At 42.3% G+C, this 143,420-nt stretch overlaps 7 protein-coding genes across 17 annotated transcripts in view; 4 read left to right on the forward strand and 3 right to left on the reverse strand.

Annotated features, from left to right (window-relative positions):
* The first annotated feature begins 766 nt into the window (after positions 1-766).
* Positions 767-12,701, forward strand: LOC139634431 (zinc finger protein 385D-like). The gene is made up of 8 exons (XM_071500879.1): positions 767-907; positions 3,213-3,328; positions 8,083-8,190; positions 8,785-8,953; positions 10,056-10,307; positions 10,397-10,578; positions 11,425-11,526; positions 11,918-12,701. The coding sequence occupies exons 1-8, from the start codon at positions 898-900 to the stop codon at positions 12,158-12,160; spliced, it is 1,182 nt and encodes a 393-aa protein (XP_071356980.1). The 5' UTR covers positions 767-897; the 3' UTR covers positions 12,161-12,701.
* A 6,449-nt stretch (positions 12,702-19,150) lies between these two features.
* On the forward strand, positions 19,151-24,427 carry sgo1 (shugoshin 1). Of its 3 annotated transcripts, none has more exons than XM_071499386.1 (10): positions 19,151-19,311; positions 19,467-19,656; positions 19,804-20,012; positions 20,171-20,223; positions 20,326-20,390; positions 20,911-21,780; positions 21,900-22,031; positions 23,178-23,348; positions 23,611-23,782; positions 23,869-24,427. In XM_071499386.1, exons 2-10 carry the CDS (start codon positions 19,512-19,514, stop codon positions 24,026-24,028), a joined length of 1,977 nt encoding a protein of 658 aa, XP_071355487.1. In that variant the 5' UTR covers positions 19,151-19,311; positions 19,467-19,511; the 3' UTR covers positions 24,029-24,427. The 3 variants fall into 3 exon arrangements, with proteins under 3 accessions (XP_071355487.1, XP_071355489.1, XP_071355488.1); XM_071499388.1 differs by having other exon boundaries at positions 23,680-23,782; XM_071499387.1 differs by having other exon boundaries at positions 19,502-19,656.
* A 441-nt stretch (positions 24,428-24,868) lies between these two features.
* On the reverse strand, positions 24,869-33,034 carry kat2b (K(lysine) acetyltransferase 2B). 2 transcript variants are annotated; one of them, XM_071499384.1, is made up of 18 exons: positions 32,709-33,034; positions 31,564-31,690; positions 31,298-31,443; positions 31,110-31,196; positions 30,832-31,013; positions 30,553-30,744; positions 30,239-30,342; positions 29,971-30,096; positions 29,400-29,533; positions 28,703-28,911; positions 28,493-28,619; positions 28,290-28,400; positions 27,740-27,883; positions 27,531-27,645; positions 27,378-27,408; positions 26,930-26,993; positions 26,753-26,837; positions 24,869-26,452 (listed from the first exon to the last, which is right to left on the reverse strand). In XM_071499384.1, exons 1-18 carry the CDS (start codon positions 32,907-32,909, stop codon positions 26,259-26,261), a joined length of 2,379 nt encoding a protein of 792 aa, XP_071355485.1. In that variant the 5' UTR covers positions 32,910-33,034; the 3' UTR covers positions 24,869-26,258. The 2 variants fall into 2 exon arrangements, with proteins under 2 accessions (XP_071355485.1, XP_071355486.1); XM_071499385.1 differs by lacking the exon at positions 32,709-33,034 and adding an exon at positions 31,782-32,650.
* Positions 33,035-33,508: 474 nt separating this feature from the next.
* Positions 33,509-40,930, reverse strand: rab5aa (RAB5A, member RAS oncogene family, a). 2 transcript variants are annotated; one of them, XM_071499390.1, is made up of 6 exons: positions 40,747-40,930; positions 37,534-37,752; positions 37,063-37,214; positions 36,740-36,862; positions 36,412-36,505; positions 33,509-36,169 (listed from the first exon to the last, which is right to left on the reverse strand). In XM_071499390.1, the coding sequence occupies exons 2-6, from the start codon at positions 37,697-37,699 to the stop codon at positions 36,054-36,056; spliced, it is 651 nt and encodes a 216-aa protein (XP_071355491.1). In that variant the 5' UTR covers positions 37,700-37,752; positions 40,747-40,930; the 3' UTR covers positions 33,509-36,053. The 2 variants fall into 2 exon arrangements, with proteins under 2 accessions (XP_071355491.1, XP_071355490.1); XM_071499389.1 differs by having other exon boundaries at positions 37,534-37,755; positions 40,747-40,929.
* A 1,788-nt stretch (positions 40,931-42,718) lies between these two features.
* On the forward strand, positions 42,719-48,443 carry otud6b (OTU deubiquitinase 6B). Its single transcript, XM_071500594.1, has 8 exons — positions 42,719-43,040; positions 45,064-45,212; positions 45,393-45,491; positions 46,580-46,780; positions 46,946-47,066; positions 47,195-47,256; positions 47,349-47,455; positions 47,935-48,443. Exons 1-8 carry the CDS (start codon positions 42,965-42,967, stop codon positions 48,017-48,019), a joined length of 900 nt encoding a protein of 299 aa, XP_071356695.1. The 5' UTR covers positions 42,719-42,964; the 3' UTR covers positions 48,020-48,443.
* Positions 48,444-48,663: 220 nt separating this feature from the next.
* lrrc69 (leucine rich repeat containing 69) lies at positions 48,664-50,878 on the forward strand. Of its 3 annotated transcripts, none has more exons than XM_071500593.1 (8): positions 48,664-49,129; positions 49,223-49,349; positions 49,434-49,506; positions 49,621-49,816; positions 49,961-50,032; positions 50,128-50,229; positions 50,340-50,524; positions 50,716-50,849. In XM_071500593.1, the coding sequence occupies exons 1-8, from the start codon at positions 48,956-48,958 to the stop codon at positions 50,720-50,722; spliced, it is 936 nt and encodes a 311-aa protein (XP_071356694.1). In that variant the 5' UTR covers positions 48,664-48,955; the 3' UTR covers positions 50,723-50,849. The 3 variants fall into 3 exon arrangements, with proteins under 3 accessions (XP_071356694.1, XP_071356692.1, XP_071356693.1); XM_071500591.1 differs by having other exon boundaries at positions 48,813-49,129; positions 50,340-50,519; positions 50,716-50,878; XM_071500592.1 differs by lacking the exon at positions 49,223-49,349 and having other exon boundaries at positions 48,821-49,181; positions 50,340-50,519; positions 50,716-50,878.
* Positions 50,879-72,885: 22,007 nt separating this feature from the next.
* Positions 72,886-143,420, reverse strand: part of runx1t1 (RUNX1 partner transcriptional co-repressor 1) — a 117,285-nt gene continuing 46,750 nt past the window's right edge. Inside the window, exons 1-11 of one of the 5 annotated variants that reach the window (XM_071499982.1) lie at positions 126,788-127,332; positions 92,625-92,762; positions 90,330-90,571; positions 87,581-87,670; positions 83,785-83,966; positions 80,093-80,355; positions 79,165-79,262; positions 78,156-78,351; positions 77,300-77,368; positions 74,605-74,837; positions 72,886-73,734 (exon numbers count right to left, since the gene is read on the reverse strand). In XM_071499982.1, coding sequence (XP_071356083.1) covers positions 73,414-73,734; positions 74,605-74,837; positions 77,300-77,368; positions 78,156-78,351; positions 79,165-79,262; positions 80,093-80,355; positions 83,785-83,966; positions 87,581-87,670; positions 90,330-90,571; positions 92,625-92,762; positions 126,788-126,815 — 1,860 coding nt within the window. In that variant the 5' untranslated portion in view covers positions 126,816-127,332 and the 3' untranslated portion in view covers positions 72,886-73,413. Of the gene's footprint in view, positions 73,735-74,604; positions 74,838-77,299; positions 77,369-78,155; positions 78,352-79,164; positions 79,263-80,092; positions 80,356-83,784; positions 83,967-87,580; positions 87,671-90,329; positions 90,572-92,624; positions 92,763-126,787; positions 127,333-143,420 lie in introns of those variants that run through there. The other 4 variants (XM_071499986.1, XM_071499983.1, XM_071499985.1 and 1 more) reach the window with 4 other exon arrangements.

The raw sequence follows: 143,420 nt of genomic DNA on the forward strand, positions 1-143,420 counted from the left end.
GTGTGTGCACCAGAATGCAAGACAGAGAGACATGTCTGAACCCACAAATCTCTTTAAGTGTGAGTGAGCGGCTGCATAAATGCATAAACCTGCATAAAAGCACGTGCAGCCGACGTGCACGCCTGATGTTTTTGGCTGTGTTGTGTTGTAGTTTCCTCTCCGCACAGTGTAAGCTCCGGGATGCGTCTAAAAATACCATGGGCCCGAGAGGAAAAGGAGTGAGGATGGAAACCAGTTACAGAAGCATACGAGGAACACAGGGCTCCTTCCAAAAGACAGCAGCCCAGGAGGGAAGCCTGCAAACGAGAAGTCACACCCTGACCTGGAGGGCAGGGATTTCCCCTCATTCTTTCACAGGTGCAGTTTTATTCTTGATACACTTAAAGCTGAATAAGTTAGTTTGACAAAGATGAGGCTCCCATGCCTCTTTTGTGGCATTATATCCAGTTACACTCTGCTGTCTCAAACCCCAGTGCACCTCTTGCTCTGTGTGTGTGTGTGTGTGTGTGTGTCTGTGTGTGTGTGTGTTGGCATTGAGGGCTGCACTAATCCAGGGTGGTTCTGTACATTGATCAAGGTAATTTCCTCCTGAATTAAAAACAGATTTCTGGAAGATGTAGATACAGTCAGGGGTTGACTTGTACACGAATCGTGAGGAGATGAGGAAGAAGAGCAGGAGGAGGAGGAGGAGGAGGGGGAGGAGGGGGCGGGGGCGGGGTGGTGAGGAGGAGGAGGAGGAGGAGGAGGAGGGAATCCAGATGGGAAGGAGCAGCGTCGGCGCCGCAGGAGAGAGATAGGCAAGAGAGCAGAGACAGGCTGTGGAGGAGAAGACGCGCAGTCTGGGATGAAAGATACTTTGATCAAACACTGAACAATCGGATTTCACTTGGTGCCGCCATGTATTTTGGTAAGTAAACGGCGTGCTTTGCTTCTAATCTCCCAAGAGTTCTTTTTTTTTTTTTTTTTTTTTATTTGTTGTGGATAACGCAGCGGAATCACTTGTTGCTATGTTGAAATGGATGAGAGCTGAGTGAAGTCGGTCACCTGCACAGTGGAGCAGATAGAGCCAGCAAGACAGCAGTTTATTCAGCGCATCTTTTAGAATATGAAGCCTGGGTCATATTTGTTTTAGTTTGATCATCGTGGGAAATAGCAGACGGGGGAATTATTATTCCGTATCAGGGAGAGGATATAGAAATGTAATATCAGAAAAGCTCACAAAGGCTAGAGAAAGAAAATATACTTTAGTGCGAATTGTTATGAATGCGTATACTGTTGGATAAAGGATCATAAACTGTGGGGAAACATAAGTCATATATATTTATATAGTTATGGAAATCACAATTCGTGTTTAATATTCTATTTAAAAAGACTGACCATCTAAGGTCGTGTGTGTGTGTGTGTGTGTGTGCGTGTGTGTGCTGTTGTGTTTGACCTGAGTATTTGCATTTGCAAGAATTTAGAGATACAAGAGACACGTGGACGAGATGAGAGACATAGATCACACACACACACACACACACACACACACACACACACACACACACACACACACGACTTTAGCTAGTTAAAGGCAATCAGACTAATGGCAGAGCGGATGGGTGTGTTGTGATTTTGATTATGATGATTACACTGGTTCTGAATCAAACTCTAATCAGGCTCAGAGAACATGGAGAACTATAGAAAACAAGACTCACAATCAGGACTCAGCAACACAAACAGGACGCTTATCACACAGCACTTTTACTAATGGTCACAGAACCGTGTGTGCTTGTTTGTAAGGATGTGTACTAACATGTTTTGCGTGTGAGTTTAATTTTGATATAATGGATTTTGTGAAGTGGGTGATTGTTTGCATGTGTGTGTGCGTGTGTGTGTGTGTGTGCATGTGTGATTGCATGCACTCATAGCTGTGGCTATAATTTGATTAACCTTCAGAATCCCCGTGTGTGTGTGTGTGTGTGTGTGTGTGTGTGTGTGTGTGTGTGTGTGTGTGTGTGTGTGTAAGAACACCCCTGAGTACTGAGACAGTCTGAAGGTCCTCACCAGGTCATTCTCACTCTGAGTTCTGGAGCTGACACGATTAGTCAGTGAATCAATGAGTCAGTACTTGATTAATACTTTGAGTTTGATGGTTCAAGTTTATCTCATGTGAATATTTCCTGGTTCTGACAGTAAACTGCATGTCTTTGGGTTTTGGGCCGTTAGTCAAACAAAATAAAACATTTTGTGACAATGTCTGGGAATTTATAATGCACCCTATTTTTTTCTTTTTTTACTATTTATGGAAACATGGTGGAACAATCAATACTTTCCTACCCAGCATAATCATACGCATGCTGTCGGTGCTGTTATCATCAGTGTTGGATACAGAAGTCTACAGTTTCTTTACTTGAGTAAATCTACATTAAGGTCCAAAAGTATGAAGTGAGACAATATTCAAGCAATATTTAAAAGTTATATGTATGCTATATTATAGGATTATTATTTCTGATGGATTTATGTGTAAATGTGAATTCATTGTTTAATCTGTAACAATGGATCATATTTTATTTACATAAAATCCGAATGTGTAAAGAATATTGTGCTCTCAAGTGCAGTGAACTAGAGATAGGACACAATAGAAACACTCAAGTACAAGTACCTTTGCACTGTACTTCAGCACAGTATGGAACTAAGTGTACATACTTACCTTCAGTCTCTGCTTGTCATACAAATTCCAAATTTCATGTGTTTGCTTATGTGGATGAGTGGGTGTTTCAAACTAACATTGGATGAAGTGACGTTTGATCTGAGTGAAGCTTTACCTTACTTCACTTACTGCCAGTGTGGACTAGTGAAATTCTTTGTATTTACATTTATTTTGTCAATGTAATCAGCAATTTTTTATTCACAACTAGCATTCAACAACATTAATGTAAACGTGCCTGTAAGCTCAACAGCCTAAAGGAACTGAAAGCTGACAGATAAATGAAGAACATCGTAAATACAGTAGTAAAGTTGCAAGTTGAAAATACGAGAGGACAGACTGAAGGAGCTCTTTGTTCTGACAGTTGTAAACAAACAATACAATCCATTTTTGAGCGCAAGAACTTTGAGCACGGCGTGTTTTCCTCCAGTTCGCCCTGAAAAGAAACACCTCATCTCTATTGAGTCATTGCACCGTATGTTTATCTGTCTACCTGTCTCCTCCCTGCCATGCTGTCTCCTAGGTAATGTGTGCCACAGCGTCATGCCACCACTGGCCCGCCCCACGCTGTGCAGGACCCAGCCCTCCCCCGACCCGAAGCCCATCCTCCCTTTCCACCTGCTACCTGGATATACTGATGTGAGTACTGTCAGTCATTGTAGTTGTCATGGCAACCACAATCTCACTCACTGCGCTCAGCTGCCTATAAAAAAAAAAAAGAAAATTAAAATCAAAACCCCAAACATTGACTTTATCGTGGCAATTGCTGCTGTGAGTGGAGGAGTTTATTTCATGGAGGACTCTGCCCGCGCGGAGTTGTTTTTCAATACACAGATGTATAAGTGCACTGCCTACATCTTTCCAAATATATCACCTCTGATGCAGAGAGCTGTGACATTTCCACACAACCTGGGGGGTGGAGCTGATTCTTTGGTATTCCTCATGCAGAGCTTTTCTCAGAGCTGTCTCTGCCCCGGCGCTTGTGAAGGGTAAAGGTGCAGAGAACCAAATCTGACCAAGTGCAAACCCTGAGGAGAGTTGATGTGTCTGAGCTGAGGGCTGACGTCTGGTTTACAAGGCGATTGTGCTGTAAGGAGTCTTCATATACTCCTGGCTGTATGATGTGTGAAATCATTTTTCCGGCCTGTGCTCACTGGCCTAACAAAACAGTCTCGTACACGTCTGTTTTGTGTGTGTATGTTTCTTTTGAGCACATAAAGCCAAGAAATTATGGTGTGTTTTTTTTTTTTTTTTTTTTTTTTTTGTCCTCACACTCACTCTAATACCAATATGAATTGAAGAGGCTGAAAACCACTAATAAGCCCATCACGGAGACTTGCCAAATAGCCACTCTGAAGAAAAATTGCCAATTTTCCTTTTGTTCCTCCCTTTTCTTTCCTTTGGTTTCATCTCTTATCTGTGATGTGCTCTTAGATGTTTAGAGGAGCTATACAGAGAGACAAACTGAAGGTTTAAAAGAAAGATGTGTATGTGTGTGTAATATCATTAAGGTGCAGTGTAGTAAATGTATGTGTGTGAGGGCTGTATGTGTGCGTAACCTCGTTGTCTTGGCCAAAAAAGGCCACCTGAGGAGAAGTCAGACACCGGCCTACATCTCAGCCCCGTTTCAGCCCGCTCTCCTCTTCTCTCCAGCCTTCTCATCCATCCCTTCCACTTTCCTGCGCTGCCCTTGCTCCGTCGCCCTCTTCACTTCAGCCCTATCTTTGTGTGTATTTTTCACTTTGTCTCCTGCTGTCAGCTTCCCCATCCCTCATCCTCGCTCACGCTTTTCTTGCTTTTGAGCTCCACATCTCTCCATCCCTCCCTCCACTGACCCTTCTCCTCCTGTAACATAAACATCTCTGGTAATCTCCCCTGGTGGACGACCTTCACTCTCAAGTCAGTTAGCTTGGTTTGTTGTTGTTCCATCACCTTGTCCCTGCCGAGTCACATCCCTTCGCCCCTGTTGAAAACTGCTGTCTCTCCCTTTTCTTTCATTCTATTTCATCTCACACACATATATAATTATATGATTATATATCATTTTATTATATATCATTTTGTTGAATTATAAATTTATACGCAAAATCACAAAACTATATATTATGGCTTTTAACTTGTTCTAAACAATCAATACAATCAAATTGGAAAAGGAGCAGAGGAGTGGCTAAATGTCTAAAATACAATTCCATGCACATTGAAAGTCCCTTCTGCCTTTAATTCTAATTTCCCAGAGCTGAACGTAACGTATTCAGATGTCTTGTTTTACCCTACAAACAGTCCCAACCCCCAATATACCCAGTTTACTATCATATATGACAAGGGAAGCAGTAGATCCCCACACTGGAGAAGCTGGAACCAATGAATTTTGGGAATGGTTGCTTAAAAAAAGGACAGGTATAAAAGGTTATCAAAATAGTTTATGTTTAATTTTCAACTAATCGATCAGTTGTTTGTTGTTTTTGTTCCATGAATGACACCTTTCAGGTCAGGACAGAAAACCTGTGAAAATACCGTTGAAAATACAAAAAATAATAATGATAATAACTGAAAGAAACTGAATGAACTTTGTCAGCAAACTGAACAGGACACCACAGTGTAAAGGGAATCGTCTCCCTCCTCTGACTTCTTCTCTGAACCTGTGGGTGTTAAGTTAGTGGCCACACAGCTGAGTTTTTTTCTGGTGTGTTTTTATGTGTGGGTTTACTGTGTGTGTGTGTGTGTGTGTGTGTGCATGTGTGTGTGTGTAACCCTGCATCCTCTTGTGAATGTAGATGCAATGTGTGTTGGCCTCTGTAAAGCACTGCGCTGGAGTTTGTTTGGTGCCCACATGTGGGTTGTCATGGTTACAGGGTTGCGCGCATGTGTGTGTGTGGATGTTTGTCGTGAGCCAGGGATCCAGTGCTGCAAACTGGGACTTCACTGGCTAGTTTCGTGGGTTTTTTTTTTTTTTCCTGAAAATGGAAACAAAAGTGTGTTTGTTTCCAGGCAAATAATAATTTACATAACAAAGAACCAAAAGCAGCAACTCATTCATCATAACCCTCCTGTTTTAGGTGCTTGACGTCATGCATTCACACATAGCTCTCACGCTGGTACATAATGTAAATACAGGAACATTCATCATTATAAATGTTGAGGCTCTTGACTGTGCTCCAGGTAAATGTCTGCTTTACTTCATTCGACCATATGTTTCAGCCATAACTCCCTCCATGGAGCTGAGTATGTCTGACACATCACCTCTGCTTTGTGTGAGGAGGGAATGTGCTGATTGTAAATGATGCTCTCTGGTGGATGTCGTGTCTTTATTTACTGTACCATCCACTAAATTGGCTTTTTTTTTTTACTTTTAATGCCCCAATAAGCAGGATTTTGTTTCAGCAGGTCATGTTGTGTGTGTGTGTACAGAGGAAAGAAGGAATGGCCAGTGAGTAAGAAGGGCAAAATGACTTTGCCACAGGTGCTAGTCCATCCCAGAGTGTGGAGTTGGAGAGGGTGGTAAGAGAGTGCGTCTACGGGGAGGCAGAGAGGTGACTTTGATCAGACGGAGGCGAAGGGAGAGGCAGAGGGTTCAGAGGGGAGCAGATGGAGGGGTGAAGTGAGGAATGTGTGATGGAAGGTCAGATGGTGATACAGGAGCCTTGGCGCTGAGGAGGGAGGAGGGAGGAGGGGATGGAGAGAAGCTTTTACTGATGTTAAACTGCTCAGGCTCATTCGGACAAACATAAAACTGTACTCACTTCATTATGAATGTTTTAACATTAATGTGGCCACGTTGTTATTCGTGTGTTAGATTACACACATAGTCTTTAACCGTGTATTAACACATCATGTTTATTACAAATATCTCATTAAAAGTTTGACAGTTTTCTTTGTAATTTCCTGTTTTGCATTTTACACATGTTACACAAAGGAGCTGCATTTGTTTTTATTTTTGTCTGTTTGAGTTTTATATGCACAAACAGCTGCAGGGAAACAGAGTGAGATCAGAGACCAATGAGTGAAGACATGCATTCCTGTGCAGCCGCCTGGAGTGATGATCAAAGAAAATGAGCACACGCACATACACACACGCACGCACATGCAGAGAGAGAGAGAGAGAGAGAGAGAGAGCAAGAGAGAGAGAGAGAGACAGAGAGACTCTGTTGCATTTTTTACTTTTGAAAGGCAAAGAATTCATCTTTGGCACTAAAGAAACAGACACTATCTCCAGTGCAGTGCTGCATCTTTCCCAGGGCTTACAGAACGAGCTGGCAGACCCATAACAACACATAAATTCCTTCGTCATCTTCAGCCACATTTCCATAAAGCCTCCCTGGTTGCGGCTGCTCGTACGACTCCCTACATTTCATCCCAGGTAATAGGTTTGCTTTGCTCCACACAGGCCAGTTGGTTTTTATTGTGCTGTGTATATGTGCTCGTTAAAACCTCCGGTAGGTAATGTCCAGAGGTGCACAGCGCTGTGTGGTCAGTATTATGTACACAGACACACACATACACATGCAAAGACGTGGGGAGGTTTACTGCCTTGTCTTACACTCATAAAAAAACTCCAGTCTGCAGGTGGAGAGGTAATTTTATAATTAGTGTGTTTTTTTTTTTTTTATTGCTGGCAGTACAGGGCAACTCAAACACCACAACACGACACACGATTTTAAAACTGTGTAACACTGTTTTTACTCTGCATGCTAATAGTAACTGATCACACCTTGCAGGGAGTGTTTCAAAGCCCCACCGTCATTTCAAACTGAGTGGAAAGAGCGTCTGCAGGGTCAGTGTCATGGAGACTTCTTGGAGCAGGGCTGGGCAAGGAAACTCTCACCCCCTGTAGGTTTTAAAGATGGCTGTAAAAAGTTTGTAGCTTATCCATTATGGAGAGCAGAGGATGTGGTCAAGTTGGCTTCATGGTGGTCCGAATGGATTCCAATAATGAAGTTTTCACTGCAGAAAAAATAGATCAGATAAACATTTTCAACCTACATCTGCTACATCATCTTCTTCCCTGCTGTCCGTCTGAACCTGTATTGTGCTAGTTAGATACGTTGCTTTTTGTTTAGGAAATGCAGCATCAGCCTAGCCAGTGATTGCGCAAGAAATGGAGTTCAAACTTGGTTCAGAGTTATGGTTTAGTCTGGGTCTGGTCTCTCTGGAGCACGGGGGAGGATGTTTTCACAATCTGAATATCTTCCTGCAATGTCGCCGTGTGTCTGTGCACATGTGTATGGCTAATATGTGTTGCACCAGCTGTGTGTCCCCCCCCCCCCGCCTCTAACAGACAGCATGTCATTTACAGCTTAGGTGACCGCTTTCACTGCCTACTCAGTCTTGTCTTCTTTTCTTTCACAATCTTAAACCAGTCATGACCTTTATGTCACGCTTCTGCTTTGTTGCAGATGGAGCATATCCATAAAGCTGTGATTTGCCCAGGCTTTGGGCTAACCTCACCGCTGAAGAGGAAGCCCAGTTCCTGCGGAGTCTGCCGACTGAGGTTCAACTCTGAAGTGGGTGGTGTCGTGTGGGAAACACACTTTAATTTGTTTTTCTTTGAGGGTGCTTTTTCTCATACACACCCTTGCATGACAGTTGAACGGCTGAGGAGACCTGCCCTTGTAATTGGCTGTTGTACTGGTTCTGAGGGGTTGAAGCTGTTTTCTTAAATCACTGGGTGAAATGTGCACACCTCTCATATTTAACTTGTGTAGAGCATAATTTTTTCTAGTTTGCTAATTACGGAATGATTCATCAATGATTCAGACTATCATGTGCTGTACTGCAATACAGTGTCACCATCCCTGTTTCAAACGATAAATGTCTGAGAAAGTTTAACATAGAAAAATTGCATTAAAAAGCCAAAGGCTGACTCCAATGGTCACAATTGCAACTGATGTAAGCAACCGCTTACATCAGGAACTTGTTGCCTGGTGTTTGTCTGTGTATTAATACATCTGTCAATCAATGTGACAGATGAGCAGCCTCTAAAACTCTTTGCTGGAGCTACATATTTATCAGGTTTTGTCGCTGAAAGTAAAAAAAACATTGTCACATAACTAGATAATTGTGTGCGGTCAGTTTATACCTTCTTGTTGTGCACACAGGTGCAGGCTTCTTCCCATTACAGTGGCACCAAACATGCAAAAAGACTGAAAGCTCTGGACGCCCCAGATTCAAAGATCAGGACCTCTGAACCTGTCGCCAAGGAAACCACATCGCAAATCCTCTCGTCACCCTGCTCACTGCCCTCCGGCTCTGAAACAACGTCAGGAGGTGTGTGTCTCTGCAGGCGCGCACACTTCCCCTGCGTGTATGTGTGTGTATGCAGACATCAAATGTACGACAGTGTTAGATATACGAATGCACGGCTTGAACCTGCTTTTTCCCAGTCATGACTTTAACTCTTTGATGTGATAAACCCCCTGCTGCTCTGGGTTTTACGGTGAAGAGATTAGAGGTTGAGCATTATCCTCTGCTCCCTCCTCATGTCTTCATTTACTGACCTCATTCATTGGCCTCCTGAGATCAAACACACACCGCAAATACTTTGCATATGATCTGTGGGAGGCTGTACAGTACCGATGCAGGCACCTACAGAACATGTGTGCCGTAAAATCTGTGTGTCAAAGCGTCGACTGCTTTCCAGTGTATATATATGTGCCGGTGATAATGTGCTACTTTTGCATGTGTGTGGGTGTTGAGGAATGAAAATAATACATTTTGCTGCAAGCTAAAGAGCGAAAAAGATTGAATAATTTTTCTTGACACTGCTGATATGAGAGTTTGTTTGTTTGAGAGAAAGAAGGAGTGATCACTTCCAGTTTGGAGCTAGTTTGAGGGAAGTGGATGAGACAGCGGGAGTGCTCTCTGAAGATTACTGCAGCAAACAGCCTCATTGGCCTCTCAGAGTGGGGGATCAATGGTAACAAACAGACACTTTCTCGGCAAGGCAGAGCTAATCATTGTTATTAGCAAAGAGTGAATCCTTAAATCAGCACACGCTCCTCCAGGGAACCTCCACAATTCAGTTTCACAAAAGATAATAGAGCCAAATCATCTCTATACAAAACTGTTCGTCTAAGTGCTGGGAGACAGATCCTAGGGGAAATCATTGATTATTAGTGCGATTAGAGAGGTTGATAGAGCTCATAATCACCTGTAGCCTGGTGAGTTTTTATCTCTCTCTTTGAGCAAGTCATGAAATTAGTATTTCTGTAAGCTGTAAGAGTTCAGGAATTTCATAGTAGTAAAAAAATGTTTGTCCCCCAACCAACCTTCTCAGTCTCAATCTCCTTTTCTCTCTGCTTTCTTGCTCTCACACTGCTTTCTGCACTATGTCTCATTATTGTTCTGTTTTATTCTGGGTTTATTTCAGAACCCTCAGCCCCAAACTCTACCTCTGAGGCGGCACCATCGAGCAGCGGCCCCGCTGAAACTGTGAAAGCGCCCTCTGAAACCTCCCTGTCACCCAGCCCGGGGACAACAGAGAAAGAGACACAAAGAGATGGAGACGTGGGGGTTGCTCCCGAGGAGGAGACGGAAGAAGAGAAAGCTATACGTCTTCTCTACTGCTCCCTCTGCAAGGTGGCTGTCAACTCTGCCTCGCAACTGCAGGCCCACAACAGTGGTGAGAAACCATGCTCATTGCGGCAGTCAAGCTTTGCCTTTTTGCACTGTTTTTATATACTCTGTTGATGTGACTGTATATCTGCACAGGCACTAAGCACAAGACAATGCTCGAGGCTAGAAGTGGCGATGGAGCCATCAAGTCTTTTCCGCGGACGGGGGTGAAGGCCAAGCTGGCTGCGCCATCTGAGTTGTCAACTGGACTCCAGAACAAAACTTTCCACTGTGAGATCTGCGATGTGCACGTCAACTCTGAGACTCAGCTCAAACAGGTGTGGTGTTAAGAATGAAAAAAAAAAAGGAAAACAAAGCTTTGGTAGGTTAGTTGTTATACTGATAAACTCAGAGACGAATTTCACTCACTCATTAGACAACTATTTGCAGCTATTTTAAGTCTGTGTGGTTGTGCTGTATGTGCATGACACAACAAAGAACATGACCAACTAACCATAGCTGCAACGTGGATCAAGCAGAGTGAACCCTCTGCGGTTGAGAGGAGAAACCTCTTACTGGTTAGGTCCTCTTGTGTAGGTAAAGCTATGAAAAGGTCAACTGTCACACAAATTTACCACTCATTCAGTCAACCAGGTCATAGGTGTGAACATGTCACGCCTGTCACTGCAAGTGAGTTAAAATCACAGTTCTCTCAATATAATGAGCACAAAGACACTAAGCTTTGTCTGTTTCACCCGAACATCTGAGTATGATGTTCGCATCTCTGCTCGTGATGTGACTGCATAGTGCTGGTCTTCATATCTGACTGTTTAAAAGTTAACTTTGGCCAGGTGCTCATGAATATTTAGCAGTTCACTGCTGATTGTGTGTCGCGCTGGCCGAAGCCATCTGTTTGTGCTTGTCAATCAAATCAAAAAGATTTCCAAACCCACTTCTCATGAATATTTTCAATCTCAAAGTCGGAGCCAACAAGATATCAACATTCTGCCGTAGGAACTTTGATTAGGCTTCCTTTAATTTCCTTTTCACCAATTATAAAAATCTCCAAGCAAATGCGACCGTCAGCTTCTTTCTTTGTCTGCTTTGTCTTTATGCTGATGTCTGCTTCTGTCAGGGTTTATTTATGTGAGTGTTTCTCTGTGTGTCCCTCTCCTCCCCTCCAGCACATCAGCAGCAGGAGACACAAGGATAGAGCAGCAGGTAAACCAGCCAAGCCTAAGTTCAGCCCCTACACTCCTACCCAGCGTCACCAGAGTTTCCAGGCAGTGAGTACTCTGCTGTTGCTTGATTTATTTTCACCCTCATCAGTGTGTTTGTGTACATGAGCTGATTCTCTAGAGCCTTTTCCAGGAAGCTCCACTCCCTACTGCCAATGAGACAAATCACCAGCGATAGGAGTTGAAGGATCTTATGCCTGACATATTTTACTCCCGCGATGTTGTGAGGAAAAAAAAGCAGATTACTTTGGAAAAAACAGCATACTCTTGATAAGATTGTTTGGTGATAACTGGGACAGCGTATACCTCTATTGGCCAAGTAGCTGCTAGGACTTTATCTCCTTGTCCTCCTCTGGTTTCCTACTTAAACTCACTTAAGATCTATTTCCTTTAAAAAATAATCTTGATTGCAGTTTGTTTGTCTGTGTTTCCTCCTCAGATTCGGCTAGCTCTACGGAAGAACCAAGACCTGACCAAACCTCTGGCCTCATGTCTCCTACAGCGTCAACTTTCCGTTGCTGCTGCTGCAGCCATGGCAACGCTGCCCCCCTTCCCTCTCCGGCCTGCCTCAAACTCAAGCCCTGCCCTGTTTCAGAGTCAGCCCCTCCCCCAGGCGCTGCTGCATCCAGCCCCTGGACCCATCTGTTCAACACACACACCGGTTCTGTTTTCTCCCTACTGACCCCGTCAAAGTCTCAATCAGCTCTGAACTACAGCTAAAAACAAACCTGAAACCCGAACAAGATGTGATGTAAGACAGGCTTGCTGTACTCCACATACCAACAGATACTGAGGGTGTCACGGACCAGGACTGAAGACTTTTGCTTGGGCCAGAACCATATGACAGGTTGGGATGGAGGAAATACAAAGCAGCGAATGATCTGTGATGTGAGCGTGTGAGTGAATGTGTGTGAGTGCATGCACAGATGTAGCCATCACAGAAGTACAACTTTTTACAGTGTTTTTGCTCCATACCATGAACTTTTATAGATTTATAGATAATCTGTGTAAAGTACAATAAAGTCCCTCTTAAAATGGACTTTGCAGTTTAATTCAGTATAGATTTAAGAAAGATGCAGAATGCTGAACTTCCATGATGACTACAACTCTGTGTGTTTGCGTGTACAGATATGCATATCTGAATGAATGTATGAATGCCAATCAGAGCATGCTTGACTCAAGATGTTTATTATTTTCCAATAAAAAATAGCTATGGATACTCATATTGGATTCCAGAAAATTATTTATTACCTTTTAGAGGTTGAAAGCAGCCTCATGAATCAAAGCAGGCATTTTATCAAACAAAGCAAAGCTGGAAATGGCTGAAAGACGTTGCCTGAAAACGTGAAAGGCTGAAAATACCTGAAAGCTGAGCATTAAATGGTGCCTGTAGCTGAATGTATGCAGAAGTAGTTCAACTTCAAAGAGGAGGTTGAAGAGTATTTGAAGATTTTTGACCTTTCACTTCAATTGTAAAAAAAAAAAAAAAAAAAAAAAAAAGCTGAATATTTAACGAGTAGAAAAAGTAGAACTAATGGTAACACAGAGAGAGCCCCACTAGAGCAAGACGCCTCAACTCCAAAACTATACTTTATACTGCTGACATTTTCTCAGAAATGACTGCAGTTAAAAAAGTACCTAGATTTGTGCTTTTGCTCAAGAGTGGAGATCATTTAACAATGAAGTCTATAGAGCAGTTGAAGGGGTCTCCTGGTGCTTAGAGGCAGAAAATTCTCCCATTGTCCTTTTGCTATTGCTATATAGTCCTTTTGCTTAAATACCTAAACTGTGTGAAAGAAGACAAATTTGCCCTCGTTCTGGGAGTAGGTTGAATGGATTTGAAGAGTCAGTCTGTTTACTTCAATTGTAAAAAAAAAACCCAAAAAGAATATTTATTAGTAGAAAAGATGGAAGCAAAATATCATTAAAGAGCAGAACAGAAGGAATAATAGAGTGAAGATAACAGTGCTGCGCAAATCAGCATTCACACTAAATAGTGCCATTGTTTTTCAGCATAAATTGTGGGATGGATCTTTGTTGCAACATATTTTTATTGAATAAGACACAATGTACGAACAAATGTCTAGGCCTTTCAGCTTCTTGTGTTTGGTTCTCCCAGACGCTGACAGAAATGTTGATGCGCCAAGATGCAGTCAGGCATCACCTCCTCCCAAACCCATAATTCTCTGTGTTCAGAGGCTGACCTAAACCCATTTCATCCTCTACTGCTACTTAGCAGCACGCAAAGACAGTCTTTCCTTGGTCTGTGTTCAGGTATTTGCCTAGAAACATAATGAAAAGGGCACATCCATAGACTTTATTTAGCTTCAGGAGACTTTGAAGGCTTCTTTCAGACTATTTATTACTTAGGAGTACAGATAAACCCCTGTACCCCCTGCATCCCCTCCAGCTTCATTCTCTGAGATAAATCAAACCAGGAATGTTCTGTCTGACTTTATTGTCTGTCTTTTTGATGAGGTTTACTACACTGCCGCCGCAAGCAATGTGTAGCTCATTTTGGTAAGCTCATGTTTTAGAGGAAGTTCATTTTAAAAGCCTAGAGGTATAGAGAGAGTGTGTGCTGCTGCTACAGTACAGCCACTGATCTGAGGAGCTGCAGTAGGTTTATGATTTGGACACACTTCAAGCAGGCTTTAAGATTCTGTCTCAGGGCTGTTTTTTCCTGCGTCGTCTCTGCATAAAGTTGACGTAAGTGGAAAAAGTCACAACGGTATTTTAATTGTGACTACATTTCTGTGATCGCTGATAAGATTCCATGCCGACGTTATCTGAATGATGGTCATTTTTAACCTTTCTCAGGGGCTGAACTCAGTTCATGAGATCAGAGGCTGAGAGACTGCTGCTTTTTTAACCTTCTATGACTTCTCTTGTTTTGGTCTTTCATCAGACAGCTGACACCAAACTGGATTAATTAGATAGATATTTTCTGCTTCTGTCTCCCACAGCCACTCCAAAGTAAATAATTCCACCAGCCAATTCAGAGAATTATCATCCAATCAATCACTGCCTCCCGAATCTTCCAGTTGTCACAGCGGTCATTATTATTATTATTAATTGTCTGGGGTACTGATTGTGAACATCTGTGTGTGGGATGCTCAATTCTCCACAGGCTGTCAGAATCCAGACCTCCTCTGGCTCCTAACTCCCTGGCTCACTCCCTTGCCAGCCTTCACTGCCTTTTCTCCTTCACCTTTTGTCTTTTTTTCTTTTGTTGTCTCACAATTACGTTCAGTCTCTGCACTGGCTTTCAGTCTCTCACTCCTCTATCAAATTTGTGGCATGCATTCGCACATGCACACATAAACATATGTCAGCAATACAAAACCCTGACTTGGCATCCAGGGAATTTTTTATTCTCTGCTACCTGGAGAGAGTACAAAGGTACAGAGTAGAGCTGTGCATGCCATGTGAGGGAAGTTTTGCTTGCTGTTCACATAGAAAAAAGACTATAATAAGCTTTTGGCATGAGGATGCAGCATTTGGACTTCTGCATATTGCACTTTAATTCAAACCATAAAACAAAGGTGGACATGGGTAATTGCGATGAGACTATGACCAACACATATGAGGGATGGAAAAAAAATTATTTTATGAAACTCAGCTGGAAAATAAAACACAAAATGCTACTGAAATCTGTATTCCCAATCCAAAACTTTCTTTACAAAGTACGTTTTAAAGGTCTGCAGGCAAATAAGTGCCATAGAAATAAAGTTTAAATTACCAAAATACCGCTCGTGCTTCTTAGACTGGAGAAAGAGTTTTGATTGAAAGAACAGGTCAACATTTTTAGAAAGTACAGTTTGCTTTCCTGATGAGTGTTAGATGAGAAGATTGATACTACTTTCCTGTCTGTACAGTAAAAATAAAGCTACATATTAGCTTAGCCAAAATACTGGAAGTATGGGGAAACAACTAGCCTGGGGGTGTAAAAGAAGGTAAAAAAAAAAGGGGGTAAAAAAAGGTTAAAAAAAAACAAACTCTGACAAAACACTGTTTTTTGGCAGGTTATCATAGAGGGTTGTGTAGTGGACCATTACTTGACCAGGGCCAGTAACTTCATGGGGATGCTCTGCTTCTGGCCAAGAAATAGTCTGGCATTTTAAATGGTGAGGTGCTTGTTGAAGTTGAATATAAATTTTTTTATTAAAAAAATATAAAAAGCAAAGTCAGAGATTTCATCAATATGGTATTTATTTAAAGGGATCTGATTGAAAAATAATCAAATAATTCAAAAATATATTAGGCTAGTATTGTCACTGTTATGACTGACTCATTCAGAGACCTCACTGTCTTTGACCAGCAATCCCTGCAACTTAAACTGTTCAGAGTATTATACATCTAAAGGCTGGCAGTCCTACACCACAATAGCTATACAAGCCTCCCTGTGAGAGCTGTGTATCTCCAGCTCTAGTGGGCAGACAAAAGGTGAGCGTGCAGTGGGGTGCTGTGGCACAAGCATCGTCTGTCTCATTCAGCGTTCCTCCACAGCAAAAGGGAGCTCCAGGGAGAAAAAATTGAGAGTTCAGACACAGCCATCGATTCAACCAACCAGTTCACTCCTAAGTGGCTATTGTTGCTCTTGGAGTACCAGACAGAATTTGTTTTGTCCCTTTGAGGCTGTCTGGTCCAGCGGAGGCAGTGCAGCAGTATGGCATGGAGCAACAGATCAGTAAACGGAGGGGATGTTGGCTGTGAAGTAAATGGCTCAGCAGGGTGTTGAAGAACAGGCTGTAAGGCATAATGACCAAGCTGCAACCCACAGTGAACCAATGTGTGTCTGTGCCTCGGTGCTGCTGTCATCTGGGTTCAAAGCAGGGATGTGCTGGTAAAGCAGTGCTCCCTCGGTCTAGTTTGTTAGCAACACTGTCAGACACTAGCCAACCTCACAACCACATAGCTGTCATGTTTGAATCATTTTGCAATATTAAATAAATACAGTCCAGTTATAGTAATCAATGCACCATTGGACCAGTTATTACCTCTAAATATGGTCAATTTGTTAATTAGATGATAAATTGTGTCCCAAAGTGGCTGTGAGGGGAGTATGTGAGGCATCTTTTTTGACAAGAGACTCTAAAATCTAACTCTGAATGTCAACCATACCCACCAGCAACTATTGCAAATTTAAAATGAAGTTTTGATTCAGGCTTTCATCTGTTAGAGGATTAAGATCACCACACACAAATAGGAGTGATTTTATCAATGACGATATAGGTTTTAATGATGTTGGTATGCTGTTAGTATAACATCACTTAGGCACCTGCACTCCTGTATCTTTGCCATCTTTACAACACTGTGCTGGGATGTTCATCGTCTTGTAATGTCAAATACACTAAAATAAAAAAAAAAAACACTGTAGAGATGTAGGTGGCAAAGCTGGTAATCTGTCTCACAGTTTTGCATCAATCTAAGATTCTTAAAACAAGCTATAACCTGATCTCCCGACTGCTTCTGTAGTAAAGTCCTGTCTTTGCTTTTTGGGTTGATTACACAACCTGTGTTATGATTTCATTACCATAAATTTTGAGTATGGCACCATACGCATATTTTCCATATTAAAAAGTAGGGCTGTGTATTTTGGCTGCAGCCGAGGTGAGTGCGCAGATTAGAGCTAATACTTCTCATCTGGCAGAAAAGCAGGTGATCGTTTCATTGGCCAGTCGAACTGTCTGGACAGGGATATAGGAGCTGGAGATCTGACTAGACAGAGATGAAGTTGTGATCTCCTGATAATGGTAGCAGAGCATCACAGATAAATACATTTGCACTTGCTACTGTTACACAAAAAAGGCAACGGCTTCATCAGTGCTGACATCCATAGTCATCTGTTCTTTGTATATTGTATTGTCTCCATTTCTCTGGTTGCCACAACACTCGCTCCATTTTTATGTTCAGTCCCTCCTATTCTGTCCTTTTCCTGTACCTGTGATAATAAGTTTCTCTGCAGGCATCTGACACGTGGATAGTCAGGGGTGGTATGAAATGACTGTGTGATGGATTTGTCCATTAAAGCAAGCTGAGCTAAAACCTGTGGAGTCCCTCTGGCTGTCTTTCTGTCTGACTTTCTGTGTTTCTCTCCCTCCCTCTCTGTCTATCTTTTTCTTTTTAGTACAGACAGACTCACAAAAAACTCTCTCACACAAAACACACCACTCACTATTTCCCTGCTGTGAAGCAACAGCTGTAACATTTACTTGCTTTTAGCAAGAATAATACACCTTTTATGTAAACAGAAGTGATCTTATTATTAAAACAGTGAGTCATTTCAGGTTTGTATGGCTCACTTAGTAACCGAGCACCCCTACCTACAACACTTACTCAAACCTCTAACCCTTACTTAAAAGCCGTGTCTATTACTAAAAAGAACTTATGATGTTAGCTGGAGTTTATGTGGGATTTTCAACTGTAATACATTTGTATTTATTTTGCTTGTAATAAAGCTTAACTGCTACATATCCTTACATATGCAATGTGGAAATAATCCCATTGAGAACATCTGTGAGAAAAGTATGCCACATGCTTTACTCAAGCGTCTCGCCTGAAAGTACAGGCCTGTATTACAGCTGAGGCACCCTGCTGAGGTCATCTGTTTTCAGAGAGAGACACTGACAACACCCAAACTTGGCCAAAGCCCTTTTTGCAGCCTCAAAATGCCATTCAGTTGGCTGTCGTGGACACTTTCTTGGATCCTCACTGACAAAAGGTCCAAATGGATGTTACATTAGCTGCAGTACCATGCAGGAAAGGTGCAAGTTTCTTCCCTGCACTCTGCCAAGTAAGACATGCCTGTTTGACTTTGACTTGGGAAAGTAAATGAGATCATGACTGGGTATTCACTGTAATTCAATATTTATGGAACACTTATTGAGCAAAACCTGAGAGGGGTAGGAATGGGCACTTATGGCATGGGAGCATGGTTTTAGGAAAGAAGGTTGTGTGTGTGCATGAAGGCATATGCATATGTGTTTTGGCCCTATGTTAAAAAAAAAAAACTGTGAAAGACAGGAGGCTGGACACTGGAGCATAACGTAAGACCTGCTAGTTCAAATTTAAAATTTTGTATTAATCTAATAATGACTTGCTTTCTAAGCTACTTTGTTATCTAAGTTTGAAAAGGCCACGGGAGCTTCAGAAAAACCTCAAGGAATATAACTCAAACTCTGCCTGTCTATGGGCTTTTAGATTAACACAATAATCAGCTCCATCCATGCAGCAAGGCACTTTATGGAGCACCGCTCAAACTCTTATCTCTAGCAGTCAATTATAAACACGCAATTAGTCATTTTGGAGGGGCTGAACGAGCCTGACCCTTGATGAGTATTAATCTAATTTCCATTTTTAAAGAAATGTTCTATACCTCCATTTCCCAGTGGCGCATATTCTCCACTTTGCTTTGTTTGTTACCTACAAACAAAGCGACTGTCAGGCAGAAAAAGTGAATAGAGTCTGACTGAAACACAGAGAATTATAATTAGATATTTGGTGTGCAGTGTGGTAGTCTACTGTTCAGTCTGTGAGGAACAGACGAATGACGAATACTAAATCAGGCACACCTCCTCTGGAAGGAGATGTTGTTTAGTCTCCTGCTGTACATTAGCGCCATCTAGCCAATGGGCCCTTCACTTGGAGGAAGTGACGTCGCCTCACATTCCTACCAATCAGCAGCCGCGGCTCAAAATTCGAACGTCAACTCGCTGAGTGAGTCGGATAAACTGAGATATAACAGATTATTTTGCAGTTTATTTAGATAAATAATGGACTTTTTGATGCAATAATTTACATATGAACCAGTTTGGTGATATACACATGCCGGTAAGTTGCTTTTAAATATAACATACTACAGCAGCTACTGGAGCCTGTCGGACTAACTAACGTTCACGTCAACAAGCGTGCTAACTTAGCTAGCATGTTAGCTTAGGCATTTGTTTTGCTAAGGCTTATTATCATCATGCTGCGCTTTTGATCAGCTGGACAACGTAAAAACACTTTGAACTGATCAAAGATCCTGAGCCATGGTGAAAGAACGGGCCCAGAAGAAGTCCTTCCAGGAGAGTCTGGAGGACATCAAGGAGAAGATGAAGGAAAAGAGGAACAAACGGTTGGCCAGTGCCTCAGCTCCCAACAGAGGACGGTCGAGAATGATAAACAAAAGCAGTGGTGAGGAAATTAAAGTATAACTTACACGCCAACAGTTTTATTTATTCTCAGTAGTTCAGCATCAAAATATATTCATTGATTGATGATGATGATATACTTGCAAGATGCAAGAGGTGTTCACACGAAAAAACGCATGTTTTCTCCCAGGGACTAACTCCACACACACCATCCTGAAGGGTGTCCAGCTGAACAACAAGTCGCTGGCCGTAGCCCTGCAATCTGAGAAGGAAAAAGTGAGGCAAGCCAATGCAGTAATCCTGCAGCTGAAAAGAGAGCAACAGGCTCTGTTCCTTCACCTGCTTCTGCTCAAGAGGAAGCTCAAGGAGCAGGAAGCTCTGGCAGCAAGTGTTTCAGAGGTACAGACCTGTCGCCTGTTTTAGTTCTTATCCAGTCCATGTTTAACATTTGAGAGGGCACTGGGTTTTACTCAGAGTTACCTGAATTTGTAAATGATTTTAAAGTAATGTAGGTCGTCATAAAAAGGAAAACATTTTATTTCTGTGTGTTGGTTTAGATTAAACCTACAAACATCCCTGTTGAACCTCAGCACCATATGAATTTGGCAAGGTAACTTTTTTTTTCAAATCAAAAATTTATCACAGAAAATTTGATCACATCCTTTATCTTGAGTTTTACATCTTTGAGTATCTGTTTCCTTTCGATTTCCAGGAGAAAGCAAATCAGCCAGAACCTTGATGAGTCTATTGTGTGCAAAGCCTCACCAATTTCTGCAGGTATACACACACACACAAACACACACATACATATCATAGTATACGGTAATAATTCTGGTCAATATTAAGGATTTGTCATAACTGTTAGCTCACAGCCGTTATTTTTATATCACTGACCTGAAGCTATGAATACAACAGTGAGGCAAAGTTGGTAGATTTCAGGTCAGAATGCGAATATAATCTGTTCACACTTCATAATCAGCTAGAAATAAAAACAAATAAAAGTAAACAAACAAAAAAAAAGTAGAAACAGTAGAAATACACATTGTTTGTTAATTTCAGAAGAAATTGATTTACATTCTTTCCAGGCTATGACTTATTATTACATAGATAGCCATTAAATTATTTTCAGACTCATCCACAACTGAATTTAAATATAGCCTGATCTTCAGATCGTCAGGTTATTACATGACAGTTGTTGTGTACAGTTTATAGTATTTTAATGAACGATTGCATTTATTGTAATTCTAAAATTGAGTTTTTGTAATTTATAATGTTGATTTTGTCTTTTTATTCACAGAGCCTGAGCCATCTGAAAAGAATGGACAACATGAATGTGACAAGCATGTTACCTTGCCATCTACAGTGGGTGTACGGCGTCGGAACGCAGATAGAAGAAGCAGGAGGAGATCTGAGCGTGTGTGCGAACAGAGGTCATTGAGTGAGGGGGACCCCATCGCAAGCTTGGGGACTTTAATAGCAAGTCCTATTGGCAGTGACAATAGAAATTCAAATCAGCCACAGCAAGGAAAAGAACCAGAAATGGCAGACCCCACTGAACCTGAGGAGTTTCAGCACTCTACTCCTGAACCTGTCCCACCTAAAAAGAACAACCATCAGCAGCCCAATAGGAAACAAGCCCAGCAGCAGTCCCGCAACAAACCAGAACAGGCTGCACGGAAACCTGAGAGGGGCCGCAGACCAGAGCGTGCCCAATTAAAGAAACCATGGGAGAATCCCAAACCCAGAACCCGCTCCAAGAGTCGGGACCGTTCAGCCACACGTTCCAAAACAGCACCTCCACCACAGGGCAATAAGCTCAACACCTCACTGGGATTTAATGACACATTTGACTTTGACTGTGAAGAGAAGGTTCACATCACACCCTTCAAGGCAAAGGCAGAGGATAATCAGCCGGCCGCACCCACCGGTGAAGAGGCTCCAGAAAAAGGACAGACTCAAGCTGACGTGTCACCAGTCGCTTCCAAACAGGATGAGTCCAGTTCATCATCACCATCTTCTGAATCTGAGGACAGCCTGTATGTCCCACGTAAAACCAGGAGGAGACAGACTTTGCCGGACAAGACCAAGGTGATAACCACTCGTAGAGGCCGACCCTCTGAAGTCATCAGACAGAAAGAAAACATCCCTCCAAAACAGGAGATCTCAGGTGAGACTTTAGGCTTGTTATTTAAACTCTTCCAACTTCATATTTCATTTTATAGCTTAATAAGAGAAGTTTAAATGGTTATGATTAAACAATTTCTTTCATTGTTTTGTGTTTTATAGTCTTCAGAGATGAGGAGTCAAGTCCTAAGGCTGCAGAGCCTGAAAAGGGAGAAGCTCATCACCATCACTCCCCTGACTCTAGCTTCTCTAACAGCCCTAACCCTGCAGGAATGGGGCAGGAAAATCACCAAGGTGAGGAAATGTTCTGAAACGCGTTGACTTTATGTCTGTCATAATGGTTTAACTGTGGGCAGGTTCTTATGCCACAGGGAGACTGAAAAAAACATGGTGCTGATATGTATTCATTCATGACACACAGGGATTGGAATTTCAGATTTTATTGATACCAATGACATTATTGATTTTGCTTATCAGTCTGATCCTTAATCAATTCTCTGGATGATTCCTGATCAGTTTTTTGTGTAGGGAAAAAAAACTGGCTTACACAGGTTTTCAGCATCATCAACTGTTTTATTATCTCTGAGTTTTAACACAGTGTAGAAACAGAGTAGGAAAAAGGCAAATGCTCCAATGTTTAGCTGCTTTTTTCAATTAGGTTTTCTTTGTCAAAGAAAATTCTGCTAAGCTTGTCTGCTTGAAGCTAATGTTACAATATAGGATATTTACCCTCAGCATTGTATGCTGCTCGGTTGGAAAGCAGCGACACTTTCACATCAAGTGTCAAATACATGGAATTCCAGGAATTTAAGCCAATGTTGTGTAGAAAGATTTTTTAGCATGTTGCTGGTGTTTCCACCTTTATTTGACTTGACCATTTTACAGATGTTACAACTAGCACTGTCTTTGGACCCTTTCGTCCTCTCCTTGTTGCAAGTTTCCAACAGTATAGATGTTTGATGTCATTGTTTTGCAACATGCAGCTGTCAAGAAAACATCGGCATCCATGAAAGTCAATGATAAGCTCAGAGGCGTACTATTCTGATGGTTCGGACAATTTGGTATCAGTTCTCAATTGGAACCAGTTCTGGATTCCCGACCCTAAACAGGCAACACACAGTCTGATTGAATGCACTTGTTTTGAAAGGATGTTAATTTTAAGCAAATTGGACATTTTCTGGATTGGTCAAAGCTATATCATGGAAATATGAATTATTAACCACTGTTTTAAAAATGATATGACATAGAAGAAGTGATAAAATGACGTGCTTGCTGTCAGGCCTTTACCGTGGGGCAACTCCTCACCCAGCTCATCTTTAGTGTAACCCAAAAAGGTGGCAGGGTTAAGAAAATTGTTGAATGGCTGCTTTTGGGGCTTGAGTGTCTGGTAAATTTTGGATGAAGGATGGTTTATGTGATTTGTTTGACCTGGTTTATCAGAGCCTCACAGGGAGGTTATGGAGGAGAACTGTTTGCTCCCTGTCAGCCCACTGGTTGAAGCTGAAATGATGAGAATAGACAACGTCCTATCCAATTTTGGAGATTCCTCCTCCGACGCTCCACCTCTTCTACCCCACCAAACGCCTAAGAGGATCAAGACATGCAAAAAACGTAAGTTCATTTGTCACTTTCCAAACCTGCCTGTCTAAATGAAATCTCACTGTATGACTGCTAAGAGACAAAAGCTTTGTCACAACGTAGGGAAGCACAAGGGAGGCTTGGCCAGATGACATTTTCATTGTATTATCACTTCTCCATGCACTCACTGCACTCTGTGTTTTTAGCTGTTCACTGGTGTATGCACATGAATACAGACAACTCCTGTTTCTTTCTCTCTTTCTTGTGGATCACATCCTCCGTCACATTTCTACAGGTGGGCTTGGTGTAAGGACAGCAGGGCGGGGCTTGAGTCTGTGTGATGTGACCAATCTGTCCCCCGCAGCCTATCGCAACTTCTCGTCTGATGCCCGATGCTCCACTCCTGTTCCCGCTCGCAAGCGGCGCTGCACCATGGTGGTGGACTACAAGGAGCCCTCTCTAAGCGCGTACGTTCACATGTTAATGCTGTTCTTACTGTTCACTGTTTTTTTTACACTGTGAATGCTCAACATTCCTTTTCTCATCTTGACAGGAAACTTCGACGTGGAGATAAGTTCACAGACTTGCAGTTCCTCCGTTCCCCCGTTTTCAAGCAGAAGTCTGACAGGAGGTCTGTGCAGAAATCAAAGAAATCAGTGAGCAGCCAGCAGCCATTTGAGAAATACAATGAGTCATTTGTGGGGTGTCGTTGAAAGCCGCTACCTTGTTTTGAGTGTTGGTTGTGCTTTTTATACAGTTTTGAGAAGTGTTTATTCTGTTTTTTTTTCCTCTCAAGGTCGTGTTTCTTAATGTGATGTGTAAGATGTAATGACACTGATTAGTTTTAGAATTTTTTTTTGTGACTGTTTCTTGCTTTTTTTCGTATGTCCACAGTCTGTCTTCTCTCATCCATTTCTCCTCTTTATCTCTAAGTAAATGTAGATCAGATTTTACAATTTTATGTCATCATTTTACTTTTGCTTGTTTGTTTTTATTATGAGATCCTGAATACGAGAACAAATTATTGTCATCTAATAAATTCCAATTTATATCTTTCTTTAATTGTATCTTCTGCTGTATAATGTGACAATAAACTTTATTTCTTTACTTGCTCCATTGCATCGTGCAAGTTTAAAGTAATGCCTTTAATTGGAAGGTCAGTGGTTCAAACCCCAGCTCCTCTAGTCCGATTGTGAAAGTGTCCCTGGACAAGACACTGAACCCCAAATTACCCCAATTGCTGTTCCATCAGTGTGTACAGTAGGTGTGAAGTGTGAGTTTGTGTGAATCGCTGAATGTCTCTAAGACTAGAAGAGTGCTATATAAGTGCAGTACATTTGCCATGTCATTCTTGAAATGTTAATTAAAAATCTTTTTTCCAATATGAAAAAGAAATTGCAATAATTTACCTTGATTATAATTCTTGGACCTGAGTAGCTCCTAAAAAAAAAGGCACAGAGAGGTGTCTCTTGTCCTCTTTGCAAATTGAAATCGGAGTCGGGTGAAGGCTGGGAAAATTGATGTCCTTGAGTTGAAAAACTACAGACACTACGTTAGCCTCACTTTTGTTTTATTCAGTCTATAAAATAGGCTAATACTATGTCATTAAAACCAGTTGTACAAAGAGCATGAAATAATTTTTCCAGACATATTACAAAATGTATTTTTTCCTAAAGTTTGAAAAGTACAAACACCTTTTTACAAAACAGCAAAACTACATAGTATTGCACAATCTTCATTTATCTCCAAAGTATAAAGTTATCAATCTCCATCTGCAGGACAAAAATAATAAAGAATAAATTAACCTTGTCTTAAGCATAATTCTTTTAAATTACAGCACATAAATAAGAATAAACTCTAGATAATTAAATTAGTCCTTAGTCAACAGCGGTAATTTATATGTCAAACAAATTCTGAAGAAAAGAAGATGCTCTTATTTATGTTTACTAATACTTGGAAAAATAAAAGTGCATTTTGATAGTCAAACAGCCCTAGGTGGCTTATACAAAAAAAAAAAAAAAAGATTTTCTTTTAGTTCTGAAACAGAAAATATATGTTATATACACATTTAAAATATACAGTGGGTATAAGTGCTTTAAAATAATGCAAATCTGTACAAATTTAAAGTATGTATTCCTCTTTTGGCAGGATGAACTCATCACAGACAAACTTTGACCTCATCAATGGTGCGCACGCTCACAGGAACAAGATTATACTAGACGGGAAAATCTGATCTCTCAGTCACGGTCCTCAAAGGTAACACTTGTGTAATGACTTCACACACAGTTTATGTCACTGCTGCTCACGACATCTCTACCTGAGTCAACTGAGAGGAGGAGGAAGGGGAGGAGGAGGAGGAGGCAGGCATTCGACAAGGCAGGGGATGAAAGTATGAAAGGAAAGGAGAGAGGAGATGGAGAGAGACAAAGTAAGGTGTGTGGTGAATCTCCGATCAGCTGTCATTCCGTGTTTCCCTTCAGCGTGTGGCACAAACAAGAACAGAAGCTTTCTGCTCTGTTTTAATATGTATTACTTTTACACCTTCCACTGTCCTTTCTTTCCATGGGACCCTGGGATATGTGATGAAATATGAAGACGCAATGCTTCTTTTGTTTCACATCAGCAACAGTCTCACAGGTTGTCAATGAGGCCTTCCCTTGTGGCCTATCTTTCAGTGTAAATATCAGTCTTAAGCTACTGATTCAGGACCTGCGCCTGCATACATCAAACTTTAAAAGAGTGCTGATCTGAGACCCGTGTGCACCTTTTACATTAAGATATGTTTCTGAAACCTAAGCGCTCCAGAATCAGTAGTCCTACTCTTGGCCTGTCCACACACATAGCTGTCACTTGCATTACTTACAACCCAGCCTTAACCACTTTATAGTCCAAGGGCTGTTTCATCCTTTGTTACGGTAAGGAGAAAGTTCTTCTTCCTCTCCTCTACTTCTCGATGAGGCCTGCTTCTTTGATCTTGGTGTAGAAGAATTTCTCCAGTAAGTTGGCACACTTGTAGTACTCACTCTCTGGAGGGTTGTATTCGCGACAGTTGGTGAAGATGCGCTGCATGTCGGCCATGAACAGCTTGCGCGTCGTGTAGTACCTGCTCTTCAGACGTTCACTCATTGTCTTGAGGTCTGTTTGGAGAAAAACAGTGAAATTGTGATTCCTGTAACTCAATTTTTTTTTAAATTATGATACACTCTCACTGGTTCAGTAAGTTCCTCTTTTCTTTATCCACAAAAGACACGTCAGTCTTGTTTTGATACCACTTGAACAGTTTTTAACAGTGAAAGCCGCCAATACAGGTAGAAGTATCTTTTGACTGGATTGGGCTAAATACAGAGCATGGATCACATGGACTGCAGCAATTTCATCTGTCATCTGTTACTTCCCTTCTTCCCATTGTCAGTCTCTCTTTCATCATGAATACATACCCATTGGGAAGCGAATCACTTGGTAGTACCCAGGTGCCTCTGTTTTCTTCACAGGCTCCATGAAAGGCCAGGCGTTCTGGTGACTCTATGACATGAAGACCAGTCTTGTTAGAAAAAGGTGTGTATGTGTGTTAAAGGCACTCTGTGTGTGTGTGTGTGTGTCTGTCTGTCCCTCACCTTCACATGTTGGAGGATGGTCTTCAGAGTGCCGTATAGTTGATCAGGGTCCTTCAGTTCTTTCCTGGAGTAGAATAAATACAGAATACAAAAACACATTAAACATATCTTCACAATCGTAAAGATAACAGGACTGATATTTGTTGACTTGATGTGTCATATTTGGGACATTAATATGAGCTGTTTTCCCATCCTTTTGATGCAAATTGTTGTGTCTTAACTCCATGAAAAAAATGCAGACTGTGTAGGAGTCTGCTCCTCTATCATTGCTGCTTGTATCATTGCTGACCTAAGAGATCTAATTATGTTTCTGCCAACTGGTCTTCAGGCCTCAATTTAGAAATCCTGCTTCTTGCCAACACAGAGAAAACATTAGCCAAGTCATTTGGCGCAGCAACGCAAAGGCACTCTGCTACGTTCAGATCTTTTACAGTAGGGTCGCACTTACCCTTTGCCTACAGGTTTCCAGCCGGTTTCACCTGTTAACAGAACAAAACCAAGATTAGTCTCATATCTAATCCTAAAACTGTGGAAAAATGCTAAATATATAGATGTGAGATACTATAGGATAGAGACATGCTGTTTAGTATAAGTAACGTACGTATGCCAGGAATGCTTTCTATGGGAATCTGCCGAACTCCTTCCTTAAAACAGGAAAGTCCTGGATAGACTTTTCTGATCTGAGCCTGCTTCCTCTCTATCAGCTTCTTAATGATCTGACAGAGACAGATGAGATTGGATTAAGAAAATAGTGAGTGCAGGGACAGAGACAGAGGGAAGTTTTAATTTAAAATTCAAACACCCACACACCTCCTTCTGCTTCTTGATGATAACAGAGAACTCTGTGTAGGGGATGCTGGGGTTGAGTTCACAGCCCATGAGTGTGGCTCCCTCGTAGTCCTTGATGTAGCCGACATACTTGGCCTTGGGAACTTTAATGTCCTTTGAGAAACCCTAGGAGGAAGGAGGAGATATCCGTTTACCGGCAGCAGTATATACACGGCCGTGAAACCACTCTTAAAATTTGCTCACTTAAAAAACACACTCATCTTGTTTTTTTTTTAATCTGTTTTAATTGTGAGATTTTCAAAACTGTGTTGAAAATGAAAAGTAAAAGACAAAAGACCAGTGCAAATGCTGCCAAGCATCAAAGAAAGGTCAATCTCATTATTCAAACAAGCTGATTTACATTGGAAGCAAGTGAAATCATCATTATGTAAATGGTAGGCTTTTTCCACTTGTCTGCCGTGTAAAGGAAGCTCTGGAGAGACGGGGGAGGAAGAGTATTTGCATCTTGTGACCAAAGCAGCTATAATGTAACAAGCATGAACCATTCACATTAATGGGCATAACATGTTACCTGTTTCTTGAAGTAGCCGATGGCGTACTCATCAGCATATGTGAGGAAGTTGAGGATTTCATGCTTAATGTGATATTCCTTCAGGTGGTTCATCAAATGGGTCCCATAACCCTGCAGCCACACAGCCAAACAAGTCAAAGGTCAAAACTGATCAAATCAACAGAAAGAACTGCACCGAGCTGAGAAGCAGGGGGCGCTCTCACCTTGACCTGTTCGTTGGAGGTGACAGCGCAGAAGACGATTTCTGTGAAGCCCTGCGAGGGAAACATCCGGAAGCAGATCCCTCCGATCACACGGCCGTCCTTGATCAGTGACAGCGTCTTGTGCTTCCTGTCAGTGAAAAAGATGAACTTTAGTCGCCTCCACTACATCGCTGAATGTGATAAGTGATGATAAAGTATGGTCACACCCACGGGTCAAAGACCAGCCGTGTGATGTACTCCTTGGGCATACGGGGCAGCTGGTGGGAGAACACATTCTGGAGGCCGACGAGCCACATCAAGATCCTCTTATTGGGCTTCTGGTTTAAGGAGTTGCCAATGACGTGGAATTCAATCACCCCCCTGCGCTCCTCTAGTCGGGCAGCTTCGTCACGGGCAGAGTGGGCTGACAGCAGACTGGTCTGCACAGGACGGAGGATATGAAATGATCATTATCACCTTTACTCCTATCATCAGCGTCCTTATTAAAAAACGCTTTATAGCGTTGATCTCCATTATTTTCACTGTCTGTGTGAACAGATTATTCATTTTAATATAGTCATATATCAACAGATCAGATTGTCAAATTTAGTGTTCTGGTTAGCTAGCAGACAGCCTGAGAGTAGATTTCAACTATTGTTATTCAAAAATGACTCTTTCTTTATTCCATCATTTAATAAATTGTATTTTTTTTTTTTTGCCAGATGAAGAACAATGTTTCCTCTGTATGCTAAAAATGTGGGAGAAAGAACATCACAAATAAAATACAGGCATGCTAATTCAATTTTTAAAAGAAGCATAAGGTCAGCAAATTTTGAAACTAAATATAATGTGATATTTATCAGAAAACCCCACCTGTAAGTCGGAGGGACACAGTTTATATTGTTTCTTTGATGTTTTCTGCCTTTACCTCAGGAATGGCAGCAGGGTCAGTGATGGTTGCCATGACTTCATTGATGAGATCCATGGGGATGTCACCCACCACCCTGGGTCTCTTGTTCTCCTCATGGGGAAGGGGCTCGGAGGGTTTACGCTTCTCTCCAACTACGACAATGCATGGACAGAGAGGAAGCTACTCATCATCATCATCTCACGTCTTCTTACCAGTGGAGTAGCGTAGCGTAACAAAATCCAAACAAGAAGTTTACATTTAAGAGCGCCTCAATATTGATGCATGATGGCAATGATGCATGATGACTTGCTTTCAGTATGTTAGGAGCGGCTCTGGGCTGTATTTCACTTGTGTTACATGCTACAGCTTTAAGGCCAACAGAAGTCAGGTGGAAACGATGAATATTTGTTAGCTACTGAGCTTGCGTGCCAGTGCCACGAAAACACATAAATGTGGTTTGAATGTGCGTGTAACACGAGGCTAACTTCACCCTGGTGCCCACTGTTTCCATTCAGATGTGAGTCAGATGTTACGTAATAGTGTGGCTTCATTATAACCTCAGGAGTAATTGCAGGATTGACTGTAGCACCTGGGTTTGGCTCCAACACAGACGACGTTTTCCTGGCTGGACTGACACTGCCACAGGTGGATGGATCCACTGACACGGGACTGGTGCTGTAGTACAACGGCCTGGCCACAGGGGGCGCACTGATAACTGTGGGGCGACAGGGAGGACAAGCATAGTATGAGAACATGTTATTCCATTGTCTAAAAAGGGTTGAAACATCAGGAGTCAGCTTGAATGGTGCGTCTGTATGGGTGTGTGTTTCTGCTAAGCCTGTGAGGGTGTGTGTTACCTGTGTGAATGGGAATCTGCCCTCCTGACGCTCCTGCCAAGAAGTCTTGGCTCCAGATCGGAGAGCTGTGGCTGTACACCTCCTCCTCCAGCATAGACAAGAACCTGAGCCAAAGAAAACACAACAGCCACAACTCTACTATGTTAAAAAAAAGGTTGTCAAGTACGGGTATGTGATTACTGTGTGGTTTGATATTGAGAATGTGCGTGCACGTTCAGTGCATGAGCGAGTGACTGTGGTTAATTATGTGTTAGTCTGCGGTATATATTCCTCTGTGCACAAACTCAGAGTTTCTGTATGTTTGTTTTTCTTACTTGGGAAAGTGTGTGAGAATGAGTGTGCGTTTCTCAGGTGGCAGCTTGTCCTTTTCCTGTCTGGCCTGCTCCAGCAGTTGTTTCCTCATCACAGTGAACACCGAACGCAACAGCGTCCGGCCAAAGATCTGCGTGGTCTCGTACCGGGGTAGACTGTCACAGAACTGGGGCACATTGCAGTAGCACAGCCATCTGTAGTGAGAACACGACAACATGACAATGACTGTGAATGGAAACAGCTGTAATGCATGTTGACAGGATATGTGCCCGCGCTGCTACCTGGTGTAGTTGGCTTTGTATCCAGCGGCGTCGTCATTGGGCACCCTCTGGCGCCTCTGGGAGGGCGTCTCCAGCTGCCAGTAGTTGATCTGGTTGAGAAACATCTTAGCGAGCTCCATGATTGTTTGACGTTCTTTAGATGGAAGGTGGCTGAATTTGTACTGGACAAAATTGTTCACCCCCTTTTTGGGAAACACAGAGGAAGACGGAATAGACAAACAAAAGCAAGGACACACTAAAACAATGTTTGTGTTGAAGACATGTAGACATGTAATCACCTGCTCAATGCTGGGTTTTTCAAACGGAGGACTCTCCTGTGCTTCTAACATCGGCTTACCCATCTGTAGAATTGATTTCCTCAGCAGCTGAAAGAGAAACAGAATGAAGTTTGTATGTTTACTTGTACACAATGCAGGTTGGAAAATCGTGTGTCTGTATGTTTTGATTTTAAAAGGAAGAGGCTTACTTTGAAGAGGGAAAAGTAGACCTGCTTAGTGTCAGCATCCTCCTCTTTGTGAACACAAGTGTAGAGATACTCCACATCCAGGACAATACCTAGAAGTCTGTTCATTTCCTCTTCCGAAACATTTTCTAGATGGGTCACATGATCACCTGGGAGATACAGTATGTAACACAAGACTTTATTTATCCATCAGCAGCACTTCAAATACCTTTAACCCTAAACATGTTTCTATTATTTCTTTTTCCTCTTTCCAAGACATGCAGACATACCTAAAGTGTGGGAGCAGCTCCGACAGGGCTCCTGCAGGTTGACTGTGTTGGGCTGCTGGTCAGTACGTGGGGGTGTGGGAGGGGGGTTCTGGCTTTTCCAGCCATTACACTTACAGGCTCCCTCAGCCTAGGAAAAACACAGATTAAATGAGTACAAGCAAGACCAAACACAAGCACAAATCCACCTTATGTTAAATCAACATAGATTCATACTTAACTGTCATAGTGAGCAGCCCTAAACTGATACAGGTTACACTGACCCTTAAGGTAAGACAATGTTTTCTGAAAGTGCAAATACTTGCTGTTTGTAAAGTTGGTCGTGATGCTTTGTTCTTTCTAATTGATCACATCAGTGCCTAAAAAGTAAACAGTGCAGCGCTGGCACTAAACGCTCCAGTAGTGTTTTATTATAAGTGAGCCACGGCACCATACAAACACTTCAAAAACTGGCCTCGCCGCTCAGGTTATCAGGAGATCTGTTATGACTGACTTCGTTCAGAATCAGGAGGCGGGGTGAGGACGCCTGTCACCATCAGCTGGAGGTGCTGCACTGAGCATGCGCTCTGAAACAACAACAAACTCCGCCCCCCCTCCCAGCAGCTGTCACCCTGTCAAAACAAAGACCCTGTCTCTCTCTGCGGATCGTGCACCGCAAAAACCCAACAAAATGTTTCCCACCGTGCGCTGACAGACAGCGCGGGAACGCTGTGCGGTGTCCTGCGGAGGGCATCGGACCGCGCCGAGGCGCTCACTCTGGGGGATGCAGCCCCTGTGCTCACAACACAGCTACTCCCAAGCTCCAGCGCCAAGCCAATGTTTACGTTCACCAACCCCCCACCTTGACAGAAACATAGTAACATTGCAAAAACCGCGGACGGCTTGCGACTGGAAGCCCCCTGCGCAAAAGTCCCATTGTAAAGAAAATAACGCTTTAACCGAGCACATTTTAATATCGCTTTTTCAAGAACTGGTTCGTGCATGCAAACTGAAAAAAAAAAAAAAAAAAAAAAAAAACGAAGTGCGGCAATGGCTTCCTTTGCTGCGCTTGCATTTTGTAAACTATTGCAACCACGCACAGGCTTTATTAAAAATGAGCCCTCCAACCGCGGTACTTAAAAAGTGGTCTATCTGCAAACGTAGCATACTTTGCAGGATGAATACACTCCGAGTTTTTCCAGTTTCTTCGGCCGAGGTGAGGAGCGGAGTTGCGCCTTCTTCACGGCGATACGTGCGGATCCTCCAGCGGCGCCAGAGCCCTCCGTCCCCCCGGCTCCAGGAGCGGCCGGAACCAAGCCCGCAGCTCCAATGGCCGGCGAACCTTGCTGAATCCCAGCGCTGTCGGCCATAATTCGCACCGAACCCCGACGGGACCCCCGGCCCGGGAAATATTCGCTCTGCCGTCCGCTCTATTCCACAAGCGGAGGATCAGACATGGCGCTCATCCTTATTTTCAATTTCTTACTGTAGGCCCATTTTCCTCCGCTAGGGGACTCAGATGGGATAGGCCAATTCCACTACAATTCAGAGAGGAGAGGTCACAAAATGCAACCATTTATAGCAAAATTTCAAGGTCAAATGTAATGGAAAATGTGGTTTGCGGAGCCGTATCTGAGCACACAGTGACCGGTGGTTCATGTTCATTTCATGCGACACAGAGGGATTACTGGGATTAATAACTATAACTACATACATTAACAATATTTTATATTAGTATAGTAATGTTGAAGAAAAGCACACAAGGCATCTCATCAAATGTAGACAAATATTACTATCAGGTTTTTTGACTAATACAGATAATTAGTCAGAAATAACCCAAGACGTGACACAATAACAGTAAAAAATGTTTTGTTTTTTTTTTTTTAAATTACTGTCCGTGGAAAGTCCTTCAGAAGATGTCTCCATGCGCACACACATACACACAGCCTGAGTACAATAATAAATGATCAATTTATTTCAGTATTTATTTGGTCATTACATAACAGTACTGTAAAATGCTTGCATTTTTTAAATGTTTTCGGCTGCAATTAAGTGTTCATGGCAAAAAACATACAATTTACATCCCTATTATGTGTTAATTCATTTATTCATGAATCACCATCGTGCCAGCTGATAGTTGTTACACTGTTGCTACAATATTGTCACAATGTTACTGAGATGTTATGGAGGGGCAGACAGTTGGTTAATCAGACTATTCTGTATTGTGTCTGACTCCTCTGGAACTTTTACAACCAGTGTCTCTGGAGGTTCAGGTCTACTTACAGGGAGGAGAACTGGAAAATGCATCGTAGTCTGATACCACTACAAAAAAAGAATTAGTGAATTCCAATAAAGAGATAATGTTAAAAAATAGAAACCAAAATATTTGGATATTATTTTTTTTTTCTTTTGAGAAAAAGGTACAAGACAGACGACTAAATAAATGCAATTTCTTCTTTTTGTTAATAACACTACATACATTTATAAAGACCACCACTGATTATAATTTAACCATTTGTGTGAAAAAAGGAACAGCAACAAAACTCCAGACCCAGATTGTAGCTGTTTTTTTCTGCTAACTGTACAGTTTTTTTTTATGATTATCTAGACAGCTCCCTAGCAAGCATTAGTCCTGTCACTGGTAAATCGAAAAAAGTAGACTACACTGCAACACCCTATTTACAGTATATTATTTATATATTTATATTTTTATATATATATTTATATATATTTATATCACACTGGCTGTAATTATGACAAGATATATTCATGAGCATCATTAGTGCAAGGCATGAGTAAGACAGACCTGTAAAAAAAAGTTATTAACCACATGTAGCTACTGTATGAATGTGTGTGAGTGCGTGCATGCCTTTGCATGTGTCTGTATATAACAATGTATTGTGTGTGTGTGTGTGTGTGTGTGTGTGTGTGTGTGCGTGCGTGGGGCGGGGGGATGGGGGGGGGGGGGGCTGGGATTGGACAAAAAACACAAATATGTGGTCAACATAGGTGACGGAGTGGTGTAACAGACTATGTGTGTGTGCTTATGTACAATGCTGTTTAGGTCTGACAGGGTTCAGAGGAAAGAAGTCAATGTCATGTGTGTGTTTATGTGCAAATGTGTGTTCAAACATACACACATTAACGGGCACATGTGAGTGAGTCTATGGATGAAATCTGTCACCAGCCATAACAGCCCAGGCCCAGTTTGTACACACTGACACGTGACTGTGTCTAAAGCACTTCCTAATCAAGAGAAGACGGCAAATAATTATGATTCGAAGGTGATTATGAAGCAACCTTACATATTGCAACTCCCCACTCACTACCATCACCTTCACTTTTTACCATGTGCAAACCCAGCAGCGGTCCAGCGACATTAACACAATGGAAAATCTGCATCAACTAAATCATCCAAAGGCAGAAACCCAATAGACCCCAATAAAACCACAAAATGGTGGTCTACACAAAACTTATGAAAGGACACTGCATCACAAGGTGGGGACACTGATGTGTCCCTCAGAGACCCCTGCACCTTGTTGTGGAGAATGCTGGGTGTAACAGGGGGGTATCAATGTGCTGCAATGGTCCTTGCAGATGCTCAAAATCACAGAGTAAATACTGTGAAACATTGCACAATGCCACTAGGGACAGCTAGAAGCAGGCATAGCTCCAGAATGGAGCCTTAGGGTGTTATAGGGGAATGTACACTAGTGCTACTTTGGGTTTTGAGGGGAAAGGACACAGATAGCAGTGGACAGACAGAGGGAATCAGACAAAAAAAAGGGTCCCAGGTACATAAGAGAAGCATGAAGTTTTGGGTTCCTCTCTGTCTGTCTTCACCCTCTGCCTTTCCTTTTTCTCAGACTCATAACAATACACTCCACTCTTTCTAACAGACTTTTTCTGTGCTACTGCAGAAAAAAGGTAAAACACAGTTTTTTGTTTTTCTATTTTAGGCCATATCAGTATACAGGTATGTGCATTCATAATTTTTTGACAAAACTATAGAAAAAATTATTAACAGAATTATCAAAAAATGAACAAAAACAGAAGACTGGTTTTAGAATTGCTGTAGTTAAGTCTTAAGCTATCCCAGAAAAGGGAAGTTATCACTTCCTGTAAATGAAACTCATATCTACACATTAGAAGGAAGATGATGGAAGGCAGGGTGCACTAATATTCTCTAATATCTGCTGTCATTAATCTTTCAGTGATAACTGATAGATGTTGATGGCAGAGCGTAAGAGAGAATGGTTAGGAGGCTTCACCAGGCAGCAGCAGAACCACGATGTAGGAAAAGAAGCAGAGCCACGATGAGAGATCAGTGTAATGGCATTGACTTCGCTACTGCAAAATAAAAGGTGGGCACAGGGCATCGTTTCTTGTTTTGCCGATCAGAGAATTGGAGACAAGAGTACAACACATTGCATTAGTAACTGCAGTGGCATTCAGGGCATCAACCGCATTAGTTACTGCTATACAGGTTGGTTGGAGGGGGAGCGTTCTTCACTTTAGTTACTGCAGCATGGAGCCTTGGCTGGCTGGGCAGCTTCTGTCAGGTCCACACCCCGGTTCCGGCCACTGTTGGCTCCTGCAGCCTGAGGCTCACTTTTCGGCAATCTCTTTGCTGAAACACAAAAACACACCAAAAACTAAACAACAATAAAAGAAACTGCAACTTTTCATTTGTATGGAGCAGAAGCAACAAATTAAAAAAAACTTTCATTATATATGCCAGATACTCAACCATCTTTTTAATCAGAATAAATACTTTATAGGAACACCACTAGGTCAAATCAATTTGGTTCCAATTACCACTCTACAAATGCACTGGCAAAACCTATTAATAAAGTATCAAGAGTTACCCACCAATAGCCATAAATATCTCATTCACATTCATAGATGTCTTAGCTGACGTCTCCATGAAAAGTAAGCTGTTGTCATCTGCATAGGACTGGGCATCCTGTTAACATAACATAAACATCATGATTTTCAATATGATCTCACACATGCATGCATTCAGGCACAGGAAAGAGACAACTAGAGCTGATATTAAGAATAAAAGTCTTGGCTGTAGATACTAATGGATCTAATTACTTGTATATTCAGTATGTATTCACATTAAACAAAACCAAAATGTTCCCAGGAAATGCACAAAATAAGACTGATTGTCAAGGCACAGTTTGTTTGGTCTGACCTGGAAGTCGACGGCTCTCTTGTTGGCTAGGTCAGCTTTGTTGCCTGACAGAGCGATGACTATATTAGGGCTAGCTTGTCTCTGCAGCTCCTTCACCCAGTTCTTTGCCCGTGCAAAGGACTCCTGCAAATGGAAGAAATTCTGCCATTTGTCAATACCTCCATGCTATTAGTAACTGTACCAATAGTAGTACTTTAACCTGTTGTTCAAGTGCTGTGGCTGCATCGTGCAGGCTGAATACAAGGCAAGTATCATCAATACAACTTCAAGTGAAAACAATGTTGAGAAAATTGCGGAAAGAACTGAGAGGTGGATGAACGTGCCTCGTTTGTGATGTCGTAGACCACAATAGCAGCCTGTGCTCCTCTGTAATACATAGGTGCCAAACTGTGATAACGCTCCTGACCTGCAGTGTCCCAGATTTCAAACTTCACTGTTGTGTCATCTAGACACACTGTCTGGGTGAGAAAGGCCGCTGAAAGTATAGGATAAGGTGAGAGGTGAGTCAGCATTACATAATCAATATCTACACCAAAACAATACTCTTTACAACGCCATGTAAATAAAAATGGTCATAAATATATCAAAACAAAGCATTATCAATTCCCATTAAGTGAGACAAACTGTGGCTCACATTGTATAATTAAATATGTAAAACTGAGTTACAGTCCATGACTGTGGTAATGCTCCTGACAACAAAAATACAAATGGTTAATTTCTTTCTGTATTTTAAATTTCATTTTATCTGTTTGATAACAAACTGAAACAGCCTGACCTTTTGATATGAAACTCACCTCCAATTGTGCTCTCCTGAAATTCGTGGAACTGGCCCTTGACGAACCGAAGCACTAAGCTGGACTTTCCAACAGCCGACTCCCCCAACAGCACCAGCTTAAATTGACAGATCTTGTTCCCTGCATTGGGTCCATTGGGTCTCGTAGCTCCTCCCCGATTGGCCATGACCTAGTCAGATCCCCCGGTGTCCTGTGTGCCAAACCTCACTATCAGGACTTCTGCTGCAAGAACCAAAAGAAGAAATAGGTTTAGTGACACTCACAAAGTAATAAGAATATATTAAACATCAAAGAGCATCACAGCACATAATGAATATAATAAAACATATCTGGTTAAGGTGGGTTAAATATGCCCCAGAATTTTATGTTACACTAAAATTTCACCAAACACTGACAAAATTTAAGTGTGATACCAAAAATACTAAGGGCAAGTGTCTATACTTTGTTTTAGAGCTATCAACAGTTACTGACATAAACTGTTTGTTTTTTCTTTTTTTGATATGATGAGGGACTCTACAGGGCTCAAAATAGAACAAAATATTTGGTTTCCAATGACACACTTGTGTGACACAACTTAGTGCAAAAAGTGGAAAAATTAAACTGACTGACAGTAATAATTTTGGTAGTTTTAAGTAATAGATAATAATTAAAGGGAATTAGAGATAAAGCACATGATTGTCCTAAAGGCCATGTAAATAAAATCATAAAAAGCAACCTTTCACACTGGGGAAAAAAGTAACAAGACTAGTCTAATTTGGTGAAAACAAACACACTACATTACCCTTATAGTGCAAAGAACAGACCTAGACCGCGACCTTTTTAACAGTCTGATCTTAAACAATTAATATAGGTGCATTCCTAGAATTCTGAAGAATATTGGGAGGCCAGCGGGCAAACATTAGCCCTTCTGACTCAGATTAAACAAGACTAAACAATAGAATAGTTAAATTGTGTACACATGTAATTTGACATGTATGGAGAGCAAGTATTAATCACCTACTTAGAATGAAATCATGCAACAAAATAAGAAGATAATAAACATTAGCCAGCACCTTTGCTATAGTTAGATGTGCTTCCCATTCTCTGTTACAAAATTTTAATAGTCTTGTCAGGCTGACAGTGACAGACAGGGTCAATGACGTACTTTCAAAACAGAGCAAGCACATTTAAAGTAATGCATGTCACATCCACACCTGTTTAGCATTCTTTTTAAGTTTTGCAGAGCCCACACTTCCATATTCACACAAGGAGGCATGTCTTGCCAGCAATGCCTTTATTAATGACATTATCAAAGAGGCAAATAAAGCCCACCACAACCACATACAATAACAGCAAGCAAAGGAAGCCTTGTCAAGAACCACAAACGTTTCAGGAGTTTTCACAAGCGTTTCACCCACCCACATCACTCGAGCCTCTTACAGCTGGAAGAACGTCCGCATGGATACATACCACGCATTGCTTGCTAACTTATTTAGGAATGAACTGCTGACTAATTTGTATACAACAAATGGTTGTTGTCAGGAGATAATCACAGTCTGTGTCTGATTTTGCAGGATGCTTTGTCCCGACTATGCATGTTTTTGTGGAATCTTATTCCGGACCACTAACATGACAATGACTTTCAATGTGCAACCCACATTCTCTTATCCAGGGAACAGATATATAATGTCTACTGACAAAAATACAGATAACTTGTCATGCTCATATATGCTCTCCAATGCAATTACGTATAATGGCTCTGCAAAAAAAAAAAAAGAAAAAAAAAAGCTACCATCATAAGGCATGTTAGTCACATTCTTCTGACATTGTTATCTGAGTGGTGCTCATGATGAACTTTGAGGCCACAGTTCATGATTATGTTGTAATGCATTATATTATATTGTGAGGTTCACATAAGGCCATCAGCTACTGGCACATTTTTAAGGCTTTTTCATGAAAATGTTTTACAGTGTTCAGGTACCTATTTCATTATGTTAAACTGTTATAATATTGAGTGTACAAAGCTACATGTTCAAAATAAGACTACAAAGACAAGTCTAAGTCTGTCAAATGTTGGCTTTAGTCATCAACACATCACAGCATCATATCATAAATAATAATAAGTGCAGGATTAGTTGAACAAGTCTAGAAATTGGACAACTAAAGCAAATTTCGTTAATATACCAACAACCTCTCTTTCTAATTCACATCTGTGTAAACTTTTTACTTATGTCGCAATGTCAAAGGATCTGCTGAATTAATAATAAAATAAGGAGGGATTAATCTCAAAAAGTACCCATACACTATCCGCCTCTGTAACGATGAGGTCGTTACAGAGGTGGTTAGGACAGGTAGTTATGCTGTATATTAACAGAGAAGTTTTAGCAAGAAATCTTTCAAACGTAAGCGACCAAGAAGAAAACAAATACACATAAGAAACTGCGGCGACGAAACAGTAACTGCGCTGAAGACTCATGACAGGGACTGTCAACAAACATTAAGCACCGCCTGGCCGCAATGCTCACACAATGTTTGGGATTATCTGTCGTCAGTTGACTGTAAACACACTTGTTCATGTTAGCTGCAGCCTTGTATCTCTTTTCATTTTTAGAAGGGGACGCCATTTTCCAAACTGTTTTTGTTGTTTAGCTTGTTAGCTATCATGCAGTTAGCCAACCTTGGCTTTCCAAGCAGCCTCCTGACCACTTCATGAACAGCAAATAAAACGACAGGCTCATCCAAATGAAATTACAGGGAATGTGATGGGCCAACAAGCTAGTCGATGAACTGCTACACAGCGTTATCAAACTGAAATGTTGTGCTCGCTGGTTAACGTTATTTAATGGGGAGTAGCCATCCCTCAATTAACAAACACTAACGTTAGCTTGATAGCCCTGTTAGCATTCCACCCACTGACCCGAGTCCACCCATCTAGCTGTTAGCTATCACAAAGTCAACTGTGAGCCAGGCATACTGTTTGCTTTGCCGGACATTACTCGCCACTTGTCATTGGCAACACATCGACACAGAAGAGGAAGAGTAGTATTCGCTAAGACGTAACAAAGGCCCGTATTTCTGCATTCTCTTGGCTATCAAACATCACCGACATTAGCTGGAGTCCGCTAGCGACAGCGCTAGCTAACGTTAGCCTCCGATGACAACTGAGCAAACGTTAGCGTTAGCAAGTCCGCCAGCTGGAAACCACAACTTGTCGATTCATGTCAAGTACGCTACCTGAGAGCCAGACGATGTTTTGAACTTTAAATGCCGCCGCTGTAGTATTTAAACAAGGAACCAGGGACACTGTGTTGGAGTGGTGCTGGGGAAACCAAGAAAATTTCAACAATCCCGTCACGTCTCCTCCTTTCTTTCTTCTCGCAACTTCCCCTTAGAACCAAAACACAAACAAGCTCTTCCGCCTCCCGTGCCACGTCACACAGCACGTCTGCTGTCCAGAAACAGGTTTCTCAGCCGCAGCACCTCCAACACCTGTATTTAATCAGCTACCAACACAACCAGAGATGTATTAATGGTAGTAGTTTATGTAATAATGCCATTACTCATTTTTAACAGATTACGGGCCTGCTTTTGGCTTTTGGACATTACCACTGGACTAATATTTGCATTTATGTTTTGCAAATACTACACAGTTTGTATTTTCATCATATTGCATTGTTTAGATGAACAAATACAATAAATAAAAATATCTCAGCCACATTTAATATTTATAAGAATATCATAGGAACAATATAAGCTACATGCCTTATGCTGTGTCTATGGAGAGGAACCAAGGAGATGTCTATATGCAGATCAATATTAATTTCTAAATATAGCACATTTTGCTCCTGTTTAAAGCAGTGGTTCTCAAATATCCATTAAAATGAAGTCTTTGATGCCCTTCACACTTCTACAGTAAGGCTATAGCTTTACTGTGGACATGGTTTGTAGTTGTTTGTAATTTGTGAGCACTGAAATCAAAGCTTGATCTGACTTTTCAGATTTTATTTGATCAATCTTTAGAGATTTGAAGCGGTCAAGGCATCTGGTATTTCACGTCAAAAAAGCAACAACTATTCAGAAAATAAACACAAATTCATCTAACAAAAAAATATATGTTTTTGTCTTTCATACCTTTTATCATCGATTTATCTTGGGTCACCTTGACGTGTTCATAACCCAGGTTGGGAAGGGAAGGGAAGGGAAGGGTGATGTGATGTTTATGTTAATGAAAGAGAAACAAGAATTTTGCTGTTCATATCATCTTAGATATGATCAAATTAGATGCTTGATCAAATTCAGTCTACTGTATCTGGAGCCACTGGGGTTCCCTCAACAGCTTAAGATAAGATCCTATTTCAAATTTATCTAATTTGATTACCATCTGGGCAAAGGAGGCAAAGAGGCCCCAAGGAGGACTAAAAGTCCCATATTTAATCCATATTATTTGGGTGCATAAAATTTGATTAAATACAACTCTGTTTGCACCACTGATGTAGAACATCAGCTATATATAGATATAGGTAGGCCTACAGTATATATAGATATAATCCTATATCCCCCATCTTGTAGCCTCTGTTTTGTCATAATAGTCACATCTGGAAGAAGTGCATTTTGGCTAAAAATTCTTTAAACATTAACAATATCAGAATTGTTGCCAGTTAATTTTCCGTCAGCTCACTAACAATTTATTTAATTTTAGTTCAAGGGCACTGGTTGATTTTTGGATGCTTGGGAAAATAGTGAAACTAGCACGCAGGGTGATGGGGGTAATAGGCCATCAACATATTTTTTGCCCTGAGGCTGAGGTTAATCCAGCCATGAGTGAATAAATAACTAGTCTAGAGGTAGAATGGCACTCAGAGAGCACAGACCTCCACCAAGACTAATGCACATCATACACCACACTTCAGAGGAAAAAAAATTAAATTAATTCTAAATGATCTGGATCTGCCCCAGCATTTAATGGGTTCTTCACTGGCCCATGTCCCATCCCTCCACCAAGTTCGGTGCAAATCGGTTCAGTACTTTTTGCGTAATCCTGCAAACAAATAAAAAAACACAACCCCCTTGGTGAAGGTAATCATGCAAATGCTAATGCTGGCTGGATTGTGTGTTCACAGTAGCCTTTATCACAGCCGGCTACCTTGAAAGGATATGACTGCATCAAGCAACAAGCCAAGAGGTGGCGGTAGTGCAACGTTAGAATCGGAGGGTAAGACGAAGAAGAAGAAGAAGAAGAAGAAGAAAGCCCCGCCCTGTCCTCCTCGTCTCTTCCGGATAAGGCCATAACAGCACGTTTTATTTATTGCGGAGTATATATTTTTTATCTCTTGTCAATGATGAGCCATATTTTATAACCGGGACATTCTAACGTTTTGTTTATCTCACGGTCGTCGGTTTCATGTAGCTCGCAAAGACTCTTATTGAGCAAAGTGAGCAGCATCATCCAGTCATGGAGGAGGGGTTAGTGGAGACAGCGGAGGAGCTGCTGGCAAAGCAGCAGCGCAAGGAAAAGAAAGACCTGCAAGGTAGCTCAGCTCAGCTCTTGTCAGTCGTTCTAACTCTGTAATTAAAATGTAACCTTTGCTGTTAGTTCTTTATTTTTATTTTATTTTTTACATCTAATGTGTTGTTTTATACCTCGGTATTCAGCCCATGTTTGCCACTAGCTGCAGTGGTGGAACCTGTAATGTTACAGGAGACAGTAAAAGGCAAAATGTAGGATCCAAGACCAGAATATTAGTCTATAGTATTTAGTGCTGGTGTACAGCACAGGTCTCTATGGGTTATACCTTTCACTGTAGCCATACCTCGATAAGTGATGGCAAAATATGTTTCCCATCAGCTGTTAAAGGCAAAAAAACAAAACAAACCAAACACTTATGACATCACAGATAGTGGTGTGTCTACAGGAGAAATAGTTAGTTCAATAGTATTGCAACTCTTACACCCTTGCACTATTGTGTTCTTGTTTGCAATTTACAAGGTCTGACTTGTCTGTAGACATTGTTTACTGTTTTTCATTGTTGCTTTTTATATATAATACATGCATCTGGTCTTTGATCTACTGGTATGTGATGAGCTTTGTAATATTTCTAGCTGCCTGTTGTCTTTTTCTCTATTTTTTCTTTTTAAAAATTGTTCTTGGAACAGTGTGTAAGTACTTTGAGAGCAAAAAAAAAACCAGTGAAGCTGATGTAATGTAAAAAAAAAAAAAAAAAATCAGACCCAATCTTTGTCTAAAGGATGCTTAAAAGCTAGTTCATGCATTTGTTGCCTCAAGACTGGACTACTGTAATTCTTTACTGTCAGGATGTCCCAAAAATGCAGTAAAAAGCCTCCAATTGATCCAAAATGCGGCAGCACGAGTACTGACAGGAACTAGGAAACGAGATCACATCTCTCCTGTGTTAGCTTCTCTGCATTGGCTCCCTGTAAACTCCAGGATAGAATTTAAAATCCTCCTCCTTACCTACAAAGCCATTGATGGTCAGGCACCATCGTACCTTGGAGAGCTTATACTTCCCTATTTTCCCAATAGGACACTTCGCTCTCTAAATGCAGGTCAACTTGTGGTTCCCAGACTTTGTAAGAGCAGAATGGGGGCCAGAGCCTTCAGCTATCAGGCTCCTCTCCTGTGGAACCAGCTCCCAGTGTGGGTTCGGGAGGCAGACACCCTCTCTACCTTTAAGATCAGGCTTAAAACTGTCCTGTTTGGTAAAGCTTATAGTTATGCTGCTATAGAGCTAGACTGCTGGGGGATTCCCGTGATTCACTGGGCTCTCTCTCTCTCTCTCTCTCTCTCTCTCGACTACTTTATGCCATTAACTTTGTATTTTTTTTCTCTCCTGTAGTTTGTGCTTCTCCTCTCTCTCCCTCTCTCTGTCCTCATTCTGCAGGTCTCTCTGCCTCTGGCAGGATCCAGATCCACCGCTACTCATCTTTACTATTAACCACTGTTATCTGTCATTATTATTGATAACACCATTACCTACACAGCTGTTCCTGGTCTCTCTCTCTCTCTTTTCTCCTCTCTCCTCCCCCCACCCCCCCTTTTTTATCTCCTCCTAAACCCAACTGGTCGAGGCAGACGGCCGCCCACCCTGAGCCCGGTTCTGTTGGAGGTTTCTTCCTGTTAAAAGGGAGTTTTTCCTCCCCCCTGTCGCCAAGCGCTTGCTCTTTGTGGGAACTGTTGGGTTTTTCTCTGTAACAAAGTAAGGTCTTGACCTTGCCCTGTAAAGTGCCTTGAGATAATGTATATTATGATTTGGCGCTATACAAATAAAATTGAACTGAAATTGAATTGAATGTAATTCTGCTGTGTTACATAGCCCATATTGCTTTAATTCATGGAGAGAGGTTACCGATAAACTGACATTAAGGTGTGTCAGTATCACCTGTGAGTGTATCCCTCTTCATTTAGCTCATCTTGCCCATCTAATTTTGAAGCACATGCCAGCATCATCTGAGAGCTGTAATCTGTGTTGAGCATGTGTGTTAGCTTTATTGAATTGTTTTATCAGAGAGTCTGTGTTTGTGCTTCATTTTTAGCTAAAATCCAGAGCATGAAAAATGCCGTTCCCAAAAATGACAAGAAAAGGAGGAAACAGTTGACAGAGGAAATTGCCAAACTGGAAGCTGACCTGAGTCAAAAACACGAGGAGGAATTCAGGCAACTCAAATCTACGAATGACACAAAGGTAAAAGCCTGCATTCAGATGACTGACAAATATCATGGCTATGTATTGGTTACACTGTAAATGCATTTAGGTCCCGAGCAAAGTATTTGTATCTCATTACTCATGCTTACATGAAGTCTGTTTATTATTCCAACATCAATTTGCAACATAACTGAAGCCCTACTCATTCATTGTTTAAAGGTGGAACAGGTGATAAATGGAGTTGAGACCATGAAGATGGAGGGCGGAGAACAAGAGGAGGTCAAACAGCCACGAGTAACCAAGGCCCAGAAGAGAAGGGTGAGTCACAGATTCCCTCTCAAATAGGACAGTTTTTAACAGCTGTCTGTTTTTACCCACATCATTTGACACAGCCAGTGTACAAAAGAAGAAATACACTTCCCAGAATTCCCATGCCCTAAAAATGGGATTCTTATTAATATCATGTCAGTACCTCAGACAACAATATGGTTTTTGCCTTAATATTTTATCCATGATTATCTATTTAAACACCACTCTGACTATACTTTCATTTTAAATTTCTTTAGTTCCAAGTACTAATGAAATACACTGAAAAATAGGGGAAACTGGTTGAGAAATATTTAAGATAGCAATCGCCCTGCGGTGTCGGGCACAACACATGAGACAGGATGGAGCTGTAAGGGTTTAGTGAATGTTTCTTCCTCAACAGCACAGCAGTATAGTAGACCCAATAATGGCATGTATCAAAGGTGTGCGGTCTGACACAGATGGGCAAATGAAAAAAATACATACATCAGGTTAGTAATAACTACCAGCAATTTAATCAGGCTTTGCTGATAATGTGTAGAGCTTTACGGTGCTGGTGATCTCAGTTCTGACACTGATAAAGTTACTACAATGTGAACACGGATAGCAATAATAATCAAACTACATGCTAACATTCATATTAATACCAATATTATCAACATCAAGGACCCACTGACCATGTGGCTGGGTCATGTTTAAACAGGGCAGAGAGTTTCTTAGGACTGACTGCATTTAACAGCTACACCATATAATGTCCACAAGCAGGAACAGAATAACAATAATATATACATGTAATTGAGTATCTTTAACGCAGAGAAATGTTCATAGTGAGAAACAAGTCCGCTCCCTGTCTGACTTTTAAGATGAGAACATATGACTCACTGTTTGGATATTCAAGGACACTGAAAAGAAGCAAAGAAGAATCCCAGTTCACCAAAAGGAAGTCTGCTCTGAATTGCAGGATCTTTTAACGGTGACTCATGGCGAGCGCTCGCTCCCGTCAGATGCTTGCTCGAGTGGGCGCACACCACCACTGAAGAAGTCAGCCTGACCAATCTTCAACCTTATTACATAAATTTTATTTAAATGATCCTCCCCAGGACAAGAAGGCTGCCCAGGAGAAGGAGAGGGAGAGCAGGATAGCAGAGGCCGAGGTGCAGAACCTGCAGGGTGTGAGGCACCAGGAGGGTTTGAAGCTGGCCCAGAAACTCGCCCAGCAACAGCTTCAGATCAAGGAGATCTCCTCTGACGGCCACTGCATGTACCGTGCCATTGAAGACCAGCTGGCACAGCGATCAAAGGTAGACGTTGTTACAGGAGCCTTATAGCTGTAGCTGTAGTTTGAATACCTAATCAGAAATGTGATAAGGAATAAGTGTGCAATCTAGAGTTGTTACAGTTGACAATGGCAACTTTCACCAAGGTGTATACACAAAGAGTACATATTGTGTTGTGTTTTATTCTAGCCTGGGTCAACCATGAGTGTGAAAGAACTGCGGTCCCGTACTGCTGATCACATGAGAAGCCATGCTGATGACTTCCTGCCTTTCCTCACCAACCCCAACACTGGTGACATGTACTCAACAGGTAACACTGTTAACTTTGCTTTGGTGAAACAACCAAAAACAGTAGAAATATCTAGATATTCCATTTAGAAAGTAATTATGTGCATGCACAGTATTCATGCAAGTGTTTGTGGGTGTATTGGTTTCCAGATGAGTTTGAGAAATACTGCAGTGAAGTGGAGCACACAGCAGCCTGGGGTGGACAGCTGGAGGTCAGATGTTTATTGTGTGTCACAGATTCACTGTGCTGTTGCTCTTTACAATACTTATACAATTCCTTTTTCTTTTTTCTTTTACCCAACAGCTGCGAGCTTTGACCCAAGTTCTCCACTTGCCAATAGAAGTGATACAGGCTGACTCCCCAGCTATAAAAATTGGGGAGGAATATGACGGTGACCCTATCACCCTTGTGTATGTTATTAATAGGTTTTCATTTGTTTGGGGTTCAAGCTGTAGTCGCTAAGTTTTAAAAAATATAAACAGCAAGTGAGTATAGACATATATGTATGTAAAGCTGAAAACATTACATTTAAATCAGACAAGGCATTTATTGCAATTTTTGCCTACTGCAAGTTTAATCTGTAATTATGTAAAATAAGTTTTATGAAAGGCTCAACAAAAGACTTCTCTCATGTAGCATCCTGCTGCTCTGACCAGTTAAGATCAGAGATGGCTTGAGTTATTGATATCCCAAACATGAACCGTACTTGTTCATGAGGTGACATGATGTGACTGTTTAAGGTAACTGCATTTAAATGTATCACATCATGTCCCCCGCACAGTGCGCTAAAGCAGCCGTAGACGGACAAACTTGTATAATAAGCTTTAGCTTTATGAAATGCTCCGATGTAGAGATTTTGACTCAGATTTGATTTTCTTATTGTTTGCAGGTACATGAGACATGCCTATGGGCTGGGAGAGCACTACAATTCTGTGGAGCGGCTAAAGGATCAAGCCAATGCAGAGGACAGCTGAGAGACAGCTTAGACTTGGTGTGGCATAAACCAGTTTGTGTAATGCAGAGAGTGTTAAAACCACTCACACCAAGGGCCCCTAAATACAAATGTATTTGAAAGGGTGGATTGTGCTAATGAAAAATAACATAGAAGGAGGAAATTAACGTGTTAATGATTTCACATTGGACACCCTTGGTCTATCCTAATGACCCCCAGGGGGCCCCTGCGACTCATTTTGGAACGAAGTGGTGTAACACGTACTTTTTAGGCAAATCCACTTGGGCAGGAAGCATGGAAGAGCTGCTGATCATGTATGTCACTCAACCAAATGTCAACAGGGTCCTTAGAGGTTATTGACCTTTTACAGCGTTCCTGGGAAGAACTGAGTTGTTGAACCTGTAAATCATATCGATGTTACATAAACACATACCATACTAACGAGACTGAGTTGTTACTTGATTGACCTGTGGCATTCGTGATTAGAAAATATTGATTTTATTTGATTTTTTTTGTTCTATATGAGTGAGAAGGCGCGCACACACACACACACACACACACGCACGCAAGCTCTTGAATAATAAATACTGGGTATCCATTATCTGTACAAAAATACCTTTGCTCTGCTGTCTTGTTTCAGTTTTTCATTTATTCTACAAAGACGTGACAAGACATCAACTGCAAATGCTCTTCCTCAGGTCTACTTTAAGACTACCGTGCCACGTCACCATACAGCAAAATCCTTTAAAATCTGTCATGTCTACCTTTAGTGTCTGTCTTGCCAATATCTAAAATCAATTTCATCATTTCCCAAGATGCTGGAAAATACTGGGTAAAACGTTTGCTATACCCCGCTGCCACCACTGGAGGTCGCCATTGCCCAACCGGAAATCTTCATGGACTTTGTCAGCGTCTTGTCTCCATGGAAACTTGAAAGCGACTTAGTTCGGTTAAGCAAATGGCTGAGTCAGTGGTTAGAGCCTTGTATGCTAAAGCAACCTCTTTAAATTTGAGTTCAAAGAAAATAAAAGACGTCCCTACGAGTGTTTCCGCAATAAGAAACCTGTCGGTCCTCCTGCTGAACAACAACGCCATCACCGCCCTGCCCGCCGAGCTCCTCTGCCTCCGACAAGTGAGTCTCCGCTTTCCTGGAAAACACTGGAAATGTCTCACACGCCACGCAGGTTTGTGATGAAATTACTTCCCCCTTTACATTGTCTGCAAGCTGGCGGAGCTGAATTTAGGGAATAATGCCTTGAAGGAGGTTCCCGCTGTTTTGGGCCGCCTGGAGTCCTTGAAGAAACTTTATCTGTTCAGAAACCAAATCACAGAGGTGCCACCTGAGGTGATGGGTAGGTTCTCGCCGTCGGGCATCAGTGAACACCTCGGAAGATTTGCCCAGAAAGATAAAACTCAAATTGTCATATGTTTTACAGGTGGCCTACGAAACCTTGTTGTGCTCAATCTGAACCACAACCTGATTCAAAGACTTCCACCAGAGATTAAAAGGTACATTTATGGCATCGTTGATGTTTTCACCTCTATCTCTGAAGAAATGGTCGATTAAAAGACACAAAGGGGTTAAGATTAAGAATAATGGTTTTCTGTGTTGAAACCCTTCAGTCTGCGTAATCTTCAACATCTCAGTGTACTGGACAATAAGCTGGAGGAGGTCCCTGCAGAGCTTGGTCATCTCACTAAGTTGTCCGAGATAAACCTGACTTCCAACAAACTGTCTTGGCTTCCTCAGCAGCTGTACCAGTGTAAAGATTTAACCAAGCTCCATGTAGCCAGAAACAATCTGACCAGCCTACCAGAGGTAGGTAACTTCTCAGGAAATACTTTTGGCCTCAGCTCACACCTAAACACAGCAAACTGTTTTCTAAGTCCTTGGTGTTTCTGTGGTTTTTTTCTTTCTTTGTACTCGGCAATGAAGAATTTGAATACTTTTCATGTCATCCAGGGAATTAGGGCACTGGCAAAACTCCAGGTGGTGGATGTGGCTGGGAATAAGTTGACCATGTTCCCTGTTGAGGTACAATACATAGCATTGTCTGTTTTATCGCCACCAGAAAAATCAAACAAATCTGGAAATAAACCTCACTGTCTGCCTTTGGTAACCTTGTCTAGTTTCACCTGTTGCCCTTGAAGGAGCTCTACTGTGAAGGCAACAGGTTTGTGCAATGTGAGCCACTGCCATCAGTACAGGATTTGGAGGTGCTTCCATTGAAGGTAACTATCATGGAAGTACAGCAGACACAACAAAACTATTTATTATCCACTAGCTCACTGTATGTCTTCAGTAAATATCTCATTATTCTTGTTTAATCTCTGTTTCCCAGGAACTGGCTGCAAGATTCGTCTTGTTGGAGGACCGGAACAGGTCCTCTCTGGTCCACAGGATGCTTCCCCACTACCCATGCTTGACTGCCTTGTTGGCCAGTGGCAGCAGTTGTGTGCTCTGCTTGGGCCCTTTCCTCATCACCTGGCTGGAGTGTGTGCATTTTATCAGTCTGAGGAAGGTTAGGTGAATGTTGTGTGTTTACTATCATTAAATTATGATAGTGAGGGAAAAGATTTTCGCAAAGATTGTGATCAAAATGACGTTTCTGTGACACCTAGTAAAGTATATATGACAGCTATACGGTGCTAAAATAGGATAAATATGTCATGGCTCATGTAATTAAATGTGCTTTGTTATGCTTATGTGTGTTACAGGACATGAAAATGAGGAGTTCACTGACTATCCCAGTGCGTGCCCTTCTTTGTTCATACAAGTGCTTTAATACGGATGGACACTCCTTCTATGGTGTTGCTACAAGATAAATACATGTTCATTAAAAAAGGTACTATCTATAATCACAAGCTCATCTAAATTATTTAAAAATTAAAATCACAGATCTTTAACATTCATATCTTAGACCTCACCAAGACAATGGCTTTATGGCAGTAGTTAGATGTGTTGATTTTCCAGCAGCCCTTTAGGTTTTTGACCTTCATAGATGATATTTTACTCTGTTGTCATTAGGTGGCAGCAAATGAACATTGTTATTTACACATTTGGTTAGACCCTGTTTCAGTGCTTAACACAGTCCTCCACTAAATCTAGAGTACATTTATGATGTATGTTAATTTCAGCTTTCATACACTTTATGATAATAGATAAAACATGGAAACATACCATGACTACCAAAAATACAGTTTACCCACACATGATTTACATAAAATGTACTACACCTGTTCTCCACAGTGGTTGGTCAGTGCAGGTATGTTATACATGTATTTAATACATACAACTGTCAACCCTGTAGAGGCTTTGTATAACACAAATGTCATATGAAGATTCAACCATTCCATTTAATGGTAATGCTAGTAATATGTGAACAAACAATACTAAAGTGTATCTCCTACACATATTTTTACTATTTAAATTCAGTAGGGTCCTTTTCCCATGTCAGTGCTGATCAGTCTGCACAAAGACTCCATAGCTGCCCCATCTCTATCTCCATCTCCAGCCAGTGGCATCTGTTCCAACCTGCCAGAGAAGAGGAAAGATAGATAGATAGAGAGAGAGAGAGAGAGAGAGAGAGAAGGAGAGGCAGAGAGAACTTCATTTCTAGCAAATTAATTTCCCATCCACGCCTCCAGAGCTTGCTAGCTCGTTCGCTAGCTGCTGCGGCCGCTGCTGCGTGTGTCTACTGAGTCGGAGCCTCATGCATAATGCATCAGGTTTAATTGCAAACCCAGAAACTAATGACTTTGGACTGGTTAACAGCAGGGGAGCCATACATCTCGAGCAAACTGAATGAAAAATCAGCTCAGAGGAGAGAAAAAAAGGAGCCTAGCCCCTAATTGATGAATAATTGAAGCGGCGAGCTACAGGGCATAATTGTGACATTTTGTTTCAATCAATTTCCAAGTGGTGTGGGCGAAAGTGCACTTAAAGGGAAAAGGCAATGACAATGAATGAGAAAGAAAGAGAGAGATAGAGAGAGCGGTCGGTGATGGAAATGGACATTGGGTCTTCAGTCATTGCACTGACATTTGCTGGGGCAAAAGACCGCACTCATTCAAACGCAAAATGACTTTTCTTTCTATCTCCATCTCACTTTGTAGGTTTTCTGTCAAACTCCTGTGATGCCACTGTTAGGTCACTTTTTCATTCCCAGCGAATGGATCCATAACGTTTTTAAATTATTTCTTTTGTTCATTTTCACTTACCCTATTCATTCTAAAAAAAAAAAGTCATTTTCAAAGCTACTCTTCATTTACAGCACAGAAAAGTGAGGCTGCCCTCTCCTTCTGTGCATGTGCAGTGTTTGTGTTTTCAGCAAAGCCTAAATTCCTTTTGCTGTCAGCTTAGGTAGTTTACTCTCAGTTAGAGTATGAGGGCAGTGGCCCAGTCAGCCAGTGTGGCAGAACTAAGCAGCACACCAGTCTGCCTTGGCCTCACTAGTGTTGACTGGATGAGGCGTTGGGGGTCAGGCAAACAAAGAGAAGCAGGCAGGGCCACTGGGGCACATTGCCATCTGAGCTTATGCATTTGCACCACATCAAAACTCCAACCCAAAAACAGAAATCATGTAATGCCTTGAACATTTTAACATTTAGTATTCGTCAGCAGGACCAGGCCTCAATTTAATATATAGACGGGTAATGCATTCAACAGTGTTTTTTACACCTATAATCTTAAGTTGTGCAACACTCACAATCACACTAGTTACCGTCATATTACCCATTGAGTGCAGCTCTGGTGTACACAGCGCTTCAGAAGAAAATTTTGCGTGGTTACATCACTGCAGATTTTGCTCTCCTGCCTCCAGCACTGGAATAGTGCTGTGTGTTCACAAATCTATATTCAAACTTTTTAAAGACTTAATTACCATTACTAAGATTACACAGACACTATTTTGTTCTGGGGGAAATTTTAACATAAATGATACATAACTTCACTAAATATTCACAAGATTTACATAATGACCTCACAATGGAAATTCAAAAATCGTTTTAAGGGGTGTGCATGAACATGGCTGATAAATAGGTCATTGTAATCTGCTGGCACCATATTAATGGGTGAAAGGCCAACAGTACGTGCCTTCTTGCAGGCAGCAGATGTTGGGTCCTGAAGCAGTGGAGCAGCAGCAGCGGCAGCAGCGCTACTAGCTCAGTGGCCTCAGGACCTGTCTGTTAGTCGGTCTGGTGTCTGGTGTCTGGTGTCAGGCTTTCTGCATGTATTCACACATACACACATGCCTCTTTAACACACAGCAGAAAAGCAAACACAATCACTCCACCCACTCTGCACTGATGGCACATCATCAAGATAATCTTGCCCCCATCGCTTTGTTTTCATCATGTCGTTTCACAGAACACATAGTCACACCCCCACATGTGTGCAGACACACTCTTTCCATATCACTGAGCTGTCCCTTATGATTGCCATATTCAGAGAGCCCAGTGTTTTGGTACAGACTGTTTCTAAAAACCACGCACAGCTTGATTGACATCTATGGAAATGAGGAGGTTGCATCCTCAAAGGAGACACCATACGGATGGGAGCAGCGCACTGACGAGAGGCATCTACAAAAGGCGCTTGTAAATTCCTGACATGCCTAGCATATGTTAATGAGCCATTCTCTTGCTCTGATATAATTACTGTGAGGGGATATTGCCTTTGGTGGAAATATCTGTTTCGCATGGCATGGCTACCTCATGGGGGTGAAAAAAGTAAAGAATGATAAAGTAGCGGGTGCATAAATTCTCATTTACCATGCTTGGAGGTAAAGAGAGTGATGTTGGCAAATTTGCTCAGGATGATATATTGGGTGGAAGGCACCTTGGGTTCATTACACACCTCCTTTGTTAAAGTGCTTTCTGCAGTCTTGTATCGTTTGTTAGGGGGTATTTAGTCTGTCTCGTCATTTGGAGCACTTACTTAGGATGTCTTTAGAAGAGCCTATAGCTGCTTGAGCTCACATTGCATCTTGGGGCTAGAAAAGCTAAGTGATATGTTGACTAAAAACAGAATATAGGATGCTGGTTGCAAGCTTTTAATGTCATGGATATGATGAAGGTTGCTGCTGAAGGTCATATGCAGTTCTGTCTCAATACTTTTGACTGTGGTTTCTTTGATTTTACATACTACTCTCTGTATTATCACGAGCGTGTGTTCTCTGTTGAAGCTTGATACATTATTTACATTTTCTGTGCTTGCATAAGAACCCACACCTTTAAGCTTTCTAGTACTATGCCCAAACAAGTATTTGCAGCTGGTTTTTAGTAACAAACACTGTCCAGCATGATATCTCTACTGCAGCACTGTATATTTAATCATTTTCAGGGATCTATCAAAGCCATGATTAACGGCCTTCACCTCAGATGAATGATTTGACACTGGCTCACCCTGATTTCTCCTCTTCTTTCCTCGGGGCAACAGCAGAACTGCTATTAAAATGAGTGGCATTGATTGCTGAATTAGAGGCCTTGTAACAGGAGAGAGAGAAAAACAGCCATTCAGAAGCGAATGGTAGCCCAGTGTCATAGCCAGGAGTGTGCACCACTCCAATCAGTAGAATCTATTGTCGTGCATCGCTGCCCATGACAGAACTTGGTATCGAGCCACTGGCAGAGTACCAGGGTGTTGTCTGGTTGATGGCTGCACGATCAATTCTGTTGTGATACTAATGACTGTGGGCACTAGGGGGCAGTATGATTCTCTGCTGGCCCTGGAGCAGATGGGGAGAGAGATGCACTGATGCACAGCACAGTGAGATATGCCTGATGAATCTAAGAGATAGGGCAGCTAATAAAAGCAAGAACAATGAGCTGTTATTGGAATTCAAAGCTTAATTGAAATCTCAGCATCAGATCAGAGTGTTGTAACACACGTGTGACTGAATATGAGAAACCAAACATAAGAAAAGGTGAACGTTTTCTTGCATTCAGTGATGCATATCAATAGAAAAAGAGATGGCAAAGACACTAGATGTACAAGACAATAACTGTACCATCTCTTCATCAACAAAAGAGCTTCCTTGATATAGATTAGAAGGTGAAATAAGAAACAATCCAAAGGTGTAGTCCACTAGAATAAAAAAAGATACCACAAAACAAAGCCACCCAGATGTACCGATCTAATAACCCAGCTTCCTCCTAATCTTTTATATTTTTTTTTACATCACATCATATCACAATATAAATGTATAAATAACAGCCTGAATGCAAGCAAGTAAACTGTCTGTCCTTTGAGGCTACAAGGAAGCAATGCCATTACTGAGCCATTCCTCATTAGGGGAGCTGAGACGAGAGCGCGGCCATCAGGCCAGCAACCTCTCTCTGGCAGTTCTGGGTCAGCACCAACCACACTGCGAAAACACCATTACCACGCTACATTTGTTGAAGAAATAAGACAAAAACACTTCTGGAACTTCAAAGAACAAATAAATCTTTAATCTTGAGTGTCTTTGAATCTCTTCGAAAGTTTCCGCGGGTTTGGTAATAACAGGGACTGTGGAGAGGGACGAAGAATCTGTGTTTCTGTTTGTTCGGAAGACAGTGACTGTTTATTTATATGGGGAACAAAACTGGAGGGAAAAGGAGGCTGAAAGAGATGGAGATGCTGCATTACATCTTTTGATGTTACTTCACTCAGTAGAACGCCATGTGGTATTTTACTTGTGTTTTGATGCTGGCATTTTCCAAAAGTAATTCTTTATTGTGTGATATTCATTTCTATTTTGCTACGGTTTTGATATTACTCCTTACACTGTAGTTGAACTTAATTAAAAAACGCACATCCTCTGAGTCACATGAACGTGAGTATTCTCTTCTTATAGATACCATACTTGATTCATTATTCAAAACAATCTGGCATATGAATTCAGCCTGTCAGATACACAGTGGCAAACCTGCTGAGTCGACTGTGCGAAGTCTTTCAGTTCCAGATCCGCTCTACTCTATCATCAAATGTGATTGACGGCACATTATCTCAAAATCTAATCTGAGGTCATGTGATGGCCACTGGAGCATGCCCAGTATAGCAGGGCGGCAGGCGGGTGGAACACCAGGTAGCAGCATCTGGTCTCCGGGTTTTTCTAGAACACACAGTGCCTGTGGCGTTGCAGGCTTGGCTGGCCGAACATCTGTCTGCGATGTGCAGGCCGGCTGGATGAGCAGACCCACAACCCGACCAACCAGCCAAATGAACGTCCTACACACATGAATGTCCTTCAGGAATATGTGGGTTAATGTCTCTGTTATCTCAATCTGACTCCACTCATTCCTGTCTGTAATTTTTCCAAGGCTGCTGTTGTTATTTGCTCTTTGTTCTCTCTAAATAAAGACCACATTTCTCTTCATGCTCCATGTTTATTAATGCTTAATTTCTTGTGGAGCAAACATTTTCTTTCAGCATCACACAATTCGCAAAGTAGCTGTTGCCTGCAGTGACAAAACTGAAACAAGAAGCTATTTCTTTGCAATTTCAATTACAAATTTGCCTTTGTTGTTACAGTAAGACTCCATGTACATTCTATTAATTTATGCTGAAACTAGAGAAGGTACTTTTGTTGCTCAGCTTTATTTTTTAATCCTCTAGACAATATATTTCAAGCATACTTGGTTTTGTAAACACATAACAAGACTGACATCCTTTTCTTCCTTTATGACAAGTGAACATTCTGACCTGATGATGGCGCAAGATGAAGAGTTGAGCAACAACTATGGTCTGTAGGATTCATACTCTGGGGACCATGTATGTCAGAACAAAATTTCATGGCAATCCATGTTGAAATATTTTGGTTTGGACCATAGTGGCTGAGCAACTGACCGACAAAATAAGCACACACCGTGTTTTAAGTACCACAATAATTTTTAATGGCTCTAACTCATCTTTTATATATACAGCAGATTTAAAATTCATAGGTTACAGCTGCATAGCTACAGAAAAGAGTTTAGTGTTCCTGTGTTCAGAATGACAAGGACCTGCTGTGAATCAAGAGACAGGAATCGTAACCTTGCCAGGATAATTGAAGAAACTTTGCAGCCACTGTCACGTCAATCAAGCATTCATGTGCTGTCTCCCTGTGAAGAGGGGTAAACATTTCCAAGATAATTAGGAAAGAGTTCACTTTGAGAAATGGCAACCATTTGCACGAGGTTTTAATGACTCCAAAACATTCTGTATGGGACACTGCTTTTGTGTAATTAGCATATGTTGAATTTCCTGAAAAAAGGTGTTAATGCTCTCTGGAGAAGCTGCAATTACTTTTAACATTGTGACAATCATACAGTTGCATTTGTGACTTATTTAATGCAAATGTAGTTTACCTTTTTACTGTTGCTATATTATTGTCGCTAAGTAACAGCAGTAGGAGTGAAAACAACACGAACACGAGAACGACTCAACACTTCACACAGCTCAGACCAACAGAAAAGAGCAGCATGATGCATCGTGCCCGCTTGCCCCCTTCCAAAACAGCCTTGCCGACAGCAGATGGCCATCTCTCCCACAATGCCGAGCGGTCACAGATGCCAACAGAAGAGGTGACAAACACTCTGCAGGTGTCTGTCCCTCTGCGTCTGTGGCATGTGCACACATTTGTGTGTGTGTGTGTGCGCGTGTGTGCGACAGGGGACAAAGAGCATCTTTCTTGCAGGGAGAGGAGAGTGTAATTGATAGCAGAGGACAACCTGCAGGAAGGAAGTGCCATCATATGCTAAATGGATGGGTTAGCACAGACTGGCACAAACTGTTGGCACAGATGCAGTAGAACTCAACATTACTCATTATGGAAACTTATATGATTATGTTGATTATCTCTTTTCCTAACAAATAGTTTGTGAAGTATTGATTTTCCAGAAGCACTAAAATCTGCATGGTGACGAATATTTGAATATTACTACTCGCACACAACGCACACATATCCTGTAACACTGCTTCATTTCATGCTGAAATGTCAGACTGCTTTTCACTGCGTTGTGCAATCTGTTCCCTTTCCCTGTGCACTGGCCAGGCCAGGTGTGGTGGTTGGCAGGGGCTAGCAGAGCCAGGTGAGCAAGCTGCTGGCCAGGTGCCCTCCAGAGGCTCGCTAGACTGACCAGATACCAGATGGCTGTGGAGCACCAGCAGGCAGGCTAACACACACACACACACACACACACACACACACACACACACACACATACATGAGAACACACACTTACATGCATAGTTATATACACATGCACGAACACAGAGACACTCTTGTGTGCAGTAAAAAGGAGAGCATTAGGAAGCATTGCAGCCCTCCAGTGAGTTTCAAAGTGAAATGCTTAATGTGTTTTTACTGTATTTCTCTCCCAGCAGCTGAGGCAGAACTCATGCACAACACAGCCAGTACAACTCACTGCACCTCAGAGCTCACATAAATGTCACTCATAAAGTCTAAAGCTGGACTACATCAGGATGCAGTTTTGAGAGTTTTGGGGATGCCTTGGATGCTTAAATATTTTCTTTGCCATGTGAGTTAAGCTACTAATTGGAATGTTTGCCTATGGTTTTAAGAGATACGACAAAGAAATTATGCATGTCTTAAAATATGGATATTAAGAGTTGAGCTGTTAGTGTATAGCCGTGCTTTGCTGTGTTAAACAAGATCTATTATGGATTCAGGTTTCCTTCAGGTTTGATTTCCTGTCCCTAATAATTTCTATGCAGACTGAGTCTCTCCTAGTTGCGAGACCATTATTTTTTTTACAGTGTACACTCACTTATCTGCTTCTAAAAAGAGTTAAAGTGGCTTAAGAAAAACCATGGGTTTACCCACCCACTGGCCACAAGTCATGTTACATATCATATGAAACTTCTTTAAGCATATTGCATGTAAAGGCACAGTATTTGTGTGCCAGTTGTTCATCATAACTAGCCTTGCAGCTCCTCTGTTTCCACACAGCCGCCCACACTGCTTTGGATCCAGGGGTTGCTAATCTAGCGCTTTGAATCTCAGCCCAAACCCGATTAGCCTGACTCCTTGGGTTTGGCTTGATTCAGGATCTAATTCCCTCTGGCTCGAATTAGGTCAGGTTTAATTTTATTCATCGTTTCCCCCTCTAAATTGGAGCACTATTTATTTGTTTGTGTGAATTTTGAATTCATTGAAGTATATTTTGAGTGTAATATCTGATGTTGTAATGTTCGATGTTAAAGTTTGTTGTAAATGCCCTGCTCTTGCCTGTAATCAGCTTATTGGGAGCCAGCCTAGAAATCTACAAATGGCTCTTACTTCACTAATAAGTCATTTTATAATAACAGGTTAAATGACTCGTTGGATATTATGGTTGTAGAGATCAGTTCAGGTAAAAAAAAAAGAGTCCACACCAGCTCTAGCAAAGTTATTTCAGGGCAGAGTTTTAAAATGTTAATATATTCCATTCACTCTTCCACCATTGCTGGAATCCACCATATCTGACAAGACCTGACGACTATTGAAGAATACCTTTACAGGTTAATACAGTCTCAAGAACCTGTTTAAACTCTGAACAAGTTCCATACAGACTTGTAGTAGCAGCTACATATGTATTAACACGGCAGTGTCTGAGACATGAAATACCATATAGCTGGTTTTAATACATGTAGTGCGTAATATCCAGCCTACATACAGAAACAATGACAGTTGTTTTTTTCTGCATTAACTGACGGTTCATAAATCACACTCGTGGGCCTGGTCGGGAGAAGACAGATCGGCCATCTGTAAATATTTATTCAGCATCTCTATAATTAAACAGAGCCAATGCATCATTTCAGGCATACATGTCTGATGACGCCGGCTCACACACAGCGCTGAATAATACAGTGTGGAACAACTCGGTCAAACATTTGTTGTAGATCTGAGAGAGAGGGAGACAGCGAGACAGAGCAATGATGGAGGATAGATGAGTCAAACGTGTTAGAAGAGTTAAGTAATGGATTGATAAATGCAAGATGCCATTGGACAAAGAGAAATTATAAATACAAGATGTTGCAGGAGAGAGAGAACGGCTGAGAAATATGAGCAGCAGGGAAAGATGAATCCAAGATGTCAGTGGAAAGAAAGAGAGAGGGGGAAGGTCTGATGATGGTCTGTCAGCCGCAGTTTGACCTAAAGCAGCCCACCACTGATGGAGTCCCACCTCTCCATGAAGGAGATGAGTTGGGATCATGATTCACTGGGCTCTAATCCACCTAATTCTCTGGATATTACCATTTGGAAGAAAGTTATCCTGTGTGTGTGTGTGGGAAACAGAAGAGGAAAAGTTCTTTGAATTGGCAGGGGTATTTTGTAAGTCTCATTAGAAGGAACTTGAAGCACAGGCTAACAAAGTTTAGTAATTTATAGCTGGACGAGTGGTGCAGACAGTAACTGAGCGGCTGGAGTAGCCCTGGAGCTCTGAGTAGCATTAGAAAGACAAATTAGGCTCATATTAACCTCTTTTTTCAGAATATTAGATATCACATGTCTGTGCCTTTGGTTGCTAATAAGAGATACGCTCTGTAGCTCCTTTGCAAAAGGAAAACTGTAACTCTAATTTGGACCATTGGCCCCTTTTGTTACTCAGAAAAACTAGCTAAACAGCCCCTGTCAGCTTTAGCTGTTTTGTCATGACAAGCTACACAACAAATGTTAATTATGTCCTTATTGCATGTACAAATTCATATTGTGACCATATGAACAAGCTTTAAATACAATTCAGATTTATCTCTAAGATTTTCTCACCAAACTGTACAATTTATTATGGTCTGCAAATACTATCGGCATTGTTGACTGTCTGGGCTACAAGCACAGTAGCCACATAATGGTTGCATTAAAGGTTTTGTGAACAAGATTTTACATAATAATATCACAGAAAAAACTATTCCCTCTGTATTTTGTCTAAAAAAAAAAAACCCTCTGACAAAGAAAAAGATAAGACCAGAGCACAGGCATCATGGCGACTACCTGTTCAAATCCTGATCAGCTGGTGGCCCATAAAAACATCCATGAAGTTTTTAAGTTTTTACCTGCTCCGTCAGTGTCATTTGTGCAGCAAGTTCAAGTGGATATGTACAAGGCTGAATTTCTTTCCCAGTCATACGATGGAGCTAACACTGGTCCGGCTTTACCGAGACGGAGGACCCTACAAGCTGCTACAGGCCTCCAGCTTCCAGCAGCGGAACTGGCTTTAATTCTGCATGTATAAGTAATGTTACATGTATGTTTTATTGGTTATAAAGGGCTTGCTAGTGTTAGCTAACTTGCTGTTATCAATATTATGAATTGCTAGCTAACTGGCAGCTTTGCTGTGGAGCTGCCATTCTATTGCATAAACAAAAAAAACAGCACATAACCCATACAGATCACATGCAACCCACATAAAGTAACAGTTACTCTCTTTGACTTTGATTTCCCGCTGAGCCACGCTGTATAAAAACACTTGAGCTCTTTCTACATGGCCCTATTAAGTTGCAAACAGGTAACACTGCTTACCGATTCAGTCACAGGAGTCCTTTTTCTTGCTTTCCTCTATCAAATGCAGGTCCAACATTCACTTATCCCTGGTTTGGTTTTACATCTCTGGAGAAAAATATCCAAGTCTCTTTGGCCCGCTGACTTTCTTCCCCACAGCGGATGTTTTTTAAATCAGCAACTCAACCGTTCAGACCAGCAAATCAAAACAACGTGGAAAATTTCTTGCTGACTCTCAATGGAATTGACAGTCATTTGACTCAATGCGTATATCTGAAATATTGCTTCATATTGCTTAAACATTAGTCATAGGAAGTAGTAGGATTGATTTATAATTTAATATTTTCACTCATTTTGTTTATTCAAACGGTATTTGATTGAAATTTATATAGTTACTGCATGGTAATTATGGTCTGTTTTTGTGCATGCCTTCTATGTGTGTGTGTCTCTGTTTGTGTGCGGTTTGTCTATTAGAAGAGGATTGTGTCTGGATTTGAATCCATATGGGAGCTGCCATTTATGATCTGAGACATTTCACGCAGATATAGGACAATGTTGCAACCTCCCTCGGTACCCGGACAAGCGACCCTGGATAATCTTCATCAATCTTCCCTCCCTCTCATACCAATCAAATTTGTGTGCCATGGGAGAGCAAAGACGTCCCATGTATATTTCAACAAAATATCTCAGGCCAAATTTGCATTGCAAAACTCAGAGAAATGTGACATTTAGAATGAAAAATTGATTTCACAAACAAACGATTCACCAATAAATAGCTTTTAATCACGATGATGGTTTGACGTGCCTGTGGTGTTTCTATCATATTTTAACATTTTTATTAATACATAGCATTGGAATAAATTTATTTCATGTCGTCCACAGGGACAAGCTCATGAAGTGCTCCACTATAAATATTCCATTGGGCCTGTCGTGCTTTCCTCAACTTTTGTCAACTCATTAATATGCAAACTTTTTCTTCTGACAAACAGGACAAACATAGCAAGTAAAACAGCACTCTGGAGAAACATTTAGAAACCGTCATGTAGGTATCATTAATATATTTCTCATCAGGACAGCAGGAAACTAATAATTATTTAAATTTAATTACAGGTACTGTAATTGGACAGGTACTGTTTAGTGAGTTTGCTTTAATTTGACTACGATGTACTTTTGTGTGGAATACAGCCATAGTATCATCTGATACTACATAAACACTACTTGTCACCAGTGTAAACAAATCTATCATTGAAAGGTGAAAACATGTCCCCCCCATTTACAAACTACATAGGCTCACATTATGTATTGAAATGAGTCTTTCCTATTCACTAAGTGTTGGAAGTGTGTTGGTCAAGCCATTCAGATGATCTAAAATACTAAACCACACCTCACTCAACCATCTCATGGATTATGGTTCAGACTGAACGCTAACTTCTTTGCACACATAAGCATATTCTGTCTTACCTTACCCTTGAGGATCATGACGTACCCAAGTCACGACATATATTTAGGACTAAAGTCCACCATTTAATGCATTTCCAATGTAGCAGCACCAATCCAAAGCAATGTCATTTAGTTTTATCAACAATGCACCCCCCCCCCCCCCCCAGCAACCCCCAACTGCACACACAAAGACATACACATACCTCACATGCCCCCTCAGAGAGATGGATGGCGTCCGTTCCCATCCCTCTCCCAGGCCAGCGTCCAGGTGCACAACAGCTGGGGAAGCCGGGGGTGGGGGGCTGGGGGTTGGGGGGTTGCTGGATAGGGATGGGGGAGACAGAGGACCAGGGATGGGTGGATGGAAGTGGGGCCAGGGGGTGTAAAGGATGCTCAGGAATAAGCTATAAATTTCTTCAGTAGTGCTCCGGATGCTTATGGTGTCTCCTTGTCGGTATGGACAGCAGCACTAATGTATAGTGCTGCTGTGGTGGTGAGCCCAGGCTGCTCTTTATTGTCCCTCTTGATAGACAGGAAAAGACCAGTGTAGGTATGAAAGAAGAAAGCATACCAGCGGTTGTAAGCAGGAGACAAAAAATAAATAAAAAAAGAGGAGGTAGAGTTTGAGAGAAGAGCGTTGTGTGCAGAAAAAAGTTCCTGCTGATTTACGACCCTCCACTGGTGCTTCATTTAATACTGGAAAGGATACATCACAAGCACTCACTAGTCACATACTCTAAATTTTCAACGTGGCAATCAGGGAGTAACTTTCACATTTTGATATATGGTTCAAGTGTGTGATTTAGCCCAAAGTATTCATCTAATGTTTAATAACAGTGAATTCCACATGCCTCCAGTGCCGGGCAGAAAGAGTTATAGGCTCAATTCACCCATTTGTAGCAGCAGGTACTCTTCAGGGAAACACACTGCCATTCTTTGTATATCACCCTAATGACCAGGTTTATTTATTACTGTTCAGAACGCAGAGAGAAAGATTAAATATGCTGACTCATTTCAGGAGTTAAAGAAAATATCGCTAGAGGTCGCAGACAGAGAAAACAACCCCATGACGAAACTTTCTTAAGGGTATCACTGAAACAATGAGTCAAATAACTGAAAATGAACCAGCAACGATTTAAAAAACTCATTGCTTTGTCACTAAAGCCTGATATTTCATATTATTGTAAACTGAGTGTCTTTGGGTTTTAGACTGTTGCTTGCACAAAAAGACATTAGAAAACATCACCTTAAACTTTGGGAGTAATTAAGAGCACAATGCAAACAATTGTGCTAATAATCATTAGTTGCCTTAATCACTTTTATGTTTTCTTACGCGCACAAACATCTCAGTCAAGGTCACGCTCCATCTACAGACCGATTCATCACTGATCAACACAAACCTGGATGATGAAAAAGGATTTCCCAACTATCCATATGTTGCAGGGTTTATACGAGGCTTCATGCGGTGTCTATAGGAGAAGTCTGCGTGGTATTAGAATGGTATGGGATGGGATCCACTGAGCGGGAAACAGTGGGGTTCAAGATGACGGATGGAGTGCGATGTCCCACTGTGTGTCATGGTAAACTGTTTTTGGATGTGATTTGGCTCAGTGGGTTTAGAGTGGAACAGAAAGGGCTGAGAGAGAAAATAAAAGACAAGACAGAAGTGCTCTAAAGTTACCATACGGATTGTAAAGATAAATGGGGAATCAACTGATGACAGTGTTTTTTATAGTATTCCCTGGTAAATGAAGGGTGAACACCGATGCATATTTAAAACACCGAAACTGCAAATACGCCTTTCCACGTCAACATGCACGTCTTTCATCAACACTTTCATGGAGACCACACATAGAAGCACCTCTGCACAAACTTGAAACAGTATCAAGTGTATGGTATGTGTGGGTACTGTAACTCAGCGTGTCATCCATCATTTGGTAAAGCCACAGTAGGTAGTATACAGTGTGTTTGGCCTCAGCTCCTCATTCAGCTCTCATTAGCCATCAATCACCTCCTCTCTACTGGCTGCCTGCATGGGAGACCTCCTGACTTCACGTCCTAGCAAGATGTTCACTTTGGCACTTAAACCCCCCTCCACACACACACACGCACAAACATGCACAGGAGCGAAAACATATACCTGCTCACCCTGTGAAGTCAATGTCAAATACGGATGTTGAAGAAATGTTTACTTAGTGAGAGGTTAGTCACTGTGAGAAGTTATTTGTGCGCTAGTTTTTTGCGATTTGATGGTCTGCCAATTATTGAAGTTAAATAGCTTGTTTATCCTGTAGCCTACAATTTGATGAGAATTTGAAAATGTCAAGGGGAGTCCTTAATCGTCTCAATAAGCACTGTAAAAGGGCAGCAGTTTCCATGACTTTTGAGCTATTTTTTAATAATGAAGAGTATGGATTGTCATCTGATTTTGTGCAAGAATGCAACTGCAAGATTTATTGTTTGCAGTGTTTGGGAGATTCTCTATTATATTGCTGTTATACTGGGTCACAGAGGAAATTTTCCGTTAACAGCATGTTAGGTATACGGTTTTGTGAGAAGAGGAAAGAAGCAGTTACACGTAACAGTATTTTTAACAGCAGAATGTGTGATCTGACTTCACCACCCTTTTCAAGCCACAGTGCACAAGCATGTGTGTCCATGTGTGTGTGTGTGTGCTTTAGTGTGCATTTCCATTTGTGTGAAACAACTGTGGTTGAACAAATGCATGGTGGATTACAGGATGCTGTCATGGCTAAGGATGAGACAGGAGGAGGTGGTAGGGAAGGGGGGAGGGAGTGGAGAGTAAAGAAAAGGAGAAAGATTACTTTTTTTTATTTTTTATTTTTTTTATTGAATCTTCCCGGTGAGTTTTCACTTTTCCCCAGAGACATAAGGAAGCCTTGGGTATTTTTCTCTCCACTCACCTGCTGGGCAGTGTATAGAGGCCATTACTTGACATTGATAGCTGCATGGGCTTTTGTCCTTGGCCTGTATATGCCACAGCTGAATACACTCTACTGCACTGCTGAGGAGACATAAGGTTAGGGCGTTCCCTCACTCAGCAAGCTGCAGTGCTTGTGGTGTAACTGCAAGCTTGTGTGTGATGCATGGTATCCCTCCGTCCCATTGTGTTGGACTAACACAGATCAGGGCGGAATCAAAGTGGTTTAGTGGGTCACAATTCCCTATATACAAGTGTTTTGTCATTTGCTTTCACCGAGTCATAAATCATTAGGAACTTTGATATTTGCAGGCCAATTTTAACTTCATATCCTTCACCCCTGACTTCTTTACTCTTCCTCTCTTTCTCTCTGCCCCCACCCCCCCAGACTGGTCCCTAGATTTCCTCTATCTATTCCCCCAGCTCTCCTCATCCAACTCTGCCCCCCCCTTCATCTCTTTTACTATTTTTCTTTTCCTCACCACTGTTCCCTGTGTGTGTCTGCTTGTGTGAGAGAGTGAGAGACGGATAGAGAGAGAGGCAGAGAGAGATCTGATGGGCCCAGTTCCTTAATAATGTCATTCAGTGTGAACGCTATTAGCAGATTACCCTTGGCCCAGGGCAGCCTAGCCATGTGCAGGAACTAGATAACCTTGTGTTCGGTAATTTAATATCAACACTTCCCCTCTTTTCTTACCACGCTTTACAACACACAAATACCCTGCTTGTCCCCTCCGGTCCTATTTCTTGAAGAGAGAGAGAGAGAGAGAGAGAGAGAGAGAGAGAGAGAGAGGATTACAAGATTGTGACTTCTTGAAGATTTCTTTCCTCTGCTGAGAAGTGTGGCAAATTGTCCCTTGTCCATGGATGTGAGAAAATACATAAACAGGCTTAGAGTGAAAATTCCATCAGATTTGATGCAGTGAATTTAACTCAGCGCAACATCAAAGGAGCCGCCCATCTTTTAAAAAGCCCTGGATGGGTTAATGTCATTTTCCCCCTCCTTCTAGTTTTTCTCCTGGCGGGCTATCATAGGCCCAACATTTACCACATATCAGGCCAATATGAAAAGCGCAGAGGAAATTTCCTGTCACACAGTTTGATACTGTAAGAGTGGGTGAGGGAGGCAGACTGGAAGGGAGAGAGAGAGAGAGAAAGAGAGGGAGGGAGAGATCTACCTCTTAGAGGAGCAGGCCGTTATGGAATCAAATCCCACGCTCTATCCCCCACAAGCCGAATCACAATCCCGCATTAGCTGCGATATCACACCTCGTCCTGCTGCTGCTCTTTTTCCCACCACCCCTGAGCCAAGCGGGAGCGAGAGGCCAGGCGGCCCGGCCCTATCACTCACCGGCACTCTCTCACCCCGGCATTACCACGCCTTTATCTCATCTCCTGCAGCCCGGCACGGCCGGCCGCCTCTCGGTCCTCCAGGCTACTTTACTAATAACCTATTCCTTATCAGCCACTGTGCACCTCTGCCTGTGATCAAAGAGCCAATTAATGGAGCGGGGAAAGGTGAAGCATTCAAATAATGGAGACAGCTGTTTTTCTCTGTTTGAGAAAATCCATTTTGTATTGTTATCGGCTCCAAGCTGCCCCCCCCCCCCCCCCCCCCCCCCCACCACCGCTTAATTCAAGGCACTGTCTGTTTCTGCCTGGCTTGATAAGAGAGAGTGAGAAAAGACAAGGGAAGAGAGAGAGAGAGAGAGAGAGAGTGAAGGGGATGAGATGAGGGGGAGAAGAAAAGAGCCCTGGTCACAATGAACTTTATGTAGAAGAATGTGGCAGGAATATCACAGCAGTCCAACTCATCCCTGAGCTTTATCAACTCCAAAGTGGTTCAACACAGAGATAAAGATGGGGAGCGCTGGGTCAGAAAAAGGCAGAGCTTCTAGAGCTGACAAGCTGCTTTATGGCTTCACTGTCGCTCACTTTGAAAGGGAGCAGCTGATCCCAGCTCTTTCAGGTCCAACACAATCTTGTCAGGCAGAAACCTGAGGTTGGTTAAGAGGTTAATTGTACTGGTGTCAGAGCAGCGTATAAATAGCTCCATCAAAGACTCATATCTTAACAGCTTCCTTGTAATGTGTATCACTGCTTTATTTTAACAGTTCATTTAGCTTTGTCAACTATGCGTGGACACATTTTAAGGCGTAGGGTAAGGTTGTTGCACTGGATGTCTAATCAGTCTTTCGGGCTAAGATGCTACTTGATATAGTCTATCTCACATCCTACAATCAGCAATGATTAGGCTGGCCTGGTTCTCCATAGGCAAATAGTGATACACACCCAGGAAACATATATTCATGGAATAGTAATCACTATTTACTAGGTCACAAATTAGCTCGAGCTGGTTCTGATTACTGTTTGTCTTCTTTCCAACATCACTGTGAGCCCCCAACACTTGGCCACCTGAGGCTGCCATGCACCCTTAAAATCAGCCATTCAGTTTTCCAAGGTACCTGCACTCATTTATTGAATAATGCGTCTGCTCTTGGTTCTCTCAAGAGCCCACTTGCAGATGGAAATTATATTTTGAAACTAACACACGACTTAAAATGGCCAATAAAATAGTTTACAGCCAGTCAGACAGGGTCATGAATATGAATATATTATTTTTAAAGGATATATTGTTACAGTGTATTGTATCCCTCACTCAACTGGCTCTGCAGAAAGTTGACTGATGATGTGATGTCCATCTCCAAACAAGGCTTTATCTTTTAGATATTGTCGAGTCTGTATAACGTTTTCTCTGTGGGTTTTGGTTCAGACTGTATCTGTTGCAATACACACACCATGTCAACAGCCATTACGCTGGAAAAATTAAGAAGCTGTTTATGTACTTTGCTGTCATAGTTTGGGTTTTTAACTGCACAGCCTTCATCAGCATAAACAGCTTCTCCACTTCTTACTGTCTGGATGTCACTAACTGCTGAATAAATACAAACTGATAACTTATTCTCATGAAACTGACTTGCTTTAAGAAGACATGACTGATACAGGACTGCACTGTAATGTCAGACTTCTGGATTCATATGCCATCCTGTCTGAAATTTAAACCCATAAAATAAACTACTACTTGAGTGATTTAGTATGAGAGACAGATTAAAAGAAGGTGGTCCAAAACAAAGCAGCAGATATCCTGAATTTATGCTAGTATATGGGATCCTACATTTCCCTTAATGCAACTCATCAGCATCGCCCTGCCCACCTGCACCTCCAGTTTGTAATGCAAGGCTTCTGTAAAAAAATGTAAGATAACCCGCATGACATCATCAGGGTGAGGAGTACACCTTGTGACATGTAAACTGAATAGTGCCGTAAAATGAGTGGAGTGCCCCCTCAATTTTGGATATCCCTTTGTTTATCTGGATCGTCTTGCTAATCTTGGACACTGCTGCTGTAATGAAAGAACACCAGTCTTAAGTCTCTGAGGCAGGTATTAACATATTTATTACACCGTAAAGAGAACAACAATACCAGAATTATACTGCAAAGTTTCACAGACTGACAGACCATAGTTTACAGCCCAAAAAAGAATAAAAAAAGAAACTAAAAGAAATAAAATCAACAAGAAACCACAGTTCTGACATAGTAGACTGGAAAGCTCTCTAGAGGACACTGACCCTAAGCGATGGAGAGACCGCTCAGTGTCAGCCTACCACTAACCTGTGGTTTTCATGTCTCAATTAAGTATTGCACAACAACTTCAAATCATTTGAGCTCTTTTTTTTCCACAATAAATTTTCTCAAGAGAACGCAAAATAAACACCCTCCCACCCCTGAAGTTCAACTCACTCCCCCAGATTAATGCTACGGCCTTTGCTGTTCACTGTTGGCCCCACACATTTTCCCCATGTTTTTTGTTAAGTAAGAAATTTAAATATTTCCCCCTATTGTGAAAAACAGGCATGCCTAAATTCATAGCCTTAGTCTTTTTATTTATGTATTTATTTTTTTTACAAGCTTTTTCTTTTGTATATCCCCCCCTTTTGAATTTACCCCAGCTGAACAAGTCGACAAGCACTTTAGCATGTCTTCACAACGGAGAAGAGAAAAGGAGAAAAAGGTGGAGGGGAAACGGGGGAGAAAAAAGAGCAAGAGAGAAACAACATTTCTTATCTGTGACCTTCGCTTGTGCCATCGAAATAGGAATCGACAACACTTTTCTTTAAAATTAGCACAATTTTTTTAAAATCTGTTCAAACAATTCAAACTCTTGATGTACTCTAGAAACGCCACAGGCATAAAGAAACATAACAAAAGTTTTTTTTTCACTTTTTTTTTTCTCATTTCTATTCATTTATGTTTCATTTATTTATGAGGTCTGCATTGTTACCAAGTAGTGATATGGTTTTGCAGCTGTATGAGCTTCGACTTTGGGTTTTTTATTTTCCTGTTCTCTTGTGCCCATTTGGTTTCGACTAGACCAGTATCAGCGCCGCGACTGATGCTCTTATCGTGCTGTAAGAGGTAGAGTGAGACTCGTTTGCCACCGAGGAATTTGTAGCAAAACACACATAGAGGAGGGAAGAAAGAAAAAAATAGAGCTTCTTAAAGAATCATTGAGCGATAATGTTTTGTCTTCCTTTTTTTTTCTTTTTTTTTTTAAACCCAGGTTTTGCCCTGATAATGATGAACACACACATTGTTTGTTGTATACTTTCAAATACACTAGTGTTAAAACAGCTTGGCTGTTTCTTCACAGCTTCTGAGGAGTCGCGAGTAGGGTGTCAGACACCTTTTTGGATTGTTTAACCCTTTAGAGTCAAGAATGCAGGTGTGTATTTTATTTAGACAAGAAGGGAGAGATGAGGAAGTACAGAGGGAGAAAACTGCCCAGAACCTTTGAGGGCCTCCACTTGTTCCTTGAGGTCAGAATTTGTAACGCGCTTCTGTGTAGCACCAAGGTGTTTGGGGTGAGGAGCCTTTGTGTGCGTCAGGGTAAGTGCTCTCTTACTGCGAATGAGAGGTTTGTTTGATTTACATTGAAGGTTTACAACAAAGCTGTGACTGATTACTGTATCTATCCCCAAAATGGTATACTCTGTTATAAATAAATATAAAACCACTGTAAATGGCGTGGGTGTGAAAGCCCAGTCTCACATTCACCTCTTTAAGAATAAAGAACTTAACTGCTTAAAGCTGAAATGGGCACTTAATCTGACATTTGTGTAATGAGAAAATGCACAAACAAGATCAAAAAATATCCCAAGAATTTCTTCAAAAATGGTCACAGAAGTTATTAGTGTTCATGTCACATTAGTTATTATTGCTCCAGTTAAAATGTAACACTGCCGTGAAATGCTCATTATGTTTAATTCACACCTTCTCATTTCACAATGCAAGACGAGTGCTACCAGTTTCCAGAGGAGATTCAAATAAATGGTTTTATGACAGTGAAGTTGGTTTTGTTACGTGAGTATGTGAACAAAACCAGCAGAAATAAATAACCAAACGTTTGTATGAACAAACCTCTTTTGAAAAGTTGTTTAAATCAGGATTTTGGTCCTTGGTGTCAGTCTTTGGCTGCTTTTGGTGTTTTTTTTTTTTTTTTTGTTTATCTCTTGTGTTAATACTGTGTGTTACCTGGCGCTTTGCAGTGTTAAAGCTGTCAATCGGACTCTACACCTCTGCATTTGGAAAGTTAGTTTGTTAGAATATTTTTTGTATTTTTTTAAACTTTTTTTGGTTGTTTTTCAGTTTTTCTAAAAAATAACAAATATTTAACAAACGTTCAGTAATGTGCATGCACTGTCTGTAACTATTCAAAGAAAGAAAACATTATGGCTGCTTTTGATAGCATGTTAAGAAGAACGAAAAAGTGGGTTTGTTGATTTTACATTTTTCCACCCCCCCCCATCCCCCCCACACCCCCAAAAATGTAAAAACAGATTATGCTATCACTACATACAAAATGGTTGATGAATTATGGCTCTATACCGACAACACAAGTATGCTGAAAAGAAGCATGCCGAAATAACCTCTGTGACAGTGCAAATACATGTATGTATGTATGTCCCTTGTACAAAACATTTAGGTTAGCATTCCACGCAACATGCTAGTTCTCAGAAAAGATCTGGGTCGGACTCAAGTAGCAGCTCTGAGATATAGCTTGTGTCTTTTCTTGAGGACAAAGGGAAGTAAAACTTAGAGTAACTACAACGGATCTACCACTGACACAGAATAGAAAAGCAGCTCGGAAAAAAAAGATAACACTTCTTTTTTTTTTTTTATCTCTTTTTGCACCAGCTGGAGAGAGAGCGAGAGAGAGAGAGAGAGAGAGAGAGAGAGAGAGAGAGAGAGAGAGAGAGAAAGAGAGAGAGAGGGAGAGAGATATGAAGGACTTAGAGTTGTGACTGGTTAAAGTACTATGCATTGTCACAATTGTCCAACACATATACAATAAATAACCATTGATGACACCACAGGACAGAAGTCTTAAACACCATGACATCTATAGAAAAAGAACATGAAGAAAGATGAAAATGTTTTTTCAGAGTTGAGACAGGAGGGGAGCATCTGGGGTGAGTCTCCACACCGCAGGCTTTCAGCTCTGTGTGGCCCAGCGGCTGCTGTCCAGTTGAATTGACATTCTCACCAACGGGATGATGACTTCACTTCCTGTTTGAGAGCTTCTGTAACCCCCCCCCCCACCAAGTATGCACATGTGAATTGTAGTCAGTACATCCTCCACATGTGCACTGGGCAAAGTTTTGTATCTTGTCCAAGAATTCTTCCTTTTACATCCTTCAGGGAGACGGATTTGTATTTCCCAGCCCACTGACCTGGATATTATTACAAGTGAGAGGGAAATAACATTGGTTGAACAGCTGGCTCTGCTTGCAATCTGCTGCACATCTGCCCATTTCATGGCAGTCTGTGGACCAGAGATTCAGTCCATCCCTCTCCCCTCTCCAGGCAGCAAATTTGTTTATGTATCCATTCATGGGTGTGTCTTTCAGAGTATTTAAATCTAATTTCTTTCCTTACAAAGAATGCTTCTCACATTCTGCTAGATACTTATGTTCCCTTGGTATGCTGTTTGGTAAAATGTCTTCTTGAGGTTGACTAGTCTCGTGTCCCAGGTACAGGAAGGAAATAAGCGTTAATTCAAGGATGGAAAATAAAAACATAAAAGAAACGGGGAGGTCAGATATACTTGTTTTGAGTTCACGGCAATCTCTGCTCAGTCTCAGTCTCGTATTTACAGGAGAAAATAAGATAAGCTACAATGACAGCAACATTAACAACAACAGGCACAACGACAAACAGACAACAAGAATAGCAAGTGTAACGATAAAAGGATGTCAATATTTAAATTCATTCATTCAAAACAAAGAATATCTTTGTGTTTCTTTAAAGTCATGGCAAGTCAATATGACCTGATTATGGACCACCTCCTCCTTCTATGACTACGCTGCAAGATAGACAGAAGCATTGCCATCTCTTTCTGTTAGCCACGTTAGCTTAGCATCTTCGCAAGGCAATGTAGACAGTCATGCTGTTTGTGGGGTTGAGGGCTGGCTGTTAGGCCCTGGAGGCCTTTTGCCTCTATCCTCTGTGAGTCTCTTAGCGTGGTGTGCCATCTAGGGCAGAGGAGGATGGGGTGCTGGGGGTGGATGAGCGAGGGGTAGCAGCAGGCGGGGTAGCAGCCGGACTCCCAGTCCCGCTGCTCGGGGTACAGGCTGAAGAGCTGATGGGAGCAGGGGTCTCTGACCCGGGGACTCCTCCCTGCTGCTGGCTGGCCTGCTGCTGCTGGGCCTGGAGGGTCTGACCGCAGACGTGGTGGTGCTTCTCCCAGTCTTTATGCTGGCAGAAGGAGCCGCAGTAGCGTGCCGTGTTGCAGCCGCTGCATGTCTCACTGGCCTTGCGGCCACAGTTCCAGCAGCTCTGACAGACAGATAGAGACAAAGTTAACTAACACAAAAAATTATTCAGCAGCAGGATTCACAATCACACAGACAGTTGACCAGTTCAGCTGATGACCTTCTGATAACTGATAAAACTGTAATTAGGAACCCTTGTTTGTGTTATTTTGTGCCTCTATTCATGTTCGATGAATCACAGCAGACAGCCACATCAAAGTAGTGAACACGACACCGAGAGTAGCAACAGATATCAATGCAGCAGTCTGCACATTAACAGAACAAACCTCTGCTTTTACAACACTTCATCTTAAAACAAACCACAGACAGATCAAAAACCCATCTCTTATTGCACTTAGGGCCTCTTCTGTGTCTTAGAAGCCACAGAGAGAGCATGCTGGGGCGGATGCATATACACAGGAAACAGGAGAACAAGGTTACAAACAGCCTCTGAAAGTTCTCCTCTGGGGCACCTCTCTCATAAACATCACTCCTGCAATTAACGTCAGATGTGAGTCATATGTCCCTCTCACTTAACTGATTAAACGTCAAGGTCTCCAGTGGTGGTTAGAAAATGAAAGCTCCTTCCCCCCTTTCCTCTCAGATGAATTGGTAACACCTTTCTAAACATGCTAGCTACTCTTTAGAAAAAAAATAAAGAGGAAGCAGGAAAACGAGGGTAATAAATGCTTGATTAACCTTGTTTTGAATTATTTTGCTTTATCTCCTGAACCTTTTTTTTCAGGTACACTTTTAAAACTACCAATACTCAGAAGTGTCTTTAATATTTAAAAGATATCGTAGGATGATTTGGCAGGAGCTGGCATCAAAAGTGTCAAAGACAAAGTGACACCTTTTGAGCTTTAAAAGTGTGTGTGCATGTGTATGTTCCTACCTCGCTCGAGTCCTCCTGCTGGTTGATTATTGAGAGCGCGTCCTCGGCCGCCTGCCGCTTGGCCTCGGCTACCGTGCGCTCCATCTTGGCCCGCTCACTGCTGATCATCTCGTGAGCCTTGCGCTCAGCCTCTGACACGGCCTTCTGCAGCTCTGACATAGCCTGTCGCTTTACCTCATTCACCGCCTCTTCTGGAAAGAGTGTGGAGACAGAGGAAGTCAAGCCTCCCGTACCTGCAATGTAGTTCGCATTATATCACCCTGTCGTTGGGACAGACTACAAAATGTAAAAAGGACACCACAGTTACACTTTACATGGGAATAAGCATGCTAGAGAAAGTTGGATCTTTTCGAAAAGCATTCAAAACTAACGTGTCTCTTTAAAAATGTGTGTCCACCATTGTAACACTTTTCTGAAAGTTGAATTCGACAGCAGTGATATCTAAGATTGTGCATTCCCAAAGATTCATGGTAAAAGCTGTTTCATCTGCTAAAAGTGTAATACATCTGGATGGCAGAAACTGTCACCGTGAAACTGATAATTTCACTCATTTTTATGTGAGGACAAAATCTGCAAGAGGACATACTTTGTAGTACTGGAAATGATGAGAAAGAAAACTACTGCAGCTATTGTAGTTTGTAGCTGTCAGCTTTCTCCACAGACTGAACATCAAATTTGAATGATGTGCATGTAGAATACAGGGCACATTTACACAAGATTCATGAGTTGCTTTTATTACATTACTTCAGGAAATCATATTTGTCAACCACCATCTAATTAGTACATTCTTCTGACAGAGACTGTGGCATGTTTAATCAGTTACCTCCTCTAATGGGTCAATGTGTGATTTCATTGAAAATAAGCTGAAATGATCTAATTTGAAGAAAAGCAAACTAAATATATACATCTTTTCTTTTAATTAGAAAAATATCCTCGGGATAGCGCAAGCCAATTAATCCCAGGTAATCACTCAGAAAATGTGCGTATGAGCTGGAGCAATGTGTTATTTTATACTTGTTTTGTGGAATGAATAACCTTGCCGCACGGGTGTTAAGCGGTGGAATTCCAACCGAACGTCAAAGCAAAAGGAGGGGTTTTTTTGTTTGCTCCCATCAAGCCTGTAACTTGACTAATTGTGTATGCAAATCAGGCAATTTATATTTAAATTATGCATTTCCATTGTGATCCCAGAGGCCCATGCAGTGAGGGGAAGTGGGAAACCGGTAGGACACCGCGCAAGGTGCTTGAATATTTATCACCAACTGTAAACATTTTGCCCATTTCAAACAGATGTATTCACCGCCACACTCCATTGTGTTAAAAATCCTATTTTGCAATCCTCCCTGGGTCACATTTAAATCAGTCTCTCCTCAGCCAGAATATGTGTGACTGAAGTGGAAAAGATAGCAGAAATACTAAGAAGAATGAAAAATAGCAGTCACCATTTATGTTACAGACAAAAGATAAATACAGCTTTATGTCTGACAAATATGCTTCACTTTACTTCATTTCCTTTGTACAAATTACACGTGAATTACAAATGTAAAAGCTGTTTCAATACCAGACAGAATGTGTGCTTTTCTAAAGACAGAGACATTTTCTCTTCATCGTGACTGAGCTAAATTTTTAAACCAGTGTGGTTTTGTCTTTAACCTACTGTGCTGCCTGAAGTCATGGAAATTGCCCTGGTGCCGTGTGATATATGCCTTGTGCATGGAATTGTGATTACACACCAAATGCCTTAGATGGAAGATCGATCAAAGCTGGTGAGGGGAGGTGAGTGCTGGGGAGCAGGCAGAGTCCCGACGGTGATACTCAATTCAATTTAAATGCATATTACTTGTTCTGAGTATCTCACACATCATGCTTGGTCAAGCAAGGGGACAATTTCTTTTCTCCGAGGGGTTTAAAAAGCAGATATACTGTATCACTGATGGTGAAAACAAAGTGGATTCCTCAAGCATTGAACCCTCAGTGGAAAATTCTTTCAGTTTTTCAGGACAGCAATAATGGTGATTGCAGCTGCGCTCATGAGTTTAAAGAATGCTGTTTGTGTACACTACAAATTTAATAGCAGGTAATGAAAGCTGTTAAAGCGACAAATTAGTTTCGATACTTGATCTTAACTGGCTCAACAAATTTGCCTCCACAATTTTACATCACTTTCTTAAATAGAATAGCTGCAATGCCTATCGCTCAGGGGATTATAAAATGCTAAAAGCAAAAGGATACCTAATCTTGCTACTGTACTTTTAACAGCAGAACCACTGGACCAGCTGTAATAGCTACTTATGTCCCTGATTTGACTGGTGCAATAAAAACATTTTATGACCTGACATCATATTTGGAGTGTGCCGAGTGTGGTGGTGAAACTCTTATTTTTTTACTTCCTACTGTATCAAATATAAATGATTTTCTAAGAGCAGCCTGACACTTAAATTCAGCTCTACGAGGAGAGGAGGCTGCAGACAGCAGACTATACTGGGATGAGACGGGAGAGAGAGGTTTAAAGGAGCGGCTCTCAACCACTTCCAGCCCTCAGTCATCTGGGTGAAAAAGATGGTCTTGGTTTCAACAAAGCAAAATGTCTTAAAACTGCAGAGATGATGGGAAACAGACAGAAAAGTTTCTGTGTGTGTGTGTGTGTGTGTCTGTGTGTGTGTGTGATGACGGCTGGCATAAAAGTTCAGCTCACCAGCTTTCTTCCAGATCTCTTCAGGGACGTAACCAGACACAGGCCGATGCAGCAGCTCCCTGTGAATTTCTGGGAAGACACAAAAACATGCAAAGACTGTAAAACAAATCATTGTGTGTTATAGAACCTCTTGGTTACTCTGATATTTCCGCCAAAGGATTTAAGGAATAAAGCTAAACATCCAGTTTTTTGTGACTGGTGCAATAAACTAGTGAGCTGTAAAATGGCTCAGCACACGAACATGTAAAGCTATATGTAATATGTGAAACTGGCTGCCATTGGGATAATCAGACTGAACAGTAGAGGACCTAGAATTGAACCCTGGGGGACAGCATCAGCTTCTCTAGACGTAAAACTGCTGGAGAAAAATTTCATGTAAAATAAAAGCCAAGCTAAAGCTAAATGAGAATGGAAGATTTTAGATCAGCTTTTAATAAATAATTATGGGGCTGTCAAGTATGTGGTTTCGACAACTGCAAATTTAAGAAACTTGGAAAAATGACACATTTCGAGGAAGTGTTTCTCTCGTACATTCAAAAGTGTAGAGGGAAGTGGAGCAGGCAGAATGAATATTTCAAACAACTAAATGGCACTGATGGTTTATTTAAAATATAAATCCACAGAAAAAAAGTTAATGGAGATACCAGAGAAGAACATGAGTTGGCTTAAAATGAAAACAGTCCTTCAAATGGAAAAATTAAATAACTTTGGCAAATTAGTTGTTTGGCATTTGTTGGAATCACCATAAGTCTGCGAATGAAAATTAATGGATCAGTCTTGTAAACGCACAAATACTATTTTTTTTTTTTATCACCATGTTCTTAAACAACTAACACATGTATGTGTGATCCCCTACCTGATGTTGGATTCTCCTGTGCTGTGGGGCTCTGCTGCCTTGACTGCCCACTAGTGGTGCCCTTCTTCAGCTCTTCAGCATCGCTGTATCGTCGGATCCAGTAGTTGAGCTCCTCGCGGTCGGCCTCCTGGCACCGCCGCAGTACTGTTAGCGAGCGCCTTGTTTTCTCCACCATGTCCATGATACAGTTGAGCAGCTGGGGGGTGACAGGGAGCAGACGAGGCGCTGAGTTCACTCATGCACATGGATGGATTCATTGAAATTTGGTAAGGATGTGGTGGGTTCCTGAATCAGTCAGTGTCAGTGTATTTTAGTCGGCGTATCATTTATCTTTTCATCTGTATGGTGAAGAGCAGTTCTGTAATAATAAGTGTATGTTCTGAATACACTCGTTATTGAAATATTGATCAGGTTACTTCAACACGTCAGTCATTGATATATTTATGTTCGTATTATGTGATTGGTTGATTCATTTTTCACTGCAAACCAACCACAGTGAGGTGAAACAGCATCACAATCGTGACGCTAGATGTTCTGTTATGTTTCATGTAGTTTGCACACGCAGAAAGTTACAGGTCGCATCTTTAAAGGGACTAAAACGAAGATGATTTATCAGTATTTTCACTGCAGGCAAACATATTTACATACAGGCATGCACACACATTTTTACTCTATATAAAAATCTGTGACTATTCTTGAGATGCATATAATGTCAAACCTTTCTTTTGGCTGATTGAGTTGAACAGTTTTTTTAAAATAGTCCACGAAACATGTAAAGGTCTTTTTATTTTGTATATAGCAGTTAATGCACATCTTCACACCAAACAAACTTTCACAAAGTGTAACGGAGATTTATAGTAAACTGTCATACAGTGTGTTACAATTTTAATATTTTAAAATATTAATATTACAAATTATTAATTTTAAAATAACAGAAATGAGGGCTTAGATAATCTCTATTACTTACAGGGACAGAACTGTAGGGGATAGTAATAAAAAATGTTATTACTTTTCTTACATGGTCAAGGTGCTTCCACTCCTCAGCCCACTCTCTGTCTGTCAGCCTGTGGTCAATCACTTCCTCCTGCCTGGTCCCTGCATGCATTCCTGTAAGAAAGAAGATAGACAGACAGACAGACAGACAGACAAGGATAAACAAAGGGCAAGTCAGCATGACACAGAGGATCAATTCAACATTACTCTACCACTTGCTTGCACTCCCTTTCAGCCATCCTTCATTTGCTCCCTGGTTGGCACATTCTCTCCATCCATTTCTTTCTCTTCCTCCCTACCTCCCCCTTTTCTTTGCTGCCTCTCTATAGCTCTCGCCCACCCCGAGGGCAGGACTCAAATAACGGAGCTTCTAGTCCAATAAACATTCATCACAAGTCGAGACATGGTAAATGTCCCCTATTTTTGGAACAGAGCCAAAATCGTCATTATAGCTTCATTAAGGCTTGGTCTACTCTACACAGAAAAATGTCTCTGACACAACGACACTGTGCCTAAACGTGCCTCTGTTGGGCGATCTTACATGTTGCAGTGCATCACTTCAGTCTGCCATCTGGTTTCAGTGAACTAAGTTTGAGTGTGTTTTCATGGAGGCTTCAGAGGAGACTGTCTGTCCACACGCTACACCAACAAGCATCCACCAGGCTGAAGTGGACACTGACTGATTATCATTACTTTTTAAAATTACTGATCTTGGTATATAAAGAAGTGAGAAGCCTGAGAAATGATGTAAAAATGATGTAACTGTTGTAACTACTCACTTTTGTATATGAAATCCTCTTTATGTTTCTCTTTGACACTATTCCATGTAGTGGGATTAGTTTTTGTCCAACAATCCAAATGTACTTACACACAAACACACACACACACACACACACACACACACACACACACACACGCTCATATACCCTGCCACATGTTCTCACCAATGGACCTGGCTCTCTCCCGGATCTCCCGATGATTGGACGCAGGGTGTCTGTAGGTGTCTCTGTAGTGATGGGCGATGGCCATGTCGTCCAGCCTGTAGTGCTGTGGAGGGAGTGGGCCAGGGTGGGGCAGGCCATTTGGTTGGTAGGAGAGTCCATTGGATGGGCTGAAGCGCTGGGCGGGGCTTATGGTGCACGGCCGTTTGCTGGGGTGAACATCTGGGTGAAGGGCACCATCTCGCTCAAAGCCATTCTCTTTGGTTCTGGGTGGAGACAGAGAAAGATGAGTTTTGAGTTGCATCTAACACTGGATGTTGATAGACTTCTTCTCCCAGTGTGGTGCAATAATTTAATTTGTTTTTTAAGACAGAGGAATCCTGAAACCACTGACAATGTATTAAAAACATACAATTATTTTACCCTACTGGCAAAATGTTTCACTTGTTGCAAGTAAAATAAGATTAAGATAAGAGGACTATGAGACCAAATATGACTGGACTGTTTGCTGTTGTTACTAGATCTGAACACATAGTTGTTACAGTGACAACTGGCAAATAACAAAAGACCTCTTGTGGCGCAATGGATCAGGAGAAAAGAAGAAGGAAATAAAAGGAGGGGAGTGGAGAGGACACAGGCACAGTGTGATTTTTATATCACACCTATTTTGTAAAAATGACTGATTCAAAATTAGTTTGTTAGTTATTATATACAAGAACCCAACTTGAAACATATCATCACAACAACTCTTTCTGCTGCAGTAAGGCTTTGAATTCACCCTCTTACCAGACAAAGGGACTTCCATAAAAACAAACAAAAAAAAAACAAAAAACAGTTCTCCCTGGAATCATCCTGGAATTCTTTCATTGAAAACATGTCCATTCATACACACACACACACACACACACACACACACACACACAGACAACATGTGTGCTCACACAAATTACAGGCACACACACATACTCACACAAGTAGCTTCCAGGGGATCAGGTGGATTTTTGTCAGCCTGCTTCTGAAGATTAATGTGGCCAGGTGTGTTTGTGTGTGTGTGTATGTGTGTGTGTGTGTGTGCGCGTGTGCATGCTTGCACATGTGTGTCTAGATGTCTGTGTGTGTGTGTGTTCTTAGCTTTGTCAGTTCACAGTTAAATCTTGCCAACCTACCCCCAACTCTCTCCCTCTCTCTCTCTCCCCCTCTTCTCTCCCTTCCCATCTCTCTCTCTCTCCGATGAACAGATTGAACTTCTTAATGAGCTGTTTTTATGGGCTCCTAATGCTCATCCACAGCTCTCCATATGCTCTTTCCCTCCATCCGTCCGTCTCTCCCTGCCTCCCTTGACTCATCCATCCATTCTTCTACCCCCACCAACCGCACTCTTATCTCCCCAGCCTTCCTGCTGCAACAATGTTTATATCTACAGGCACTGGAGTACACACATGCACACACGTTCACAGTCACCTATACAGTGCAGTCATGTGTGCAAATATAATTCAGCTACTGTAGATAAATACATGCCCAATTTACATGCACATGCCAATGAACCTGATGTTTTAATACTGTTATTTATTTATGAAAGACACAAACTTCTGTTTAAATTCCCTTGTTTAATATGTAGATTTTTATCATATTTTAGTAAAATCTTTTTTGATCTGCTCCCCTTTTAGTCATTGTACAAATTACCATTTCCCCCATTTCACATTACAAACCTTTCAGTTTTTCAGGGGGCATGATTCCTTCGCTTGCCTGGAAGACTTTTATTGTGAAACATCTGCAATACATGTTGGCTTACATTAACGGAACCAAGTGAAACGGATCAGTTAGTGAGTGAGAAGAGTATTTCTGCTAAAAAGAGACACTTAGAGCAGTGGAGTGTTGAGTATTGGGTAATTTTATTGTATGCCATTGATGAAATTAATGCTGTGAAAATATGCTGAATTACACTGAATTTACCATGCGAGCCATTACAGTCCACGAACCAGTAATTTTGCACTCCCAGCTATTTAAATATCTGCTTCTGTTCAAGGATTTACAGACCACACTATATGTATCTTATATTTTTTTATCATGTGCATATCATATTCCTGGTCGGGTTTTCTGCAAACAACAGTATAAATCAGGATGCAGTGATAGTGCATTGTTGTGTGTAATTAAGGATTCCCATTCAAATTCCAATATTCCAACACAGAGCTCCAATAAGCAGAAATGCAGAGCAGAGGTAAGCAGAAAGCAGAGGTGCTTAGCCAGCCATATTGGTGCTGGAGCCTCATCTGTATGTGTTATCAGCCCATCTCCCTAGGTACACACACACACACACACACACACACACACACACAGAGGTGCACATAGACGAGCCATCCTTATACTTTCACACTGCAAAGATAATCTTGCACACACACATTCACACAAACAGACCACACTTTCTCACTGAATACAGATGCTTGCTTACTTTCTCTCTCTCCCTCTCTCCATATATCCTGTCTCACATTTCCACGCACTTCTTTCCCCTTAAGCTCGCTCCCCTATGCACCAGACGGCCCGCGAATATGCAGGTATTACAGAAAAAGTCTGCCTTTCTGACTGTTGGGGGAAAAGAGAGGTGAGAATTATTAATATCGCGTTTGGCATTTTTGTCCCTCAGCAGATATAAAAAGTACATTTTCCTCTCCCCCTGCCTGTATTAAAAATTTGAGACCCCCGGGAATTACTCTTTATTTCAAAAGACCGTGCACACATTGTACTGGCAGCACAGGCACAAAGTCACAACAAAGCACAAACACAAAAATGCTCACAAACCTCTTTCCAAGAAGTTAAAAATGCTTAATAATGTTTCAAGAAAGAGTGTTTGTGCTTATCTAGTAGCATTTATTAAAGGTTTGTTGGTCTCACTTATTATTCTCTGTTTATCTGTCCCCTGTAGAGCCATTTTCTGAGAAAATTCATTCAATAAGGATATAGATTCTACAGTTATATTTTAGTCGCACTGCACATTTCTGCCACATAATCATTGACTTTATTGGGCTGCGAATGACCCACAGTCTTAAACATGTGTTCAAACACTGGCAGTCTGTGTGTCCCTGGACTGCACGTCTCACTGCTCGTCCATTAGAGCAGGGAACATTGAGTCATCGCCGAAGTCCATGACAACAAATGATTGTAATGATGTGGCTGGGAGAGACACACGGGCACACATGCTGTACTTACACAACCAACCAATCAAGCATGGAAGTAAATGATATTCATACACTTCCACGCTGTCTTCCTTCGTTGTTCTGTCTTCAGGATGTGTGTGTGTGTGTGTATATCCAAGTCTACACTTCCTATCTCTTCCTCTCCTCAGTTCTGGCCCATTAAGAGCCGGAGCTGGGAGCAGAGATGTCCAGCGGAGCACGTCACTGACAGACACTTCCCATACATACATTAACACATCACTCTATTGCCTTGCATTGGCTCAGCTTCTGTCTGTGGATTAATGTATGGGCTCATGGGGATGAAGGCAGACTCAAAGGGATTTATGCATGAGATCAAATAATAGAAGAGTTAGAAGCCTCAGCTGCTTTTATGTTCAGAGCTGGTAAATTTCTAAACTCTACACTTGGATCCCTGTCATTGTGTAACCACTCTAACCCAAATTAGGATACACTCAGTACTACAATCCTATTTCCAAAGTGGTTCTGACTGGAGGATTCACCCACCTGTCTGGCGTCCTCCTCTTGCCGTTCTCGTTGACGTCCAGCAGGAGTTCAGAGGAGTCCACCGGGGAGGTGGTGCTGGTGTCCAGGAGCAGCTGCTCGTGCTGGGCCAGGTACTGAGCCGGGTTCTGCTTGGCCAGCCTGGCACAGTGCAGCAGCTCCCTCTGAAGAAGCGGCAGGTTGGCCTACAGAGACAAACGGCACTGAATTATAAAAGGAAACTGCTTGTTGTATACTGAGAAGAAGAAGCAAAAATGTAATCATCACATCAGCCCCTTTGCCCTTCAACAAGTGTAAAAAAAAAAAAAGTACACTCTTTCTAAGAGGTTCTCTGTTTCCTTTTCGGCAAACAATTGTCATTGTTTCCTTTTTGGAAACAATGGCAATAATTAGTCATTCTGGGCTGAGCATCTTGCAGTTAAAACATAATAATCAAAGTTTGGAACTGCAAAAAATAACAAAATGAAAATGTATCGTGTCTATGTTGCTGCAGAGATAATTAAAGTCAACTTAGGCTCTTAAAAGAGGAAATATACACTTGAAATCTACGAGTTATACTCATGGTGTAGGGCAAAATACGACAGTTTGATGTTTTCTCTCATAAGAAAATAAACAGAACAGAAAACAGAAAACTCACATAAAAATATGCTGTTCTAATAATATGAAAATAACAAGTTTTTTCTTGTCTTTTCATTCCAAAAACACCAATTTGTGGTCACAAGAGCTCCATTTCTTCCATGTCATCTAACCCCTGTTTGCTCATTACCACTGAACCAAGACCACTTCCTGTGATCCAGAGTGCATTAACACTCTCTCTATGGTGCACACACTTCTTTCTTTTTAAAGAAACAGCAGCTATTTTCAATCTCTTTGACATAACAAGGAGGTCTGCTTTCTTGTGCGGAGTTACAGGGTCACACAGGTATGTGAGCATCGACTTCAAAGACATCTGATGGGGTGCATTTTGAAGCAAGAAGATGAAAGTGTTGCATCAGGCAGGTTCAGAATGAGAGTGGGGGCTATTTTGGCGAGGTACATCACAAGAGCCTTTGGAGGGGCCATCTTTGTAAGTTTTAGGTCTGTTAATCTTTGTTTTGTCCTCAATAACATAATCTCTCTCTAAAGCTCTTGTTTGGTTTTTTCCTTTCCTTATTTTTTTTTTCCAGTTTTATAATCTTCTCCATGCTTCAGTCTTTTATTCACTCCATCCTTTGTTTCCTTTTGTCCTACATTAGCTGATGAATTAGCTTCAATGTCTTTGACCCATTCGATCTTTGTGTTTGCCAACTGCATACAGAAATAATACCCTCAAAACACAACCGTGATTTCTTTACTGGTATTTATGTTTCATAATCATACAAAAATCCCTCTCCAGTAATTGGCTGTAAAAGAAATGCCAAGCACTGGCCTTCACTTTACCTGCCTGAGTTAATGGTCCGTTAATAGTTTATGATCATAATTACCCTCTGAAAAAAAGAGCATAAAATAGATTGCTTTGACCCTGGCGAACTCATCTCTCATTAATTAGAGGTCATCCTAATTGCCAGAGATGTGGGATGCATTAACAAAAAAGTCTGAGTCAAGAAAAGCAGACCAATGAGGAGACTGGATCATTTTTCATATGATAAAGTATGGAGATCTGCTTCTGTGTAGCTACGGCAACCAACATCTGTACTTGCGTAAAGGGAAAATTTCAAGTAGTGTTCGCTCAGCGGCTGCAGCTAAAACCTGCTCAGGATGATTTATTGTGAAAATGTTGGATCTGTCACTTTTGTCAAATGGTGCCAAAAAACAATTCAGAGTATGCCACGTTCAGGATATGCTGCACTTCATCAGCTTTCTGCTTCTGTGTAATTTGCTGCTGGAGGAGAAGCGAGGTGACTTTGTTTTTGTCCTGTTTCAATTATTTCCTATCACCACTCTCTTTCTCCTTAGGTAAATGTGTTTATTCCTCTGTGTCGCGGCACTCCTCTCACTTCTGCATGACACAAGAAAAACAAAACACTTGACAGCTGGGATGAAGGCAAACTTAAAATAAGCACAACTTTAACTTGAAGACAGAGAAACACTGTCGGTTTGTGAGCCTGTTGTCTCGTCCTGCCAACACATCACGTCACTGGAGCTGTGTGGTTTCTGATTGCCTCCTTCCAGTAAGGAGTCCCAAACAATTTGTGGTTTAGTATTAAGAGAAGGGGAAAGGAGTTGAGTGGGTTTGGGTGGGAGGGGGTGGGGGGACCGGAGGGGTCGGCTCGGTCTAACATTAGCGTAATGAAAAACTCTGAGCCCTGATGCGCATTGTTGCAGCTGTGCTCCAACGCACCTATAAAAGCTCCCCCACACCTCCAGCCGCTCTCTGCTACCATATGGTAGCTGGCATTAAAGGCCCCGCAGTGGGAAGACACTAAAATTAGACTGGGGAGAGAGAGAGGCAGAGAGGGAGTGAAGGAGGGGGAAAAAACGAGTTGCATCTTTGATTCTGCAGCCATCCCAGTGATACACTAACCATCTGGCGAGGAGAAGGCGAGGGAAGGAGGGACCGGAGGATGGTTAGAAAACAGTAGATAAACAGAGACAGGGAAGGGATAAAGATATGGAGAAAGAACAACTGAGAAGGTGAATGAAAAGAGAAAGAGATGAAGAAAACTTAAGGATGAGGGAAGGATGTAAGGAAGGACACACGGTCCCTGTTTGTGTTGTTAACAGCCAGTCACGGCGGCTCTAGTGAGACCAGTTTCTGCTGCCCACATCCACGCAGGACCTCAGTGGATAATATAAGCTTGTGAATGTCAGGTCACACGTGCACACATCTGCAAATTCACTCACGCACGCAGGCAGCCGAACATGAGACGATATTGTTGTACTCATTTCATAAATAACATTTACCTCATGCCTGTCACTCAGACACAAACAGATAGAGCAGGGTAGAGAATAGATGAAGAGGAAGAGGAATCAAGAGGACGGTTAAAGGGAAACCTGCTTGGCACAATATGCACATAAATGGTGACTATTTCACCTGTAGATACAAACAGAAAAAACAGCGTCCCTCTCCATTTTTATCTCACAAGGTGGCCAGTGACTAATGGGCTGAAGCAAGGACATGACTGGTTGCTTGAGAGAGTGCTGCATCCGCTGGTAATACACCATGCTAATGACTGAAAATGGGAAATACTTGCTGAAAATGTGGCTTTAGTGGGATGAAGAATCGATGACAAAACAAGCCTGAGAGAAAGAGGAGAAGGAGGCCGGAGAGGAGCGCATGAACCGGGATGACGTCCTTGTGCCAAAACCACATTCATTGTGCTCTGTTCCAGCACAAGTTTCTTAAAAATATATAAAAAAAAAACCAACAACTTCTTTCCAGTTCAAATAGTGTGCAGAAAATTATAGCCTGAACAAAGCTGCTAACTCTAGGTTAAAAAAGAGTGAACCAAAAAGAGGCAGCGCTGAAACGACTTATGCACTGTTCAGTTTGGAGGAGAGAGAAACAGACAGACTGAGCAAGAGAGAGAAAAAAGCAGATGACATGACAGACAAAAAGAGAGCAACAGCAGCTTGTAAAACTGCAGAGAAACTGAGTGACAAGCAAGGAAAAACCAGGCTAGATATAAGAGAGAGATAGAGATTCAAAGAGAAGAGAGACTCCAAAAATAGGGAGAAAACAGGGATAAATATTATGAACATAAGTATGCATCTGGATCTGGGCTGGCTAAATGTTTTCCAGATTTGCTCGATCAGGCGGGCGGGCAGGGAGGGAGGCAGGCAAACCCTTGGTGTAGTAATTGTATATTCGAATATCTACCTTCAGAAAGGGTATGACAAAAGGTCGCAGAGGGAAGTTGGTGGCTTCTTGGAGTTTGGAGTGAAATTCTTCTATGGTTAGCGTGGAATTCTGGAGGGGAGAGAGAGAGAGAGAGACAGAGAGAAAACACATGAATCCATGTGGAAGGCATTAAGTGATAATATTACTTATTGGAAGCTAAGCTATATCCTGGCCTGGAGTGAATGTTTCAGGTTTTTGTAATAGGAAGCATATGGGCAGGCCACAGTGAAAAGAGGCACAGAAAAACAAAGACACACATCTCCTTCGATTAATAAAACAAATACACATGCAGGAGTCACATGAGAAACAGAAATGTGCCTAATGTTTTTTTTTTTGTTGTTGTTGTTTTTTTTTTTGTATGTATCATTTGTTTACATACTAAAATCTCATTACATTCTGTGTCCTGCTCGATTTTCACATTAGCACATGTCTGCTTATTTGTGACCTGAATGAAGATGGGCTAATTTTTGCTGTGCATTTCTGTCCAATAAGATAGCTTGTATCGCGCTGCTCACACACAAGCTTTCTGTTGCCTGTGTTGTTGTGTGTGCATGCACGGCATCCTTGTCCTTATCAACACAGCATATGAGCCTTCATGCTCCACGCCTGTGTCACCTCTCTCCATCAGTGCCAACCGAATAACTGTCTGCCTCTTTTCACAGACCAGATAAGACCAAGGTGACCAAAATACATTCCAGTTGCATGGGGTGGACCAGGCAAATGTGCAGCAGACAGAGGGGGGGGGTATATTTAGTGGGTATTTTAGCATTTTCAGTATGGTTACAAACAGGAGGCCTGTATGTGTTTTTCAAAAGTGGGTTATGCATTTCAGTTTCTCACCCAAACAAAGTGTAGTCTCTATTTTTTCTTCTTCGGTTGCCTGTATCTCACATTATTGGCTGACAAGACAGCAGTGACACTATTTTTAATTTTCAACATGAGATATTCCCAAGATGCAGGGAAAGAGTGAGAGAGAGGGAGAGAGAGGTGAACATCCACATGGGAGAAGAATCTGCTATATAACAAGCAAAAACACAAACAAAGACAAAAAAAAAAAAAAAAAATCAAGCGAGTCAGGAACATAAAAAAAAGCTGCAGATATTATTTTTCCTCCCCACACTCTCAGCCTTATTTCCCAGACCTGAATTTTGTTACATTCAGCCTTACATCTGTTCGCCCAGATTGCGTAGGGGCTGTTCTTGACAGCTAGTGAAACCTCCCGAGTCTCCCTCTCTCCCTGTCTCCAGCACACAACTAGCTAATTAACAGTGTCACTCTTTTCAATAAGGCAGGGGGAGGGACACACAGAGGGAGAGAGAGAGAGAGGAAGAGTTAGAGAGAGAGAGATATTGTGTTGGGGCGGGGGTTTGGGAGGAGGGGGGGGTTGCACAAGCCAAAAGGACACAGGAGAGGCATGCGCATATGCAGACGGTGAGAAAAATAAACATAGTGGAGCCAAAAGGAGGCTATGCTCTGTGTGGCTAATTAAAAAATTCCTCCCTCCATCTCCTGCGCCTCCTCCTCTCCTTTCTGCACAACATTCAATCAGTATTTCTGTATTCCCTTGTTTGTTATGCTCAAATTTTCTCAGATCACACAGGCATGCGGTAAATCTTAAGATTTGTATTTTATACCAAATGATCTTGGTGATATGGCCTATATTTAACCACATTGGCTAAGCTGCAGAAACCCATCTTATCTGCAGTTCGATTCATGTATTTTGAGAATTGTATTTTGCAGAAATCTCTGCACATGCTGTAACTGAACATTTTTCATAGGCCCAGGTGTTATTGTTGTTTATATATATTGTATCAAACTAATTTTAATTGCAATTTTTGAATATCTCACTCTGACTTTATTTACTTTATTCACTGGATCTTAATTTGGATTAGAAGTGATTATCAGCGCTGCTTTAATTTGTGCATCCTTTTAATGATACAATCATCATTTTAGTACAATACTAACTATTTATGAGATAAATAAATAAACAAGGTCTTATTATTGCAACTGGCTGAGTCACGTCAGGTTATCAGGCACCGGCACAACCTCAGTGATACCATTAGTTTGATGTTAAAATAAGAAGGCTAATCCTCATTGCTCTGTGCCTCTGGTTTTCCAAGCTGTTGCGTGTTGTATTTCAATTTAAATGAATGTAATGCATTTAAATCCTGAGGTGAATAAATCCTGAGGTGAATAAAAATGGCAGTTTGATGGTTTGATGTCATTCTTTGTTCTAGTCCCTGCAGTGTTTTGCCAGGCATTGTGTTACACTGAAGAAAACACTGATAGATGTCAATTCAGAGGGCAAAGATTTACAAAACTCTCCAAGTGTTTATTTTACACTTATGCCTGAAGCACCAGATGGTGAGGTTTCTGACATAAGAAAATAAAAAAAAAAAGCCTTTCAAAAATACCCCTGGCGGTTTTCCTAATCAGCGATAAGTATTTCAAAGTTATTTCAGTCTTCATCTCTTTGACTGACAACTAACCTGCCACTATTCAAACTCTTATGGTTCAGTAAACTCCTTCCATCTGGTACTTCAGGCACATTGAACAAAACCAGAGATTTATTCTCAACTAGCTACTAATTGATTTGCTTAATCCTGCTAATGTAAGACCTGGTGTCAGCTTTCACTCTAAAAGCCCTTTGAACTTCAGCTCACACACACACACACACACACACACACACACACACACACACACACACACACACACAGTAGCTACTCACCACTAGTCCTAGCACTAATGTGCGGACCCGCTCGCCGATCTCAGGTGAGATATCGTTGCCGAACTGCTGTAGAGTCGTGAGGAAGCGCTTGAGCTTGCTGAGCTGCCGGGCACCACACGCCGGTGGCAGCTGCTGGTTGGCCAGTGATGAAGAGGAGGAGGAGCTAGGACCATTGCTGTAGCCGTTTGGAGGAGATGGAGCGCCGTTGAGCGCCGTAGGTGAGTGGCTACTGCCATTGGTTACTGCATGAAACAAGGACATATATAATAGTATAAGAAGAAAGACAGGTAAAATAAGAACATTACATTTTTGGTGAATAGAATTTCCATGGAAACACACGGTTGTACAAAAGTAACAATGCGTTCTCTTTTGCTGAACACAAATCATTAAAAATAACCTGAATCCCTGTCTGTGCTGACTCTTTAACCAACACCAACAGAGGGAACAACATAGGTCAGCTTCACAGCGACCTAACCACTGATTTGAAATGATTTACATTCCCCTGAAAACATTCACAATCCTCAACATTTGTTTCCAATCAGCGCGGCTCGTTTGATCCTTTGCGGCATCCTCTCATAAAAAACATATTTCTGCATTTGGAGACATGTTGCCTCTCTCCACCTCCTTCTCCATTTCTCTCCTTCCCTGCAGTCTAAACAAGCAGGGACAGTTTGACCCCCCGTCTTGCAAGAGCGCTGTATGTATATGTGTGTGTGTGTGTGTGTGTGTGTGCGTGCGCCTATTGGGGAGTTGGTGTACAAAGAGATACAAGGCGGCATAAAGCTTTCTCTCTAATGAGATTAGGTTTTGACTAGTGATCCACTCACTCCCCCTCTGGCCGCCGTCCAAAGCCGCCACTGTAAAGAGAGGAGAGAGACGAGATACTCAAACTGCATCTGGTAACAATTACGTCGGGTGGAAATCAAAGCACACTGCTTTGTTAAAACCTTCGGCATGCGTAATGAGAGAGCTGGGCCTTTCCTCCCTCATCGCACGGAAGCCCCGACGTTAATTGTGGAGTGTGAGCGTTTGCAAGAGAGAGAGAGAAAGACAGACAGATACAAAGAGAGAGAGAGAGAGAGAGAGAGGGAGAAAGTAGGTACAAGAAAGGGTGATTGAAACAGAACAAAATAATGCCTCTGTTGCAGAAAGGCAGCACTGCTAATGCAGGCTTGAGTGCTCTGAGCATTTTGAACCACAGGGCCTTTGATTCTAGTGCTCTAAATGCAAGTGGTTAAGTATGTACTTCTAAGTGAATACTAGGGTGTAATTTGCTCGTCACAGGCTGTGTGCACGTCGTGGCAAAGCTCCAACAGTTAGTAAGCGTGGGCGTTAATGAACTTGTTGGGGGAGTTGTTGGGAATGACTTCAAATTCAATGCAACTGGTGATGTTGATGTTATTCTTTAACATGGCGTGTCACCACTATCTGACCACACAACCCTGTCTTCTACAATTTACGTTTCTGTACATCGTGACTGAAACAGCGAAAACGTTCTGTGTGAAGTGTAATCGCCGGCTGGACCCCATTCAGAGACTAACATATTTTTCAAAATGAGGCCGGGGTTCACATCCAAAGTGTTCTCTGTGGTTTGGTTTATCCAACAAAAGCACATCGGTGCTTAAATCCAAATATGTTGTGTCTGAAGTCACTTAACTTTACCAAGTGCTGTGAGTGTCTAAACGTAACCATTAAAAACTTTTCTAATACTGTAATCACAAGTGGGAATTAAACTGCAAGATGGCACATTTTGGCAGAAAACCAATGTTTTGTCTGAGAACATTTCACTGATACATTCAGGATCAATGTATTTATGACTTGCCAAATATGTAAATTAACAACATATCAACGTTACATTAATGGAAAACATATTCGGTTGCAGTTCTGTTTTTATTTGCTGTTGCAGTTTAAACGTAATTTCTATGAGACAGGATCGGAGCACACGTGTGTCTGCTCTGATTCAGCCTGCGTTGCTGTGATTCTTTCCTCGTGTGCGTTAAAATGGAATTAAACCTCTGTGGACCAACGTACAGTGGTCCCTCCGTCACCTTAGAACTGATTTAGACCTGAACGTCACATTTGTATTGTATGCAGGGATGCAGTGATCCAACTTTTTCTGAAAAGGGCTTTGCTCTATGTGTGTTACAGACAAAGAGACTTGTCTGTGGAAACTTGTAGACTGACATGGTTGTTAACATGTAAGTGTAATAACATAACCGAGGATCCAAGGTGATGTACACTGCTGTTGTTACACCGTAAACCCTTTATGCATTACCATAAATCTGGCTTACTCACAGGTTGTGGGGGTGTAGGAGCTGTTGCGTGGTGCTCCCTGTGTGCTGGGTGGGGGCGGCATGGTAGGGGGGGTCAACCTGGACTGTGTCTTGACGTCCGCAGGTGAGTCGGGCATGGTGGAGCGCTTCCCAGTGCGATCTGAAGGAAGACAAAGGCGACAAGGAAAAGATTATAATAACATACCAAACACAATAAGCTGATAGCTTAACACAGGGAATACACAACAGTTCAGGGCAACACATTCCACATCTGTGTGCAGAGAGAGAACTGTGTCGCACATAAACAGTGGCGGGATTTAATGTGATAACAAAGCTCCTGTGAGGTGCACCAGACAGGCTAGATCTGGAAATAGATGGCTCGCCACATCATACGTCTGTGTGTCTTGCAACAATGACACTGATGCACATGCTCTGACTGTCAAATGAGAAACGAGAGAGGGAGAGAAAGGAGACACACAGACAGACGCCCGAGAGAGGAGCGTAAATCTGCAGCGAGTACGGGTCTCATTCCACCACCATCTGTGCCATCCTGCATGCCCGCTGTACAGAACGGCGACACAACACCCCTCCCTCCCCTGCTAACGACTGCAGTGCTCATTACACACACACACACACACACACACACACACTGCCCAAATGCTTGTATCTCTGGATAGTATATCCACATCTGTTCAGGAAGGGGACACAGCAGACAACCAACAAGTCAATGAAGTGATTTCAGTTCAAAAACAGACACAAACTAACTTGTATTTCACCTCTGACGTTCTATGACACTCGAAACGACAACACACCTGAAAATTAGCAGAAAAAACAGCTGGATTGTACTGACTCTACTTGAGATAAAACATCCATCAAAAACAAAACATTTTCTTTGATTACACGCCCATTTTCACCTAATTCAGTTGCTTTGTGCTCAGCAGATAACCGACCGTATCATGTATGAGAACAGCAACAAGACATTATCAGAGTCCTGCAGTGGCGTGAGGGCTGAGCCCAGATACACAACTTCTCTCAGCAACAGCAGCAACAAGCCTATCACAGAGTCAATAGACTGTTATCAACCGTCTCTGTGGCACATTGTGAAGGGGAAACTATAAAAAAAAAAAAAAAAAAAAAGAGGAAGAGAGAGGAAGGTGGAGGGTGAAAAGATAAAGGAGAGAGGGAGAAGGAGGGAAGGGAGGAGCCACAAGGGAAACAAAAGTACTATCTGTGACATCGGAAACATACTGTATAGCTATAATCATTGAGGGATTGCGTGTACCTTGACTTAAAGGCACGCACAAGCACAGTGGGGGCATTCACACGCAAACACACAGACTCTGTAATCGGGGTGGTGAGGGTGCACGTTCCAGAAACAGGGTGGTCCCTGTCACACATTCTTCCCATTGCAGGGACACCAAAGATCCTGGCGTGTGTTTTAGCGTGTGTGTTTTTGCATGATGAACACGCACGCTGTTACATAATCCTATATTTTACATGTAACTACGTTTATTTGCATATTTCCCCTCAATGTTTGTGTAGTCAAGCGTGTAAAGTATATACACTACAGACTGCAAAAATGTTAGTGCTCCTCTGTGCCTGCTGTTTGGATCCATAGTGTTAAGTTTAGGCAAAATGAAAGCAAAAATACTGATGTGAGAGAGACAGGGCAGCCTAAGCCTGTTAGCTAGGCCCGAGCCTCAGTAGCACTCTGCCTCGATGCTGCCGAGGTGCACTGTGACTAAGTACTTTAGTCACGCTAGCTCGGCTTTAGCAGCCAGGCGAGGGAGAGATGGAGATGTCACTGAAATTCTGAACACAGCCCGCTCCATAGCTCCATTTCCAGGCTGAACGTTTAGTTCAGTTTTGTTTTTTCCACTTGTTGACCCTTTGGAGAAATAAGCAGACGGAATAAGACGGAAGCGAATGAAGCAATCAAGCTTGCCGCAAGACATATTCAAGATGTAAATACACAATTACACAAGTGTCATGACCAGTGACACGTTCAGGAGGCTTTAAAGGTTTAAAACGAAGCACTGTGATATATTCAAAAAAGGATTCACTTTTTTTTTAACAGCTTTCCATGAAGCAAACCGTCTGGGGTCTCATGAAACTGTAGATTTCTTGAGACACCAGTATCTTCCAAAGATCCTCAAGGCAAAAAGATCCAAACCAATACAGTCAAACGCTGCTGGAGGAGAGAAAACAAAGGGAAAGACCCATCACATCCCCTCCCCAGACAGAGGTCACACTCCTCCCTGCTAACCAAGGCGGACTGTTCCAAACTACGCACTCTCTGGTGCCGTCCTAGGAGGGGTCGACTGATAAAGTCACTGGGAAGGTGGGAATTATCTGGATCCCAGCACACTAGCATTTAGTCTGGATGACTTTTAGGAATGTACTGGGAGATTTAGACCAGGCCTGAGAACCAGAACACGACAGACCCGGAGCCTTAAGCTTTTAGAGTTAGATGGACAGTTCCAGCTTGGGATGAATCACTTACATGTTAAGGTTTGGGTTGGGTTATTCAATTCTACTGTTAAAACAAATTTATTAATGTAAGTTTATCAATGACTCACACTAAGCTTTAGCTTAGAAAAGGAGGATTGGAATGACGTGAAGGGAAGAGGGATAAATTGCAGGGGAGCAGCATGAATGGGTACAGAGTAGAGATTAGTGGAAAAAAGCCGAGTGATTAGGAAAGCAGAGAATAGAGGAATGGTGGTGAAAGATGAGTCAATATGATGGAAGGACAGGGAGCACAGAGTGACTGCCCAAACCTTTAACTGTCTACCCACTCTGCTACACATTTGGTAACTGTCTGCGTCTTTCTCTCTCTTCTACCTCTTCCCACACACACTCACAAACACACACACACACACACACGCACACACACACACACACATTCGCTCTCCACCCCCCCCAACCTGGCCAGACTAAGAAAGGGTTACTACTCTAATTTCACCACTGAAAAAAGTCTGGATCTGACTATTTATTTTATAAACTCAGGATATAGCAGAATAGCTAGTGGAAACATATAGTCTTACCTCTGGCTGCCAGCTATCATATCCTGTATGCCTGCCTAAAATATGATCTCTGAAAATACAAGGTCATTAAAAAAGACGGCCGGGTGACAGGACCCAAGGTAATTCATCATTCTCCAGTCAAACACAAAGACTTTACATGTATATACTTAACAAGCCCAAGTTAAATACAGAGAAGTCACTGTATCACACATGGTTGTACTTATCCTGTTTCAATGGATCTTTGAGCTCAGGCTTTCCATAGCTCTGTATATTGCCTTTTGTAATTGTGTGGTAATTTTTGGCCCAGTTCACATGATCTATTGTTAGATAGTAGGACATCAAATTAGGATCCAAATCAGCTTATAATTACATTAATCTTTGAGACTAGATAGGGAAATAAGACGAGTAAATTACTCACATCACCAAGATGCAATTTGGAATCCCTAGGGTACAAATAAGACGATATAATTATTTTTTTTTTCTAATTTTATAACAAAGTCAGGTGTTTAAAGAGACGGCTGGAACATTATTCCTTGGGGAGTTATTCATTTAAAAGGAATATAAAAACATTAAAAACTTTAAAAAGTCAATTTGAAGCACCAAGTGAAACACACGAGGGAGAAACCCCCCCCCCCCCCCCCCCCCCCCCCCCCCCACAAAAGTCTGGACTCAAGATCCACCTGAACTCTTGCATGGCACCACGGGCCCTGCGGCAGCATGGAAAGATGAGTTTGGTTACAGGCCTGTAATTGGGGATTAACACCTGGGTCAGTGGTATCATTGGATGGCAGTCGTCGGGTAGAGATGAGAGAAACATAAACCCTGAAAGCATTTGAAACTCATCTGCAGTCCCCCAGGTGAAGAAGATGAAGGATAAAGAATGAATTAGTGTGAAATCCATGCACACGGCAAACACATACACATACATCCCGGCGATAACATGTTCTCCCTCTCACTCTCTCATATACACACAAACCCATGCATTTTATAATTTATAAACAGCATCTTCTCTGTTTCTGATTTGATTGAGAGCACTGCAAAGCATATCAGCAGAATAAAATCAATGGTTTCATACTAACCAACAAGGGCTGCACCCAACCATTCACTCAGCAATTACTATGCCACTTGAATCAATAGCAATACTCCCTCCACGAGGTAATTTACCCAGTCTTTGGGAAAAATAAAAATGCATCTTACAAGGGAAGCACATAACCGAAAACACACATGACTGTGTGCTCTCCATTTTCATGAGCAAATACCTAAAAGAAAAAAAATGTATGTATAGACAACAGTCCGACAAGCCTCCATTTTATTACGGCAACAGAGCAGGGCTGAACAATAGCAAGCGACTTCATGCATAATTCAATTCCAAAAGAACAAGCGTTCTTAAACAACCTTGAAAACAAAGTCAGACGTCTGCTCCAGTCTAACACATCTGTTAAAACTTGATGGCTGAACTTAATGCACATCTATTGTCCATTTATTAGCCCTGTTACTGCCCCATCAGCTGCACACTGTAGGCAAAGCAGCAGATCTGCGGCCAGCTGATGGATGTTATTCCAAGACTGGACAGGTATCGATGTGCAGAGCTTTAATGGAAAAGGGTGATGAGTGCTTTGACTTTGTCTAACTCACTTTATGACTTCTCAGAAGTGCTGTTGTCCAGGATTTAATGGATTGAAGAGGATGAGGATGGGTGTTGAAGAGGCTGCTGTTAGCTATAAAGAAAGGGAAGAGCCTCCCAAATGTGTGTTGATTCATTTGTGCGCTCCGTGCAGGCAGAGGTGCCAAACCTATTGACGATCATGTGTATGGATGACAGTGATTAATGTCTCACAACAGCCACTTGGTGCATGGTTTTATATCGAGCATCATGAAGGAACTCTTAGTGCAAATATTTGTAATACAGGACTCCTGAATGAGACTCAAACCCAGGAGAATACCGGGGCTGGAGTGGTACTTCATTAAATGTACCTGCTACATTGTTATCCAGCTTTCATATTGTACGTGTCGACGGTAATTACACTGATATCTGACTGAATTATGTGCTCCCGTGAGGGATGAGGTGGAATTTGCTTTGTCTATACACAGTCAGGATTACACTAATAGCAAAGCGCTGTTAGCATCCTGTGTGGTCAGAAATCTTTTGGTGTCAATCAGTGGTTCCCACCATTTTTGGCTAACAGTGCCCGCTCCCACCTCTCTATCACAGGTTGCATATGTCTTTGAGCTGTGAGCTCTGATGTACCCTTCCTCCGTCTGTTTCGGTTTAATAGTTTGTAGAAGACTTTCACATTCCACAAGAAAAAAAAAAAGATTTAAGAAAAGTTTCCTACTGTATTTCAAATTTATCTTTTGATCCACTGGGTGACTTCAGGTTGGAAACCACTGCTATAAACCACCATATTTTAGGCTTAAGAATTTGAATATGCCCTCACATCTCTCCAAACAGAGCTCTCAGAGGGTCTCTGGTAAAACAACAAAGTGGAATTGCTCTTGTTTGTAACTTCAGTAATCTCTTTACAATATATCCCTCTGTCTCACAGAGCGATCCTAGAAATGAGGCAAAACCCTGGACAACTACCTGCCACTCACTCGGATGTCTTCACACTTACATCACCCGTTTGCATCGTCCGTGATCCTCAATGTTTGCAAAATCTTGCTTTCTTTCCTTCTTTCCTTTCTCTCCCCTTCACTTGTACCCTCTTTCAGCCAAGCTCAAAGAAAGGAGATTTTATCCCCCCGCTGACTTGCGATACACGCCTTTTCTAAGGTTACATGCAAGTTACATCACTCGCCTAAAACAAGGTTGTTGCAATGAATGATATCTAGGAGGAACGTGGTCCCTGAGAAGCAGTTCAATATGTTACAGAAAGGACTTTGCTAACCCACAACTCAAGGCAAAAATACAATGTTATATCAAACCCTTATACATTTCATCATCGCACACAAAGCTGGGAGGTCATTTCGCATTCAAATCACCTTGCGAAATGAGGACAACATTGCCCAACCTTGCTATTCCAGATTATTCATAGAGACTAGGATGACTTTAAAGTCTGTCATCAGGAGATAGAGTCAAACAATCTCCATTACACACTTCATAAGCTAGAATTGCCTCCGTGTGTATGTACGCGTCTGAATGAGTGTATGTGTGCGCTGTGATCGTACAGTTGGAGACCCAGAAAATGATGTGATAACAGTGGCAGTAATATGCCACTCGAGAGTACTTCACACAGGCAAATCCCATTCTTCACAACGACAATGGATTTCAATCACGCTGGGTGAATTTTCGAGAGTTGGAGGCTGTGACATAAACAATTTGCGTTGCGCTGGCGCCTGTGTGAGCACAAGATTGTATTAGTCAGACATAAGATATCATCATTATGGAGTTAAATGGAAAAATGCATATAGGGTGACCCACTAATGCCCTACACACACACACACACACACACACACACACACACACATACATACAGGCAAATACATAATCTACACATGCATAATACCTTCAGCGCACACATTGATTTGTAGGTGTTGAGGTGAAAACCGTGAGGCACTGAAGCTGCAGGAAGCCTGTGAATTGAGCAGTAATGTCCACAACATACCAATGTCTGTGCAAAATGGTGCCTCCAGGTGTGTTAGACCCACACACCCACACACACACACACACACACACACACACACACACACATATATATATATATACGCAATAATGTGTGAAGAGAGGGAGCGGGACAGATAGGTAATGGAATAGATGAAGCGATACAGAGATGGTGTGATGGTGGCTCGTGGTGATTGCTCTGTGTGTTGGGCACAGATGTGGAGAGAGGGAGCAGGGGACAGACACAAGAGAGAGATAAAAATGGAGAGAATGAGAGGACGGATGTGTTAAAGAACACAGCTGAGGGACAGGTGGGACGATTGAGATTCAGACGGCGTACACAGTGAGACAAGAGGGATCTATCGGTATGCAAGTGTAGTAACCCCTCTTCTCTTTCCATCATCCCCTCCTCTACACCATGCACACCACGCATGCACGCACACACACACGCACACACACACGGATTCATCGGCAGCCAGATGGAACAATATGCAGAGCATGTCCCATCAAACTCCACCCACTTGTCAAGAAGATGTATGGATGCAACGCCCTACCGCAAACCCACAAACACACAAATACATACACACAGCTGCAAGGATGCATGTGTACACTGCAAGCAAACAACACAACGCAACTCTCTCTTTTATTCTCTCTCTCTCTCTCTCGCACACATAGATCCGATTTCCATCATCTAATTTATTTCCCTCAGAGAAGCAGAAGCAGGATGCAGAGGAGAGCTGTACCACCACCACCACCAGTGTGTCCCTTTGGATTTCTCTCTTTTATTTCTCTTTCCATTTCTTCCTCTCTTTCTCACTCTTCCTCTCTCTATTTCTCTCTCTCTCTCGCTCTCTCGTTTTCTCCATACGGCCCCACCCTTCTTTCCCTCTCTCCTCTCTTCCTCCACTGTGAGGAAGAGAGGAGAAGGCTCCTGAAGGCTCCTTTTCACTGGTGGCTGCTGCTTCACCTCGTTTTCCAGCAAAATTACAGCAAATGAGGCAAAGACTTTTGGCCACAGAGTGATATGGCTTCTCCTCGCCAGCACTGAGGATGTTATTCACCAATTATTCTTTATGCCTTCGATGAAAATATCATCACTTTACATGGTACATGGTGCTCCTCTAGTTGTCTGGTAAATCTTAACTCACTGATGTAAGTTTCTCTCGTTCCTCATGTGTATTTTGATGTTGGATGCTCCTGGCAGACTCATAGTCTATCAAATCAAAGTGGATGGAAAAACAAGGAAGTCTTTAATAACAGACATTTTTGTGTCATTAGTAACTGCTATTAAAAAAATAAAAAAAAAACACACTTTTCTGTGGGCTGGCACCACCTAATGTTTTCCTGACTGACCAGCTGGTGAAGCAGTTTAGAGTTTAATGTGGTCCACTAATCTGAATATCATTACATTTTTCTTCTCCAGTCATATTGTTGACATGTGGGAATTGGTTATCTGAAAAATGGCTTGCCAGTAAGGTAGGAGTGTCTCCCTGAGACCAGTTAATACTGGAGGAATGTTGAGGTTAAAGGTCACCGTGTTAGCTTGTGATGGAATATTTGTATCATAAGGAAAAAAAGGACATGAAGTCCTTCATATTTGTCCTATTTTAGATGAAAGTCTGCTCTATATTAACTGATAATACAACACAAACTGTGAGAAACTGCAGTGTTTTCCTTTTATCATCATTCTGGGTTTTAAGTCTGCCTTGCATCTATTTCACCTTAAATCATGGTGCTATCTTACCGTAGTGCCCGAGTGTAATAGTAAAAGTGATGTTACGATCACAGCACTGGAGCAAACAGATCTGCTTCTGATCAGCGTCGACAGTGCTTTGCATTTCTCACCATATCTGTAGTTTTCTCTCAGTGTAACATCGTGTGTTTACACTTTGTCAAGCCAGCAAAGACATAAGGAGATTTCTCAGTCGCACACAAAGGTCTGAACGCCATCTGTTCCATCACACAAACATTAACACGCACACGCCTGCACATATGCACACAAACACAAAAATACATAAACTAAACATACAAATCCTGCAGAACACCTTAGACTACACACAAACACACACACACACACACACACACACACACACTGGACAATAAAACATATGTGGTGTATAACATTAGAAGTCTTTCACTCTTTTTCAAAAAATTGATTTATAGTAATGTCTGTTTTACCCATCTGTTGAAATAAGGTCTCTGTTGCAGAGAGAGAGAGAGGAAGCAAGTGTTAAGGAACAATAAAAATGATTCACAGTGCCCCTTACACGTCCTCTCAAATCGAACCGATTCCTGCCACATCTTGTTGCCAGGCAAAATTAACCTACAGGGTCTTGTAAAAGAAAAGACAGGCGATGGGAGTGGGTGGTGGAAAAAAAATACAGAAAATGAGCGGAGGGAGGAAAGAAGAGGGTCAGGGAGAGGTAAAGGTAAAGAAAACATGAGGATATGTACAGTGTGGCAGAGCGAGATAGCAAGAGGAAGAGTTTGCCGTTATTATAGGAATATCTGAACTGAAACTTGCTACTATTTTTTCCACAGCAGGGCCATGCCGGGCTCGACGTATTTAGAAAACTCTATTGAAAGTGATGTTTATTAATAAAAAATAATAAAGCTGGTTTAACATTACCATTAACAACATGACAGCATAGTAATAATATAAATGTTGCTTTCTGGGGGGGACATACCGCGATATAAATCTGATGTAAGCCTTGGTGAGCTCTGTTTGTCTGTTTGATGGAAGCCAGCCTATTGAAAATTGCTTTCTGTATACAGTTTGGTTCATTTCTGATGCCATGCTGACACAGGGCCAAGTGAACCCAAATGGATCTGGGTGTTTTCCCAGGCAGGACTTGATGCCAGCAGAGGACGACTCACACAAAACACTCTACACACATCCTAATGCTGGTGACACATGGCTTTATTTTCCTAAGCTTCACACACAGCCAATCGGTTACCTTTCTTGCCTTTGTTATAATGTACATGTATATATGTATATATATATATATATATATATATATATATATATATATATATATATATATATATATATATATATATATATATATGCTGTGTGGCATAATATTGTTGCAGCATATGCAAGATAACACAACAACGTCACTGTGGGAATCTATAAACACAAAGTGGCACAAGCAACACACTCATACCCAAAACCTTCTATGAACTGCTTGACCCTCATAGCACAAGCACAATTTAAAATCACTGATGATAAACACAAACACACTGATACACACTGATACACACACACGCCCAAGTGGCAATTTGTATCTTTTTGCCTGTTGTGCCCCCTTAAGCTGGATGGAAGCATCTCTCTGCAGCCCATTTCTATCTGTGTGTGTGTGTGTGTATGTGTGTGTGTGCGTGTTTCCATGCTAAAAGAAAGCACATCCCCGTCTTCAGGAGCAAAATCAATTTTCAACAGACAGTAAAGGCCTTCGTGTTTTACATGTCAGTTATCTTTTATGTGGAGAGAGGAAGGACGGAGGACTGGTGGACGGATGGAGTGATGGAGTGAAGGTGCTGTTATTCTCTGCGATGGGTAGAAAAACAGACAGGGATGAAAGGATGAAACGAAAGTGGAAGAACTGAGTTCAAGAAAGAAGGAAGAGGTAGGAAAAGGGAAGGTGAGGACGCTGAAGAGAAGGGCTGAAAACGAGAGATAACAAATGCCTGTGAGAGACAGATGGGGAAATCAAACAGGAGAGGCAGAGGACGAGCACAGAAAAAAGAGGGCAGAGGCTAACAGTAAGGGAGGGAGGGTTCCTGGGGGGGGCGGTGGGGGAGGGAACAACCCGTCTGCCTGGTGTTTTCAAAATATCACATGACGGCTGCCATGTGTTGGAAATTACTGCCGGTTAACTATCTGCCCCAAAACCGCTCCGAAAAAATATGTCTGCAATTTATGAAATGTGTTCCAGGGCTCTGCTAAGTAGAACCAGATTTGCAACACTGAAAAAAAAACCCTTTACCCCTCAATGCCCCTCCTCTGAAAACCGCTACTCTCTCTTCTTTTTACGCTCCCTCTCCGCCTCCTCCACCCCTCCCTCCCTTCCCCTGCAGGAGAAGATGTTTAAAAACGGGGTCTTAGTCACATCTGGTGAGCAGGGATCCAGAGAGTGGAGGCTGGTGTGACCTCGCATCAGGGCATTTCCAGGCTTACACAGTGTGTGTGTGTGTGTGTGTGTGTGTGTGTGTGTGTGTGTGTGTGTGTGTGTGTGTGTGTGTGAGATATGGTGACCATAGTTTGCTAATGGCTCTGAGTGGCAGAAAGTAGAGTATGGCTAGAGACGCAGACGACAGAGGAATGGCCTCTGCTCTCTCTCACACACACACACACACACATACACACACACACACACACACACACACACACACACACACACACACACACACACACACACTACCACCATGACCAGTCCAGGTCAGCAATGTGTCTTTGTCTCCTTTCATGTAACCATTACACACTTTCTCCTGGGCTCTTTCCTCTCATTGTTTCACCTTTCACTGGCTCAGCTCAGAGCCATCTGAGTCCACTGACACACACATGAGAGCATCTCAACATGGGCAATAATACCAGTTCACAACAAAGCTTTGACACACACTGACCTCTGAAACATTAGGGACAGAGACGAGTCCAATATGGACTTGCTTTCTGGATTCTATGCATTTTATTCAGTAGGCTATAAGTGTTTTTTTGTTTTTTGTTTTAATCTGTATTTGGTTTAAATATTACCAAACGTATGGAGCAGGTCATAAGATAATATACATAAAATAATACAAAGACGAAGGTTTCCAATACTATATAAATGAACGACTTTTTGATTGTTTTTTGTCTTCACTTTCTGAGCCAAAACACTTTCTGAGTCGTCCTCACTGCAAAAGGAGCCACTTTCCTATAAGTGGCAATGAGCAGTGTCTTTCTGCAGCTGGAAACAAAACAAATGTTGTTTTGTCAGAAAACTGATCATTTTAGAAAATTCTTGTCTTTTCAGGGGAAACTGGAAAAAAGCAGAAATTGATGAGCCTTGTATTTGCAACATTATACATGCTGTTTAACTTAACCTATTAATGTCACCTGAAACGTATTAATAAAGATCAGTGATAATGCTGTGATCTCTCGCACTCGTGTGGGCAGTGTCACTTTGTTTTCTTGTCTGTTTTTAGCCCTCAGTAGCCACAACAGTAAAAACTTTGCTCAGACTTGATGAAAGTTTAACTCTGCTCTGTGGGACACATGTTGCCGTCTTTGTTCTGCAGGAGGTGCTTCAGATCACCGACCTTCCCACATCCACCTCCCACTCTCCATCAAACAACAGCAGCTTTTCAACCAGCGCAACTCTGAACTCTGTCCCCACACCCACCACCGATATTACTAATAGCATCATCGCGACAGTCCCATTGTTTTGTTCTTCTGCGGCATAAACACAAGCACACACACACACAAGCACACACACTCACACACAGACTCAGACACACAGCCTAACCGCTCTCCAGTGCTACAGATGGATGCCACCACTCTCTCTGGAGCGTTGCCAGCGCCAGCTAGTGAACAGCTTGCCTGGCACAGCACTCTGAGTGTGTGTGTGTGTGTGTCTGTGTATGTGTGTGACTGTGTGTGCCTGCAGAAACAGTAGCGAAATAGCCTAGCACAGATGGGTGGCCAAAATAACCCCCCCCCCTCCTCCTGCATACACACAAACATGGAAGAACACAGGAACACACACACAAACACACATATGCTCCAGAATAGAGACACACATGCAGACACAAACACGCACACACACAGTCTTGGTTCTGCTTAAGTGTTCCCGACCTTCCGCATGCTGCCGCCTGCACAGCTGCTTCCTCAGAGGCATGCGCACGCGCGCACACACACACACACACACACACACTTATGCACAGTATACCCTTAACGGAGGACTGCAGTTACACACACACACACATCTGTGCTTAGTTTACACTTCCTGTTTAAGGCATGGGAAGTATAAAGTCCACTCTCCCCACCCACCCACCCACACACACACACACACACACACACACACACACACACACATCGTCACCACCACTCCCATATCACCAAAGCCCACACACAGACAGGCATATGCATTCCTGTGCATCTGCCCGACACAAATACACACACAAACACTTACTAATATGGTCCTTTATCCTCGGTAGCTATTCAACCTTGTATGTATCTGCTTGTTTTCTCACCACACAGAGAGAAAACATCAAGGCGTTCAGCTGGAAAGCCTCCAGTGCTGGCAACCTGCCAGTGGAGGCCTATAGATCAGCACGATCATAGCCGTGTGTTAAGACACATCACTGTTTAATGATTTGACAAAGAAATTAAGACATGAAAGCTCTTGCTGGAACAATCGAGTCAACAGAATGTGATTACATTGCAGCTGTGTACAGTGGCGACCGTTTAAAACGCTCAAGGTGTGATGTGAATTCCTGTGAAGGGGATATGATGCCGCTTCATGCTCTGACTCCGTGTCTTTTCATTAGCTGCAGCTGAGGAAGTGCTGATTCTGAACAATCAGGAGGCTTGATGTTCATTCAGGGTGAAAGGACGCTCTCTAAGGATTAAACAAAAGACAAGGAAACTTTACCAAGTGAATAAGTCAGTTGGTAGACAGCCTGCTACTCAGTCAATGAGCTTAGGTGGCTGGCAGCAGGTACCCTCGCCCCAGTGCACAGGGGAGAGCATGGTGGCTGGCAGTGCCAACTGTGCACTGCGTAGCTGTGCCAACTCTGCCAGCCTTGCAATGTCTGTTTGCCAGTGCCATCTGGGAAGAACAGCTCTGCCGCACGTACTGTACCTCTCCTCAGCTCAGAGGGCACACACACACACACGCACGGATACACACAAGAAAGCAAGGGCAGACATGCTCTCCACATACATGCGGCGTGCACAAATATGCATGGTATGAACACTGCGCACACACATACACACGCACGCACACTCGGACGCACAGCCGGCCACTGACAGCTCACCATCTGTGAGCTGCCTCTGACTTCTCCCTCTGCTTCGTTCTCTGCCCTTGTTTTTGCTTTCAGAAACTCTCAGTCCCTCTCCTCGCTTCCTCGCATTCTCTCCTCATGTCTCATCACATTGGATGAATTTCCAAACCTGAGATCCCTGAGTTATATCATGACCACCTGTGTACTGACACTTTACACGTATTTATTTTATATCATGGCATATAAGATTAAGATGTGCCATCGCTTGACAGGTCTTTTTCACGTTACCTGGAATTAAACTAGACAGCGAGGGTCCCACGGAAGCTCTCTTTTAAGCCTCCTTTTCCTCTTTTTTTGCCCAGTCACTCCCCATCAGATATACAGATGAGATGAGGGACCACAAGAGGTGTCCTTAAGTGGGTTACTCATACTGGAACAAGTGTATGCACTGAATATAGGCTCAGGAGTGCACATATAAAAACCATCAGCTTACACTGAATACATCACAGGAGACCTAGAGAAAGATGAAAAATGGAGAAACAAAATGTAGTGAGAAGTCATATTACACAGTGCTCTTTAGAGCAGAGAGTGAAAATGAGAACAAAAGAGTGAAACAGAAAGAGGAGAGGACAGGAGAGGAGAGGAGAAAATAAAAAGGAGGAGGAGAAGAGAAGTGGGGAGGTAATATGAGTTCAGAACCGTGGAATTCACATCAAAGAAAAGCTAAAACAGGTCACTGTCTTCACCAGACTTTTGCCTTGGGTGAAGCTCTCCCTCATATGTTTCTCATTTAAACCCTCTGAACCACTGTTTGAAAATGAAGGCCAAGGAGAGACACGAGTATTCTACACCAATCCAATCTCCTTTTTGTTGTTGTTGTTGTTGTTGTTGTTGTTGTGATGTGATTTAGGCCATTAGCTCATTTGCTGAACACAGTATTGATGAGAATCATTATACTTTTCCATATGGTGTTCCATTTATCTTAATATTCTTATTCCTATGTCACAGTTTAACAGTTCCAGCCTTGGAATAGCACCAAGCTATTACTTTCCTCTAGGATGCAACAGCCCCCCCCCCCCCCCCCCCCCCCCACCCCTTGCTCCATTTATTCCTTTCCCTCTCACTGGCCACCACTACCTGCAATAACTGATTCTGTTTCTGCCACCAACCAGCCTCACCTCGTCCCTTCTTGCCGCCAGCAACTGCATAACACCATCAGAGAGATCCATGTTTGAACACCACATCACTCCACCATTGTTCCTATTCTCCACGGCTTCTTTCTCCTGGAGTCGCCTGCCTCCTCCCAGTGCTCCCTTCTCTCTGCCCTAACTGCTCTCCTTTTATGACTTCCACTCGTCTTCACCACTCATCCTCCTCTATCTCTGCTCGCCTCTCTGTCCTTCTCTCCATCCAACCTCCTCCCAAAAACACCACATGCTCTGGCAGCAGCAGAAGAAGTAGCCTCATTACAAACACGGAAAATCCATTTGGAGCAGCCGTCTGCTGTTTCTCTGCCCCCCTCTGAACCCTCCTGAGTGGAAATGCCCCACATCTCTCCTCTCCTCTCCTCTCCTCTCCTCTCCTCTCCTCTCCTCTCCTCTCCTCTACTCTTCTCTCATGGATTCCCCCTCTTTCTAATTATTTCTCTCTATTTCTCTTTCTCTTTGTCTCATCTGTTTCTTGAGCCACATGTGTACAAACCTTTGTACTAGCTTCACATCCTATATGCTATATATTGGTCCCTACATAGTGATGCTGAAAAGAAATATAGGAAATATATTCAAAATAATGTAACACAATTATTTAAAAATATATATATCTATAGATTTTCAATTACATTAGACAAAACCTTTTGATTTGGACGACATCATCTTTACAAAACAATCACAGTGATAATAATTTTGAGGTTGAAGATTTATTATACCAAAAAATTATTTTTTTCCCTTGACTTTTCATGTAGATATTTTATCCATTGTTAATATAAAAATAACGATTATAGCAGCTTTAATGTTGAATTATTGCCCAGCTTCATTTACATGATATCGTAGGCAGATATCAGATGTGACTACCAGGCTAAAACAAGCTAACTATGTTCTGCTAAAATCTAAGAAAAAAAAAAAAAAAAAGAAAAACTCACACTATGTATGGCTAATGTATCCAGCACCAACAGGAAACATTTATCATTCTTGTTCAGTGACCTCAAACTTATAGTGTGGATCCGTTCAGGTAAACTAATGGATTGGATCGATTCTCGGCAGTGGTTTTTGCCGTTAGAAAATGAATCACTGCACCATTTCCTGTCATTTTCTCTGTTCTCCTCCTCATTTCTTCTCTCTACATACCTCCCCTCTTCCTCCTGCATGGTTCCTTTTTCTCTCTCTCTGCTCTCACTCGGTCTTTTAAAAGCTCTGCGCTTCTTTTCACCCCTCATTCCTCCCTCCGGTGCTCTCTCTCTCTTTCTCTCTCTCTCTCTCTCTCTCTCGCTTTCTCCTTCTGCTCTGCCATCATCACAACATCTGATTAACATATGTCTGGGCTTTCACTCCCTGTCAGCTTGCAGGCATCTGCACACACGCACACCCACACACACTGGCACACACATTCACACAGTCTCATGCACCACGTCTCTGGTTCAGGAGGGTAGACGACAAAAAAACAAAACAAAAAAAACCCCCCAAAAATAAAAAAAATGGCACCAAAATTCCCCTGATCCTCCTTTTAACTGCATTTACCTCCCTTTCTGTGTGAGTGTGTGCTTGTGTGTGTGTGTGTGTGTGTGTGTGTGTGTGTGCCCACAACAGTGAGGATGAAAGACAAAGCATCTTAACATTATTGCAAGCCAACAAGCCTCATGTTCCCTAGTGAGCTGCTTAAAATGCCAGTAATGGAGGAGAGAGAGAAAGGGATAAAGACATATAATAAGACAGCAAGAGAGATGAGATAGAGACAGATGAGAGAGAGAATGTGTGTGTGTGCGTGTGTGCGTGTGCACTGATAAACAACAGCAATAGCTCCACCAGCTCCCCTGAGACTTGTGGCCCCTAAAATGACTCACATTCACATACATTCACAGTCTCTCTCTTTAAGCTCCTGTTTCCTTTCATAATCAGACACTGATACAGTGGATTGAGTTCTTCACAAACTTCATATCCCACCTTGTAATCAAAGATCTGCTATTGATTATTTTCAACCCTAGTGCCAGGAAGGCCCACCATGCTAACCACTGCCAGTCCATGCCAGTCAAGCTATGTGAACAGTCTAGATAGTGGATATATAGTGAGTACAGTTTTTTTTTTTTTGACCTGATAAGGATTTATTGGCTCACAGCTCCAGTAAAATCATCGCATATGTGTGGAAGCGCGATGCTGCAGGATGCCGCAGCCTCCTTTCAAGTCATTTGTTCTCACTCCTCTCTCCTCCCAGATTGCCTGGAATCAGTCCCACTTTCACCATCTCATCCGCAACAAAAACATGTAATAACAGCAACAGACGTAGGCAAGCAAACAAATACTTTAGTGAGAGGCTTGCCAAAACACATAATCCAACTGACAGCAACAAAAGCTTTGCAAAACTCCACGGCCAAATAGTGATGATTGTTTGCATTGGTCTACGTTTTGTAATACCTATAATTTCACCTGTTTGTTATAATGGCATCCCCTGCCATTTGGACACTTTTGTTAAAAAGGGACAAATACATTTGAGGCTCTCGCATTGCAAATACCACATTTACAATTGTAGGGGATATGAGTCGTGCTGTGTAAAATTACGCTCTCTGTGTGCGAGTGTGTCTGTGAATGAGCATCATGGGCTTACTTTATGCAAGTATTAAACAACTCAACTTGTCAAGAAGCTTCAACACTGTGGCTTTAAGTGAGCTTGCTGAATCCCCGAGCATAGATCTCCCTCCTCACGTCTCCTTTCCTACCTCCTACCCCCCCCCCATTCACCTCCTATTCAGACTATTAAAGAGTCATTCTCGGTGTATGGGTTAATATATGTGCTTAAATTCAAAACAGGCAAATAAAAGGCTCTCCTCATAGAGGCGCATTAACAAACTGAATGGCCACACAATCCTGACGAGGAGAAAACGTTTTGCTAAGGAGATTTCATTGAAGCGTCAATGCTGTTTTGTGTGGGATGGAGCCAGTATCAGTGTGAGTGTGTGTGTGTGTGTGTGTGTGTGTGTGTGTGTGTGTGTAAGGGGGGGTAGTTGGCTTCAACAAGAAAGAATGGGAGTGACTTTTTTGTGGAAGACTTGATAAACTCAATAGAGCTTTGGAGGGCCCACTCAATGATGAGTCAATGAGGTGGACTTGAATAGTGGGGGTGATGGAGTGAGAGACACACACACACACACACACACACACACACACACACACACACACACACACACACACACACACACAAAATGCTCTCTTTCTCTCTCTCACAAACACACACGCACATGCACACTGAGGTTCCATGAGACAGGCCTCTGGCCACTCTGCATGTATAGGTTTAATAGCACAGAGCGATGTGAGCGATGGGAGGGAAGCAGGAAGTAGATGTACTCAATATGCAAAAAGAGCATAGATGCAAAAGCATGTAAATACAGGGTTGTGTTTGGACTGATGCAACAGTACAACACATCAACACACACCCAGACACACCTTCTACTCCCTTCAAGTCTTCCTTGTCCACTAACCCCTGCTTGTGTGCTGTCTAAAATTGATATGCAGGTCTGTGTGTGTGTGTGTGTGTGTGTGTGTGTGTGTGGGTGGGTGTGTGTGCACAGCCTACAGAATACACAGAGCCTTACACAGTTTTACACCCCAGTGGAGACCATTACTGATTCACAGTGAAGACAGAGTCTGAGAGAGACACAGGAGAGGAGGCAAAAGTGTAGAGGAGAGGGAGGTGGGGAGAGAGGAAAGGGACGAGAGAAGGAGAGAGTTAGTGACAGACTGGGAGACTGATACACAGACACACACAGATGGGGAGATAAATGAGCAGATATTCTGGCAGCGCCACACAATACAAAGAGAAAAGGAAAGGGAACATCAGGGCAAACGTCAGTACTCTTCCTCCCTGCGACTCTCTCTCCTTCGCTCCTCTTTTACTGTCAAAGGATCAACCAAAGATGGCCTCAGCTGTACTGCAATCTGATGTAACTCGCCAGAAACAGAGTCTCAATACCGCATATCAAACGTAGTCATACCCCAGTCATCAAACTGAAGAAAGAGGCTCTGTGAAATCTGTCCAAAATGTGTCAGACATTAAGCTGGACAGTTAGTGCATCTAACAAACTCCAGTCCGTGTAAGCCTTTAATTAGGGGTATATTGACGGCCATGTATCACTAGAGGAGAGGAGAGGAGAGGAGAGGGGAGAAGAGAAGAGAAGAGAAGAGAAGAGAAGAGAAGAGAAGAGAAGAGAAGAGAAGAGAAGAGAAGAGAAGAGCCTATAGAAATAAGAAATAAGAGGCCTAAAAGACAAGGTGCAGGGAGGAAGGATGGATGAGGAGAAAGGTCGAGGTGGCTGAAAGAGATATAAAGGAGGAGAGGAGGAAAGAAGAGGACACCAGCTTGTGTGGAAGTGCAATGGGCCACAATGGGCGCTCCACTGGGCTGCACTCAACTGCACTCTGCCTCCTGGTCACACTTTGCCTCTTACAGTGTGTATGTGTATGTGTGTGTGCGCGCGCAACGGCTGCATGTGAGCAACAACTTTTAAGGAAGGGAGGTTACATATGGTCTTGGCCTTTGTGTGAGTGTGTGTGTGTTGATGGAAGTGAGAAAAAGAAGGAGCAGCAGAAAGACAGCAAGTGAAAGCGAGTGCAGTCGAAACGGTGCAATCAGCGGAGAAAAAAAAAAGAAAGAAAAAAAAGCGAGCGAGAGACTCCCTGTGTGTGCGGCAGGTCCCCAGCCATCTGGACACTCTCTTCCCCTCCTCCTCCTCCTCCTCCTCCCCCCTCACTCTCCTCCCCCCTCCTTTTCCTCTCCTCTCCACTGCCGACTGGTGTGCTATTCATGGCGGACCCATTTCACCTTTCAGGGTGTTACGCCTGCTCGCCACAATACATGCTAATGAGGTAGAACAAATGACTTTTTTGCTGTGGGTGCCTGCATGTGTGCGGGCCTGTGTGTGTGTGTGTGTGTGTGTGGGTGGATGGGTTGCTGAATTCTTCCAATCTCAGCTGCTCTCACTACCAAACCAGTCGGTTAACTGCCGTAAGAGTTGTTAATGGTTATGCAGAAACCATTTTTTTCCTCACCTGAAGGCACAAAATAGCAGCAGATTACTCACACGTGATGTGATGTCTCCGCACACAGATGCTGGAGACAGTAAACTCTCAATAAAGCCGACAACCTTTTTTTTTTTCTCCACAGAGTCTGGGGAACTGTATTTTAAATTCTCCTCCCAATGTGCCACACGGATCAATGGCAAATAAACCATATGATCACGATAGGGCTCTACCCCACTTCATACCAGCTCGGGCAACTTCAACCAGTCCTATAAATCCTCACTCTCGGCCACCTTCCATTTATCCAGCACTGAGTGACTTGGCCCAGTTCCAATCTGATCTGCTCACCCATGATAAAGTGGAGAGGTGGCTGTCAGTGGAGACAGAGGAGGGGAGAGAGTGCACATTTCCAGTTCTCTGTAACACGGATGACACGAGATGAATGGAGCGCTTGATTTGTTGCAACAGTACACGAGACAGCACAACTGACAACGGCAGGAGAAGTGGCGACAGGGAGAAAGAGAGAAGAAAAAAAAAAAACATTCCAAGAAACCTAGCGAGCAAGAAAAAGGGAGTGCTGGGGTGTTGAAAGATTGAGGCGCGAAGCCGGAGAGGAGAGAGGAAAGCAGAAGGAGACATTTTAGAAGAAGAGATGCGAAGAAGAAAAAAAAAGAAGGGGGGGGGGGGGGGGGGGTGCAGCAATACAGACAGAATGACATGGAGTTTGTCAAAATCAACTCCCCTTCAAGCCAGTCTTGAGAAAGGCCTGCTATCCTCCTCTCTGTGCATCACTAGGTGGCGCTAACGATACATCTGTACACCTGCCAACTCACCCCCCACCCCCACCCCCACCCCCTCTCTTCCCATAGTGAATCACTGTGACAGCCTGGCTTGGCAGTCGTAATTAACCGAGTGCACTAGCTAGTGTAGCGCTCTACAGCGAGCCACACCGCAGTGAGCCAGGAGTCTCAAAGGGAGAAACTCAAAGGCAGCCGCAGAGTGGACTGAAGTCACACTTCCAGCTGCCACAGGAAACCACGGTTGTGGCTCTGAGTGTGCGATGAAATATGTTTGCGTGTGTGTTCCTTCAAAACCAGAGGACACCCTGTGCAGACATTTGAGGCACACGTGTGCGCACTGAATTGTGTATTTTCATCACACTGACAAAGCCAGTGAGGGGTAAGTGCGCCGACTGTGAGCTGTTCTTAAGAAGGGGACTTTGCTTATCTCAGTATCTTTGTCCTCGCTGTGGATAATTGTTGCTGCTTGGCTGCTGATGAAGTCCGTATTGGGCCATAAGGTACCAAATGATCCTAATCAATGCTGCTGTCCACATTTGTTAGCGTGAAATGAAAAGAGTCATTGTAAAGACTCTGAAGGCCTGATGGATGACTCCCTGCACACCTTGACTCTTGAAAAATGACATTATATATCATGAAAAATGTCTGCCACTGCTAGATATGTAGGCAAATACCTGCTTCTGAGTCTCTCTTCAGAATCCTGACCCAGAGGAAAGCTGTTTGTTTTTTGACAGCATTTTCTACATGTGAAACACAGCTGTGGAACAAATTGTGTTATTAAGTTATTTTAACACCTAACGCGTCCAATACAGCTGCTCACTTCTCCTTATCAAAGTCAGTTCTCTCAAAACGGGGGAAGCGACTTACATGAATATAACAGTTTCCACACAAATTGCCCTAAAATCAGTTTCACAGCAGCTATGATGGACTCATGGAAACGGTGCCACAGTTCCTTTAACTAGTACAGCAACAGGAACCAGGCCATTCCTGGCTCCCCTCCCGGCCCCCGGGGCCCAGGGCCCAGCCCAACTCGCCACACAATGGGCCAGCAGAATGAGAGGAACCACCGGCCATCCAGAGATAGCCCTGCTGGTCAGGAACCAGAAGGAACCTGGAAGGGGGGGAGGGTGGGAGCCCAGAGGATGGGAACCCAGGGAGCAAGGGAGAGGAGAAGGGTGGGGATGGTTGGCTGGTCGGGGCCAGGATGTGTGTGAAGGGGACAGTGTTTGTGTGTGTTTGTGTGGAGGACAGTATTGCCCTGTTGAGATAAATGTCTTGTTCCCATACAAAACACGCCATGACTTGCACACATGCACACACAGCAGCACGCACACACATCGCAGACTCAGTCACTGGTTCTCTCTCTCCCTCTCTCTCTCTCTCTCTCTCTCTCCGGGTCCAGGATGTTTTTACTTGTTCTCAAGTAATTAAAGCTGGAACAGCGATTGTGGAATGGAAGGCGGGTGGAGGATAGCTGATGGAGCAGGGAAGGGGGAGGGTGGTGGTGGGACCGGTGGCCCTGGACCTGACCCCACCGTCCTGGCTCCTGCCCTGGGTAAGCGGCCAGTCCTATCTGTCTTCCTCAGACCCTGCCTGGGGCATCAAACAGTGAGTCAAACCAGAGCAGCAGTGGTGTATTTACTGATGGGAGTCAAACCAAAGAGACACACGAAAAAGTGGAAGAGGTGGATTAAGTCAGAGGGAGACAGAGGTCTGAATGTGGCCCTGGTCCTCCTCAGCAGACCTTCTGCTCTGTTTTGGGGGGTCTCCAGTAAAACACACACACACACACACACACACAGACACAGTGCCCACTGTTTCCATGACAACAAGAGCAGCAGATATGCTCTCCCAACTGTCAAAGGACACACGCACACATGCATGTGCGCACATATGCACATGCTATTATACACACACAGTGCAAAGATAGGTAAGTGCTAAAGTGCTATTTTTTTTTTAGCTCTTCTTACACTACTGGAGTGACAGAGAGAGAAGAGGAAGCTGAAAGACAGAGAGACGATGGCAGACAGCAGAAAGGAAAGAGAGAAAAGGAGCGAGACAGCTGGAATGGCTAAGACTGATGAATTTAAAAATACATTTTTACACAGACCGCGGATTTTATTGCCAGCGTTGATTGCAGTGTCTACTACCTCTTTCAATGTACCTACGTGATTGGTGTAGTGAGATCGACTAGAAAAATCTGAACCTAAATGTGGCTTCTCTTTTCTCTGGAACCCATATTCTTCACCTGTGTGTCTAACTATGTGTGTGGCTGGTAAAATAAAACACAATGTTTTTGCATCTTCCTCTGGCACTGGGGCGCCATCACTGCTGCTCTCAGACATTAAAGACAGACAGACAGGGACTGTCTGACCTTTCCTAAATCAAAACCACTCAGTCACATCAGAACTGATGGAGGGATGTCAGAGTGCGTACGCGAACATATGTATTTTGTGGAGGCATTACAGGTGTATTATGTTTCTCTATCACTGTCATTCCTGAAGAATTACACGATTCAGCTCTGTATTGGAAGCATATATATTCAGGGACATTTATAAAAGACCAAATCCCATTTCAGGGTTCAGTAAATTAACTATTTTAAGATCTGTGAATTCATGAATATAATTTTCTTACACTGTCACATTGAAATTGCAATCCAGATTCTGATTTGATTTGCAGGGTGTGAATAAAAACACTGGCACATTTCAAATGAGAAGATGCAATAAATTCAAAATTGGTGTATCCTCACAAAAAGACAAAAAAACAACAACAACAAAAAAACAACTGCATGCCTCTCTATTCTCCATCCTTCTTCATGAAACAAGGCGGCCTCACACTGACACTCATCTAAAAAGCAAGAAGTTCTATTAGCTGCAGGCTATTTATGTCGCATTTTACAAGCTTTCTTCCACATACCATGAACACAACATTTTTCCCAACCTCTTAATTCCCACTTGCACTATAATTTTCTATTACAGTAGAGCAGCTATATATAGTGTATAGTGTGGCTCGTATGTAGCTGTGGTTGAGAGTTGCTGAGTGAACTCCTTGACATGGACTAGTTAAATATAGGTTGACTGATTTCATATGTTATTTTTCCCCAAATGCTGAAAAGCCTCCAGTGCAGAAGCAGTTCAGCTCCCCGAAAGACTCTCGAAAACACATTTGAGGTCTGAAAGCTGAAGCTTGTATCCGAGCTCAGCAATTTGGAAACTCATAAATGTTGTTTAACATCTTGTATGGGGTTATTTCTTTCTCTCTCTCTCTCTCCCTGTTGTCTGTCACTACCTCCATCTCCCTCCCTCTGTGGCATCTGGCGTCAATCTCCAGCGGTTTAGAGTCGCTCACAAATGTGTCCCACTTGCTTTTCCTCTCTGTTTCCCACTCACTCTATTTTCAGGGTCCTGTTCTCCAACTGGCACAGGCAAACAGGCTTACATCAGAGCCGCAACCTCACTCACCCTGCCTAATAACCTGGCTTCCATTCTAAAACACAAGAATCCCATTCTTGACATTGTTCCCACTGGTCTGACTCAGCCCTGGTACCTAAAGTCTGACAGTCTGTGCTCCCAACGCATACAAGTGTTTGGTCCACAAGAATTACGTCAAATCACCAGCTGACTATCTAATCGAAACTAACCTGCTGATTATTACAAGGGAATCTTTCTTCAGTATTTCTAACATACAGATGTTTCTGAGCCAAAAAAAAGTAGATGAGTTTAGTTTTTGCTCCAGCAAACGACTTTGGCAAAGTCTGCACCGTATTTCCTCACGTGATGGTTATCTTCTTTTGGTACAAATCTCCATCTCTTCCCTGTCTCGTCTCTCCATTTCACTTTGCTGCACCTCTCTCCCTGTCACCTCTCTCTCTCCCCAATCTCCACTTTCTGTCTCCCCACTCCACCCCCCCCTTTTGTAATCACAATCTAATCCTTTGCAATCAATTCCCCATGAAGACACCACCCGCCCACAACACACACACATACACACGCGCGCACTTTCAACACAGTGAGCAAACAGAGGTCTGCTCAACACAAAAGCAATCCTCATCTCAACACACTACTACCTGCAAAGAGATTTGTGGTAACATTGTGGTCGCCTCAGTATACACACACTGACCGTGCTATTTCACTTGCACTAAAACTACTTCAAACATTTGAGGTATCATGTGAAAACAGACAGCAACAATTAAATGTGCGTTAGTGAGTTGCACTGAATTATTAAAACCACCTGAGTATATTTAGCTACAAGTGTAATCCATTTTATATGGTAATGGTAAATAAACACGGGCTCAGTCTAAACACACACATGTGCTTGAACCAGTGTATTTGTTCGTCCTCCGCCTCTGATCAGATGCTGACTTGGTCTTGTTATTGTCCTACCAGGCAAAAGCCTGGGGCAGTGCACGACTAATGCATTAGTGTCTTTGCAAGTAAGGGGCATCTGTCATGTGTGGGCACATGTTTCTGTGTGATTGTGTCTTGTAGCCTTGGGCAAAGTGGGAAAAAAAAAAGACCCTTGTTTTATGCAAATGCAGCGACGGTGCGTGTGGTATGGTCCATGCTGAGGTCTTACAATGTATTTAATGTTGCATTTTAGTGTTCATTTTCATTTCATAAAATTCAAGAGACTGTGTTGTGCTACAGTAAAAACACTGATTTAACGGAACACAACTGGCAGCAACAATGAGCTCAGCATGCTTTTGTTAAGTGGCTAAATGATAGAAAGTAGGACAATGGTATGTGATAGAGTGAGAGTGGTATGTATGTCGTGTTCGCGAGTACGAGAAACAGAGGAGAATGGTAGGGGCAGAGTTTTTGTGAATTTATGTTACTGTAATATGTCGCGCCATATAATCCTCAAATGCTGCCTCCCCGATCAAATACACACCACTGACACACACCACCCTACACGACACCCTCAAAGCTCCCTCTGCGTTCCCTCATTTTAGATTGACAACCCTGCCATATGGTGCCGAGCTGCATATCTTTGTCTGAATATTCAACTTCTTACTTTCTGTGAGCAAGCGAGAGAGCGAGTCGGTGGGCGCACACCTGTGTATCCGTTTGTAGATGACGTGTGTGTGTGTGTGTGTGTATTTAATGTGTAGCCCAGGCGAGTGTGTGTGAGATGGTGAAATTCGCAAACATGTAGTCGCAGCTGGGCCACAACACATGATCCCTGCGCAGCTGTGAATTATACGTGGACAATTTAATACAGCCAAAGAGGAAATAGCAAATTAAAGTCTTTCGTTTTTGCTGCGCTGCTAAAGTGTGCAGCAAGAAATGTTTGTGTGCATTTATTCCCAAATAAACCCGTCTTCCTCCTGCAAGTGAATTGATGCGACGTGTCTCAGATTCTACCACCCTGAGCAGCAGCTTTACGCTCTTCACTCCTAAATGGGTAGTCTACGTGCAGACAGAGACCCAAGGGTCCTACTCAAATGCTTAAGGGGAAGAGGCTTTCCTCTTGCTAAAGCATCCTCAAACTAACATCTAGGCAGTAATTTGTCCTCTCACAGGGGAGGCATAAAAACCAGAACCCCAAATTCTTTGCAGTTATGGAAAAAATGAAGGGAGAACAAAAAAAAAAAAAAGCCAAAATACTTTATCTCCCCCTCTAACTGAAAGTTATTACATTTTGTGAATGGTATGACTTTCTAATGGTTAGCATATGTGAATATGTGTGCACAGAGAGAGAGCAGTAGTTGAGGATAAGTTAATAGCACAAGCAGAGGGGGAACTGCGAACCCCTGGCTTATAAAGGATACTTGTTTCCCTGCCGCACCGAAAACCAGATGTTGATAAAGAGACATAAGGGGGAGGAGAGAAGACAGATGGGTAAGAAATTACCGTCACTTGGGCCAAACATCTTGAAACATCTGCAAAAAAATTTCGGACCTTACAAGGGGAGATGGATTTATGCTCTCTCCTGGATTTTTATTGCTCCGTGAGAGCCCTTCTCCCTCCTCTGCTCTGCGCCTACTCTCAGTGTAACCGGGACTAAAGAGTTTTTACCGCAATCTGGAGCTGTTTAAATCCTGGAAAAAGCTCGGATTCTTCCACAAATGGCTTTATCATGTAGAGAAGACAAACACGTCCATACACTGTAGGAGCCATAAAACTTCAGAGTGCGCCGCGATATCAAGTCCGCACAAGTTCGCCATCACGCCGACTAACTGGATATGAAACACTATAAATGTCAAGGTAGATTGTGATATAGACGCCGATGTGTGTAGACATCATGCACATGTGGGACCAAAAACACCCTTTCTATCATATTTCTAAAAGGTGAGTTTGGTTACTATGGAGACACATCATCTACGCTACTATGAAACGCGCAGCTGAGGATGACATGTCCATATGGTGAGAGTACGACAGAGGGGAGGAACAGATGCTTTGATGAAAGGGCTGTCAATCGCAAATCCATAAGAGCAGCTGGGGTCATGAATGTATATCAGATGACACAACAGATAGAGAGACAGACAGACATATAGATCTTTTACAGATAGGTAATATTTGATGAATCAAACTGCACTCTGTCTGTCCCAGTTCCAAGGTTTTCAATCTGCAACACACACACACATACACACACACATACACACACACACACACATACACACATATCTGAGGAGAGGCAGCTCTTGAGATCTCTATCTATTCATCGATACACAGCTACAGCCTCACACCTAATCCCCGTGTCCAACTGAATTACAACAGCTTTCTTTACTTAACCACAATTTTCAGCCAGAAAAACCAGGACTTTCTTTTCTTTTTTTCTTTTTTTTTTATCCCCTTCAAGAAAAAACCCAGTGAGTGTGATTATTCTGAGCATAATCTTCTTTTTTTTGGAGGTGGAAATGTCATCAAATATTATTTTTGTTGAGATAAAAATGGAGTGTAATTTTGTCCCCGGCAAACACTGTATCGACTGTGAGCATACAAACACTTAGCGGGGTGGCCAGCAACAATTCAGGCTGTTGCAGGTTGGATGGGAGGCTGGGGGGTGGGGGTACTGGGGGGACTATGGACAGGAGGCACTACAAGTTAAACAAAATGGGGCTTTTACTTGGCCCCATTTTGGGAAAATGGACCAGCTCCCTCCATTTCTTTATGTAACCCCCACTGTCTCCTCTGCCACTCTCCTCTTTCTCTTTGAACCAATTTCTAAAATGGCCCTTCCTTGAAATAACTGACACTCTGCGTTTATCACTCGAGGCACCTGCTGTCGGTTTGACAACAAGACAATCGGACGGAGCAAGCGACCGTCGTTCCATTGTCCTATCTCCCTGTTTGTCTGTGACACTAACCGACAACAGCTGGAAGCCCTCTCTTCCTACAATACCCATCATGCAAGTCAAATTCAACCACAAAAGAGAAGGGCCTCATTATTTGGCTGCAGTGGTGTGGTTTAAACCAGCAAAGAGAGGAAACAATGATTTAGTTGTGTCTGCTGATGTTAGATAAAAGGCTCGGAGCAACTGGTGCGACAGTGGAAATGTCTGCTCTGCAGTTGTTGACTGTATTTTATTATGAATATTAAAGAAACACATCTTAAACGCAGATGCATGTTGGCTGTTTGCACTTACTTACACACACACACACACACACACACACACACACACACACACACACACAATCTCCTACATCCCCATCTCTTCTTCTCTCTCTGGCTGTAATTGACTGAACACGTCAATACTCGGAGGGAAAAACACAGAGGGTCCACTGTCTGCATCTATTGATCCGCGCTTCTCTCTTTCTCTCTCCCCCTGTCTGCTGATCTTAATTACACTTCTTTTTACCAGGCTAGCCGAGGCTCCACTCCAGTGGCTGCCCTTTTCATAAAGTGTACCATCTAAATCCATACATCAAAATTAATACGAGAGAACAGAGCTGTAGATCAAATATCGGGGGTATCCAAGCTGATAAGCCGGGATGGTGGTCGTAAATTATGCCTTGAAAGAAATAATTTAAAAAAAAAAAAGACAGAAAGAGAAGGGCAGGAAGAGAATTATTTTCACATGCTTATGCAGGTCAACGTTAACAATGTAGGATTTTTATGCAGTAAGCAACCTGGGTTTAGGTGATTAAAACCGCTAAAGCGTGACGGGGCTGAGGTGAGTCTCTCCCCACCCTCGCTCTCTCCCTCTCTCTCTCATCTACTTCCTCTTTCTTTGTGTCTCTCTTTGTCAATTTGTCTGATTTTCTGCCTGCCTGTTTGTTTGTTTTAAGAGCTGTCGGTCTGAGCCCACCCCTCCACCTCTCTCCTTCTCTCTCTCTCTCGCTCTGTCTGTCTCTCTCTCACACACACACACAAGGACAAAAACGACTTTTATGACCAGGTTTTATGGACTGGTAGCAAAGCAAGCTGGTCTATTCTTCAACAATTGTCCTCTTGTGAACTGGGGAGAAAAAAAAAAAAAGGCTCCTAATCGCACAGTTTCACAGCTCATACTCCCCATCAATCAAACCTGTCTGGGTGTCCTCAGCATTTCCGTGTGTGTGTGTGTGTGTGTGTGTGTGTTTTCCCACCTTCCATCATCCCAAACCTCTGCTGAATCACAAAACAAAAGCTATTAGAGATGGCAAGTGCAGTAATCTCTTTCCACACACGCCCACATATGTACACACTTTTCATCCCAACCTTCACAAAAAACGTGTAAACAAAAACATAAACATACACAACCACACACACACTAACCTCCCTCTACCACCCCTGAATTCCCTTCCACTGTCTAGTCTTTAAATGTAAATTGGGTGACAGGTGAATATCGAGGAGGTGAGAGATAACGGGTAACATCTTCACTCGGCCACATTATCGCCGGTCCACATCACTAAGACGCTCCCATTCAATATCGTTACCTTTGGCGGAGTGCGGGGAGACATACACTTTTTTGTGTGTCCTTTTGTATTCTTTAGACATAGTGTATAGACACCTGTGTGTGCGCTAACACTCACACACAAACACACAGCCAGAGAATCACATCCACTGGCTTATCTTTTGGAATAAGAAAAGGGGTCTTGTCAGGATGGCACATTGTATGTATGTGTGTTTGTGTGTGTGTGAGTGTATGTGTTTGTGTGTGTGTGTGAGGGGAAGGCAATGTGCATTAGGGCGATTACAATATCAGCCGACTCCAGATGGAGGCAAGAAAATAAACAGTGGGAAAGAGAGAGAGAGAGAGAAAGAGAGAGCGAGGGGACAGACATCATGAGAGGGAGCCTAAGAGAGAGATTCTGTGTGTGTCTGTGTGTATGTGTGCGTGTGTGTGTGTGTATGGCAGTCTGCCTGTGTGCGATACAGTTAGAGAAAGTGAAGTTAATTAGCAACTCAATCCCAGTCTATATAAAGAGGACTGAGAGAACAGTGTGTGAGAGAGAGTGTGTGTGTTTATGCTGCCCTGCACATGTCTCTCAGTGTGTGCTTTAGCCTAAGCAGTGGTAGATACTGTTAGCCATCCACCTGAAGAACTACACTTCCCAGCTGACTGTCTTTAATAACACAACTGAAGAAAAACTTGGATTTGGTCACATTCAGGAACTGATTTTCTATCAATATAATTTCCCATTTGTTTCCTAAATGGCTTAAAGTGTAAAAACGTGTGAAGAATTTACTGCATCCATGATACATGATGAATTGTCAGACTCTGCCCTATTGGCCTCTTCTTCAGTTGCCCTATAAGTCTCATGTTATCTGGAGTAAAAACATGAACAAGGCCAATAAAATCAGTTTGTAGTGGTCACTGTTGACTCTGACATTAAATAAGCCCCTGTAAAGGCCAACTCACTGCTACAATAAAGCAAAGACCTCTTGCTTTTGTAAGCATGGGAGATTGTGCACTAATGCGCATACACAACACGCTCGCACACAAATGCATAGCCTGCACTGAGGCACACACACATACCTGCAAGTCCTTTTATACCACTGCTGCTCTTTCATGGGTGATGAAATTCAATAAGCAGTGAAGAGAACTGCCCTCTCGCTGATAACCATCAATGGGCCTATCGATCTACAAGGGCATGTGTGTGTATGTGTGTGCGTGCTCGCGCACACACATACACACTCCAATTCCATCTATAATTCACTCTGGGACTTGGTAACAGACGGCTCTGAATAATCAGAACAGATCTATACATCTTGAAGGAGTGTATGGAACAGTGGGTTTAGTATCTAATTCTGCTGCTGACATTTGGCCTCTGACTCTGAAATGAAACCTGAACCTATTTCAAAATGCAGTCTTTATCTTTATGTATATTACAGTGCAGTTATTGAAACTGGTGTGTTTTGAACGATTCATATTTGCACAAAAAAAGGTAACAAAACCTCCAGACTGGACTCATCTACAGGACACTGTGGTTACGTTTCCATTAGCCGACTGAAGCACCCAAAAAGCATTTATACCATATAACAAAGCCAAATAGGGCTGCAACTGATTATTTTCATTCTCAAATAACATGCTGATGATTTTCTCAATTAGCCTAACTGTGTTTAGTATATGTTAAAAATTAAGGTAAATTAAAGATTTTGCTAGAATTTCAAATGATATCCCAAAACGGCTCAGTTGAAACCAAATGAGCAAACTGACACAACACAGGTGATACAGTGAATTTCTCGGGCCAAGGTGGTGCATGATCTAACACCCAGCCATCTGAAAAAAACAGGCCTCTGCTCGGAGAGTATACGCAGCTGACAGCAGGGGCATCAAGGTGTAGCTGGCATATTAACTCTGTTGAGTCATCATCACTTATTCACCATGTATCAGAAATGGACTGCATCCAAACGTCTGTGCGTCATACTTAAAAGAAGTGCTTTGTAATCACATCTCAGCTCCAGAGCCTCAGTGTGACTCTGTGCTAAAGGGGAAATCAGCTGAAATAATAGTAATTTATTGTTTGAGGTTGTGGTCTAAATGCAGTGTTTGGATGCAGTATAAACCACTAGAAAGCTGTTAGCTGTGGTTAGCATCAAAAAGCACTGAAGGGAAAAATGCAGATAATTAAAGTGAAGTGACTGTGTGTGTGTGTGTGTGTGTGTGTGTGTGTGTGTCTGTGTGTGTGCTGAAGACACACACTCCAGTGTTTTCAACCTGCCAGCTAGGAATATGTAGTGTCCTGTGTGTTTCTGTGCCTGTGTGTGCGAGAATAAAATGGCTGCCATCATTTTTGCAAGGCCACGTCCGTGTCTGCGAGCAGCAGTCTGATGCATTTGACCCTATAGCCCGAGAGATGGAGGGAGGGAGGGAGGGAGGGGGGAGGACAGGTGTGAGGCAGGCTGGTGGCTGGGCAGATGGCCCCTGGAAGTGCTACTAGCTGATGCTGCAGAGCCTGAACCACAGTTAGCAGCTAACGTTAATACAAGCCTGTTTATTTATACAGTGTGCACAGTCGTGCACGTGCATGCAGAAACACACATACACACACAGTGATAACCTGCAAACAGCACTTATCATTTACTCTCCCCTCATCACCAGCTTTGTTTACCTTTCATTTACTCTCTCTCTCCCTCTCTCTCCCTCTCTCTCTCTCTCTCTTTATCTCTGTAAACACACACACTCCAGGTAATGGTCTTTTCAGTCAAGTCACTACTTTAATGGAAGTCCCCGTGGTTTAAGAATGGAAAAAACAACAGATGACACACTAACTGATCGCCACGGCAACCAATTTCACTAGTATGACCACTGCAGTAAATAATAATAAATAATGACAATTCATACTGACAATAAAAACGCTTGATTATACTGCTTCTCCACATGGATCACTTAAATCAACCATGTATATCGATAAAAATATACTGTCTTAGATTCGCAGAAGAAAATTTTTTTCTCATTTTAAAAATACTGATATACTTTGTTTTCTTGGTAATATACAATGCAAACAGCTCAAAAACAACTCTGTTCCTTGTCATCTACATTTAACTCAGCATATACCACATCAGCAGAGGGTCAAGCTTTTGAGGAGAGTTAACAATCACCCTCTTGGATGCCAAAGCTTTACATGGGACTATCTGACATGCATAAAAAACTGTCCAAAGCCCAGTGGGTTTCCAGGAGAGATTTCTCTCCTCCTCTAATCCGAGCCGTGAGAACAGCCAGAGCATCAACAGCAGGTCGTGTCCCAGCAGCCTCCCTCTCTAACCCGCATGTCTGCTCTTTTCCCTGTCGGGGGAAGAGATTCCTACTATAGCCTGAAACCTTTAATTTCAAACCTACGCCAGTCTATTAAATAAGAATCTGCTTTTTTTTCGGTTATGTGGTGATGACAAAGTCGCAGCAGGTGGAGATGGAAACTTCACATGGATTTGAGGAGATGCGTTTGACAGTTGTAACAGAGCTCTGAAGGATGTTTTCAGATGCAAACTCTGAAATGCAAAGTCTCTCTAAATGCTTTTCAGGACGCCCGAGAGGAGAGAGGAGGGAAAAGGAGAGGAGGTTTTCCACAAAACACAGAGGCAAGGCAGAGTCGCTGCATCCAGAGACCCTTCCACCAAAACTGCGAACATAAACAACCACTGTTTCTTGGAAAAGAACGATTCATGACCAAAAAAAATATGTATTCGTTTCTTTTTTTTTTTTTTTCAGTCATCAAATTTCGGATTATTCTGGTAATCGGGGACTCACTTTTATGTTCTTTTATTTTCCGATTTAAAAGCGCGCAGGCACTGGGCTCTCTGAGCCACATGACAGTCCGCCCTGCGCTGAGGAGTGGCGACACACGCCTCGCTTTGAAACTCACCAGCCCCAGTGTCCGTGTGTGTCCACGCTCTCCGTGGACTGTCAGCTGATGCACAGGCCACCTCGCGTTTCGAAAAATAAAAAAATGTCCCTGACAGATCGAAAAGGTGTCACCAAACTTGATCCGACAACTTAAGTTGCCTGTTGCCCGAGAACAACTCTCCATCCTGGGCTCCAGCCCTCTGGGTTGATGCTTGTGGAGACGGGGGGCAGCTGCAAGTCGATGTCACTACTTCTCACAAGCCGAACCGCTCGCTGTTCTTTTAATATCACAAAAACGAATGGGTTATTGGCTGAGCGTCCTCAGGCACAATAACGGGTTCAATGGTTTGGCAGAATATTTGAATTTTCTAAAGGTCTTGTTCTGCAAATTGCGCGTTAATTTTGAAAAGTTATGACACCCACAGATTAAAACAACCTTTTCTCGCCACTTATTTCCCATCAGAGTGAAAAGTGTTTGTGACCCTAACACACTGTTACACAGCACACACACACACCGCTTCTGCGACAGACTTGCCATCTCGGACAGTAAAAACGGAATTAAACACATTTCTGTAAACATTTCAATATAATCTGCAATAGCGCGCTTTGAATCGAAGCGCCTCGCATCCTGTTTACTTTACATTCAAATATATGAAACAAAGCACAAATCAAAAATAATCAAATTCTGTTATGGGTCAACATGATTGTTTTTTTGTTTTTTTTGTTTGTTTTTTTTTCTCCCTTAATTTGGCGCACACGTGTTTATATGAGGACTCCAAGACACTACAGCCAAGGCGTAAACACAAACACAAGCAACATATCAAGACAGAGCTCCACTTACACTGAAAAGAGGCAGAAATTCCCACCATGCGGTACGTTGGTGTGAGAGGGCTAAATAATTTCCAGTCCCTTTGACTCCGCGCAAGCTCCCCTCGATGATCCGCTTGAATCGGGAAGACGAAAGCTACAGAGTCCGGCCAGCTCGCAGGGGCTCTGGCTGCGGTGGTACTTCCAGCGGCTCGGAAATGTGGTTCAAACTCCGACAAAAGAAGAAGGGAAGCAGTGAACGATGCAGTCACTGAGGATATGCAGGATGGGAGAGTCTCGTAAAAAGAAGCGCAGAGGCAGAGAAGGAGGAGAGATGAGAAAGAGATGGAGAGGAAGGATGCAGCAGTGCGCAGGGCACCCGTCTGACAGATAGATACTATTTCTTTCTTTTACGCGTCTTCGCACTTTCCTCCAGAATCCTTTAAGCGTCGAGTCGCTCTAGGTCGTAGAAATCGGTCTTGAGAAAAACACCCTCGGTCTCCGGGCTCCCTGTTTTCTGCTTCTCCGTTGGCGTGGGGAAGAGGAGTATCTGCACTCTGCCTCCAGTCGGCGGTGCGCAGCAGAGCCAGGTGGCGGTGGGCGGGACTGAAGCGCTGCTGAGGAGGAGGAGGAGGAGGAGGAGGTGGTGGTGGTGGTGGTGGAGGAGGAGGAGGCGACTGGGCAGCAGCCAGCATCTGTGTGTTCTAAAACAGGTTGGAAAAAAGCAGGGTCAGGTCAAGTCGAAGTGTTTTCTACTGTGCCAGTGGCTTCCCGAAGCTTTTTCACGTCAAGGGCTCCCTGGGAGATGAAACCCCCTGGGGTCTTTTATCTAAGGACACAAGAAAATGTGTGTTATATTATTTCGGCCATGAATTAAACGACAGCTTCATGTTCTTTAAATATTTGTCATGTCTACAATGAAGTAGCCGTCTCGAAGATTTTCATTTAAATAAGTGTCTTTTAAGTCGCTATCTGCTGCAGCATGAGGTGATTGAGCCCATGACCCACTGATGAAATTATGTAGAGGTCCTCGCATTTTACAGTTTTATGAGCTGGGTGTCTAATATGACTCACCCGCAGAATCACAGGGAACACGGGTTAATAACAGAAAGTTTGGGGACGTGTGATCCATCACCTTGGACATCACGAGCGTGGTTCAAGAGCCAACCCGCAATTACCATGTATCACCACAGGTGCCGCCAAAGATGATGAATCAGAGATCTTCAAAAATCTTTTGTAAGTTTTGCTGTTGCCACATAGCCACGTTAGCATTGACAGCTGTTTACTCACCAGACTCGACAAGAGCTTCAGCCATCAGTGCATTTACACCGGGCCTACAAAAAGTTTTTAACGCATTCTTAGACACCCATGACAATACAGTCTGACCAGGCCGGGGCTAGCTAGTTAGCATGATAACTTCACTACAAGAAAATAAGTGATAGAAACAGAAGCATAACAGGAGGGTTGCTCTCCACCACCGGGGACAGCTCTTAGCGAGTAAACGCGGTTAAGTTTGAGGCTGAACTCGCAGCATTTCTTCCAGACTGATAAACAGGCAGCTGTTAATGCTAACGCTGGCCATGCAGCTATAGCACACTTACAAATAGCTCCGTTAAAAGCATCTTTGCTGTGATTATTTCTAGCAGCCCTAAGGTGGCAACATACCAGACATTTGTTGTCACGGTTACAACAATAAACAGCGGTCAAGCTTATGGGAAGGGTATGGTTTGGCAAAGTTTAGGCACAAAAAGGCTGGTTAGGTTTAGAAAAGCATTGTGGTTTGGGTTAAAGTAAGAACTTCCTTAAGGTTAGTGGACTTTGGTGTCATGGCCTTATTCCTGAGGGCATACATACTTGTCCCCTATTACTTACATTAAAATTGCTTTATTTGTGGCCAGTATGGACAGCAACAACAATCACAGCAACCAATAAGTCTTTCAATGAACACATGGGCATGTATGTGTTGTTTTAAGACAGACTTGAAAAAATATGAACCCATCCTTTAAATCTCTGTTTGCCTTCTGTGGGGAGATATTAGTCATTTTATTCATTAGTCCATTTTTTTGTGTTGTTTTTTCTTAGTTGGGACCCCCTGGCGTGTCCTTGTGGTCCTGCTTTGAGAACCACTTGCACAGACAGCCGTGGAGTGTCATGGACAGGAACCAGCCAGCTGAGTGCTTGAGGAGTTGGTTGGCTGTTGTGTATGTGGGTGTGTGTGCATAAAAAAAAAAAAAAAAAAGTAGGCCTGCATGATGCATGTCTGCACTTACACACACACACACAGTCACACACTGTATCTCTATCTTTCCCTCAGCTGAAAAAGGCACAGGCAGGCTGGCCTGCAGTAACCTAAGGCAAACACTTTCCCCGGACCATCTGGAAGTCATCTCGCCTGCAGAGCCAGTGAAAGCACAGAGCAGAAGCTACGTTTACAACTCGGTGATAACAACTGGTCCACTTGAACTGCATGGTTGAACAAGTCATGCACCATAGCCTGTTCATAACATCTCATAAAACATTCTTTTCTAATCTGTTCTTTTCTATTATATCCTATTTTGCAACGACGAAAACAACTACTGTTTTTTTGCAGGTTAAAGAAAGGTTCCACCTGAAGAACATAATCTCATTCAGTGAGATTTTACTGGCGAAAATGAATCAGTTTTTTTAATGTACCATATTCTGCTAATGGAGTATCATCGCGACTACAGCAACATTGACTACTTTTGTCTGTCATGCACTGTGTGTAAAAGTCTCAGTGAATTGTTAGTGAGCCAACGAGGAGCTCATTGTTCCCTCAATGCAATCTCTGTGGGGAAAAGATGATGCCATTAATGGCAATTGTTTCCACCAGTGCCATTGTACATTTCTCTCTTTCATTTCATCTTTCTCTCTCCCTCTCTCCCTCTCATCTCTCCCTTGTCATCTGGAGTGCTTCAGCGGTGGGTTGCACTGTGTCCTCAAAGGGAATATGGATAGATACAGTCCCTGGCACTCTCACAAGCACAGAGCAAGGACTGTGTGCTCCACTTCCATTTTTCAGTTTGGGTTCTTTTGTCATAGGCTGTGGGGCTTTGCAGGATGTGTGAATAGATACAGGGAGAGAAGGTAAGTGATGGAAAGAGAGCGATGGAATACCAAATGATATAAAGAGAGGAAAAGAAAATGAGACATGACTCATGATGAAATGAAGTAAGAAGGGAAGATTGTGGTGAGTGTATGTCTGAGAAAAAAGTGGCCTCTGGATCAGACATGAGAAAGGTCAGGAGAGGGGCAGAGGTAACGTGCCCACTCAAACTGAGCAACCAAACGTGGTCAGAAAAACCAGCGGGGCCATGAGGATGCCGTCACTCCTCGCTTATTTGTGTCCTCTGGTTTGTTCCCGGAGAGCTACTTCTTTCATGACAATCACAGCGAAACATCTTGACGGCCGGAGGCACAAGGATAGGCGTTGAGGAAACCTGCAAGGGAAAAGAGAATAGGGCAATGATCCGTGTGTGTGTGTATGGTTTTGAGTGTGTGTGTCCTGTGATAACGGTGTGTGAGAGCAGGAAACACACAGTGCCTGTTTTTGCTGCAGGGGTTCCTGGAAGTCAGCCGCCCAGTGTGATCGGCGACATACATACATGCACACACACACACAGACTCACACTCACACACACAGACTCACACTCACACACACACACACACACACACACACTCACACACACACGCACAGGATACCTCGCCTCTGAAAGGGAAAAACATGCTGCGTCTGATACATGTGCACACAGACAAGCAGACTTCCTGCATTTTCCCACCTACTGGGCGGCCACCTGTAACACAGTCACACACACACACATACACACACACACACACACACACACACACACACAAACACAAACACACACAAACACAAACACACTCATATTATATTCATGGGGACAAATACAGAATGAGGCAAATATAAGTTGGGAGTTGACAGTAAACAAGTGCCAATCGAACCCCTGTAATTATCTGCCCCTGGGTCAACATTGCCTGAGGCCAAGCAGCCTCTCACCAACACCACTGGTGACAAAAGAAACAGGATACGAAGAGAGACAACTACAGTGAGGCAGCTCACTTCATGAGGGCTTTTCTGATCTCTGTGGATCATTCAGATAAACACGTGCACGTCAAGGAATTGTCCATTTGTGGCAAACGGTTATACGATTAGAAATGAAAGAAAAGGCTTAAGATAATCTTGCTTAATAAACACATGGACATGAGTCCTAGTTAAATCAACAAAATGAAGAACGTGACATTAGAAGAAGGGGGTTGGGGTGGTAGCAGTGTAGCAGTGATAAGCATCAGGTAATAATGTCCACGTTGTGCAGACGCATGAATACTGTTGAAGGTTACTTGCCAAACAGCTGTGAATGAGGCCATGATTGTGGAGTATATTGGAAACAGCTGATGCCAGCCACCCAATACAAGCTCGACTTCAGCATCCATCACAAACCTGCAATTAGCGTTTTACTTTTTTTTTATCAACCACCGCAATCTGTCCTTAACCAAATGTTTTTGTTGCCTAACCCTAACGCACCATGACTGTGGTTTATATGTCATAAGAGCAGTTTCCCCCTAATATTAACCAAACGGTAGTTGTCATGTGTAGAGGGAAAAGTGAGAACTTTAAAAATGCAGGCCAGATTTTTTCAGAACTGTCCACTATCAGCTCCGATGTGTGGCTTTAGGGTTGTAGCGAAACAACACAACACATCTTCCAACGAATGACAACGACTAAATGAAATAAGTGTATTGTGTAAATGTCATTTTTTGGAGTTTTGGAGTAATGAACATTCATTTGTCTTCAGTTCTGAATGTCAAAATTCCTCTGCAGATTGGATTTTGGTGGAGAACTCATTAACAAAAGAAAACTGGGGGGTGGGGGGGTGGGGGGGGCAAGAAAATTGTCTTTTTAGAGGATAATGTCCAAGGTAACAGTAACTTTTAGAACTGTTCTGAAGTGAGTCAGCAGAGATTGAATACTTGATGAATCTGTGATAGAAAAAAGAAAGTAGCATTGATGGAGACAGGGAGTGCCAGTCTGTCAAGGGAAAACATGGCTTTTACTGAATGCCCTCGCAAGGTTAATTGGTTGAAATGTGCACATTGAAAGAGGCAGGAATTTTGTTAACTACCTCAGATTCAATATTTGAGATATTTGGGTTTAGACAATGTTGCCATGTGGCAGGACTCCTTGAGTTCCACTATCAAAATGCCACTGAAACACACACACACACACACACACACACACACACACACACACACACACACACACACACAATACTGGACTAAATCAAATACAATTATCTATCCTGTATGAAAATAAATATTTAAATATGACATGCCACCCACATTATTTTACAACTCATTGATAAAGTCCGAAAAGCGATAAATTAAGTTCAACAAATCAAACAGAAATCCCTAACCTCACTCAGATAGAGATGGAAAGGGGCTGTGGGAGGGAGGAATAGAGACAGAGCTGCATGATGGAATAGCAGCTGCAGTGCAGCATCTTATGCAGGTACAGTGTCTGGAGAGGGATCTCTGTCACTCACTGGGGTATTATGGAATTCAACCCACCGTCTGGCTCATAGCAAAGGAGAAGAACTAAGTGGGCGAAAACTGACATCCTTGCCTTCCTTCACGAGAATGTAAATGAGTCTCTCCAACTTCTAGAGAAGGCTGGCTAAATATCCTGACAGCATGCAAATGTGTAAGACAATAACTTTCAAATCACACTGCAGATAATGATGTCTTGTTATGTCATGGTATATTATAGGCCGAACCTCATGTCTAATGAGCAAACAGACTGGTTGTCACCTTAAGGAATACACTATATTAAAATATAATGGAAGATGTTTCCTATGTGAAAGTAGAGAAATATCCCCATGTCTTTGTGTACATCAAATCCCAATATATATATAAATATATGGATATGTCTGTCATTGCTTCTCTGCTGGGGCCTGGAGGGTATCCCACAATCCTTTGAGGTGCTGCAGTTTTCCATATGCATTTGATGTGAACACGTGAAAAACACATCTCCCCTTGCCACCACACCGCCCCTCTCTTCCCTCCCCTCCACTCCCCTTCCCCTCACTCCTGTGCTCCCTCTGGTTGTGGAAAGACAAAAGAAAAAGTTGACAGACAAGAGGAAGACAGGCAAGATGCAAGAAATGTTCTGTTGCTTTCCTCGTCAGTGGGTCTGACAGAAAGTCTGTTTTTTGCGAAGTGAGCAGAACCTCTGAAAGTTGAGTCTTGGTTTTACACCGGGGATGATGGAGTGATTCATTTGCCAAGTCTATGTTTTAACAACTGGAAGTGTACTCAGTCAACGAGACCTTTACAACACATCTCAGGAGGGTTTTCCAATTGCGTGGGTAAATTAAGAAGCCAGATATACTTCACGTATTCTTGGGATTTTATACACACTACAATTCACCAAGGCCTTACAATAACGGCTCATAGATACATAGGCAGAAATTGTACAGAAGATCCCACCATTCCCACAGTTTTCATCCAGTAGGTGGTAACTCCTTTCCTGTGAAGGTTTTGCCCTTCGTAATTCCTCCTCTTGTAGCTTCGACAGCTGTGCTAATCCGTTTGTTATAATGTCACTCAGTGATTCACTGAATCATCTTCTGAGCCTCTTGATGTTGGCAAAATAAATGTACAATGGACTTCAAATAATAAAATTATTCATCAGCTAAGAAAGTAATTAACCACCTAACATTACTCCTTTGTCTCAGGAAACAGAAGTGTTTTCTAGACGCACACACTTTCACTGTTTATTCACATCACACAAGGACATTTAATGCCTTTGGATGTATAAGCACTCTGATGGAAAACATTTCATTCATTAACATTTCACAAGATCGTAACAACAATGGTGACAAAATGTTGTTTTCTTCCATAATGGATTTATTTCCCGTATGTTTGTTTGGAGATTCTGCGATAACTGAATTATGCATGGTTCTGCTCACTGAGATGCTACCACAGGTTCAAAGGTAAATGTCAATTCAATAACAGTTCTGCAAAAGCACATCTCGGTTCTCGGTGAAATGACAGTGATGTACGTTGCAAAGCAGTGTTGGGCAAGTTAACTGAAAAAAATTGAATCAATTACTCATTGCATACTACTCACTGTAAAAGTTACATTACTCTTGTTGCTCAGCCCAACTCCATCAAAGGCTCTTTTAAACAATTCTTAATCCTCCACACCCACACGTCACAGAGCAACTTCTGTACTTAGCAGAAATAGAAAACAAGACATAAAGCTCAAAAAGCAGCTGGTGTACAGTTCAGAAGTATTTACTGACCACTGAGAGCGAGCTTAACATTTGCCAGGGTGACTGCACAGAGCATTACAGTCAGTCCTGTCGTCATTGTAAAGGCGTGGATTGACGGTTGACGGATGAAGGTGTGCATTCCTGGATGACGGTTTACTGGTGGCTAGTGCTACGAGCCGGCAAGCAAGAGAAAACATGTAAATGAGACGACTTTTGTTTGAGGGTAATGCATTTCGCCTCTTTAGGTATAACTGTGTGGCTTCACACACCTCCTGTTGGAGAGAATGTGTGCACGTGTGAAATAAATAGATAATGATAGATGATGATAATGACAAACAGATAATGTCTATGCCTGCATACTCATGCGGTTGTGAAACACTTTGTTTATGAATGTCTGTATAATAGCTACAAAGGTTTGCCCTGATTGGCAGCTATGCTTCTGGCCCCATCCATCATCATCACCCACCTTGCTATACGTCGCTTGCAGACCCCACTTCCCAACTTCCCCCAAATCATCGGCCAGATGGCCCTCTCCAACGCTCGCCCGCTTTACACACCTGATATGAAGCTATCCGTCATCTGATAACGACCGAGCTTTGGCGGTCCCCCAGCTGGGGCCTCTGCTGCAGCACTGGGCACTGGCGGGTATCGGGAATGGGTGGTGGCGGGGTGGTTCACAGCCTGACTGCTCCTCTGATGGATTAGTGCCAGGTAGTGTGGTTGGGGAGGGGCTGAGGGTGCTGAGGGGCGTCCCCTAATAGGATTCACAGTGATCCAGTGGACCATGGAACAGGTGGAAGCAGAGAGAGGGACAACGGGGAGAAAGAGAGGTGTGTGTGTGTGTGGTAGGATACAGTACAAGAGATGACAGAAATGTAAAGAGGAGGAGATGAAGGTAGAACCACTGAAATACACCAAAACCTGAGGAAGGAGAACAAACATGACAAAACAAGACTGTCTGCCCACTTTAGCACTTAGTCGTTCTGATGAAAATCAGTATACAATCAAGTGACAAAGCTCGGCCGGAGGAATTATGACTGTTGTCCATCTGCAGCAAAGGAGGAAATAGTGTGACACTGTTACACAGCCACAAAGTCAGCAAGTGGAGGAGGTTGGTTGGACATCGGACTTCAACAGGAGATTGCTGTTTGTTTCTCGTTTCCAACCCTCAGTCAATGTTTCTTTAAAGCATGACCTGATTGTTTCATTAACCATGTGTTTATTATTGTAACCATGATGAAGAAGGTCTCATAACCTCATTGAAGCAGTCATATTAACATAAACCTTGATGTTTTCCTAAATGATTTCTTCCAACTGATAGTTCAGAAATCACCTCTAGGTGACATTAACCCATTACACCTTTTCATTTAATCTGGAGGATATGTTGTCTTTGACAAGGTTCATTTCCCGTTTCCTGCAACCAGTTGTACAGCAGTCAGTGCTGGTTTATTCTGACCATGATAATGACCATTTCCTAACCTTGACCAAGTTGTTTTTGTGCCTAAACCTGACCAAACCTTAACCATGGCGATGTCAGGACAGAAAATGGTTTCATCTTTGGAAGGCAAACAATATTCTTCTGCTGGTCTGGGCACCAGATAATGAAAATGCTCATCTGTGTCACTGGACAGAAGATAATCCTGCTCTGTATGACTGGAACAAACTGACTGTGAACGCAGACACAACTGGAGGACAGAGCGGATGGTGGTTAGGAGAAGGGGATATGACATGTTTTTAATCTGACTCTTAATGATGACAAACATGCTAAAGTTGACAGTCAAAATATTTTACCTACAGTGTAAATTAGGGCAAAATTACCTTTTCCTTACTAAGATAACTGCCATCCTCACATTACTGTACTGAATGTGTTTGACTGTAAATAAGGATTATTTAAGCAGTCAGATATACTTTACTTGTTAACAATATCTTGGTGTTAGGGTGATTGACAAGGGAAAAATGTCTTAATGGCTTATGTTGAGCCTAATGTAGCAGTGTTTCCGACTTTCCACATGCCAGTGCACAGCGAGAGAGGCTGGCAGCACAAATACAGTATACACAGACACACACATACACACTCTCACCCATTCATGGCTATACATTTGCACTGTTGCTCACTCGCATATGCACACACACACACACAGACTGGCGGTTCTCATTAGTAGAAGTCAGTGTGCTCTAGGCAGCCAGGGCCCCTGCAGCAGTCTTTGGGAGTCAGAGGAGCCATTTGTCAGTGGAAAACAATTAGCAGGGAATGATCCGTTCCATTGGTTTTAATGAGTACAGCCGGGTCACTCTGCTCACAGCGGCAACACACAAAGGTCGTCAAAGGCTGACAGTGACGCACACCCAAGTTGCATTCATAGGTAGGTGCAGAAACACATACACGGGCCACACACACACACACACACACACCTTTGTTCATTTTCAAAGCCTTTTTTTGTTGCTTCCAATATGCAGTTTGCACACCCATACACACACACACACACATCCACACATTGATGCAGTCACACACTGACAAATGGACACACTCACCCCACACCCATCTATTTCTCATCCCTTTAAAGCAATCCATCTCCCTCCACTTCATCGCAGGCATTGAAAAAGCATCATGGTAAGTGAAGTCCTGCATTATTAGTAGATTATTATGCATATATGTGACCTTGGACAGTACCTGTGGCATAATGATATCTGTAATGCATACACCATGTTAGTGTGGATGGTTAGCTGCAATATGGTAGCTATAGTAACACATGGAAGAGCCATGTACCTTTATTCTCCATTTCAAAGGAGAACAATAGCATCTGGCAAAAGAATATCAGTAATGGGAATGAATGAATGTTGATTATCCAACTACTTCTGTTACAGAATGCATCACACTCAGATCTGTGATTAAAGGTTATCGCTCTTATATCTAAATGCTTTGTTTCCCCAAAAGATCACTATTACTATCTCACATATACAACAGGCGCAGTGAGGTAAATAAAACAATTTTTTTTTTTTTATGCCGGCAGATGTTGGAGATTTCAAATGAATTTCATTGAACTGTTAAATGGTCGTAAAAATATCCCAGCACAGAGATAATTAGGAAGTATTTAATCTGTTCATCTTCAAGTCAAGTATAATTGACCAAAATACACAAGACTGACTCAATATTTAGGTTAATTGTAGATGACCTGAGGCACATAAACCAAAACAGACAGATAACTGCCTCATTTCACTTGAATGTGGCATGGATTGAATGTTACAGGCCACAGTCCTGATGCTGCACAGTCTCATACAGTACAACATTATACTAGCCTGTAAACCGTTTTGCTGGATCAGCAGCCACAGCTAAGACATTTGCTGGCAATAATATTTCGCCTTACATTAGTGTTGATTAGCTAAGGAATACGTTTGAATTTTACAGAGGTTAACCAAACTAGGTTTTTCAGTTTGAAAAGCTATGCACACAAAGACACACATAAATGCAAAACAAATTTAAAGTTACTTCTAATTTGTTCAAATGAGTAAGCGGCGAGTTTCTTTTAATACGTAAGATTTGAATAAGCTGAGCTGAAATAAAATAATAAACTGCATGCACATACACACTGCGTAAATATAAAAAAGGAAAGTAAAAAAGAACAATTAAAAAAATTGTAGAGAAAGGTTTTGTTTCATGCAACCATGTATTTATTTTACATGAGATACATTATTTAGCATTTAGCTCACATATAAAATTGAGGCTCTAATTGCTCTGAGTCACTGACCTTCAACTTTGCCCACGCAGAACATGAAAAAGCCGTTCTTTCTATCTACTGATTTACTCCTCCTCCTGATTTTCCGCTCAATACAAACCACTCAACCCTCCATTTAAAATGTTTCCTCCTGCCCTCCTCCTTTAACACACGGACATATACATTTGTGTGCATTTGTGCGTGTAGTTATACCAACTGTATATAGTATACTCTGCAATAAAGTATTTTTTACTTTAAAAGATTAATAGATTTAATAGATCTTAAATGTCTCCGTCTCCCTCCCTTCAAGGTAAACCAACCACACTTTGTATTGTAATGGCACTTCAGACAAAGTGTCGGAGAGTTGTGCACCACATAACATGACTCTCGCTGTCGGTGTGTAACAGCGTCAGTTTGAAGAGGGAGAGAGAGTAAGAGAAATGGAGACCACCAATGGAAACACACCAGGGTTCACACAGTGTTCACACAGGAAAGGGTTGTCCAACACTTCACTGCCTTTAATGGACACACAGAGCGAGCTACAGCCATTTAGCAAAGAGCCCACCTGGTGGAACTGCAGCCCTGAAGTGCCCCCCCCCATCCCACTGAAACCAGTGGAAAGGACCTCATAATGGCTTGTGAACACTGTGGCAGGTAAAATGTGGTGGTGGTGGGAGTTAGGGTGTTAAAAGGGGGAGTCCCAGCTCAAAACCAAATTCATAGTTATTTCTATACTGTAAAGCTCAAGTTTCATGTTGCAAGTTTAAACATCTCACCTCAAGCTAAACAGCGGAAAAAGATCAGTGATGTCACCAAGTGAGAAATCCTGGAGCTTCTCTGCAGACACTGAAGAATAAGAATTTATAGAAAACCCATTTAAATTTATTTTATATTTAAGTAGAAAAGACAAGGCCACCATTTTTTTTTAATCAGCAAAACAACAAAACATTTACACCACACAAAACTGATCATTTAATTTGTTTTTCTACAATTTACATTTTTGGTAATTAAAGCATGATGTTTACTGTTAAGCAACTTGAAACACAAATTAAGGGAAACACCTTACACATGGTGAATACAGCTAAAATGATTCCCCTAGGGGGGGCTTCTGCAGTTGCCAGGTGGTATGTGGACAGATTGTGAAGTAGCTTTGCTACTTTGAAAAAAATATTTTTTCTTTCCTGGTAAAAACATATTAGTGTTTAGGAGGAAAGTAAATGCACAAATAGGTTTTTATAAATTAGTGTGAGGCTGATTTTTAGTATATTTATTGGCACAATAGCAAATAAATGACCAGCTACGATCATGCAACTGCACAGGAAATGTCTCTCACCGACATGAATCAGCTCCAACGCCTTAACACCACATGCTGTAACTGAACAGTGACCAGAGAAGTCACCGTGAATATTGCATATTGACCAAATCTCTCAAATCTCTCTCAAACTAATACAGACTAGTGCTGTGATAAATCCTGCCTTCATGAAGGTTATAATGTTCAGTTTTTGTTGAAACTGAGAAGTGTTTTTTGGAGGCTGCAGTTTGTGGTGGTGCTGCATTGTATTGTGTTATTCTGGCAGGTGTTTCTGTCATTTATATTTATTTGGTAGTTTCAATGAAACCCTTTTATTTGGGATTTGGGGATGTCAGACAGAAAAGGTCAGGGTTGGACAACACCACAGCAGTGGATCGAGCCTCTAGTTCTCTCTCCTGCTTCTCCTGTTGATACCTGCAGTATTTTTCTGAAGAATGACGCAGAACCTTCTTGTAAGAAAAATTACTAACATGACAATTTGATTTATCTCATAGGAAAGACTCATTGCTACTGCTAATAAGAATAAGCTCAGAAATCCAGCTATGCAGATTTCCAAAAGCATTTTCATGTCTCATCCTAAGTTCAGGGGGAACATACCTCAGTTTTTCTTTTGTAATTTACTCAAGGTGATTTCCATTCAGATAAACACTGTATATATTTGAGCACAAGTTTGGGCCTGATCTACAGAATTTCTTTGATGAGGCCATCTTGCTTGCATTACAGAGAGGTGCTCTCTCTCTCTCTCTCTCTCTCTCTCTCTCTCTCTCTCTCTCTCTCTCCCCCCCCTTTTTGCTGTTTCCCTTCATCTTTCTTGTTCACGCACTCGTACGCTTGCAAAGTGCATCAGCCAATGAAAGGATGTGTCACGGCAATCAGAACAATGTAATTAGAAGTGCGAGAGAGGTGGAAAGTGCTTTGTGGTGATAATGTGGCACAGTAATTAAGGGGAAATATCATGACCCCAGTGCCCACGGCATTTTTAAAAAGAGTCATTTAAGCCCAAGACTGCACAGTGATTGTCAAATCAGCGGAGGAGAAGGAGGCGGAGGTAACGTGGAAAATGAACCTGTCTTGATGGGGTGCATCGGTGATGAAAGAGACAGGTTCACTATGCACATACACGTCTGTATGTGTATATGGACGTGACAGCAAATGGACTTGTTTGTGTGTGTGTGTGTGTGTGTGTGTATAGATACATGGATTTATGTCCTTGTAATTTTTCCTACATTTTCTAATAAAATCCAGTAATCCCACACTATCAGATTTCCTGCACGTCTACTGCCTTTTATTGTTCTACCAGAAGAGGAAATGTTGGATTTTATCAAACATCCTAATATTCAAACACTAATGCATGTGTGTGTGCTTTGTTGTGGCGCTCACTAATATTTTGACACTGTCAAGCTGTAGTTGCGGAACAACTAGCTACAACTAGAGGAGTTAGATAAAGGGGAGAGGGGAAGAGAGTTAGACAAAGGGAACAAGGGAAAATAGAAGGGGAGAGATCTTGGTAATGACAAGCACTTCACAGTCAGATCCGACCTCCTTCCACCCACGCACCCCAGTGAGATAATTCCTCTCCAAATTGCAATCAAAGCTCAGAAAAACACTTGAGGAGCAGAAGCCCTTGCAGCCATTAACTCGCCAGGTCCTGGGGTGCTGCTTTTTAAATATTACATTTCTTTGAATGTGTTTTCTGCGTATTGTTTTTTTCCCCCTCTCTTGATTATTATTCCTACTTCTTTTTGTCTTCATCTCCCTATTAGCACTGTTTGGGAATTATTAATGTTCACGCTAAGTAACTGCACTGACAAAAAGGACATTAAGATGTTTTTTCACTTAATCAACATGTCTTCAACCTTTTTGTCGATACTCACATGACCTGGCTCAACATGTTAGGCAAAGGACAACGGTCAGGAGATGTATACTTATTAGACTCTAATAGATGCTAGTGGGGCCTAACACAACCAGTCTAGACAACCAGTGGCATTAAAGCTTGAACTTATCATTGTGAAGTAAATGTTTATTGCACAATGTTAAAACTATAAAATAATAACATCATTGGTGTTTAGTTTGGTTCCCTATAAGCTTTGCTGTCAATATGCAATTCTGTCTTCCACCAGTCGCGAAAAATGAAGACTCAATTTACGGCACAAAGGAGGTGTACCTGCCACTGCACAACCAAAACTGAAAGAGGATAGTGCTTTCGTTTTCCCCAGTAGCTCTCCCCAGATGGCAAGGACGGCGGTCAGCAGAACAACTGGAGTAACTGTGGGGAAAGAAAACAGCCATGCTCTAGGAGGAGGCAAAGAAGGGGAGGATGGAAAATGGTAAAACAAAGGGTAAAAGAAGAGTGAACCTCAGATGGGCCTGTCTGACTATGGAGAGAGCTCTGGGCCTTGTAGGTTCAAAACCAACGTTCAGTTGGTAATATTTCTACCAGATCAGTGAGTAACATAACCTGCCCACCTATTAATACAACCAGGTGTTTTCCTCTGCCTTTATCATGGCACTAAGATTGGGGTCTCTAGTTCAAATTGGAATTCTTATGGTTGTTTCTTGCTTTGGACAGTAGCCGAGCTGACAGCAGTAGCTATGTTGCTAACACCACCCCCAGCTGCCGGAAACAAACAACTCTGGTCCGTTTCCTTGTGGTGAACTTTCTAGAATGAGCAGTGGTGAAACCAATTTAGGAGTACAGCAAAACTCAAAATAACCAGTGTGGTCACCCATTTCTCCAGAGCATGTGGGTGTGCTGATGAGGAGCTTCATTAAATGGAACAAGCTCAATCGATTGATACTGGGATGGGGGGTATTTGAGTGAAAATGTTGCGTGTGGGTGGAGAAGATGGGTGATGTAATAAATTCCATGTATGGTTTGGTACAATGCGAACAAGTGGCCTTGATATTAACAGTGTTAATCCAGGATAATGTGGCAAACCATTCTGGCATTCTTGTAACCTGCCTCCCCGTGCAGGACGTGAAAGACCCTGCAACGCAGAGAGAAGAAAGCTCTGTCCTCTGCTGTAGATTTGGTGTCAAGTGGCTCTATTTGTCATAATTATGTGGTTGTAAAGGGAAAGTCTAGAAAAGGTCTAATCAATCTGATTTAATTAAGTGCAGTCAGTCATTTGAAATGAGCAGAATAGAATTAATAAGCACACTGTAAATTTGCATTTAAACCCATGTAATTATGCCAATTCAGTGGCCTCACACATTTTATCAAAAGAGCAGAAAAGAGACAGAAACAATTTCTCTCTTTTCTTTATTTGATTCTAAATCAATATGCAGTGAGAGGAAGTGGCTTAAATAATAAAGATGCCATCTGATGGGTAGGATAGGTGTTAAAACATCCCTTTCCCCTTGAATAAAGATGCTTTGATGCTTTAGTAATAAGAATTATGCATCTAAACTTTGACTTGTCTGTCAATATGCCAATGGCAGCCGAGGAATAAATAATGTCCCAAAAGGGCAGAGCTGTTGAATCATTAAATTTGGCAAAATCATTATTTTATGAGCAATTTTATTATTTCCAAGTTCACATCAAGCAAAATCAGTGCTTCAAATATTCAACACAATTAAATATTTTTGGAATTAAACATTTTCAGTTTCCTCTTGCAATATTTCATAGAAACCACCTTGTATATTAATAGCTGTGTCTTCACTCTGCAGCAATAGCAACGCACATATTTACATTTCCTGAGATCTAGTCAAACCGAGACTCAGACACAACACCCTGATCTCTCCCATAAAGAGAAAATGCGACTACATCAGAAGACAAACTGGTTTAATAAAGAGAAAGCGTACATAAATAATCCTGACCATCCAATGAGGAGCACCATGTCCGGAGGTATAGCAGGAGGGGAGGGGTCCTGACCTGCAGCTCCACCAAGCATTAGTAAGTAGAGGAGACACCGGATCGTTACAGGTCTGTGAAGCTCGGTTGGTGTTGGGGAGTTTGGAGAATGGAGGGTGGGTGGATGAGAAGGAAAGGGAAGGATCAGTGACCAGTTCGCTGACTGGTGAACTGGCCTACTGGCTTACTGACTGACTAGCTGACTGATTGACAAGGTGACTGTTTATGTGTTGGGTCTTACATGCATGGATTCTCTGAGATGCACTGAAGCATTTTCCTCTGGAGAGAGAGCCCAGCACGTGGAAAACTTCCTCGACTTTCCTTCTGACCTGTTTTCACCGGAATACACTTTGCAGAAAATGTCTTGAAACTCGCAGTAATAAAAGACAAACCGCCTCCTCAGAGATCAGTGAATGCTGTCAAATAATATCCCAAACAGCTCTACATTTCTACCTGGCTCCTCATGTTTAAACAGTCGT

The sequence above is a fragment of the Trachinotus anak genome, unplaced genomic scaffold (genome assembly GCF_046630095.1).
Source record: "Trachinotus anak isolate AG129_WGS33_773 ecotype Australia unplaced genomic scaffold, CSIRO_AGI_Tana_v1 ptg000016l, whole genome shotgun sequence".
Taxonomy (NCBI): Eukaryota; Metazoa; Chordata; class Actinopteri; order Carangiformes; family Carangidae; genus Trachinotus; species Trachinotus anak.

Coding starts and splice junctions, on each gene's coding strand:
- LOC139634431 (XM_071500879.1), top strand. Junction 3,329..8,082: donor TGCTACCTGGATATACTGAT/GTGAGTACTGTC, acceptor GCTTTGTTGCAG/ATGGAGCATATCCATAAAGC. Junction 10,579..11,424: donor CTGAGACTCAGCTCAAACAG/GTGTGGTGTTAA, acceptor CCTCCCCTCCAG/CACATCAGCAGCAGGAGACA.
- sgo1 (XM_071499386.1), top strand. CDS start 19,512: ATGGTGAAAGAACGGGCCCAGAAGAAGTCCTTCCAGGAGAGTCTGGAG. Junction 20,391..20,910: donor AGCCTCACCAATTTCTGCAG/GTATACACACAC, acceptor TTTTATTCACAG/AGCCTGAGCCATCTGAAAAG. Junction 23,783..23,868: donor AAGGAGCCCTCTCTAAGCGC/GTACGTTCACAT, acceptor TCATCTTGACAG/GAAACTTCGACGTGGAGATA.
- kat2b (XM_071499384.1), bottom strand. CDS start 32,909: ATGGCCGACAGCGCTGGGATTCAGCAAGGTTCGCCGGCCATTGGAGCT. Junction 31,014..31,109: donor AAAAACCCAGCATTGAGCAG/GTGATTACATGT, acceptor TTTCCCAAAAAG/GGGGTGAACAATTTTGTCCA. Junction 26,838..26,929: donor CCATCCTCCAACATGTGAAG/GTGAGGGACAGA, acceptor TTCATGTCATAG/AGTCACCAGAACGCCTGGCC.
- rab5aa (XM_071499390.1), bottom strand. CDS start 37,699: ATGGCCAATCGGGGAGGAGCTACGAGACCCAATGGACCCAATGCAGGG. Junction 37,215..37,533: donor TCAGGAGAGCACAATTGGAG/GTGAGTTTCATA, acceptor CTATACTTTCAG/CGGCCTTTCTCACCCAGACA. Junction 36,863..37,062: donor TCTACGACATCACAAACGAG/GCACGTTCATCC, acceptor TTCCATTTGCAG/GAGTCCTTTGCACGGGCAAA.
- otud6b (XM_071500594.1), top strand. CDS start 42,965: ATGGAGGAGGGGTTAGTGGAGACAGCGGAGGAGCTGCTGGCAAAGCAG. Junction 45,213..45,392: donor AATCTACGAATGACACAAAG/GTAAAAGCCTGC, acceptor CATTGTTTAAAG/GTGGAACAGGTGATAAATGG. Junction 47,257..47,348: donor CCTGGGGTGGACAGCTGGAG/GTCAGATGTTTA, acceptor TTTACCCAACAG/CTGCGAGCTTTGACCCAAGT.
- lrrc69 (XM_071500591.1), top strand. CDS start 48,956: ATGGCTGAGTCAGTGGTTAGAGCCTTGTATGCTAAAGCAACCTCTTTA. Junction 49,817..49,960: donor ATCTGACCAGCCTACCAGAG/GTAGGTAACTTC, acceptor CATGTCATCCAG/GGAATTAGGGCACTGGCAAA. Junction 50,230..50,339: donor TGGAGGTGCTTCCATTGAAG/GTAACTATCATG, acceptor TCTGTTTCCCAG/GAACTGGCTGCAAGATTCGT.